Source organism: Clytia hemisphaerica, unplaced genomic scaffold (assembly GCF_902728285.1).
Source record: "Clytia hemisphaerica strain Z4C2 unplaced genomic scaffold, Clytia hemisphaerica genome assembly, whole genome shotgun sequence".
Lineage (NCBI taxonomy): Eukaryota > Metazoa > Cnidaria > Hydrozoa > Leptothecata > Clytiidae > Clytia > Clytia hemisphaerica.
The window spans coordinates 2,331,954-2,476,132 of NW_027103562.1; the positions used below are offsets into that span (position 1 = coordinate 2,331,954).

The window sequence follows — 144,179 nt, forward strand, 5'->3', positions numbered from 1 at the left end:
GCATCGCAATTAGAAGTTGCTCCAAAAGTTTCCAAAAAAATTACTGCAAAGGATAAGTAAGTTCACACTCCCACTCCAGACACAATTTGAATAAAAAATTTCACTCAAATATCGATCGAGCAGGATCGAGACTTTTCTTTTTCCTATTTCTTGGAAATTTAATTCTTAGTTTTGAATACAATCATTGCTTCTTTTATCAAAATTTTAGGAATGCTGCAACTTTTATAACAACAGATGTTTCTAAAGCAGCTTGTGATATTTTGATGGCTACTGTGATGGAAGCTGAAAAGGTAAAGATCAAAGTTCAAGTATTCAAATTGTATTTTATGTGTTCAAATTCTTTGAATAACGTGTAAATAGTTTATCGAATTTTTGGTGATCTATTTTCCAGAAGTCTTCCTGGTTTCCTACTGAATTATTGATGAAAGAATGTATATACAGAAAGCAATGAATCTATTACTGTTCTCTCTAGAATAATTTATCCCCAGAGGAAGCAGAACGAACCCTTATTGTAGAATTTTCGAGATGTCTGAATCAAATTATTAACAAATCAAATACAGGTATGACATTGCTGTTCCTTTTTGTCTGGGTGTTCATTTATTATTACCTTAGTCCCATTAAGTTGTGCATAGCCAAAATTCGCCGATTTAAGTTCCAATGGGTCAACACAAGAAGCTTGATTGGCTATAGGGACTATATGGACTTGGGACAGCTGTAATTAATGGGTGAGGTTGTTTAGCTCTTCAACAATTCTTCATCAATAATTTCCCTTTGAAAATAAATGGTAATGAAAATAAATGGTACTCGGAAATCTTTTGAAATAATTCTTTAAACTTGAATGTAGAACAAGTGCTCCCAAAGAGCCCAAAGATTATTATTTACATAAGTCATGCCGCAGAACTTAATCTCCCCTTATACTTTCTATTTTTCAGGGAAAAGGTGACGATTGTTTTAATAGATCTTTTTTTTTAATTTTTACTTTTGCAATACAAATTAGCTGAATATTATAATTGAAAAAGTTTTATTATTTATATTTTATAAAATCAACCCCATTTATATAAATAGAATGTATCATATTACCCTCCCTACTGGTGTATATCTGTTTTACTTATACCATTTATCGAAAATCAGAGAAAATACTAATAATCTTGTGTGAAATTATTCTTACTTAAAGTCAATTTTATTTGAAGTTTTTAATTGAAGAGACAGAACTTAAGATTAATTAGTCCCTAGTCATTTAGCGTTTTCAAAAGCTGACTTGCTTATCTTCAGACACGCTAGTTGGTCATCGTCATTTCAAACATTTTGGGGACAAAGTTCTCAGAGCCTGTTATCTGATTCTTCTGATCATGGCCATGTTCCGATCTTTTTCCTTAATGTAATGATCATAAGTTTGAGATAAGTAATATCGAAACCCTAAACCTTTTCTTAGCTAATCAACAAGAGAATTGTTTAAATCCTCTTTTTGCAGAGAAAATAATTGAAAATCTTATATCTGCGAATTAAGTTTAAGCTTACTGTAAATGTTATCATGGAATATGAGCTAATTTTTAGCTCAAACGCTTAAAATATATACTCAATTTTGCCACTTTTAGTAGTTTTAGTTTTAATAACTTTCATCAAAAGTGATCAAAGATAAAATTCATTCTCCTTGAGGGAGGTCACTCTAGCACTAGATTGTCTGTAGCAAAATTATGTTCAATAAATTACCTTAACTACTTAAATTTGCTTTAAATAGGACAATTTTGAAAGTGGATTGCTCTTAAATAGTTCTCATTTCTTGCCATTATTTTGAGCTTCATTGCTCTTAAAAGAGAAACAGAGTTTTTGTTCATCGCTTCATGAAGCTGCTTTGTAGCCACCAAGGTAATGGACAACCTAGTATATTTATTTAAATCAGATTAGATCCACCTTCACGTTTTTATTGTAAGAACATTCAAATTTTTTGGAATATTTTGGATGTACTTAACATTTATGAGTTTTAGGCATTTAAATATTCACTTGTGATCATTCAGTATATCAGACGATTGTGTAAACACGAAACTTGAAGTAATGTACTTTTAGATGTTTTTTTGAGATGAAGATATTTTAGATTAAATTATAAGAAGAATTAAATTCCTTGAAATATTTTAATAGTATACACTTCGAATCTGCTTGAACAAGAAAAATTATCGAGCAATGATAGTATTATTATTTTGGAATTTTAAAATAAGATAACCGCGTATTATTTAAATTCTGTTTGGCCATCAGTTTTTCCTTAACTTTTCTTTAAGTTAACTGGAATATAGATGAGCTCCAAATAAATTATGTTTGTAAAGATAGATTTGATGAAAACGTCATGTTTACATTGTTCTTAGCAACTGGAATTGTCTCTTAAGTTCAACCCTAGTTTTGACACGATATATGTATTATAGTGAGTACATGTATAATAAAACTATTTTGAAGAATGCAAGCATTTGATGATTGATAGACGTTTCTTTTGTTTGGCTATTATATATCAATTACTGAGCTTAATAATCTAAATAGTGTTGTCAAATGATGTAGAGAAATGTATTAGCAGAGAGCTTCATAAAAACACTGTTTTCCTACTGTACTTGTGAAAGATTTTGATGCATGCAATGTCGTTATCTTTTTTATTCACTGTTTTTAATTGTCTATTTATGTTTCTTTACAGAAATCTTACTAACTATTATACTAACTGACTTGAAATAAAATGACGACCAGAGAATAAAAAAAGCATTACTTGTTGTTTGTCATGTTTTGTTATGTGATCTAAATGTAAATGGTGGGTTGAATATAACTTGTTTGCATGGTTGTGGTGCACTCAAGACAAAATGGCAGTGGGCAACGGCCAGGTAACTTATGTTTTCATTATCTATATGTAATACACCATCGTGAGATTTAAAATATCATCATGTCGCAAATGTCAACTGAACGTTTTCTACATATTATGACTTTCCTAATAACTGTTAAGTCAAGCGTCTGCTACTGTATCTGTGAGCCCAGCTCCCTTGTCAGTTAGTCATTATGCATTTGAGTGAAATTTGAGACTTCTTTACGCAATAAACGTACATATTTTTCTCATAATCATTACAAAGTTTGTATAAGTCGTTCATCATTCAATGAAGAACCTCTCTTTATCAGTCGTATTAAAACTTTTTATGATTGCGGTTTTTTGTGAATTAACTGTAGCAGAGCAACCATTTCTAACGGTAGAAGTTGTGTTTTTCAGAAGGGACTTGTTCTGTTCTGTGAAATTTTGAAATCGGTAAGCTGTTTTTTTGTCTGCATGCGTTTCTTTCTCCATATTATAATTTTCACTTTTAATGAATCGATGGTTATAAAAGTGACTTGACTTTTTAAAGTAGTTTCAATTGTATTGAAATAATTTCTATACCTTAAACAGTGCTAATTCCACATCGATTATGACCCCGGTGATACTTTTCTCTAGCTCATCTAACAGTTCCTGATTGCGTTTTACCTTTTGGTCTAACATCAAAAGTTACTATATAAATTCTAACAGAATAACGTAAGATAAACAAGTCATGTTAGCGCTGCGATTTGTTTATTTTTCACTATGTAACTTTTTCGCTTTAAAAAAGTCTTTTTCGAACTTTTTTTGTAATTTGAAGCTTTGTTCATACTTTTACAAATTGTGTGATGAAGATTATTCCAATTCGTTCATGGATTTATAGCGAATAAACATCCGAATATTTTATCTCTGCTACTTGCATCACATATTAGAATATTACAGACATTTTTAAAAATAATGATTTGTTGTCCAAAAACAGCGAAAAAGGTATTCAAAACAGTTTTCCGTTGTGAATTTGAATTGAAAGTTTATTCGTGGATTAACAGAAAATAGATAACTTACAGACCTTGAGATTTGTAGACACTAAGAAGAAGACACTGTTACGAGAAGTCTTCTTGCTTATGAGATGTTTTTATGTTAGATTCATTGTTTCAAAACAGCATTATTTGTGGTTCAGAACATTTTTACTCTCCCTCGCCCTGAGACACAAATTTCTGTTGATCTTTGAATATTTATCATTCTTTAGGTGGAACCTGTAGACAAGGGGAGAGATGTAATAAACGGTGTTGTGGAAGACGAAAGAAAACCGGCCATGGAAGCGCTCGTCATTTTGCGTGAACATGAGGACCAGAGCGATAACGAAAGTGAAAGTAGTTCTTCTTCCTCTTCTTCGAGTTCTTCATCTTCTTCTTCGAGTGATAGTGATAGTGACGATGAACAAAACAAAGATATTGAAGGTGCGATAAAATTCTTTTCAAAAATATGATCCGTTATTATTATCATTTATAGGCAATTCATCCCGAAACGAGGGCCCCTGAAAATAAAGCTTTTTTTATTCTTTATATTCTTTATTTGGGGCTTCTCTGTCATTTTTTCCTCGTGTTTGGATCTCATTTGATTTCGACCCATAAAATAATGTCAAACCTCTGACTCATTAATATTAATGTTATGCTTTTGAAGTATCCTACACAGCAACCTGACTCAAGTGCTTAACATTTTCTATCATTTTCTTTTCGATGTTTCTACCAATCAATGAGCCCTTTTGGGAAAATCTAAAGTTAATCGACGACTGTATTGGTGTAGCCTTGTGCTTTGACCGTTTATATTATTACTTTTTAGTATTATTTATTTGGACTTTTGAAGCTTAATTTTTCATTTCACCAATATTAGATTATGGTGATGTCAAGATCCCCTTCTCACACACCTTCAAATCTGGTAAAATTGAAGAAAACTTCTTGGTCGGAGTTCCAGTTCGAATCCGAATCAACGAGCGTGTAGTTTCTTATGGAGCTTATCGCCATCGATTGAACCCTAATCTGTAAGTCCATTATCTATCCTGTAAATTATGTTTTATGTTTTATTTTAAACGATGCACTTAGGAAAAATTAACGTTCTTTGAGCAGGGTAGACTAGAACTTTGCTTTTTGATAATTTTCGACGGCGCTGAGTCCAGTAAAGTAGACCAGGAGCTCTTGACGAGGTCGTCATTAGGAAAGAAGAACACTAAAAATCCAAATATTTTTACTTTCCAAGAACGACCCGGTGAATTTTTTTCGTTATGAGAGCGAGGAACAGTTAAAGAAAGCTAAAGATTTGTAACATCAAAGGGAATCTGATCTTTATTTTCGTATCATCAACCTTCGCTACTTTAGATACACTGTAGAAATTGTGCATGGACGTTTTAAGTGGACCATCAAGAAACGATACAATCACTTCAGAAGGCTCCGAAACCATTTAGAAGTTTACCATGCAGCACTTATCGTCAAACACCCGACAATGGCTATCCGTCTTGAGAAGGTCCCTAAACTTCCCAGAAGGCTGGAGATCTCAATACGTTCCAAGAAAAGCAAGAGCAAGCGAATGAGGAAGCTGCAAAAGTTTCTACAGAAAGTTGTGAACATTGATAGATACAGGAATAACGAACATGTGTTGGACTTCTTGGAGGTTTCGCATCTTTCATTTGTCCACGACTTGGGAGCAAAACACAAGTGAGTAGCTTCTGTGTTTTCTTTTACCATTGTTCCTAGATGTTTTAACTGCTTTTGATGTCACACGTCTATTACATGTCTTCGTTTTGGTCCTACCTCGGAGGTCCTTTAATTTGACCCGTGTCCGTTTGTTCGTCTGTTACCAGCTTTTCTCGCGATCGCTTCATTAGTTTTTTCTGATTTTTGGTAAAAAAATAGAGGATAAGGTTCTATAAAAGGTTGTTGGAGCCGTCTTCTACGGTAAATTCGGTTCGGCCGTAAAAATTTGGGGAAATTCCCTTCTGTTATTATATTGTTATTTAGGGAAAATAAGCATATTCTCATGATTGGCTTGGTATTTTTTTCTGATTTTCTAATTTGTATTTTTCTTATTACATACTGTTGACATGTCGTCTTCTATGTTCTATTTCTATTTTCTGTATTTTCTATCAGGTAGGTCCATTCAGCATGTAGCTTGTTTTCTTTCAGATTAAGGCTTCACTTTTTGTACCTCTGTTTGAGACATACCTCAACACAGCTCAACACCCAAATTCATCCGTTAGCCGTCATACTGAAACCTCCTCCACATTGACCCCTACCTAAACCCTTTCAAATCAACTTACAAGTTTTGACTATTTCATTTTCCGTACTTCTCACTTAGAGAACAAGAGGTATTGAAGCGTGCAGGTGGTCATACATTCTCAAAAAGTTTCCTCAAAAATCATATCATTTGGATTTGGCATAAACGGTAAACTTTTCACTCAAATTGCTTTCCTTGCTACTCTTTTTTTAAACATTTAAAGCGAAATCGGATGCTATTTTAGCTAAATGCTCAAAAAACTTTCATATTTACTTAAAGACTTGAAGATTCTTTGATTCCCTTGACTTTGAAGAAACTTTCAACGACTAAGATTTAAACTCCTTTTTCACTGTTTCGCCTACAGATGGTTGATACTACGGAACAGCTTCGTGGCATACATCGAGTAAGTTTATACAGTACCCTCTCCTTGAATATACTACAATTATTTTGTTTGCTTTTCTCATCCTTTTTTTCTATATCCTGGTTGAACTAATCTCATAACAGATCATCCATTCCGCTCTGCTCTAAAGGGGCATGTGACGATCTGACAGCCAAAACGTTCGTAACCGCCAAAACGTTCTTAACCGCGTTGTCTTTTACTCGGAAACGAAAGCGACTCGGTTCTAATATTTATCATCTTATTGTTTACGATCGACTTTTGTTTTGGTGCGATTCAACCAATCACTGCGTTCAAAAGCTTCTTTGATATTCATCAAAATTTGGACAAGAAAGATCAAAGCGGCCCTCCAACCCTGGCAGGATTTTTCGGAGCCATGGCCTTTTGAGTGCATACAAACCAGCGCTGAGAATTCAGAATCTGCTCGGAGATTACTGTTTCACTGAAAAACCCGATTTATTTGCGATTGTTACTGCTAAACCAAAAAGATTAAATGTAACCTGCAAACTTTTAAAAGGAGACTATTTTTTTTGTAGCAAAGAGAACAACAGGATTCGAGATGTCTTACTCTTCGATAACAAGTTCAATGTGTCTTGTGATAAAACACGGACTGGAATCAAAAACGGAATCATGGTGTCAAACAACAGGAGGTTGGTATCACTATTTCTAACTTTCTGTCTCATACAAAAAAGTCAGTTTTCGCATGGTTTTCGTACTTGAATCTTTATCTTACTTAAAATTTCAATTTTATGGAAATAAATTAGCCGGGTGTGTAAGAAGGATGTACAATGACAATGATAACAAACCCTATTGCGTATGTAAAATTTTCCATCTATGTGAGTTTTTAGATGTCCCACAGCATTATCGGTTGCTTCCGTTGAAATGATTTCGAACCATTTCAAATTTTAGGGATCTTGTGGTACGATTTCAATCTGATGCTCAAGCGAGGTAATTATTTGCAAAATTCCCCTCTTTGGAAACCGTATTACTTCGAATAAACGCCCCGGGCGCTTATTAATTTTTTGGATTTTAGGAGGGGCGTTTAGAGAAAGGGGGCGTTTATTAAATAATTTATAAACAAGGTCACTTTAATAACGTGAATGGGAACCTTATTTTGCCTCTTCATTATTATTTTAGTACAACTTTGTCAATTTAGGGACCTAGAAATAGGTCAAAACCAGTTTGAATACAAAAAAAATTCTATTATTGTTGTATATATAAGTTTTTCTTCGTATTACTTCTTTACTGCTACCTATTTCAAATAAACGCCCCATCTAGAGGGAGGCGTTGATTTGGAGGGGGTGTTTATTTGAGAGGGCGTTTATTGAAAATTTTTCTTTAAAGGAGGAGCATTCATTCGAGTAGGGGAGGGCGTTTAAAAGAAGGGGGCTTTTATTCGAAGTAATACGGTAACTGGACAACCTATAAAATAGATCGATTTTTAAAGATTCGAAATTTATCCTTTTGAAAGTGAAAAATATTTTTGTTGCAGTTGATGATATAGCATTACATTATTAATCTTATTCTTTTTCTCTTTCTTTAGGTCATATTTTGGGAATATTATAAATGTGATGGGGAAGGAGGGTCGTGATTGGATAAGAGAACATCGTCACGATTCTTTTGCACCAATCAGAAACAACACACATATCAAATGGTTGGTAAATGTCTTAAGTGCTCAAGGGTCGTTCTTGCTACTAATTTTCATCCCGTTTGTTAATGCCCCGTTCTACTGTATCCTTTCAAACTTTATGTATTTTTAGATGACCCTTTCAAAGGCATTGGGACTATCGAAAAGTCATTGAAATGAGATATACCACTTGTCTCTGAAATCTTGATTTGATTTTTCAGGTTTGTTGACGGTGAAGGGTATTTTGCAGCAGTTGCAGATGCCATCAGAAAAGCGAAAGAAGAAATCTTCATTACTGATTGGTGGTGAGTATATTCTTTAACCACTCATTCACTTTATTTATATTTTTCACTCACTCATTCACAGAAGGAACTATTGTCGGTGTTGTCGTTTCAGACATTGAAATTTTCAGGAATGCCCTGAAATAAGTTAGTTTACCTATACAAAATTTTAAGTCGATAGCACAATTAGAGCACCCTACGTCAAAATTTGAAATTTATGGAAACTTTTTTTTGGACCACCCGGTATATCTTCAATTTGATTAAATTGATCATGAAGAAAGCAATACAGAACTGTTTATGAAGCCCAAAATCCTCCTTTCCAAAAGAATATGTTTAACATCGGAACCCAAAAACTAGCGAACAATCTTGAGAAAAAATACGACAAGAGTTGGAAGCTTTATGTTGTAAGGGTATCTTGTATGATGCCGTATTATGGAACAAAAAGAAATTTCTTTTTTAGGCTTAGTCCTGAACTGGTATTGAAAAGACCTATTACGGATGTCAAAGCTTGGCGACTTGATACATTATTAAAAGAAAAGGCTGATCAGGGAGTCAAGATCTTCATCATTTTATACAAAGAACTAGAAGTAGCTTTACCGATCAATAGTTTGTATTCAAAAAGAACATTGACTTCACTTCACCCGGAAAATATCAAAGTAAGTTTTTAAACATGCTGGTTCAAATTGCCATAAGTGTCTCTCGAAAAATAAATTTACAAAACATTCAGACAAAGAGAACTAATATTGATCAATTTTCTGTCCTTCCTTCGTCAGGTTTTGCGACATCCAGATCATCAACCGACAAGCGATAATCCTGTTTGGTATTGGGCTCACCATGAAAAACTTGTTTGCATTGACCAAAAACTCACTTTTATGGGAGGTAAGTTGGATGTGAATGTGGAATAATGACCAACTGTGACGAAGTACTATTTGAATCGGTCAGAAAAGGTCTATATACAGTTGTTGTGTTCAGAAAACAACATAATACTTTTCAAGTACTTCCACTTATTAATATTTTCCCGATTGTATGCAGGTTTTGATTTATGTTTTGGTCGTTGGGATGACCATACTCATCGACTGGTTGACTTCGGTTCAGCGACACCTAACTTTCTTGATCAAACGGTAACTATGTAGTTTGTAGATTTCTCATATCTGTATTTGCGAAATTTTTTATCACGCTCGATCAAAGTTCGTTTGGTCATAAAAAAACTAGATGATACCCTTTGATGCATAATTCGTAAAAATCTTTGCCTTACAGTCACAAGCCGTTGTCAATATTTCGAATCTATTTTTGGAAACTGACGTCATCGATAGCGAATATCATAAACAACAACTTCGGAAACTTCCTCAGACAGCAAAGAAATGGTTCATCGGGAAAGATTATTGTAATTTCTACATTCAAGATGTGACGGAGGTGGAGAAACCTTTGATTGATTTGCTAGATCGAAACGAACATCCCAGAATGCCATGGCATGATATCGCTTGTGCAATGTATGGAGACGCTGCTAGGGATATTGGAAGACATTTTATTGAACGTTGGAACTTCACAAAGGTATTGATTGATTGATTGATTGATTGAAATTACTCTTTAGTTGGCTGTCCTTCTTGAGAATATAAAGATGTTTCTCATTAGTCATTTTTTATCTTTTTTGACTTTTTCCTTAAAACAATATTTTGTTTTTTGTTTTCAGCATTTGAAATGTAAAGATATGCACGAGATCCCATATCTCTTGCCTCGCTGTGAACCAATCTTAGAGCAAGGATATGAGGATTTTCATATCTCTACGATGGCTAATGTGCAGGTATATTGAATAAATACTTTTCTTTGGATCCGTGGCCTGCTTAACTATGTCGGCTTTCGCAGTAGATGTAACTAGGAGAAAGTCAAAAGCATCTTTCATTCGTGGTCCTCCCTTCTAATTATATTCTTTCTACCATGATTTAAGGGGATTGAAATCCTTTCTTTTTTTGGGCAAATAATAACATAGGTGAGAACTATAAGTAAAATAATATCCAGTAATTGAAAATCCAAATTCAGTTAGTGGAATATTGTGAAAACTGTGAATATTCATTCAAAACATTCAAACATTTTCCTAATCAAAACCAACAGTTTGAAAATCAATCAACAATTTTGATGAAAGGAAAAAAATCATGAAATAGATGAAACTTTACCATTTGGAAGTGAATTCAGTATGCTTACCTACTACTTTCTGATTCCTTCATTCATTATTGGAAGTTTTGGCAATTCTCTTATCATAGTTTATTTCGTCAAATCGCAAAAACATGGAATCAGGAAAATGTCTGGCTACCATTTTCTTATCATTCAGCTGGCTATCGCAGACCTGGTTGTTTCTTTCTTTGCTCCTTTATACACATTTTTAATTGAAGTAAAAGTTTTGAGAAATTTGGGAATCGATGGTTTTGTCTGCACCACGCGTTTATTTTTCATGATGATTTTTCCAGCAGTATCGTGCTGGTTGTTGGTTCTGTTATCTTATGAAAGATTTCGAACTATACTGCACCCCTTAAAAGCAAAGATAACTAAAAAGAAACTTCAAATAACATGTAGCCTCGTTTGGGTATTTTTTGTTGTCACTTCAATCAAACGATCGATGAACAACGAAAAATTGGCAAGAAACTGTTCACCGATTATGGTGGATAGCGAAACTTTAGTTCACCTCACTTGTCTTGTTGCTATGGATACCTTTATTCCGGTGGCTTTAATGATCATCTTCTATCGAAAAATGTCAACGAAATTGCGATCTGAAGAAAATCCTGCAAATCAATTTTCTATTCGAAACAATCGCAATCTACGACGTAAAAAGCAAGCATTGAAGACGATTCTCTATTTAAAGATTATTTATGTGTGTTTCCAAACCCATGGAAGAATCGTTGCGTTTGTTTTATATTTCATTGTTGCTTTTGATCCGAGGCTCGTTTTCTCTTCTCCCACCACTCCCAGATATGTTTTCCATATTTTGAACACGTATGTTGTAATTTGGGTCTACATTAACAATTTTGCTAACGTTTTCATCTATATGGCGCTAATCAAAGGATTTCGAAGATTTCTGACCTCTCTCTGTTGTCCTTGTCGCACACAGCAAAATATAGAAAGAGAAAAACAGAAAACAATAACATCTTCAGGAAACTTTCAAGAAACGGCAATATGAAAGACACGTCACTGTTTTAGCATGTGAAGGATTTTTTCTCAGTGAAAATGAATATAAAATCTTGTTGTTATTAACTTGACGAGGAATGACTTAAAATACTACTTGTGAATTTTCACATACCAAATTTTTTTTATCATTTCTAAAGAATTTATATCAGTTTTATGATTGACTTTTAAGTTTCATATGCCAAAATCTAAGTTTGGCTTGCCTCTTACCAATGAATATGGAATCAAGCATAAATTACAATATCTCATCAGACCTGTATCTATACCTTGTTTTTGGTGCATCCGGTATATGTTGATGATTACCAAATTCGATGGTTTTCCACTTTGAAAATTTTGAAAATAATTGGTTTAAAATTTTTAGGTTTTCTTCAGTGCCTTGGAGGATATCAGAATGGTAGTATATCTCAAACCATCTGATTGTCTCTTTAAGTTGGCAGTAATTTGCGGTCATCAAAAACCAGCAAAAAGCAATATTGCGATTGTAATGTACTTTTTCATCATTTCAATTTCTTTGCTTCAGGTCTTGCGTTCATCAGGAGCATGGTCTGCTGGTCTTTTGTCAACTGAACATTCAATCCTCAATGCATACAAACACCACATTCGAAATGCTAAATACTATATTTATATCGAGGTATAAAACTGCATTCCTTAGCTCTAGTTTAGACGGCTGATTTTCTGCCCTGCCTATATTCTAATTGTTAGAGTAGGCAGAAGGTGGGCACAAAGTTGGCAGTTGAAATCTATGCTTGGAACAGATTGAAAAAAGACATTGCATTGATGTAAAAAAGGGCATTGTATTGACTTTAGCCAGCCCACTTTATGCCAACTTTAATTCACAATTAGAATAGGCAGGGCGAAAAGTGGGCTGTCTAAACTAGAGTTTACATACGAAAGTGTGATTTGCCTCACAAAACAAGTTCTAATGTTTGATGCAATTTTACTAGAACCAGTGCAAAAAGCTTTGAAAATAATTATACAGCTTTTTTGACCCAGGCATTTTCTTGAAACCAATCAGTTACTTGGCTGACATTCCCTCGAGAAAATATGAAACGAGAATTAACGACCTTATTACGTCAGCGACGAAGAAATAACGCCAAAAAGGCCCGATAAGGTAATAAGAATGCTTTAGAATGTAATTCTTTTTACGCATCAGAATCAATTCTTCATCACATGTAAATCGGACAACGTAAAAAACACTATTGGCGATCTCCTGGTCGAAAGGATACTTCTCGCACACCAGTAAGTTCTCTCTAACAGTTTCTTTACTGTCCTAAATCTCATTTCCATTATTTACACCTTACTGAAGTGTGATCATAGACATTAAATACAAAACTTTTTCCAACGAAGTATTTGAACTTTCGAATCTCAAGCTTCATTTAAACAGAAATATGTTAAGGGAAGAAATTCTTGTTGAAAGAAAATATGGTGGGTTCGTCTAAAATCCAGCAAATTATATTTCCCACCAAAGTTAAATTTTCAAGCCAAATCAAATTCGTCCAGAAAAAAACTTTTTCGTCCATCCGCCAAATTAAAGTCCCGCCAAAATCTTTCCCTTAAGGTAACCTTTCCGCCATTATATTCTTTCAGTAACAAAGAAACGTTCCGTGTGTATGTCGTCATGCCATTGTTGCCATCGTTTGCCGGTGAGCTGTTTTTCTTCTATGTAATTATTTAATATCGAGTACGTGTATTACCTACTTCTTAAATGTTTTACAGACTAAAACGTTGAACTCTCTTGAGTGTATGAAAAACCTCTCGGTTGGAATTTATATATTTTATTTATTTTATCTTCATATCATTTTGTTGTATGTAGGGAGGGTTATCATTTTTCAACTCTTTCATTCTGTAGGTGAAATTGGAACATCTGCAGCCACATCACTTCATTTCATTGAATATTGGAATTTACAGAGTGCTAGAAACATAATCAACACTCTCCAAGAAAATGGAGGTATGTGCTTGAATTATATATCCCTTTTGATCAGTAAGTTTAATGGTTAGTGAACTCGAACTATATACTACGGTGACAGAGGAGGACACTCAAAATAAGAAATGCAGCTCATTTGAATTAATGAAAGTCTGGGGCCACTTGAAACATTTTTAATCGGATAGAAACATTTGAAAACTGAAACACGAAAAGTGTTGCAATTTGATAAAAAAAGTTGTTAGTGGCCCCACCCACGAAAAATGTTTCAAAAAATTCATCAATAGTCTTTGTTTAGATAGAATCACAACACCTGAAACTAAGCTACAAGTTTACCTCCTGATTGATTCATTCATATATTCTGATCATTTTAGTCGAAGACCCAACAGAATACATCACTTTTAACTCGCTACGAAATTATGCTGACTTGAGACACAAAATGGTGAGTAAAGTCCCGCCTTTTGATAATCATATCATGCGCTAGATGTCTTGAAAATTTCAAGCTGAAATTTGGCATATTCACTGTCATCGTGACTAACCATCAGAAAAAAGCAAGTTTCAGCTCCTAAGGGAAGTTTGTTGATGCGAAACGATGATTTCACTGGATTTCATGTTTTTAGGTGACAGAGATTTTGTACGTGCATAGTAAACTGATGATTGTCGATGATGAAGTCGTCATTATGGGTTCTGGTAAGTCTGTTCTTTCTTTTAAGGATGATATGTTTGGAGTTCTCGTCATTTTTCTTTAATTTGTCGAGCTCAACAATTCTCCGCCACGGCATGACGTCAGAATTAGGGTGCAATAGAACACTTACTAAAGACTAATTATGTGTTTTTAGTAAACAATCTTTTAGTGAGTTAAATATTTTTGACCAACGAACCCTTCATTTGGCCCTGAAAACAATATTAAGCTACCGATTTGACCAGTCCACCCGACTAATTCCATAACAACTAGGATGCCTAAGGATACCAAAAAACCACCCTAGGCTTACTCCCTCCTCCGAAGCCGAAATGTCGAATTCTGGGGTCGTAGCTGATGGGCTAATAGTGTTTGTTTTACCCTCGAAATTATTAAATCTTATTGGTTGAAAAAGATATCACGTGACTTTCCGTGGCAAAGAATAGCTTACATTATGTGGCCCCCAAAACGGCGATCAAATTTGAAATTTCTCTCAAATCTAGAGGAAAAGAGATTTTACAAAAATTTTTGCTGCATGAAAATCTTTAACATCTCTACTTTATTTCCTGGAAGTTCTTTTTCAAAATTTTCAATTTCAACAATATTTTTCAATCGCTTAAAAATAGGTAGCTTTTTTCTAATGGCCCCCAAAACGGAGGTTTGAAATTTTAGCGATTTCTCGAGATATCTTTAAGATATGAATACAAAATTTTGACCATAGTTTGGAAATGTGATTTAGAGGGTTTTGGGCATAAATTTATTTGATAAAATTTTTACAGTATACCCCTGGTTGTCAAAATGCAGGTTTGGGGCCCCCAAAACGGAGGTATAGTTAAAATCAAATTATTAAGCCCAGTTGTAATAGGGGGGAAAACTATGAACATATTTGTGTTCTCCCTTAAATTTACGACCCGATGGATGTAAAATTTATGATTTTTATGAAATATTTCAAGATTTTCGATATTGCAAAGTCCAAACTGAAAATTTAGAAATTTTCAAAATGACAATTTTGATTTAACAACGCCTTAATGAAGTTTTTGAAAACAAATCTCTTTTGAAAATAGTTCCATTCATGTATGGAATAAGTTGTGAAAATTTTAGAAAAAAAGCATAACTGAAACTGAAAATATTAAGCTTTAAAGATATTTTTCTCCTACATTTTGCAAAAAAATGACAGAATTTGCCGTTTTTGCTGATTCAGCGTAAAATTTTATATATAATGTTAATTTTTTGTTATAAACTACTAACTCAAGGTGATAGGAATAGAATTCCAAGACTTTTTGCTTTTTCTCATATTTAGAATTTTCGGTTTTGTCAATGCTGATTCTAGGGCTCCAAAATACTGGTTGACCTTCAAGATGCTATATCTTTTACCCAGCCTCTAAAGTCACAGATGTATTTGCACTTTCTGAACGGCATTAGGTGTAGAAAGTTTCTTATACCCCGTTTTCATAACTTATTTTCAATATTACAGGAGCTAGAGTGAGTTATATGCAATTTTTGTCTAATTTTGGTGTTAAAATATTTCCTTTACAGTAGACGCAAATATGTTATTTTGAATCCGTCTCAAACCAGCAAAAAACATGCTCATTTTAAAGTATAACCATCATTCTTTCAAAATAAACAAAAATCGTTTAATTCTGATAAATCTACAAGTCAGAATCTTAATTTTAATGAAAACCTCCGTTTTGGGGGCCGCCTCCGTTTTGGGGGCCATATACTGTAACAGCTTTTGTTATCGTATAGTCCCAAGTTCCTTGATGGCCCCTTTAGGTAATTCAAAAAATCATTATTCATCTAAGTATAGTTTTCTCTCTATTGTATTGTCTCCTTAAATGAAATTCTTCCCTTCTTTCAGCCAACATCAACGACAGAAGTATGCTGGGTGATAGAGATTCAGAACTGGCAGTTTGTGTACAAGATGAAAATAAAACGGTAAAAAGTCAACATGTTTTGCTTCAGCGTCCTGAAAAACACGACTCAATCTTCTATTTTTAAGCTATGGCCTGCGGGCAACGATGCGGAGAAATTTTCGATTGTTTCGATTATAACAAGTCTTTGTTACTTTCAGCTGCCAGGTGTCATGAATGGAGTGGAACATCGAGTAGGAGGTTTCGCGTCAACTTTACGAAGGAAATTATTTCAAGAACATCTGGGCTTGTTGAATGAACCGTACTATACTGTGGTGGACCCCGTCAGCCAACATTTCTTCAAGGTAAGCTTCTCTTTAAGTGTGTATGATGGTCGATTGCAGGTGAGTTAATTTATACGTCACTGTAATATAAAGTTTCAACGTGTGCTTGTTTTACAATTTTCTCTCTCTCTCTCTCTCTCATTTTAGGACGTTTGGTGTCAAAGAGCCCGAAAAAACACTGAAATACTTCACGAGGTACAACGATACAACCATATCTTTACTAATACTTTAACCGGATTAAATTTCGCGAGATTAAATTTCGCGAGCTAAAAAAATCGCGAAATTTTCTGGATTTAATTTCGCGAGTCAGAGTTTTGAAATATTTCGCGTGGATTTAATTTCGCGAATAAGCCAGAAAACAGCTGAAAATAGCCATTTTTTTGCCATAAATGGAGACTTGGAACTAGTTTCTCCGCCAAAAAATACAATTTTAAAAGTTTTGTGGTGGATTTAATTTCGCGAATCAGGAATCTCACGCGTGTTCGCGAGTTTTAATTTCGCGAAAATGGCAAAAATTCGCGAAATCGCGAAATTTAATCTCGCGAAAATTAATCCGATTAAAGTAAACTCTCTTCAGTGAAATAACTGGGTAGCTCAGTCGGTAGAGCATCGATAATCGCTTAGATTCGGTTCCGATCCAGGTGGTAAGTTACTGGGAGCTGAGAGTAGGTTTGACGTTCCACCTCAGCATTCGACCATCTCACGTGTTTATCGCAAATATAAAAGGGGTAGACTCCTTCACTCTCCGCTCCGACGGCATCCACCAGATGAATATACTTACTTATATGAAAGTTTTTCTTGATCGCTGATATAACAAATGGTATCAAAGCGTTAAAACCTGTCACAAGTATATTGCTACAATTTGTCTTCGCTGAGTATTTAACATTTCGGAAATTTCTTTTCAGGTCTTCGGACGAATGCCAAATAACGAAGTCAAATCTTTCGCTGATTTAGAAGAATATAAGGTCTGTTCAATTCATGAAATGCTCCGATTTTCAGCAATTGTTTCAAAACATTTTAACTCTCTTGGAGCTAGGTTTGAAGTCGTAAACTCCGATATATAGCAAGTTTATGTCTCTGTGTTTTTCTACGACAGAGAAGGTTAGCTTGATTGACTGAGAACGATGGTAAACCTCGACTTTTCCCTAAAACTGCGGATTATTCGCTTAAGTCAAAAGTGCAAAGTTATGATGGCAGAATCGGTATTAAAAGTAGAGCAAGAGAAATGTTCTTAGAATTGCGAAGATATTTCCTGCGCCCTCCACGGTAATATCCTACCATAATCAAGAAATTCCATAACCGCTGTTTTGTTCTTTAGAAACGAGAATTTTTGGAGACAAAAGATCCAGTGGAAGCACGCAAGCTATTAAAGGGTGTACAAGGCTTTCTTGTTGAAAAACCTCTAGACTTTCTCAAAGATCAGGATCTCTTCCCACCAGCTGATTCTAAAGAATTTGTTGCACCATATAAGATTTTTACTTAATGCTTGTGAATATTATTTTCATGACATATATTTTAATATATAAAGGCGGTCTTATGTTTTTATTTGACATACACGCACTTTAACTTGAAGTAGTTTCACCTGAGGCATTATTTTTCCAGCCCTATCCCCGGCTTTTAAGTTTTGAATTTTTCTCCAGCGCCTTTGTTAACTTGTCTGAACTTGTTAATTTTTGTTTGAAATTGGTCGAAAAATATTACAAAAAACCATCCTTTCCTGAAAAGTATTTGCTACGGATGTCTTTTTCGTTAAAGAAACTTTGCGTTAAAACTCGCGTGATGGAACTTCTTATGATAATTAATGCCGTTAGGATTTTTGATATTTTTGAAATTTTAATCAATTAGGTATTCTTTTGATTAGAATAGCTTTTCGAAGGATTGATTTTTCGGATTTATAGTTTTGATAAAACAATAGGAACTGTATTTATTTTATATCGGAATAAAAATGAGAATTTTAAACTGAACAAGACTGTTTTGACTTTGAAAGTAGCCAAATCTTGATTTCTTTTAGTAAAAATCCTTTTTTTTTTGTTTGCACATCTTTTTTAGTCAAGTCAATCTTTAGCTCCAGCCTTGAAATTGATCGGAAATCAGCAAACGGGTGACCATTGACCATCATTCTAGCAAATTTGGTGTGTACTATCGTCCGGAAATCTCCTTAATTTTTTAAAATTCGCATTAGAATTCGCATTTGAAGACAAAAGATTGTGGATGACATTTGACACGATAATCATGGGTCTAGAAACACAAAAAAACTGCACCCTAACCCTAAAACATTAATTTCGCCATTCGCGAAAGTTTATGCTCGCGAAAAATTCTTGACAAAATAGAAAATCTGTAAAATTTCAAACTTTGAATAAAATGTAACTTTTATGGCACTTTTTAGCATGCTAAAAGACTAATAGTAATAAGTCAAAGTACAAATGTTTAAAGCCAATCCAAAGAATATTTGTCCCTCTAAGCCATTTTTTCATGTGAAAGTTGCATGGCGTTCCAAAACACCCCCTTCTCACAGACCCGGTAGGATTTTTTCATCCAGTGGGGGTAAAAATAACGGACCAACACCTGATGGGGATTGAATTTCCTATGTTTTTATGGCTGGGAATTTGAATTCCATTGTTTTCAAACCAAAAAAACTGATTATTTGATTATTATCGGGGACAAAAACTAAAGAGTACAATTTTCTACTGGGGACGGTATTTTGGCCAAATTTTCCAGTGGGAAGGAGTCCCAGTGGAAGGGGGTGCTCTAAAGTTACGTTAGAACGCCATGCTTTGACGTCAATTTTCAATTATTTTCGAGATTTTTATCAAGCAGAGGGGGTCATGCAGTTACTACAATATGTACTCCAAGACATCATAAGTAGTTTAAGTTCCATATTAAAGCCAACAATTTTATATTATTATACCCTTCGTCGTCACTACTATCTGCAGTAGCTGATTTGCCAAATATTAAAATTCTGGCCCATGTAATAATTTTTTCCCACTTTAAAGCTTCAAGACAATATTTCATTGAATTGATTCGGCCTCGGGTGAGTAAAGTCCAAAAAAGCTATAGATGACTTGGTAAAAACGGTAGGAAGCTGTTGACGTCACGAAAAATATGTTTTTTGAATTTATCCTTAATTCACCCGAGGCTCTTCTTTCTTGAAAAAAGGGTTTGATACAAATCTGTAGCAAAAAAACTGCTTTTGAAATTCGAAAGTAAACCACCACCCATAGTAACTTTATTTGTGTCACGAGATGCAATTTTTTGAATTTTTTTTATCGGTTGCAAAACATAAGTTCCTTTAAGGGGGTAGTCATATGAGAAATTTGAAATTTCATTTTTTAAACTTTTTGTTATATCTTGTGAAGTAGTAAATATTTTTCAATGAAACTTTCCACAATTGTAGCACAACTATAAAGAATATGAAAAATTAAAAAAAAATTCTAAAAATAGCAAAGACGGGGGTAATATCGTCCAGGGGGTAAAAGCTATAAAAATATTGTGTCAACCTTTTAAGAAAAGCTAAGAAAGCTATTCAAAAAGTTTTTTCTGGTGAAGGTTAGTATTATGAAAGTCTCCAGAATGAGTGGAAAATTTTTTCCAAATTTCAAGCCAGGGGGTCTGGAACCTAAAATTTGTACTTTTTCAGTTTAAAAGTAAAAAAATGATTTTTTTGAAAAACTGCTTCATTCATCCTGAGGCTTACCATAATGGAAAACTACCCTGAAAATTTCAAGTCAATAGCTTTTCTCAATCCTGAGAAAAGGCTGACAAGGTGCGCGAAAACCCCCTAAAACGTGTTTTGAGAAAACGGCGCAGAAAGTTGAAAATAGAGGTTTTTCTCAATTTTTCTGCGATACATAGACCGTTTTACAAAATTTTTGCTGTGGTTGACCAAAATGGATTGACACATAACTTTTAATGTTGAAAAGGTATTGGAAATACTAAAATAGTCCAAGTTTTTTGAAAAAAATGGCCTTCCACATGCTCCGGGAATCTCCAAGTATTTTGCGTCAACTCTGCGTACAACGCGTAAACATGGCTTTAAGTCAATAAAAGTGCATTTTCTCATCAAAAAAACTATTGCCAACAAAATATATCATCCTTGTGCTCTCTCAAATCTGTTTATATCATTTACAGTTGAATTTCAGTGTTGATCTTAAGGAAACGTGTCTTCAGGTTGAACGTCAATCATGCATAGTTTTACTCAATTTTCCAGGATCGCCTCTGGCGCCATGAGTGGCATGATTCATCAAAGACTAGATTTCCACTGGATTTAAGACTCATAATGGATACATCATTGAATGTGTTTGGTTCCTTGCTTCAAACTTTATTCAAAGTCTATAGTCCATCACTTTGAAAAGTTTTTTTCGATGTACAAGTTTTACTGTTCGAAAACATCAGTTCCCAGAATCAAATTGTTGCTTCCACTCAAATTATAGGCTTCCAAAGCTTTTCCAGATGTGAGAGATGAAATGAAACATTCAATAATATCATAATTCAATCCAAAACAATACATAAGCTCAGTTTCCATGTCAAAAACACAGCTGACTGCCTCCAAAATGTGAATGTTTTTGAAAATACCACTTCTTCGGTTACCATCTTTAATTACGTCATATTAAGAAATCCCGGGAAAAAAAGGCGGTATTGACTTAGACGCCCAAAAAGGGCGTAAAAAGAGCTTTCCTTTGGTATGTCATGATGCTATGTTTAGAGCAGCCATACGGAAATGAGGCCCTAGCAACGGATTCGATTTCCCGTTGCTAAGGAGAAAATTGTATACCAGGGCTCATAAGAAACCCAATATATCGGCAGATATTTATGCTACGGCCTTGAAATTTTCAGGGTATGTTCAGGAAGGATAAAGGATCCTAAAAAGCCCTAAATCCCGAAATTGATAAATTTTTCACCAATTTTCAAAATCTCATATGACTACCCCCTTAACCTAGTAACTCGTGTCACGCAAGTCATGCAGAAAGAAATCAATCAATTTTTGTTGTCTACTGATTTTTTTAAATTTGCTCTAATTCCCTAAAATTTACAAACAATACAAATTAATAATTTCAAAAAAATAAATTTCTTAAGAATTCGGATAGTTCATAATTTGAATAAACTAATTACATTAAATGGCCCACAAAACGGAGACGGCCCCCTGGGGTCATTAAAATGAGGATTCTGACCTGTAGATTTACCAGAATTAGACGATTTTTGTTTATTTTGAAAGGATTTTTTTGAGTTGCTTTCTATGAAGTAGAATTTCTTTTCAGTAAACAAAAACCTGACATTTCGCTGAATTCGTTAAATGTAACTGAGCCAAATTCAAGAGCTCAGAAGTATCATACAGTGTTTTCATAGGTTAAGGGCTCTGGTCATAGTGAAAAATCAATTTCAGAATTTGAAGATAAAACCTTATGTTTTCGCTTCTTTGACATGTTTAAGAACAAACTGCTTTTGAAAAAATGAATTTAATTAATTACATCATGAGTAATTAAGGAATAAGTGTGGCATGGACCTTAATAAAACGTCATAACGACGCTATTCATATACTTTTCACAAAAAAAGCCTAATCTCCTTGGGGAAATCATTTTATTATTTCAAACTTTTTTTAACTTAAACAAATAATTTCTTTATTTATATTTTTTCGTAAAAATTTATAGCTGTTTTCATATGGAAATTTAGTGGAGAAAATTGCCAAAAATGAGGTTTTTTGGAGATTTTAAAGGAAAGATACTTCCACAAAAATTTTCCGAAATTGTATTTTTAGATACTAAATAGATACATCACCTGAACCAAAAAAAATTCAAAAATGTTCGATTTTTATTGAGATTAGGGCTTTGAAAGGTGAAATACTCTTCTTCGAAAAACTCTTCGTTTTCTTCTTGATTTAATTTTTTCATTTCAATTTTTCGATTTTTGAATTCTAAAAAGGTAGGTTTAACAGGACATATATAAAAAAGTTATACATTAATCTTTTTAAAATGCAGAAATTGACATTTAATTTGGTGTAAAATCGAAAAATTGGGTATGTCCAGAGCCCTTAAGTTAAGCCAACTGCATAAAAATAATTCGGCCAACAAGGAGAAGGGTTTTTTTTAATAGTGATGAATTAAATGATCCGCGAAAGTTAATTTGAAGAAATTCTTAACATTATTCAATGTTTTATCAACACCGAAAAAAAGCGTTAGTATGAGAATATGTTTAAGAACAGCCAACATGCTCAGTAATGCAGCAAAAAGCAAGAAAAGAAATACCAAGTACCCACGAGATCTTAAATTCTTTTTGCGTAAGAGTTCAACCGCGAAATTCAATCTGATTCAATCCCCAGAAATTCTATTCCATAAAAGTATTCAATATAAGACAAAAATCAGCTTCTAATTAGTAAAGAAACTTAAAATATGAACAAATCATGAATGTTATAAATCGAGGTTGGCCAGTTTCTCAACAAACCCTTCATTTTCTTTACCTGCACCACTCACCTGTCCAAACCTCTTTTCGAACATTCGCTCATAAACTTCACACTGATCTCCAACAACAAACCGACTGTTCTTCTTCAATTTCAAGTTGCGTTGTTGAAAGAAAGTAAAGACAGTATAAAAAACCATGTCATCGTCAGCTTTTACGGCAGCCGATAAAAATTTACGAGGAGCAGCTGAATCAATAGTATCGTTACTTTGCATAAACTTCAAAGCAGAAATGACTCTATTCTTTTGTAACAAAGTCTCGATGATCGTACTGTCCGCGTCATTCCCAAGTCGCTTCATCATATCCAGGGCTAGATCGTACGCACACGGGTACACACTTTCAAGTGACAGCAACAAACAAGCGAGCGGTTTCGAATCACTCAAAACATGATACTGCAAGAATTGATGAAGCTGATAATACAATTTCTTTTGAACCAAAAGATTAATGATAAACTCATTCATGTAATACTCCACCGGTATTTTAAACAAGTTCAAAGATCGAATATACTCTAAGAGAACGGCAGCAATGAATTTATACCCCATACTCTCGTTTTCAATGAACGGTAAGAAGACGCTACTATACATATCCTTTTGTTGAAGCACGGACTTCTTTTGAAACCAACGACCCGTCAACTCATTTTCTTTCCAATGTTCACCAACTTGTGTTGTACCTGTTGTATTCAACTCAAGAAATTCCGCGTAAACTGCATTGATCTTGTCAAAGATTTGTGATATAGCGCTAATGCTGCTTTGTTTACCCGGGGTTAACATCAACTCCAATACAGAAACGAGAACTTGTTTACTTCCAGATCTCAATAACAAGAAATCAGTCAATCGGCCTTTGTCATCAATCATGTTTGTCACAGATTGTAATTTACAACTCAGTAACCATAAGCAGCCTAACTTGGCGTCAATAATGATGTTTGGTTGAAAGACAACCCAATTAGCTGAGTACGATTCACAAACTAAACCACGTGTTGCGCCACTATCCCCTGAAGAAGAGCTCTCTCCATCTTTATTGACACGCATGACGAACGGTTCGATAGGAAGAGGCGATAAGACAGGGTGGTAATAGGTAACTTGTCCATCAAAATCACCAGGGAGGTTGATATCGAAGATCATGGATGTCTTGGAAGCTTGGTGATGAACACCAACTAAATTGTCAACCACGTTAACAGCAAAACGCCCCACCGCACCCAATCGTAAAACGGCTGTTTTCTTGGCAGGGGCGTCTTTTTGTAACTGATAGAGCACAATCTCCGCTCCGACGGAATTCATTGATTTCGGTTGGTTCCGTAAAATAACGACGTAGATGTTGTTGTAAATGTTGGCCACCGTAACATCTCTTTCGAGTAAACTTCCAGAGGGCGGACTTCTGGCGGACGAGGTGGTTTCTACGTCAAATTTCGGTAGGCGAATAATCGTACCAGGTTTGAAGAGATACGGATGAATAGAGTTACCAAGAAGTCCAGAGGAAAGTAAAAGAACGGAACTTTCCGGTAGAAAGACATACCAGTTGGTCACGTGTGGATGATGATAATGTTTGAGAAATTTCAAGGAGTTCTTCTCCGGTTGTGCTTGATAGAATTCGATTCCTTGGTTTGTGACAAAAACGATATCATTGGGTGAGGTCCAACAGAAACCAATAATGAGTGTGGAACGACCTTTACATGATTGTGTGTATTCTTCAACACTCGCTCCTTCGTAGAAATTCATGAAATCGATGGATTTGGAAGAACGTTGTATAGCCAGGATTCGGTGGTTAGGTGAGAATTTGAGTGAAATGACATTCCCTTTGTCTTGAAGGGAGAAACGTGTATCGTATGATTTGTCAAGCCCTTTGACTTGTACCTTGGTCGCACCTCCTATGATAAATAAATAGTCAATAAATACCAGACTGTCCTGACACAGGGATCCCACGCCTGACTATCTTAATTTTAGGACAAATTTTTAATTTTTAAGGAGTATTTTAGGAAAATTTAAGAAATAAATAATATAATAAAATAAAATAATGATAAAAGTCAGCCATTAGAGAGATGTTCTACCGAAAAAAAATCACCCACAGGAAGACTGAAATAAAACTACTTTACGTATCATATTATTCGTTCTAACAAAGCCTATGCCATAGTGTGCAGAGGGGTCCAGCCCCCAGCATTTTTCAGGGGGGGAGGCTGAGGAAAAAAAGGCCCCAGAAAAACTCTTAAAACTTAGCCTCCACTTTCACAAAACAAAATATCATAGAAATTTTATATGCAAATTGGAAATAAATTTATTGCGCCGCAGGCAAAAAATTTTTTTAAGAGGGGTCAAAACCTTCCCAACAGCATAGATTTTTAGCATAATTTAAAATATTTGTAACCTACATACAAATACAGCCCTCAATCAAGCAAAAATGGTTTAGCCCCCCTCCTAAGTTCAGGGGAGTGCATTATTTCTATGCTCAAGTAAAAAATTCACAGATGAGGGCGCAAACCACCAAACCTTGCTCATAAAACATTTGAGCCCTCTTTGTTGAATAAAGTCTGCACTCTTTCAATAAGCATAGGCTTTTGTTCCAAATATTTAAGTGCAAAAATATATTTTAAACATGTTGTTTCAAGGTCAGGTAGCTTACTACTCCCATTTTGTTTTGACTTTAATGAGAAAAAATCTTAGTTTCTTGTCTGATTATACAAATATACAAACATAATCAGCTACCGTCGTGCTTGATAAAGATTTCAGATTTTAGGAATTTAGAAGAATTTGTTGAATTTTAGGAGGATTTTAGGAGTTTTGACTTATTTTAGGATTTTTAGGAATTTTAGGAGGAGTGGGGATCCCTGCTGACAATATTACACGACACTTAACCTCGAGAGGCTTTAGATATTCCAATCTTTTGAGCCCAATGACTGAGATATCTCGACTTTTCAAAATATCAGAGATTTGATGATTGAATCTGATTGAATGTATAAAAAAGATTTTAAGGATATTGACAAGAAAAACTCTGTCAGCTAAATACGAAGTTGACAATGAAATAAAATACGGAGTATGCACCAAAAGGCTTTCAAACCAACATGTTTCATTAACAACGAGTTTCGTGGCTTTCGGCAGCTAAAAAGATGCTTTATCGGTGTAACAAGATAAAAGGGTTTATATGAAATACCTTCAGTGGAAACAGCGAAGACTTGTTTGTTGCATTCATCAAAGAAAACATTGATTTCTTTGGAAACAGGTGGAAACCTCAGAGGCTCGTCCAAAAGCTCCATATAAAAGGATGACATTTTCTTTTTCAATTTTTTTTTCTCTTATTTTACGCTGAAATTAAAGAAAAATATTCATTATATGAGAAGATTCATTGCAATGAACCAAAACAACTCCAAAATTAATTTTTTTATAGTTTCTAGATTAGCTACAATTAGGCTTTTGAAAAATCTGGTTGACTTTTTCGGGACACATTATACGAGTAGTGGAAGCTTTAAATTGGGAAAGCTCGAATTTCAGTCGACCTATTTAGAAGAACGGGTGATGAAGATTATACTGAGATTTATTTGACTAAAATTGAAAATCATTCCCTAAAATTATTGAAAAATAAAGAAAAACTCGAACTTGGAAATAAAAAAACGTTATGTCATTAAAAAAAGTATTTAAAATACTGGGCATAAAAAAACGAAAAATATGGAACTATTATGTTAAAAATGGTAAACATACAAAATGTCTACAAATAAATAAACTCTTGAAAAGACAAAATTCATTCGTATAGAAATGATCAACGCATAACTAATTCGAATCGAGCCTTTGAGATGTGCAAAAAGATGCAGTATCAATACCATCACAAATCTTTCTCAAGTGAAATGTAAAAATATAGTATGAAATCTTCAGCTAAAAGCTGCAAAATCTTTAGAAATACAGCTTTCAGGATAAAATGGAACGCGAAACTACATATGAAAAAAACTAAGAATACCATTGAACAGTGATATTTAAGATGCCAAAAAGAATTGGAATAAAACTAAAAAATGAACAACCAAATAAAAAAAACTCTAAAATATAAAAAAATTAGGAACCGCAAAGTAGCAAAACAAGGTTGTGAAAGTTTCAGAAAGAGAAAACAGACAAAATAAAATAATTTCTATGACACTCAAATTTAAAAGGTTGTAAATCAAAAAAGTCAACTTGGATGACTATGGTCCCATAAAAAACTAAACACTACATCATAAAGAAAAAATTTGCCAGATAAAGTAACAAAATTAATGTTCACGCCCTTAGAATAACCTTCTCACTTAACTAACAAAGTGAAATTCTTGCCAAAATTTCAAACACCAACTAGGAAAGAAACTTTTATAAATCCTGTACTAGAAACAAAATCTGTATTCCAAATCATCAACAACGAACTGGTGACACAGAATAGGAATGTTTTTCTGGACTACCTTTAGGATGCGATCTATCATCACTTTTATGGATATCAATTTTTCTGGATCCACCACGGGTGTGTTCGTCATCGTAACCTAATAATTGGCGTTGCACCAGAGCTGAGTAAACGCCTCCTTTATCCACCAAATCCTTGTGGTTCCCTTCCTCAACAATTTTACCTTTTTCGATCACAAGAATTTTGTCTGCTTTCTCAACCGTACTCAATCGATGTGCAATCAATAAAACAGTACGTCCGGTCAGGTTCTTATTGATCGCTTGTTGTACAATGTATTCTGATTCAGAATCTAGCGCACTCGTGGCTTCATCCAGAATAAGAATCGTTGGATTTCGTATTAAAGCTCTTGCAATAGCAACGCGTTGTTTTTGCCCACCAGATAACTGTACTCCTTTCTCCCCTGTTTCTGTAGCATATTTCTCTGGTAGATCATCAACAAAATCGTGAGCGTTGGCCATTATTGCTGAATTCTTAATCAAATCTTGATCTGCTTTCGGTTTCAGACCATAATTGATATTTTCAGATATCTTACGAGCAAACAAGACTGGTTCTTGTTGGACTAAACTCATAGTGGTGTGAATGAAATTATGGTCGTAGTTTTTTACATCAATATTATCAATCAAAACTTGTCCATTGGTCGGCTCATAAAAATGTTCCAAAAGGTTTATAATGGAAGATTTCCCTCCACCACTTGGACCAACCAAAGCAACAACCTCCCCTTTGTTCACTGTAAAGTTAATCTTGTCTAAAACAGGAATATCAGGTCGTGAAGGGTAGGAAAAGGAGACATCTTTAAACTGAATGTGACCATCGATTCCAGAATCTGGCGACTGATTCCCATCGTAGGTGATTTTTGGCTCACGCTGCATGTAAACAAGGATTTTCTTTGAAGCACCAACAGCTTCCATTAAGCCTGTATAAACATTACCAATATCATCAATAGCATACCCAAGGTCCATACTATATAAAATAAAAGAGACTAAATGACCCCCAGAAAGTTCATTTCGAAAGACTAATTGTCCACCAAAGTACAAGATAATCAATGTCATAGTTAAGTCGGTGAGCTCAGTTGACCAGCGATATCCACAAACAAGAATAGCTTCTTTAACACGAATTTTATACGTCTTTTGGAGATGTTCACTGTACCGGTCCACTTCCTCACTTTCTGCAGCAAAACTGCGAACAGTTCTCATACATGAAATGGCTTCTTCCGCACTCTCGTTTGCAACTGCTAAAGAGTTTTGCACCTGTTCAGCAAGTTTCCTATACTTATCACCAAATGCTTCGGATAATATGCCAATCACCGGGACGCTGACTAATGTCACTATACTTAATCGCCATGAAATTTTGAGCATGAAGGCAAGAATACCAATGACTCGGACAATACTGCGCAAGAAAATATTAAAATTCAACCCGAGTCCATCGCCAACTTTTGTACAGTCTGAGGTCAAACGTGATGTAATCTCGCCAGTCTTTCGAACATCAAAAAATCCAATCTCCATTTTCATAATGCTTTCAAATAATTGTTTTTGAAGACGTAACACGTACCTTGCAAAGACCAGTGTGAAGAAACCTGCTCTTGTGCCAGAGAAAAAACCTGCAGCCAAAGTAATGATTGCCATGTATAACATTGCTTCTTTAAATTTCTCTACTGACCGATCAATAACGATATAATTCAACACTTGTCCAGTGTAGTAGGGAAGAAATATTTGAGCTGCAGAACATAACAACAATGAAAAAATGGCGATCATAACATAAGGTAAGTCATCTTTTGCAAGTGCAACAAGTTGGCGAATACTGTGAAATGAACCGTATTGATCAGCAACTTCTTTATCAAGAGCGTTTAGATTTTCCTCTTTTTCACTATCGTCGCTTTTAATACTATCAGTATCATCACCATCATCATTAATGGAGGTGAAGCCTTGTTTTCTCTTTACAATTGGTACATCTGCATAAATTTTCCAACCTATATATGGCGTCAAACAAGTGAATAGTGAGATACCGATCAGCAGCCATACACGTTTCCCCATTTTATCCATATTGTATTCAGTAAAAAACATGATTTTGAGAACAACATAAATGGCTTGCCCACATCCATAATAAACCATCATTTTTGTGGAGTTTCGAAACTTTTTCACTGAATTAGGATTACGTACAAGCCCGATTGAAGCACCCAAGAAAATACACAATCTGAAGCATGACCAGATGACTAAATCAAAGGTGGAGCCACCATATGAGAAGGAAAATATTTCATCATCAATGTCTTTTTGGTCTTCCAGTAACACAAAAATGAGAATACATGCCAACAAATCAATAACTGCTATCAGTGTCACTGACAATATTGAGGGAACTTTCTTCATTTTCTTTCTGAAAAAAGAACAAATTTTAGAACAGACTCATTTCCATTGAAAGTGCTAAAATATTCTATGACCATGAGCATCTCTGGTAACAGCGAAATTTAGGCTAGTTCAAAACACAGGTCACAGGTCACAGATCATTGACACAGGCAAGCCTAAAACACAAAAGAAAATGTTGAAAAACACTTGTTAATGTTACTACTGTCAAAAATATCATACTGAATAGTAGGGGGCCAAGTCTCAGGTCCCGTGGCAACTTATATAGCACCAAATGAAACCTGTTCCATTTCAGTTTAAGTTTTTCAGTTTAGTATATAATTAGAATTTTTTGAAAAAAGTCAAATTTTTAAGGCCCAGGAAATTTGTTTGTGACCAAAATAGTGATGCCATAGGCAAAACTGCATGGGAAAATAAGGGGAGAGACAGGTAGAGAAAGAGCTTATTTTTAAAGGTCAAAATAAACAAAAATGATTGGTACCATCTGAAAGAGCACAAAATTCTAAGCAAAAAATTGTATTACAACAACTCTCTGACTAAAACACACAAAGAAATACAACTGCTTTAAGACCAACTAACTGTGAGCTCTACTGTGATTTTGACGTCAAATCTTGTCTTGATTGTACTGACGTCGGTATGTTTTTTAACTTCAAGCAGCTGTATTTCTTTGTGTGTTTCAGTCAGAGAGTGTTGTTGTAATACATTTTTTTGCTCAGAATTTCATGCTCTTTAGAAATGAACCTGTGTTTTCATTTTCATTTGTTTATCTTTTGCATGCACATAGAAAAATTTTGAAAACCCCAAGAAAACTTGTCTCAGTGACTGGGCGCAAATCAACCAATCTGATGCACTACCCATATGCAGGGAGAAATATCTCTGCATACCAGTTTGTTGGACCAGACAAGAATCAACAAAAGACAAGATTATAAAAAAACTAGACAGTGAAATAGTTATGGTCTGGATGTCCAGTCTAAATGTAGGTATATATACATTTCATAACCAGACGGTGTCAACTGAACAAGTCAAACTAATTGAATGAAATCGAATGCAACCGAATAATTGCAATTCCATTGTCAAACCTTTACAAATCTCATAAACATATATTACACAGAATTTGCCATTGAATTGGATTGATTCAATTGTATTCGATTTTATTTGCTCTTGTACAGTAGTTTTGGCCTTGTACAGTGGTTTTGCGCTCACTCTTATCTGATATTCCGATGGTTAACTTACAAGCTCTAAAGGAGCGGACAAATTTACTCACAATCAAACCTATGTAATATGATTGTAATCGAGCTAACCGAGTCAATCTAAATCCTGTAAAAATAATTGTATTATCATGTAACTCCTATACTACTGTATTACACGCATTATAAACAACTCCAGTCTAGTTGAAGTTCAATGATTCTGAAAGAAGTTATTTGACAGTTCTCTTACAAAGAATTGCTCGCTCACTTGCTGGCTGAAAGTGAAAGTAGTGAAAGTGAAACTGAAACTGTCAGTCAGCAAACGCAGGCGAAAATGCCTATACCCGTTCTTCTATATCGCAGTCTTGAATAATCGCTTGTGGCAAAAAAAAGATTGAAGAAAAAAAAACTTTAAAAAGTTCTTATTAAGTGATGCTATCATACCGGGTGCGCCACAAAAAAGTTTCTCTCTTTGAGACTAATTTTCTCGAAATCTAAAAATTTTAGAAGAACAACTCCTATATCATTGGAAAGAAGAAAGATAGACTTAAATTTTGATCGGTCATTTATTAAATTCGATTCATCAGATCAAAAGTTATGCTCAATTGAATAAAAAAGTTACTTTCAGAAAGTGCTCAAAAACGGTAAAAATCGACCTATCAAATTTTAACTTTGAATTTGGCAATTGCATTAGCCTTTACATGATTAAGAGCATTTTTCAGTAACCAAACACATAAATTTTGAAACTGAAGGGTCGAAAGGGTTTAAAATCTTCATCAAAATCAATTTAATTTAGTTTTACCGAAATTTTCCTCAGAATTTTGGTTCTAGACTGGATAAAGTCTATGTAAGGCTGGATCTACCTCAAAACCCATATTTGATGTATTTTTATGAATTTTACCAGATTATTTTCTTCCTTTCATTGAAATTCAACCTTCCTTTAAATAAGAAAAGGTGATTTAGACAGCTAATTATCTTTTTTAATGACTGTAACGAAAATACTGATATATCATGAAATCATGCTTATGTTTAATTTGATAGGTAGATTTTTAACGTTTTTGAGCACTTTGCGAAAGTAACTTTTTTATTCAATTGAGCATAACTTTTGATCTAAAGAATCGAGTTCAATAAATAACCCATCAAAATTTAAGTTTATCTTTCTTCTTTCCAATGAAATAGGAATGGTTCTTTTAAAACTTTTAGATTTTGAGAAAATTAGTTGTAAAGAGAGAAACTTTTTTGTGGCGCACCCGGTAGCTTATCTAAACCTTAGACAGAGAGCGGGGGTATTATATGCTAGCTACTTGTTTGATTGACCTTCATTATAAAAGAAGGAGAATTAAAAAAAGAAAATTGAAGAATTGAAAAATTGGACATCCATTGGAATTGAACTCGGAGCCCCATGCATATGAGACAGACTATCTAACTGCTTGAGCTAACCACACTTTGGAAGTAGTGAGGGAAAGCGTGAACTGATAAGAAAGAAAAAGGAAAGAAAGAAACAAAAAGAAAATTAATTCCCGCTTTGATGTTATTATCGAAACGAAAGGATCAGTCATGCCGAAATTCCTTTCCACACGTCAGTAATCTAATTTCCATAAATATGAAAACTAGATTGTAAGGTATATTCTAAAAAAGAAAAGTTGGTTTTCTAAACAGGGACGTTTTGAACACTCACAATTTTTTGAAAAATCTTAAGAGTCTGATTAATTTTTTCACTTGAACTTTAATTGTTCGATTGTTCAATTGGCTCAACAAGTTAGATTGATTGTGTCTGGATTATATTTATTGGGGCAGTAGGCTGTTTGGATTTGGCGACGAGAGCTCTCTAATTCTCCAATTGGCGTCAGCCATTTTGAAGGAAAACAAAAAATTAAAAAGGGCCTGCTATCAGTGAAAATTCATTTATCATAGTCTCTGTTGCAGAAATGTTGAATGCTAGTTTATGGATACAAAAATAATGACCCACCGCCACCGGACACCACCGCTAAAAAATACGCCTGTATGCCTACTGCCTACTACTGTTGACTACTGCCAATTGTCTAATATCCAGACAGTGTCAATCGAAAGAATAAAACACCAAATCAATTGAACACAATAAAACTCAATCTAACGCAATCAAATAATTCACAATTATATAAGAACATCTTATGTGCTTAATTCTATTTGAATTTGAGAGCTTCATTGAAGATGAAGAAGTAGAAAGATAAAAAATGTGCGGGTTAATTTTGTTTAATCGTGAGATCGGGTAACTTGCATCAGTGGACGCTAACATGCATAGCCCTCAAATGAATGACCAGGCTGGTCATTAAAATATAAAGTTAAATCAAAACAAAAATGGTAGAGTAAAGCTACGATTGAGCTGCGTAGTTGATTTGTTTTGAAATTTTGCTGCTTTGATTGGTCATTCATTTGATGATTTGTTCTACCTTGGATTATAACTGAAAATATCTTCAAAAAACCTTCTTCCGCTATCAGCCCGCGTGGTAATCTTTGCCCGCTTCAATTCTTAGATAATGAATGAGAGGTGCGCTTAGCTAAGCCGTGCTTGCGGGCGATAAATTTATGTTTATATACTTATCTTGTATATTTGAGTTGTACTTATCCAATGAAAAGGATGTTGACAAAATATGCACGGCGCTGACAAAATATGCACTGCATTGATATTATGACATCATTAAATATGTCAATGTCGATTCAACGCCAGTTAAAGAAAACAATTTGTAGATAGTTCTTTGTAGCTTGAAATTTAGAAATACGAACAAAAAAAAGAATCAAATTTAATATTTTTTTCCTATCTAGATTTAGCGTAGAGAATACGGTAAATTTTCACGAAAAATATTTTGCGATGGCAGTAAGCCCAATCGCGCCCACGGGAAAGTTCCAATTTTTAATTATTTTTAATTATTGGGAAATCAGGGAAACCGGTTCACCACATGGATAAAAAACGTACGGAATGAAACCTGACAGAAGGTTTTCAACCAGATTTATTCAGATAAAGCTATAAGAGGATCATTACTTGTGGATTTTAAAACCTACATAAGCAAAACGAAAGTTGTTGGGAAGGAAAGAGTAAACGCAAGACAGAAGGTTTAGTTGTGTTGATCAGGTATGTTTTTATTCTATCCGAACTAATGTTAAAAAAGACCAAAGAGGTCCTGACTGAAATTGCTCTCGTCCTTGTGGCTAATTTAAATTGCAATCAATCTAATAAAATATCAAAACTTATTTTTCTTCAAAAAATTAAAACCATAACAGACTGTTTCACGCTAGAGACGATCATCAGATGTTGAAGTTGATCGTCTCTGGCGTGAAACAGCCTGTTATGTTTTTAATTTTTTGAAGAACAATATGCCAAAAACATTTTGTTCAACCACCTTCACTTCAAGATAGGCCACCGTAGAATGAACTTCCTTTTATAGGATGAACCATACCGTGAGTGGTCTTAAATCCGACAGCCCTGCCTAAATCTGACGTGGTCTTTCAAAGATACAAACTAAAATAAAAACAACCTTTTGCTGTGACGCAACGAAAATACCAAAGTGTCAACTAAACTGGGAAATTTGATACAGTAAACCAGTTGAACCAAATAATTAACAATAATTGCTTCCTATACGAAACATAATTTTTTTTGCAATATGTCAAACATTATAAATGACAATAAAAGGTAATTACATTCAGACTTTTACAACTCACACTTTTTAATTACATTATTGACATTTTGACATTATAGCCATCTTGTTAGATGTTTTAAATTTGTTTTGAGAATTCTTGCAATAGTTTATCGTTCAACTTGGAGAAGGAGTGTTTGTAAACATAGAATTTTTGTTTTTCATAACCTTTATCAGTGCATCACAAACAGCGATATTTCGATCGCAAGGAAGCGCTTCAAAACACCAGCTTTTTTGGAGTTTTGTCTCATTTACCCAAACGCTTCAATCTCGCGTAGGAGGTCAGACTAGAACCCCAAATACGAGACATTTGCCTGACTGAAAAAAAATCATCATCATCAATTTTTTTAATTGTCAGAATCGTTTACTCACTGGAAATACCCAACTTTCTGAAGTTTCATTTATTTTCGGTTATGCTTCATTTTAAAAATAACAAAGATGAAAAGTTACCATCAATCCCGCGAGTAAAATAACGTATTCTGACTAGTCTAGGAACAGTGCGCTCGCGCGGCGAATAGAATATCTTGCAAATTAATATATGCATAATATAAAACAAAATCCTTTCTTTTTTATGCTTAGGTGACGTCACCATCGATCCTGACTTGACAATGGAGAACCAAATTTGGCAATGCATAATTATTACGAGCGGCCGAGAAAGTTTGTGTGACGCCAAAATTGCGCGATAAACGAAGCCCTAGAAGAATGCCCACTGAAAATTGAAACTAGGAATTTATTGAATATTTCACTAATGAAGTATCAAACTTTTTGTTTTTTGTAATTAGGCAAATACTTTTTTATTTATTGGTTTACGGATCCGCCGACGTTCTTTTTGTTCCGAATGGCGCCCCGTCAAATTCTATCCACTTCACCCCGAAACGAGTGACTCGATTTTCTTGTATTCGATTGAAGATTGCTCCTCGTAGAAGAAACTTTTGAAAAAGAAATTTTCTAAACTCATGAATTAGACCCCACTCGTCAAGTTCTGCGGTATAATTAGGTGGTAGGTCTCGTTGGGAAGAGGCAATTTGCCCAAAACCTTCCAATTCTATCCGATTCACCCTGTCCTACGGTAACAAATTGATTAACGATTGATAACAAATTGATTAACGATCGATGACGAATCAATTAAGGCTGATGGAATTTAATGTTATGTTTACCTTAAGCCGCCCGCGTGTTCAAAAACCTGCCGCATCAAGTTGTCATTATTTTCTCGAAAAGTTGTCATTATTTTTCCTCCCACTTGAGCAGAGAACAAAAATTTTCGAAGTTGATATCAAAACAAACGGCCCGTGGCTTTTTTAGATTGTTAACAACCCGAACGGCCCTCTAGTAGTCTTTACCGTGTAAATGTTTATGGGAAAATAATGAATAATGAATAATGAAAACTTGACCGCATCGAATTCTGAAAATCGTCATTACGGTAAACATATCATTAATTTCCATCAGCCTAAGGGGTCAGTCACAAATCGAATCTAGGTTAGAAGAACGTCAATTGACGTTTTAAAAGCTGACCCACCCACCCACACCCAAAAACGTCAAACACCTTGATATCCCCGAAAATCGATAAAAACTGCCTTCATTGCCAATTGCTGTTTCGTCAGCCATCTTGATTTTCACTACGGCTCGCAAAGTTTATATTTGAAAAAAAAAAGAAATGGAGATGATTTCTAAACTTGTTCACAAAATTCCCGTAATTAATTATCTCCGTAGTATGTAGCGACAGAAAGAACGGCCATCTGCAAAAATTCAAGGGCCGTTCGGGCCGTCAAACAAAGAAAAGACATAAACATCGGGCCGTTTGTTTTGGTTCTCAAAACAAACGAAGCGATCAAACACTAAACATGGCGAGAAGTAATATTTGGCATGGAATGAAAAATCGATGTTCTAAAAAACGTCAACAACCTTTAACCCACCCATATACGTCAATTGACGTTCTTCTAACTTAAAATCGATTTGTGACTAACCCCTAAACGATCGGTGACGAATCGGTATACTCAATTGAATGAAATACTAGCTCGATATATGGATCAACGAAGGATCGATACTCAAGATTTTTTAATGGCTGAATCTTCCATCGATCTCCTATCCGGATCGTTAAGTAATTCATCGATCACATATCGATCCATCATCGAGCCGTTCCGTTGATTGATCCTATCGAGCTAGCGCGGCCGTCTGGAACTGATAATAGAGCACTTTGTCACCACAAATTACTGATGTTGTTAATAAAATATCATCGTAATCAAACTAATCGAACATAATCGAATCTCATCAATGGAATTGGTTCATTCAATCGCGATTTTCATTTGATTGCCACCGTCTGGCGTCTCACGTCTGCTAGTGCTATTATGTGTGCTATGCTCTCACGTCTCTGGCTATATGTCTGGTAAAACAGAAGTGAAAAGCCCAAAAAATAGAACCTTGAAATTTTAAACCATTGATAACGATGGACCTTTCTATCATTGCTTACCTATACCTTTTGTAATTACTTGAATTTCGTTGAATTTCTTGTTTCGCTTTCAGCTCACAAGGACAGCTTTCAAGTCTCCATTTTTTAGACCTCCATTTTCTACCATGTTATGTCTCGGTTAGATCTCAAGATTTTGACGAGACCAACTACTAATTATCTTTGAATAATCGAGCAAAGTCCAAATTCCCGCGCGCCTAATAAGTGTGTCCGCGCGTGCAAGTTAGCTTAGTGAAGAAAATTTGCAGAGTTTCGATCTCGTACACCAGAGATGTTTGGGTACAATGTTTTCGTGAGCGCTATCAGAATCATAAAAAAGCGGATTTCAAGGGACTGGGTTTAAGTTGGGCAGAGTTCGTTGTGTTTTTAGAGTTTGGAACGCTTTCTTATTATATTTGGATGGGGTTCAATGTAAAATCTCGTATAGTATATTATATTGCTATATTGATAGCATAATTAAGCTATTATCATCTGGGAAGATCGATATTCTTATAAAAAATGTTTCTTATAAGTAACCTCCACATCCCCGACCGTTATTTATACAATATCGAGGACCGTAAAAGGTGCTGATTTACCGTCGTCCTCAACTGGTCAGGATCTAGTCAATTGGAGGAACCTTACTGTCTCCTCCGTCGCAGAAAAACACACGTACATTAACTAGGTATGATGCTCTCCATCTTTGTTTCTAAACATTAGCTACACTGAGAGACATACGTGATAAAATTCACTCGCACTGTGCTCACAAAACTTGGGAGTTTCTAGAGAAAGGAAAGGAAAAAAGCTAAACTGTGATGCTAACGGTATTCAGGTACCCACTACTACTCAAGGGTTTTCCACTCAAGGGATTCCTAGGCTTATGCAAATAAATGGATAGAAATAGCAATAGATTCCCAAATGGCATATTAGCGACTAGCGGAAAAGCACTCAAGTTTTAAAACTAAAGAATTTTTTTCAAAACGTCAATGAGCATAAGCTCGATAAACTTTCACTTGGTCAATTTCAGGGTACCAGAACCTAGTCCATTTTTTCCCGCCCCACTTTAAAAAAGATTGGTTTCTATCATACAGGCTAATCATCCGTGCAACTGAAAGATCACTGGTTTTGGACTTTTAGAGAAAATTTTTGTTTCAACAACGAATTTTTTTGAGGGATGAGAAAATGGTATCGAAAACGTGGGAAATCAAAAGAAAAAGCACAAAAACAAAATCAATTGAAACTTCAAAAGAGAACTCTATTAAAAATAAATAGGTATTTTGTACATGGGCCATCAGCATTCATTAATAATAAGCTAAATGTTATCTACAAAATAAAACATTGTAAAAAAATTTCATTAGTTCCAAAAAATTTACATCATCTTTTTATTACCAGTATAATATTTCTATATTGGATGCATCAAGAACTTTTGGAAGAATCTGGTTTCAAACAGATATGGTGATGAAGATAATATCTCCAAAAAATTCTTGAGCCCAGTTTTAATTTCTTGCCCTGATTCACCAAATTTAAGAATTTCATTGTAAAAAAAAAACGAATTCCTTAAATAATTATCCAATATTTGATTAACTCTTTGAAAGTTTTCTTTCTCCTGATAATAATTTGTCACTGATAATCAGTCCTCAGTTAAACTCTGTAAACTTATGTTAAAATATTATAGCCCTCCCAGCCCGATCCCCCATTCCCCATATAATACTTTCTGTAAAGGATATATAAATCTTTAAATAAATCAAACATTTTTCGCTAATTGAAGAAAATTAAAAAATATCAATGTTAATTAACAGACAGTTCGAATTTCTGTATTGTTCATGTGATTACCAGGGGTGGTGGAATATAAACTATCGGGGAGCATTGTTTGAGGGTGTATACCGCCCGCGTACGATAACTGATGGTGGTGAACGGCGGCGTCTGAATAAATTGAATTTTCTTTCTTTGACTTTTTCATTTTGCCGGAGGATTTTCTGTTACGTGTTTGGATGCCATCTTTTTTCATCGTTAAAGGACGGTTGATCTAAAAAGGTGATTAAATCAAGAAAATGTCGAGAAAAAAGTTGGATTGTAAGAGGTCTGGAGACAGATAACAATCAATGTCGCCATTAGTAACTGGAGGATGACGTCATTAAATAAATTTTAAGGGTGATTCTTGGGAGAGGGGAAAAAATTCCATCAAAATTTTGGTTCCAAACTCACAGACTTTTGATGGGTTATAATGTATAATTTAAATTTTTTTTACATTTTCATGGAAACAAAAATAGACGAGGAAAGGACATGTTCTTATCTGCTATATAACTGACATATGGCATTACAAAAAGGCGCGCCGAAAAATTAAAATGGCGCGTACAGGAGGAAAACCCAACGTCATAAAAGTCAAACAAAAACTCTTGCTTATCATAATTAAATATCTCGGAATGTTATTTTTTCAATTTAAAGTATTTCTTCATTGTAGCAAAACTAAAAACCCCTTTTATTGGTCAAAGTCGATTTTTGAAGGTTTTTCTCTTTGTAACAGACAAAAAAATGCGATAAAATCTTTAAAATTTTATACCTTGTGTAACTTATAGTATAAACCGCATGCATTACAGACTGGCTCTCCGTTTCCATTTCTCCTCCATAGTGTCGTTTGTGATGTTTTACAATTCGAACAAATAATTCCCGTCCGCCGTGCTTGTGACTGAACGAAGGAAAATAAAAGAAATTTCGTGAAATTCAGAAAAATAGATTAGAATTAAAGTAGCAGTCATCTCTTGAATTCGAAACCGATAATTCCTAAATTCTTATAAAATGTTTATTTCACATCCACGTTCAAGTGAACCAGAACAAACGCAATAAATCAAGTGAATAAAAAAAGAGCCTAAAAACAAAATGCACCTACTTTACTTACCAATCTTCGCTTGGGTTTGATGAGAGGTCGATTAGCGCCGTTCATTTTGTGATAAAGACCACATGCGTTGCACAGATAATGACCACGTGTGTCTCTCCTCCATAATGGCGTCGTCGTAGCGCCGCAATTCATACATTCCCGACCTTCCGCTGAAAAAGTCACAAAAATAAAGATTAAGAGTCAGTAAGACACACGGTTCTTCTTACAGATGAAAGTCAAGAATATATCCGCAGAAAAAGATTGTATAAAGATAAATGATGCTAACCAATAACTTCAGCCTTTAATTGTAAGGAAAAATTGTGTAATGATAAAAGTGACACCTCGAACGACTAACGGTGAGAAGTAACTTTGCTTGTATTATACAGGAAATGATATTCCTCTTTAGTCAATGATAAAATTTATCATTTCCTATCATAGATTTAACCTAATATAGGACGGAGTTAGTTATGCGTAATATTATTGTAAGCCTTGACAGTGTAAAAAAATTAACTCAAAGGCCCCCTCAAAAGTTTGGGATAACTTTAATCATCATGTTCTTGAATAATCATGGATTTTGGATGTATATTGATATTATTGAAAGTTTTCTTTTTCTTATTTTGTAAAATGGGGATTCACAGGGAGAATAAGTCATTGCACCCCAAAGATTATGACCAATTTGTTGTTTTACTTAAGAAATCTTTAAAATCTGATATTATTTGAGGAATTTCACACTTTTAGAAAAGAAATAAATACCCTATTTTCAAAATATTGAAATTCCTTTCATGGGACATTGAAAAGTTTATCTATCGATTAGCAAGCAAAAAATACTTTCATTTCTTGGGAAAAATAAAGCTATAGAAAAGTATTTCAAAAATAGAGTAAAACTTAAAAACCTATTAGTTAGTATCGATACAAAAAAAGGCTTGAAAAAATTGATTGAAAAAGAGTCTTCAAAGAGCTCCTCAGGGATGCAAAGAGAAATATTGGAGTAAATAAATTTCCAGCAGAGAAGGTTGTATAGTGGAAATTAGTCATAGCTGGGATTCTCCTACCGGCCAATTAATTCAGTAAAAATGTTCTCTCTTAAAGAAGGGCAGTAGTGAAATTTCCGTGAATTTCAAATACTGATGGCCGAAACTGTCCGGAAATAACGGGATTTGCTTTTCAGCAAGTCCACCTGAAAGAGCTTACGGTATAATCAGTATACTATAATAAAGATTAATGAAGATTAGGCAGTTACAATCGTCGGTTTTTTGTTTATCATCGCAACCGCATTCAGATGAGGGCTAGTTAGGATATAATGACCCCAAACCAACATCTTGTCATCAATTGTCTTGAAAGGAGGGAGAATTTTAACGGAAAACGATTTTAACGGAAGGAATTAAAGAATAAGATTGTGATAGTTATTAGCGGTGTCCTTTTCTCTCAAGATGTTAAATGATGTTCAGTAAGTGTAATTGGCTTAATCACATTTCTTGAGCTTTTAGTTGGAACAATTAAAACTGTTGATGAGTGCTAATTTATAAAACAAAAGGTACACAAATTCAATCTGAAGTTTCTGAAACATTCCTCACGATTTTCATTTTCTCATCTAATCCTTTTTTAGTTGTTGCAAACAAAACTCCCGCGTAAAAGGCACCCGTTAAGATGCCATTAATTCCAGTGTAAATTTAGACGATACTAATGCTCACTATTGTTAAAATCTCAATTTGTAGGGTTTAAGTGAAACATGTAAAGTTTATTCAGACACCATATAAAAACAAAAACTTTTATTCAATTTAACAAGACTTACCAGAATTTGATCGGCTAATGGGTCGACATTTCGGGAAACCGGTCAACATATCAAAAGCGGTCGCTCCAACACTCGAATATTCACTGCCACCGTACTGTGGGTATAAATGAGGTGGAAATGATGGATAGTTCTGTAAACTGTTCTGTAATTTCAATTTCGGGTCATCTGCGTTATAGATCGGTGAGTTATCCAGGGCTGAAGTTATTGGTGATTCTTTAGTGTTGTGTGAACTGTGGTTGTGGGCGGATGAAAATTGCGGTAGACTGAGTGATCCGACTGAAGTCATATGCGACCACATGGACGATTGGTTGTATGAAGTATTGGAATGAACACCCTGTGCACTTCGACAAGAGTTAGGCGGTAGATAAAGCCGTGACGAACAACTGCCGATATTTTCAGAGGTATTTGTAGGAGGCGAGTGTGGTGAAACGGGATGACATAAGAAAGATGAGTGACCATTCAAAGGACGTGATATATCGTTTGTGTGTCCGCCACCGCTCCCAGGGTTGACCGGTGTATGGTTATAATAATGTTCACCGGCACTTCCATCATTGCCGTACGGTTGTGATAAAGCACTTGGGTTTGTGTTGGCGGCCAATGCTGCACTACTGTCTTGATATAAATACATTGAAGGATGAAACCATCGACTGTGATCTGTATTCTCCATGTTTTATAACTTTTTTTTCGCTATCTCTGTCTGTGTGTGTTAGAGTTGATAAAATATCTGTTCTTGATGCCAATCTCTAAAAGAAACATTCATTATAAAAAGTAAAGCTGATATAAGATTGAAGATAAAAAAAAGTTATTAAAGATCTTTTGTCCATCATCACGATCAAAAACAATCAAACAAGATCTATTTATTGAAAAAATGAACGCTATCGAGAAATCCACTGACATATACACTATTTTGGTTTGGAGCACCCCAGACTAAGAAAGATTTGACATGTTATCAGTAGCCAGGCATCCCGAGTATACACTGCAGGATCAAAGAACGGAAATGCATCCAAACGACCGACTTATTTCGCGAAACTAACAGCTTAACGAAGATACGCGCGTTGATATGAAGGAATATTTAGTTCGGGCTAAAGAATAGATGGAGAGAGAAAAGAATGTCCTCTTTTCTTTTACTGGCATCTCTAAACAATAGATATGCATTTATGACAAAACTATTGTGTTTAAAACGTCATGTGATTTAATAGTAGAACAATCATCGGTTTTAATTGTTTCGCTTATACCAATCATGATCTATCTCAACCTATGTGAAGCGAGCGCTCTCATTACAAAAAGACCACTTCCAAAATGTAACGACCTAGACTGACTAAATTTTCTTTAAACAAACAATCGGTGAGTTTTAAAAGATGACTTTTTTTTCCAGAAGCTCTTCAATCACAATCTCTATTCGCTCCATCATTTTAGTTGAGCTCTTTTCTTTTCTCATTCAATAGAATTGCACGAATAATACATATGTCAAGAATTGTAATTACGATGGTTCAGTTGGCGCCACAAGCCTTTACTAAAGGCGAGACGAATCGAACTTCTAAACCAATCAGATGGCTGTAGAATTAATTAGTCTAAGAAATAGTTTAGCTTTTGTACATGATCACTAGCTTAAGGAACTTTAAAAGGAAACTGTGGTACTTAAACGAACGAAACACAAAAAAATAACAGAAAATAATAAAAAGAAAAATTGAAAGAATAATAAAGAAATGTGTAACATATGTTACCTTCGAAGACTTGGGCAAAATCAAAACAAATTAAGCCGAAAAAAGGAAACTTATAAAAGAAGAATAAAGAAAAGCTTGAGTTTTGTTAACGCTTTTTTAATATGCCATGATTAAAAGGTAGGCCAAACGCTTACAGCGAAGCACAGTGTAGCTAAAATAAAAAATTTAATACCTTGCACAACTTTAAGGGTCGATTTCTTCCTGTGCTCGTTCCTGTCGAGAGACTATGAACGTGTTGGTGAGATATGTCTCCACAAATACCCAAACAGTTGATGAGTAAGCACAGCAAATCTCAATAGGTTCCCAATAAGTGCGCTAAAACAAACAATTCATTCAAAACAATATTTTTTGCTGAATTCTTTTTCATTGCATTTAAAGTCCGGTTAATTTCATTGCACACAAAATGGAAAAAAGAAATTCTAAAGACAATTCACTGTTCCCCTGTCTTCTTCCTTTTAGGGATTTTTATGATTAAGATCTTTTGAAAAGATACTTATCGAACAAAGGGAGCAAAAGAAAATGAAGAAAAGTTGGATACGTTTTTTTTCATAAAACAACTCCTATATTTATCAAAAATTCAATATGCAATAAAAAGGGACTCTTTTTCTATTAAATAAAGTGCAAGGTATAAGTGTTTAAAGGCTTTAAAAATGTAAGCATAGAGACATTAGGAAAAATGAAAATGTTGTTTTTCCTCATTTTCTTTTTCAGTTCATGACCCACATTAAGTACTTATTAAAATGTCGTCCTGGGGTTTAGGGAACAATAGAAAGAACATGTTCTTTTGTTCAGTGAGTAAAATAAAGTCAAGGCGTTATCTCATCTTAAACCACTTGAAGGGGGTGATTTAGAACACTTGTTTTTCTTAAAGAGATCTTTAAACACAACATTCTGAGGGAATCAAATCTAATAATCCCACTAATACTAACTACCCTCTTATAGAAACAGGCCTTTCAAAAATATCTAAATCTTTTCGACCCCACAACTAACCGTTATCATAGATAACGAGGGGGGAATTTTCGTCAAAAGAAGTAAGGGTTAAACTTTAGAGTGCAAAATATCCGTATCAGTTTGAATTTCTACAGATTATGACTTTATCATGGAAGTGTTTTGTCCCAATTTCTATTTTCCTGAATACTTATACTGATAAGGGGTTTCGTGTCCCATTCTAGTGGGCAAAGGTAATTTCCTTTTAGTTAAGTTAGGGATTTAGGGCTGAGGTTAATGAAAGGAATATTTCAGGTACTTTTAAGTACTTTCCATTTTTCTTTTGACAATGACTACGGGTCATACTCTAAAACAACCCCAATCTTTGATTTAATAAAGCAGGTTTTTGACGGGTGGAAAAGTAATAAAATCGTTGAAAAGAATTTTTTTCTAAAAGAAAAAAGAGTGATAGACTTAGAGCAATAAATCATAGGCTTTCTTTCTAAATCGGCAGTATTCGAGAATGAATTATTTGTTCATGGTTTTAAGTGCTAAACATATGATTAGTCTAAGATAATATTTTAATACTCGATTCAAAAAAACTAATTTTTTGTGTAACAAAATCATCTAAATTTCAAAAAATTAATATAGATTGAAATTCTGACTTTTCTTGAAAATTTATACTTTTGTCTCTATTGTTTTGTGTTTTTATGAAAAATTTAAGTGAGTAATAAGCAGAGTAATTAAACGCTTTTAGTTCATAAGCATTGACGCCTTGACGTATGATGAAAGCTTTCAAATAAAAATTTTGAAGGATGGGTCTACTCATTTTATAATCTGAAAGTTTAATCAAAAATGACAAGTATAGCGGAGATAAAAATCAGTCAATGTTATGGAGATGTGATGAGATGAAGAGCCAGAGGCCAATTTCTTTAATAAACAAACACTTAGCATATCATCCACGCACTAAATAATAAGTCCCTGATAAGAGATCAAAATCTTTAAACTTACAAAGTAGATGGTAATTAGAAGGCTATTTCATCCGAAGTTGTTTGTCAGGTATTACCACGAGTTCTTGACGTTAATCAGTGAAAGTTTACAAACATCAGTACAAGTGTTAATTGAGATACCGCTACCCCCTCGTGGAGTTCACAACAAACATAGAGATTAACAAAAATACCTTTGCTTTCACTTTTGAAGTATTGAAATGTGTCCAAAATGCTGCCAGCCGTGGAAATGAGGCTGATTAAATCGTATGATAAAAGCACGCGACTGATTCTTCTCGGCTCGGCATATTTTTCTAAAAAAAACAACCAAAGTTCAACAGAAATAGAGAAAAGAGCAAGGAATTTAAAGAAATGGGGGTAGGGGTAAAAAATCATTGTTAAGGGGATCTTTATAAAGAATTTCTCCTTCCTCTATTTGAAATTCGGGTAGGCTGTCTTTCTTTATTCGAGAATTTTTTGTCTTGAAAGAATATTGAGGTTAATAAGTGCGGTATTAAATGTGGCGAAGGGTAAAGAAAAACTCATATAATAAATGCTACAAGAAGGCAATTTTCGTGTCGAAACCTTTCCCCTGGCTGTTTTTAATTCGTTTTCACAGAGAAACATTTTATACTCAACTCATACAAATTTCGTGCTATCATCAAAACAAAGCTTTTTAAAACACGCTATCAGTTAATTAAAGGTCACTAATAATTATACCCACCAAAAAATAATGAAAGGAAAACATTATTTTAAACTTCATTGTACCTTTTTTCTTTTGTTATTTTTCAACTTCTTTTGTTATAAAAATATCTTATTTTCATAAATTTTCAATAAAAATAGTGTGAATTAATCGCATCACTTGCTGCTTTCAAAGAACGTTTGATTCGATTTGGGTGTGAAAAATTTACTTGGTGGGTTTTACACCTTTTTCAACTTTTTATCTTTTTTTTAAAAATAGCCAGTTTTGTTCAAGTTTTTACGACTTTCTTATCAAGAAAATTCCATTTTAAGAAATCTTATCAAAACTTTATCAAAGGTTATCTAAAACTGCCAGTCTAGCTTAAAAGTAGTATAAATTAAATCTCTCATTTTGACGATAATTTGTATAAAAAAACTGATAAAATATGCACTCCGATTCGGAGCAGTAATAATTTAGGTGTAAATGGTAAAATCATTTGGAAGCGTTTTATTAGCTTCGTTGTCCACTTTTGTTCTAATTCGCTTGATTTGGCGAAGTCTCTGAAGCCAGTTTGACGCGAAGGCGTTGGTCGTTTTCTCTCCGCCTTTCTCTGTGACTAACGCCATCTAAAAATTCAAAAATAAAGACACAATAGAAGATTACAGTAATTCTATATAAGTCGTGCCTAAGTAGAGCCCAAGGAGTTTCTTCTTGTTTGTGATCAAAATTAGGAGGACAAATTTCTTTTTTGGGCCTACATTTTCAATCAAAATAATAAACCTCTTTAAATTTCACATCTGAATACGGTTGTACAGAACAAAGCTACCAGACAGACATTGCTTTCGCTTCCGACACGTATTGCTGTAAAAGGGTGCCAGCCACATTCTGATGTCAGGTTACAATTATAGCCCGGTGTCCAAATAGTTTTTGAGATAGACTACTATAGAGATTTTTGATAGACTGGAAGGTGCAAGTCTGTGACCCGGAAGAAAATGACTTTTTTTGCTTTGCTAAGGTAAAACCTTGAAGCAGTCCTCCAAGTAGTTTTTTGTTATAAAACTCTTCAGTGATTGCCTTTCCATTATTAAAACTTTGAGTATTTGGATGGGTCACAGGCAAGAAACAACAAAAATTTATTTATTCATTGATAAATTTTCTCCCTACTCTATGGTAGAGCATCTTCAGATCTAACATAACTCATAAAAAAACCTATCTTATAACATCTAGCATCTTCAGACATTTGATTAAAAAAAAAATATTTTTATTTTTATTTTTATCAGCAATTTTATTAGTTTTTTGTTATTTCTATTTGGAATTTTGGTGTTTTCTTTTCAAATGGCAACCTCGCCAAGTACTTCTAGTTCACTTCATATGACTCGGTGTCATCAAAAATTATCAGAAAGCAGTGTCCAATCAAATCAGAAATGAACTCTAGCTTGGGTCAAATTAGACAATGCGGAATTTGGTTTCACTTTTTTGCAGAAAACCTTTTGGAAACATTTATTGCTGTCTTGTTGGCGCTTTGGTCAATCTTTTTGTGAGCTTGCAACATCTATCCCGCAAAATTTCCAATATTCCAAATTTCTATTTTTCATTTTTCCCACCTACTTTTGGCAACATTCATTCAGGCTGTAAAATAATCACGTCTTTATAAACAATTAAAATGAAACATTTTGCTCAACAGTGACAAAATTTTGGCCGCAATTGACTCTCTTTTGAGGGTGTTTTGGGTTGCTTTGACTTTATTGGATTTTTGACTTGAGAAATTCAAAGGTTTTAAAGGTTGCTTGAAAGCAACCACGCCTCAGAAAGGAAGCTTTTCACCGAGTTTTTTCTAAAAGCCTGCGAAGTGAAAACAAGCGACGCGTAAAGGGAAATAAAAAATGGTCGATGAATTCAATTTTCTAATTTTTTTCTCTCCAACAAAATGTGACGTTCCTAACCACTCATTTAGATTTTGAAGTTCAGATAAGGTAAAAGTGCGGCTTTACGAACTTTTCATAACTTTCTCAGTAAATTAACCGCTCTCTTTGTTATACTCAATGCACTTTTTATTCAAAAAAATATGTAGCTTTTTTTTAAAAATAAATATTTTCTCCTAGAGGAGAATTATTGCTTATAAACATCAAAATCCGCTAGTTAGTGAATTGGTTTAAGACCCTTCTTTCAAAACAATAACATTCAACCTAATTCTTTTCCCCTTCTCACGATGTTAGGGTCCAATCTCCGGAAAAATGTTTGTCTTCAATCGCTCAAAGTCTCTAATATATAAATTTCTCCCCCTTAGGTGAACAGGGGATGGGCCGGGGATGGAACTCCAATTCCGTCATGCGACCTGGACTTAAATAATAAAATTGAAAAAACATTTTCTACTATTATAAGAAATAGGAAAGATAATTTACACTTACGTTTGTATGTATAGCCATTTGACGAACAAGGATTGCCAGATTAGAGTCCGAAATCGTTTGCGAGTTCAAACAAATGATTTTACTGTTTTGTTTCAACCGAACATATACCACATTGTTTGCGTATTCGACCGGTCGAATAACGATTTCTGCATAATTAAACTGACCCTGAAATGAGAGCCAAGAAAAACATAGTTAGCGATGTAAAAAGTACTTATGCTTTATCATAATAGATCGATAAAAGTAGAAACTTCTCTACGAAGCCTTTCTTTGGTCGAGAAATAAAATCTCTATCTATCATGTTCTCAAGCGAACCAGTATTGGAAGATGAGACGAGATACATACACGTTAGATCAGTGTTCAAAAGAGAAGTAGTAAAGGATTTATCACTAAAAACCATTTGACGATCACGATATCTTAATAAAAAAAGATAAGATTTTGTGAAATCAGTTACACTTTATCTGGTTAACGGTGTGTGAATAGACATCCTAAATCGAATCAGTTATCAAAAGTCTTATTCTTTTTACATACCTACTTGCTGATAATGTTGTGAAGTGGTATCATTTAAAGGGTTGAGGGGAAGCTCGTCTTATATTAAACTAGACGTTACAAAAGCTGCAGAGAGGACAATCTTGAATATACAGTGGAGTCTCCGTAACTTGAAAAGGCATGGGGAAAACAAATTTGTTACAATTATGGAAGTTTCGAGTTATTAAGTTTGGTTTATAGGGCATTGTTAACCGAAGGGGCCAGAAAACTTGTTCGAGTTAAGGAAACATTCGAGTTCTAGATGTTCGAGTTAAAGTGACTCCACTGAATAAATAAGAGTAGACGAAATTCAAGATGCAAGTTTTGGTGATCATCTATAGAGTCAGTGTTACCTTGATTGTGCCGAAAGAATATCCGTTTTCAGAATCATCGTAAATGATTGTGACAAAGTCGTTACCGATATGTCGCTTCTTGGAGATACACTTCGTATCTGTTGTCTTGAACGGCATCAGAGTTGCCACGTGGAAAATTACTGTAGTAAAACGAAAAAGGAATGATGCTGTGATCTGGTGCAATCAAATGATCCTAAATTTGGGGCATGGCGTGAATAGAACAGTTCGTAAAGAGATTATCAGTTTGAGACACTGAGAAAACTTAGCTTTGGATCACTTTGGTTTGGTGGGGAAGTCGCTGGATGATTTGAATTCTTTAAAGAAATTTCGAAGAGCTTTAATGCTAAGAATAGTATTTGGTATTGGGAAATATTGATGCAATAGGTATCGTTTGACTAAAATTCTTTGAAGATTCGTCAATGCCACAAGATCGTGACAAGCATAGAAAGAGAGACGTCGAAAGATGGAAAGTAGACATAAGCAGAACATATATGGATCAACAGGATTAAAAGAATGATTTAAAGAAGACAGGCGATACGTCCAAAAGTTGTCTTAATAAGATTAAACGCATCGGATGGTGACGATGTTAATAGGAGTTGAAGACAGAAAGGGGTGGAGCACTTCTTTTAAAGCAGTCTCCCTCAAAACCATGATCAAAATGTTAATCCCATGTCCGTTGGTAGACAATAAGTCATTAAAAAGATTCCTTGTTTTTGTTGAGTATCACAAAGTTTGTGGTGCTGATGACATTATAATACACAAAACTTCTCCTCCCTCACAACTGAAATCTTTTTTCGAAAATTCTAATTAATCAGTATTAAGTCTTATGGATTCAATCAATCACTGGTGACATGTGTTGGAAAGTATGCTAATTAATCAAGTCTAACCCTCTATACATAGGTCTTTGAGACTGCAAAAAATGTCAAACTTTCAACGCGTACTTGACATGTTTTATATAAATTGGTCTTAATGACGCATGAGGATGGAGTCAATTGAAAATGGTACTTTCATCACCTTCATTAACACATCAAAATTTGACTAATTTCATTAAATGTGACATTCTCGACCGTTCTTGACTGACATCGTGCAACGTGCAAGAAAAGGGGATTTCTATCTAAAATTTTATAATGAATCAAAACGTGGGGGACTTCACGAAACCTAGGAAAGGGCATTCCATCAAATCTTAGGCGTACACCATAATCCGTAGTATTGTAAAATTGAATTAAAATTTAAAAAAAAGATGATCAAAACCTTGCGTAGTGTCATCCTTCCAGACGCAAGCAAATTTGCCGTCTTCTCCGGGTGACAGACCACCTGTATAATAGTCTTCCGTACTGTTGCTCAAACTGATGATTTCACCAAGTCCTGCCAAGAAGTTGGTGTATCGGATGGATCCAAAATCGTTCTCCAGAATGTCAATTTCACTGTTTTCTTGGCCCTGTCCGACATACAGAACACCGAATTTGTGCGTATTGAAGGCTGGAATTTTGTGCAAAATTTTGATGGTACGTTGCATGGCCTAAGGTAGAGTGTTCAATATGATATTATTATCTTGTCTTGGCTTTCCAGAAGAAATTTGGACCTCCTATGTCGAGGAGGTCTTTTTTGGGAAAGGTGACCAATTTTTCAGGCCCCTCCTTGGATTATTTTTGGGCAACCCTGGATTTCGACCTCGTTTTACTGACCACCCTGGATTTTCAATTTAATTTATTGACCACCCTGGATTTACCGCCTCATTTGACTGACCACCTTGGATTTTTACACTCGAAAAACCAGACCCCCATTGATTTTTTTTATTTTCCAGAATACCCCAGACGTCACATCTCCTCGACATAGGGGGTACAGACTGTTTTTGGAATTACCCAATCAGGGCATCGAAATAAGTCTATATTTGCAACAGCCTCTACTAGGATACAGTTTATGTGTTTAAAGGAAGGCCAATTTCCTGGTAATAAGAGTTGGTAGATCAACTGATAAAAATCGAAGTAACTAAATTAACCTGAAGTAAGGGGTTGAAACTTGAAAAGGAAAACGTGATATCGTGGGAGGAAATATGAAAATAGTATTAATCGATGAAGCAACATTTTATTTTCGTCAAGAAAAGTCGGAAATTATGAGGAAATTTTTTGAATAAGAAACCCTCCTTTCGTGGTGATGGTTGGCCAAGTCCTTCAATCACGTCCACCTAAACTTTTAATTGGCAATTAGCCACAGAATATATGAATCACTTGACCGTAATTAAAAACCACCATCTCTTTCATCTAATTTAATCATAATTAAAGTTGTTGAGAAACCTCAAGTCATGGGAAAATTGACTTTACTTTATCTCTGAAGACATTAAATATGACAGCTCTGTCGAGAAAAAGTGCTAAGTCAGCAAAATTATACAAGGAATTCTAATTAAACAGTATGGAAGTTTAGAGAAAGATTTATATCTAAATGAGTTTCTTTACATAATCTACTGAACTGCTGATAAGCTATTTTAAGGAACAAGAAATGTGAATGTTATCACACGCCTAAGATCCAGTGTCTTATCTCTTTCTGTTTGGCACGAGAGAAAGTTTTTTATCGAATGATGATACGATCGGAAAGTTTTTGGCTTCACTAAGCAGGTAAATAGAAACATTGAATCTTGTACTTAAAGAATGTAAACCATATCATCATTTTTCAATCGAGGTCAAGAGAAAAAACATTCTCTCTTCTTTCCATTGACTCATGGTTTAGTAAAGAACAACAACATGATTGCCAGGACTTCCCAACGATGGGAAAATTCAAAAAGTCTGAAAGAACAATAACGGGCAGACCGCGTTATAAACAAAACTAATTAAAGAAGAAAAACCACAGCCATTTAAACTAAAGGGGAGGGCTGCAAGTTTTTGAATGACACTAATTATTGGCATATCATCAATTTCGTCTTTTCTTCAACTCCATAAGCCAGGCTAATTTCTAATCCTTTAAAATTGCTCTTTGGCTATGCTTTAAGTTTCCACCCAATTAAAAGATTGACGCCGTAAAAATAAAGAAAAACTCAAACCAAAAAACTCATTATGTTCATTGTTTACGTTAAAAACTTATGAGCGAGTTTTACACCAAAGATTTCGAATTGAAGTCAGATTTGTTGATGATAGTGTCATGTAAAGGCACCTTCTGTGTGGTTTTGAGCAAATTCCAACAAACGGTAAATAGAATCATTAAAAAAAGATATCAACTGATAAGGCTGACGACCTTATACATTTCTCTCTCGAAACCCAGGCATCTTATCTTTTGAATAAAAAATTTGTGGTAATTACTAGTGATCATAGAATTGAAAAAAACAAAATCTCTATAAAAGTGTGTGAATTAAATATAATCGAATATTTGCTGACTCAGTATAAAACAAAATGAATAATAAGCCTCACTTACGTTGAAAAGAAACAAAATGTAATTGCTCCAATCTACCCCCCCCCTAAATTGTCGGCTAAGTGTTAACTAGAAAAGAGATTTCTCACAAAAGTTTGTAATCCCTCAGAAAGGAGCGTATCATTTCAGCCCCTGTTGGTATTGAAACACTAGTTGCAAATCTAGAACATTGCAGAGCACAGATCTTAAATAATTGTTTTGTAATAAGGGATTCTTAAAGCTTAAAGCAATAAAACATACCTCTGTTTGATCGAGCAGAATAGGTGCATTTTCAAAGACATTGCCAAAAGACGAATAGAACAATTGTAAAAAGACGAAATTTGGCGACCAGAAGTTTTCCGCTTTTGTTTGGGTCGAGTCTTTGTTGTCGTTGGAGTCTTTATTAACGACCGTATTGAAGCTGGACGACCGTTGCCGTGTGGTGGGGAGGACATGTGATGGGTGTGATAAAGTTTTTGTGAGCGCGCGTTTCTCAGGGATTTTGATGGTTGGTACGGTGCGCTTGATAGGGAGGACTGGCGATGTCTCTAATTGCTAAAGAAAGAAAAGTAAACTAAAAAACTTATAAATTCGAAAACACACAATGTGAAAACTCAAACGCTGGGAGCAACCATTGCTTTTATGGATAGTTCCATCTCCATCTCCCAAAAATTTATTTTATAAAACACAACATAAAGTAAAGAGAATTGAAAATCCAAAACCTCTTGCTCTTAACAAGATGGAAAATACATCGAATATATTACACGCAGCTAAATTTCATTCTGAAGATATGCGGACAGAAAGAGAGTTGAATTCTGCAAGTAAAAAGGCAAGTGATTTTTTTGACAACTTCAGATACCTGTAATATGGAATCATCAATAGATCCCGTACTAAACCGACGCTTGTTTCTGAAGGAGTTTGTGCTCGACGTATCGGAACCTGAATAAAAATGGAAAAATCAAACTTTGCGAAAGACTTTATTGTGGGGGCGTTCGGCAAAACCGAATTAAAGACGCATTTTTCTTCCAAAATGGCTAATACCGTCACACCGTCAAACTCGTACGCCTCCTTTATCTGAAATTAGCGAGTTTATGAGGATGGCCGACTGGCTGAAACAATTTGGAATAACCGGCAGTTTTGACACGCAAAATCCCGAAAAATGGTGTTCACAGTCGTCCCAAGTCATTTGGGATCTAGACAAATTAAAAGCCAAACGTCTCTGTTCCAGGAAAAAACGATATATAAATTCGGTATTGTCGTTATGTGCAAACTTCTGAACTCTCAAACGTTGTGCACATGCTTAATTTAATTAAATTAACTGTTTAATCCCCTCGTTTTTGATAATTGGTCATAACGAAATCTCGTAACGACCATCCCATCGTATCTCAATGTTTATTTTGTTAATAATAGTTAAATGGTACCCTTAGTAAAACTAAATAGTGGGTAAAAATTGACTTAAAATCGAATTAACGGCAAATTTAAAGCAACAATAAATGGTAATTTGATTGACAAAAAACAAGTTTTAAAAACAAACAAACAAAGAAACCTTCGTTCAGAAATTTTTTTGAAGTTTTGACCAAAACTAGAAATACCACTTAAAATATGTTTGACTAAAAAAATACCTTGCGATTGTTTCCAGACTTCAGAGTCCGTCGACTTCAATGATTCTGGAAAGCGAGAAGATACAAAAACACCGGTCAGTAACATTTTTAAACTATGATGGCATGTATAAAATACACAGTAAAGTATATCATGTTTTGTCTTTCATGTTCCTCTGCGGGATAATGGTAAACTTTATAGTGCGAAAAACTGTAGTTTTAATTCACTAGAACAAGCGAATATAATAATATTTCAAGAACAGCCAAAATTTTCATCTACCTGATATGGAGGGAGTATTTTCACGTTCTAAACTTTTTCTCAACAACAACAAATCCGAAAAATCGTCCAAATTCATCAGCTCTCGATTCTCAAGTTTCATCAACCAAGAGATTTTACCAGTAGGGCGTTGAATAACAATTTCCGCCCATCCAGAGCAAACGCAATAGCAATCAATTTTGGTTGGAGAGGGCGGTGTAAGGGAAACATTTGAAGAGCGAGGAGGGCGTAAAGTGGGAGACGCCTCCTTATCGTGTTGTTTTTTCATTACATCATCACGTCCGTTGAGGGGAAGGTTTTGTGTGTTTTCTGAATTTTCTTTTTGAAGAGGCGGATTGTCAGGGTAGAATATAGGTTGGTGCTCCTCTTCATTGCTTTGATCATTGAGAATGAAATGTTGATGCTCATCTTCAGCGTGTTCACTTCCACTTTCGCTTTCTTCGTCATCTTCAATAATACCGTCAACTGCTTTCGAGCCTAAATTAAATGAGAGAATACTGTCAACTGGTTTTTTAGTTTCGCCTCATAACATTTTAAAGTTCTAATTTTAAAAGCCACATTTTCAATTAGGTCTTTGACGCTAATTACCGGCAGAAACAATAAAATATCAAACATCAAAATTTTGAAGAAAAGTGAAAGAGTTATAGAACACAAGTTCTGCGGTGATAATTAAATAGTCAGGCGATTCAGGGGGGTGTTGCCTCAGGATACTAACCCTGATCTTCAGGAAAATTTCACCACCTCGTTTTTAGTACCTTGGTACTAACTGTTTGTGGTAAAAGGGACCCCCCCCAATTCAGAAGGTTACCAAGAAAAATATGGGTACATCACCCTGGAAAAATGCCTTGCATTGATTTTTCAAAATTAGAAAATCAGGAAAACAAAAAATATATTTCCGTTAAATTAAATTTCTGTCCTGATTTGGTAAGATAAGGAAATTCTTATCAGTTCTACCCACCAAAAACCAAAATCAGGTACCGGGTACTATCTTAAAATGAGATATACCCACCCCCACCCCAAATGTTGTACCGGGTACTTTTTTGTAATTCAAAATTAGACACCACCCGGCTATGGGTCAGTAACTTGCAGCTGTATACACCCCTGGGCGATTCTTTCAGGAAAAAAAGATTTTACCTTGCCGACTGAAGAGAAGTTTTTCAGACGGTGAAAAGGAGTTATTTTGTTCAACTATTTTCTGCGTCAATTTCGTCAAGTTGATGGGTTTTGTTGAGCTTTCTGCCCTAGAATCCTCGTTGACTTCATGGTGATAATGTGGTCTTTGATGGCGGTGATCGAATTTGAAGCCGTTCCCAGAGCTGTCTAAATCCATTGAATATTTCTTATTTTTCCATTTGTAGCAATCACACTGCTCATTTTCTGTATTACTGGTGGTCACAGTAACTAGCATGTTTCCAACCAGCCAAGTTTGTGACGATCCTTGAGATAGAAGAAAGTCTACCAAGGCGCTACGTTTCGGTTGCCCCCGGTGCAAGGAAAATGAATATCGAGCCATCATGTCGAGACACACATCCGTCATATCCTTTTGTAACTCCATCGAGTCTCTCTCATCTTTTTCTGTGGTGTGTGATTTCAACGCAGCAACGATGATGGAGACAAAATCTTTGCGGAACATTAACTTACACCTTGTGAACCAATCAGCGATGACTTGGTGTGCCAGCGTCACAATGTACCGTGTATACTTCAAACAATCTGTGTATGGTAAAGCCATCGCGAAAATACTCATGTATTGCTCTTCAACGAAATTGGAATATAAACTTGGGATTTCTTTCAACGCTGGAAAGTAAGGAGGAATATGAAATGAATGAATGAATGAATGAATGAATGAATGAATGACTAGGTTTTATGAATTACAAAGGAAGTAGTATCTTATAAAAATACCATTAGAAGAAAAATAGCTTACTGGATAAAAATTTGAGTATTGCATTAGACATCATTTCAGAAGATGCAATTTGCGATAGTTTGACCAACATTGAAGGTAAAATTCTCTTCATGATGCCTTGCATCTCCAGGACACAAACAGTAAGACATGATACACATGTTAATGCACTGCGTGTCTGCAATCCAAACTCAATAGAGGTCAATAACTCTACTTGACGATCTTTGACCAAGTATGAATGATATGTTGACAAAGTGGAGAGAATCGGGAAGATAAGATTACGTAATTCAGACATGGTCATCGTAGTCGGGACGTTTTTCATTTTGTTGAAGAAGGTTTTATCGTTGATGATGGTACAGAGGACTGCGCATAACTTATTCATGTTGCATTGACAATAGACGTACAAATTTTTATCTTCTAACTGTTTGACAATACTTTTCAAAACAAGTTCAAGGACATTCCAATCAAGTTCGTTTTTCAAACATTTCAACAAACCCTCGAACGCTTGTTGGAAATCAAAATCCACGAAGTAAGGACGTGAAGCAGAGTTATTGAAAATTTCGCTATCCAGAGGTTTGAATATTGCATGTGTTGAGAATTTGACGCCATTTTCTTTCAACTTGATTCCAAGAAAGTGATATTCATTTGAACGCAAGGCAAGTAAGAGTTCGAAAATCTTGCGCCGTATTTTTCCGGCAGCGATGGAAGTGATGTTGATGGTGAAGTGATCGTTTAAGTGTTTGATCAGGATTTCAAGCATACCAACAATGTAAATATTTGATGGTTCGAAAAGTCGAGACTGAAAACATAATTAATAATTATATAATTAATCATGAGACTCCATACCGTGCGAAAATGTTGAACTACTATGTACTAAGTAAGGTTCCATAAAAACAGAAGGGCCGAGAGATATCGTTGACAGTAAACTTTCTTCCTTGGACCGTGTATATTTTTGGCACTTTTGAATTTCCATTGCTAAATTTAAGTCATATTTTCGTTGGTAATTTTGGTATGGTATTGAGTTGTAGACAAGACTTAAAAGTAAGAACAACTTGTAGGACCTACATTTTTTTCAAAGAATTTTGAGATACCAAGAAGAGGATCAGACCATTTCCACAGACTTATGCTTAACAAATTTCATTTCAACCAACCTCAAAAGTGTTTATAAGAGCGTCAACAACAATCGAAATATCTTCCATGACATTGAATCGAGTCACATCTTTACCAAGAGAGATATAGGATAAGAATTCCGCCACCACTTTTAAAACTTCAGGGTATTTGTCAGCACAGCAGTGTTTGAGGATGTACGAGAGGAGATAACCAACACTTTTTCGGATGTCTTTATCATTATCGTACACCATATCGCTGACGTGTCCGTGAAGAATATAGGAAAGAATGTCATCCTAAGAGACCAAATAAACAAAGCGGTTTGCTTCAAAACGTTTGCTTTGATGGCAGAGATAGTTATTTAGGCCAATCACATTATGTTTCAAAATCAAATGCTCTTCAGCTAAAGTTATAGAAGTTTTCTTATAAGTCTCATAATATGTATTGTAGTCTGTTTCTTTCTTTTCATCAGAAAGATGACTAGTCGAACTCGCTTACCTCGTGTCGGTGTCGATATCTCGAGTAAATGTTTTTGATAGTTTCCAGGACACGAACTTTGACGCCACTTCTCGTTTCTTGTTTCAAATTAGTAATGAGAATCTGTTCAAATATATCACTCCATTCGACCGTGTTTGGATCGATTCGATCTTCATAATAACCAAGAATCGTCGAGATAGATTCTTCCTATAAAATGTTTTCAAAGGTGTGTACAGTGGAATCTCTACAACTCGAACAAATTTGTGTTCCTCGTGCGTGTTCGAGTTATGGAGATTTCACTGTATATAGCAACTGTTAGAAACTCCTAATCTATCTTTTGAGTAAAAGGCAAATTATGGAGAAACCAATATGGTAACATTTTCAGTTTCCTCGTGTTCACTTTTCCCTACAGATTCCAAACAGGGCTTTTCGTTTTTAAAAAGGACACGATTAAGAGACAATACGAATTATCTTAAAGTCTTTGATATTTTGAAAAAAGAAATACCTACCGGTCTGTCTTTGGCACAATTTGTTAAAATCTTAAAGAATCGCTCTGCTGATCCATAAAACTTCTCCTCCACATATAAAGCCTCAGTGTTGGTGAGAAGTTCGTGTGTCTGTTTGAAAAGGATGCTCGTCTTATCAGCATCCCCTCTCTAAAGACAAAAAAAGATATCCCTTGAATTAAAAAACTTCTTTTTTCCATCTTTTAGACCTGCTCGAAAGTCATATAAATTGACACTTGCCCCAAGCCAGTGGAAAACTAATTTTCATGCAGGGATTGGAAGGACGTTTCTAAGAGGTACCGGGTGCGCCACAAAAAAGTTTCTCTCTTTGAAACTGATTTTTTCGAAATCTAAGAATTAAAAATTAAACTAACAATTCCTATTCCATCAGAAAGATAAACTTAAATTTTGATGGGTCATTTATTAAATTCGATTTATTGGATCAAAAGTTATGCTCAATTGAATAAAAAAGTTACTTTCAGAAAGTGCCCGAAAACGTTAAAAATCGACCTATTAAGTTTTTATTTTAAAATTGGCAATCGCAAGAGGCTTTACATGATTAAGACCATTTTTCAATAATTATTAAACACATAAATTTTGAAACTGATTGAACGAAAGGGTTTAAAATGTTCATTAAAATCATTCCAATTTACTTTTAACGAAATCTTCCACAGATTTTTGGTTCTAGACTAGATAAAGTCTATGTAAGGCTGGATGTACTTCGAAACCCATATTTGATGTATTTTTATAAATTTTACCAGATTTTTTGGCTTTTTTCGTCGAATCTTCTGCCTTTTATTGAAATTCAATCTTCCTTTATATAACAAACGGTCAATTAGACAGCTAATTATCATTTTTAATGACTGAAACGAAAATACTGATGCCTCATGTTATTATGCTTCTGTTTAATTTGATAGGTCGATTTTTAACGTTTTTGAGCACTTTCAGAAAGTAACTTTTTTATTCAATAGAGCATAACTTTCGAACTAATGAACCGAATTTAATAAATGACCCATCAAAAGTTAAGTTTATATATCTTCTTTCCAATTGAATAGGAATGGTTCTTTTAAAATTTTTAGATTTCGGGAAAATAAGTTTTGAAGAGAGAAACTTTTTTGTGGCGCACCCGGTATAAACTAAATTTTTTTACAGTATTTTCATTTGCAGAAATATATATGAAACCATAAATGTAGGCAAATAAATGTAACCGTCGCGTTACCGCTTTACATATTTTTCATAGGAACCAAAATATGAATTTGCGAAGTAAAAATTGTGAAATAATCGTTGTCAACTTCTTGAAGTCTTTTTAATCTTCAACTACTTTTTACCCTCTATTATGAGACTGTACTCATAACGTGATACGAGGGACCCAAGACAGAAAATCCAATAAAATATACATACATCGATCATGTGAAGAATATTTTCAACAATATCCATCAGTATGTCCCACGTGATGATTTCTTGTTCTTCTCCAAACTTCTTGACAAGGCGTTGTAGTGAAAGCACTACCTCATGAGCCACCAGATGGTGATTACACTGCAAGCATACTTTAAAGGATGAGAGGACGTGGAGAGGCGAGTACCGTAGACTGGCAACTCGTTTGGAGCCCCAGATGCTCATACCGATGAAGAAGACAGCACCACGTAGAAGAATTACATCAAGGATGTGATGGCTGAAACGAAAAGTGTATCAAATCCAAGTAACAAACTTTATAAGATTCTATTATGATTCATTGCAAGTTTTATAGTTTAAATTATAGAAGTAAACAGTGATGGACGAAGACAGATCTAAGTCATTTATACATACAATGCGAAATTTGGAAAAAAGTCGGTCTTCCTGTTTGCAAGAGCCCTCATTTGTTTAAAAAAGTTCGACTTTCGGCTTAAAAAATATTCAAATACACCTTTTTAGGGGAAGCCTTTCAAACGTAGTTTCTCAATCTTTATAAGAAACAGACAGAGCTTTACCTGCAAACCGTCATGGTATTAACAATTTTACTTACTTGTCTTCTAATATTTGACACATGATAAAAACAGCAGTATGTCCTAATTTGGTTCCAATCAAATTCCTCATCAACTAAGAAAAGATAAGAACAAAGCAATGATTAAATCTTTGGAAAAAAATTAAAAAAAATTAATTGCCATCGTTCCCTGGTAAAATCATGTAAAATCAAAGTCAACATTTACCACAGATAACATTTACCACAGATAACTTTACCTTCCAGCTGCTTTGACAGAAACGTTCAATGTTTACAGTCCGGCAAAGAGTTTCGATCAATGGTAGTAACCCTTCTGCTGGCAGACCACCGTACCGAACAGTTGCATCCAGAAGTAGTAAGGAACTCTGAAAAAACAAATATGTAAATTATGAAAATTCATTTACTATATTACTCAGGCTACTTCACCCGACCATAGGTGGGAAGGTCGGTCAAATAAATTTATGAAAGTTCAGTTTAGATTTGGGTGATTTTGAAGTGAAAACGTAAGAGCTAGAAGGGAATGAGACAATAGAGATCAGGGTGAGAGAAGAAACATCCATAGAAGAAATTCTCTTCTGTCTCCGAATCTAAATAAAAAATATCACACCTCTATGTCTTGTTCTCCATTTGCATTATTGCAGAAATCACATGTTTTACTGGAAAAAAGGAAGGGAGATTGTAACTTAAAACTTTCCTGGAAACCTATTAAAATACTTTCTTGAAACGTATTTTAGGTATATAATTAACACAAACGGAAACAATATTTTAGGTACCTGACAATGGAACATACAATACTCTTGTCCAAAAAACTTGAATGGTAATGGACGATCTTCACCAAGTATTCAAGGAATGCCACAGCACTGAAACAAGAAGATTTTCACAAATAAAAGTTTGCCCATTATACATCACAAAAGACAATCGCTACTAGTAATTTTAGGTATCATATTATATAGTAGGGGGCCAAGCCTGGGGTTCCGTGACATCTTTTCTACGACCTAGCCATTTTTAGTCTATTCTAAAGAACAGTATATTACAAGATATTTTTGAGAGGGAGGACGCGGATTAGACCCGGGAAAACCTTTTATGACCAAAATAGTGGCGCCATAGGCAAAACTGCAAGGGAAAATAAGGGGTAGAGAAAAAGCTTATTTTCAAAAGTCAAAATAAACGAAAATGATTGGTACCATCTGATAGAGCATGAAATTCTGAGCAAAAAAATTGTATTACAACAATTCTCTGACTAAAACACACAAAGGAATACAGCCGCTTTAAGACCAACTAACTGTCAGCTCTACTGTGATTTGACGTCAAATCTTGTCTTGATCGTACTACTGACGTCGGTATGTTTTTGAACTTCAAGTGGCTGTATTTCTTTGTGTGTTTTAGTCAGAGAGTTGTTGTAATACATTTTTTTTGCTCAGAATTTCATGCTCTATCAGGTACCAATCATTTTCGTTTATTTTGACTTTTGAAAATCAGCTATTTCTCTACCCCTTATTTTCCCTTGCAGTTTTGTCTATGGCGTCACTATTTTTGTCATAAAAAACTTTCCCGGGCCTAATCCGCATTCTCCTTCTCAAAAATATCTTGTAATATACTGTTCTTTGGAATAGACTAAAAATGGCTAGGTGGTAGAAAAGATGTCACGGAACCCGAGGCTTGGCCCCCTTCTAATACTTCATGAGTGGCAAATCTCCTCGAAAAGACATGAAAGATTGAACAAACAAAGTAAAAATAATTACTTTGGTGAATCAAGTGCTTCTTCCATCAACCCATCAAGAAAAGGCCCTAAAATAAAACAATGTATGAAAGAATGTTTTAACATTTAGAGCAATAACATTCGGGTAAGGTTTGAAGGGAAAAATAATACTTTCGCGGAAGAATGTTTCGTGACGCAAAAAAAATCCTTTAAAGTAGCCTTCAAACATGATTTTCATTTTGGGCAGTTTGGAGTAGTTTCTAAAGAAATTGAAATTTTATTTAACCTTTCCAGCGCACAACATTTTTTGAGGAATGTGAAAATTTTCAATCTTTTTTTTAAATGCAAAATTTCAAACTGACATAAAAGCTTGTAACTTGAGAGCTAGACAATGGTTTTGGTACCGTCAGAAAGGTTTTTTTTCTACTCTTTCTAAAGTAAAGTCGTTTTTTATACCCTTTTAAATCAAGTGGTCAGGAGTTATAGCCTTAAAGTCTAGGACTTGGTATATTGGCAAATTTAGAACGTGTATACACGCCTGTCGGGTTTGAAAGGTTACAAGATGAAAATAGGAAGGGCACGTTACCTATTTGTTCACAATAGTCCAATTTTTTACCATCATCAGTCAGTACTTTCAAGAGTGCGATTCTAAAGATTGGAGTTTTCAAAATACATTAAAACGAATATAAAAAAAGTAAATAAGTGTATAGGAAATTTCAACAAGAAACTACTCATTTTAGATCACGTAAATTAACTTTATAAAACAATAATCTCATGAAAATAAAAAATCATAATATAAACAGAAACAAACCTAAATTGAAGGTCCTCTTGAACATCATGCTCCACAATCACTCTAAATATGTGACTCCGTAAAATTCCCAATCGTTCATTCTAAAAGACAATAATCCTTTTCCAATTGCAAAACTTTTGTCAAATAACTGAAACCTATGCTCATCTAAAGTAAAAAGATTTATACTTTTATTTCATTTTAGGGCTGTTGAAAGTTGTTTGTAGTTTCGATAATTCTCAGGATAATACTGCAGCAATGAGAAGAAAAAATTGTCAGGAGTTTTTCCAACCTGTCCATTAGTGATTGCGATGAGAAATTGTAAAGCAGCTTGTCTTCCATCACCACTTATAGACTTGTCCAATAAATCGTTGACAGTGAATAATAGTGCCTCAATCTCATGCTGAAAATCATATGGTATATAATATTAATAGTTCAATAAAATACTATTAGAAAATGCAGATAAAATTTATTCCCAAAGGGTTGTTCTTAAAAAAGATTTGTAGAATAGTTAGTGGAAATTTTGATACAAATTACAAAGTCACTATATAAAATTAGTTTTGAAGGGGAAAGAATTTTACCACCAGCAAACTGAATTATTTTTACATATTAGATAACCAAAAACAGACCTCTTCCATTACTTTTACAGTGACAACTTCGGATAATTCTTTCAAATTTCGAATACGTTGAAGAATGGGCTGTGATCTATCAATGTCCTATAATGACAGAAAAGAAGAAAAAATCTACAATTGGCACATCAAGCTCAAATAATTCAAAATTTATACCTGAGAAATCACCTATTCATTTTATAAGAGTGGGTTTTAACTTTTTTTTTAAAAAGTTCAAAGCAAGAAACTCAATATTAGCTTAGAAATCTTTTTTTGGAAGTCACAATGACTTCATTTTGCCTTAGATATGTTCATTCATACCTTTAAAGAAGCGTGTTAATAAAAAATTTTTTTTCCCAAAAAAGTTATTACGCAAAAACCAAAAAATGATGACGTCAGCAAAACTTGTTTTTTGAATAACTCCAGTTTGGTTGATGGTATAAACATGAAATTTGGACCAAAGGAGTTATTTAAAAAAAAAGTTTTGCTGACGTCAGCATTTTTTGGTTTTTGCCTAATAACTTTTTTGGGTAAAAAAGAAATTTCTATTAACAGGCAGTTTTAAATTCTACATTCTAATATGCTTCTTTAAAGGTATGAATGAACATGTCTAAGGCCCCCAATGTTCTGCGGCAAACTTATGGCTTTTTGGACATGCCATAAGTTACACGAGATCCCCTTAAAATTGAAAAGGTTATCGAAGAAAAAATTACAAAACTATTTTTTTTTTGAGAAAGCAGTATATATTTAAAATAAAACACAAATTGGTTAAAAAGTAAGAAAATAAAAAAAAATACCTTAAGGATTTCTCTGGTTATAATACTTTTGCAAGATTCCTTATCAAAAGGAGCACCAGAGGGTTTCTTGCCAAACATCGACTTGAATTTCCCCTTCATTTGTTTTGACATGTTCTCACAAATATCATGTAACAATTTTCAAAATAATTTATATTTTCACTAGAAAGAAGATAGAACAGGTTAATAGATATTTAAAAGAAAGTTAATTTTTTCAAACACTAATTCTAGGGGTCCGTTACAAATTGAGTTTTGTGGAAGGCAACATGGATTCATTTCTCCCTATTTGGGGTAACCAAAATGAATCCATATTTGCTTGTTCCTAAAATTGTTGAAACATCGTAAACCAAAAATAAAGTCTAAGTCAAAGCTGAAAAAAATGTGACAACATATATACTCTTCAAATAAGTTTTGTTATAGCCTTTTACTGCTTTCTTAGAAAAAAACACATTTTTTCATGATTTATAAGAACAAATAAATAGGAACTTTTATAAATTCAAAATTGATTTAATAAAAATAGGAGAATAATAGTAGCTTCGATGTTCTACAGACTACACAGCCTTATCCTGCCTTATCAAACCCAAACAGCTAGGCCCACCAAACAAAAGCCTTATTGCTTGGAACAATAGAAATTTAAGACCAATCTCAGGCTCAATAAAATTGGTTCTTATAAAAAATCAAGCGCGTAAATGTCTTAGTTCTTTGATTTCTTTCACAAAGGGGGATTTCTTGATTTCTTTTACAAAGTGGGATTTCCTGATTTTAGTATTTATTTTGAAATTTTTTTAAAAAAGGTCAAAAAGTAGCACTTAAAGTGCAGTTTTTGCCTGGGAGGGCGTATAATTGTACACGCACGCGCCAGCACCCGTCTAAACTTTTTTAGGAGTGCGAAGATTTGTACGCCTAGACCACTGTTTTGGACATAGCGTCGTACGTGCAAAACTTATTCTTAAAAAATTATTTTTGTTTCTTTTTGCAAACACTAACTATTAAGTTATAAAATTTAAAAAAGTAAGTGTGTTTTTATTTGAGAAAATATCTTTTCAAAACAAAATTGAACGGATAACAAAATGGAACATAAACTTGTTTCGTGGGCGAATTTTTATTTAATTTTTGTTGGCTAGAGTCTTCAATACTGATATATATAATTAGAATGTTCAGAGCAAACTTGAGTTCTACTAAAAAGTCTATTTCATCGGGCGAGCTTAGAATTTCTTTTGATACATTTTATAAAAGAAATCAAAAGACTTTAACGACCAATTACCGACACATTCAACTCCTGTTTTCCTTATAACTCCATGGTTGAATGCAGAAATCATGCCTCCTGTATTTCCATTTTTTGCTTATTGCAAACACCCGTGCCGAGTCGTTTGATAGTAACTATACATCATCATCTCTCTGTGTCGAAGCACGAGTTGGCAGAGTCAGGTAAGCGCGGTGATTTCCCTCCTATTCTAAAATAGTGAATACTCTCCTGGATAGGGCCTGTTCCGTTCGGTGATGGCTTCTTCATAAATGCAAAAGACAGTCAGGACCTACTGGCAAACTAGAAGAGGTATGGGTGTGGCTTGGGTGTGGTCATGTATCAAATTGGCTAGAATTTGGGTTATTATCAGTTAGGGTTAGGGTTGGAGCTCGAAACAAGCACTCTTTTGCAATTTTCTCTTAATATAGTACCGTGAAGTCAGGTAACTTGCATCAGTGGAGGGGAACTTGCATAGCCCTCAAATGAATGACCTGGCTGGTCATTAAAATACTAAGTTAAATCAAAACAAAAATGGTAGTTTAGACTTCACAGTATGGTCTGTAGTTTGTACAATATAAATAGCCGTTAGAAGCAATCTTCTGGCATGAATCCGTGGTGCAGTGGTTAGGGCGGGCATTTGGTTTCTGGACGGCGGAACTTTGCATTTACCGTAGAATCGTCCAATATCGACATGCGTCTTGTTATTTTGACATAGCTATAGGCTGGTCTTCGAAATAAAAAATTAAACATAAACAAATACATAACAAATTTACCAATCAATCACTAAATTGTACTCTCCCTATCACGTCACAAATTGTTGATATATCAGGATATATGAGAAATATGAAGTGTTATTACTTGTGTACTGTAGGAAAAGAAAACTTTAACATTGTAGTCATCTCTAAAAAACTAATTAGCATGCTTTCAACAAAGATATCCAAATCAAAACAACATTTAACACGCAAGGAATTTTTTAGTAGACCTTTTTACCGTGAACCGAAAATAATAAAAAGAACCCGGTTTCCTTTTGAATTTAATGTGACCGCCATACTGGCCATTACGACGTGCTGCCTCTTAGCCCCTAGAGCGTGTGTTTGTGATGAATAAGGAAGGGGAAACCAGGCCGACTAAGCGCGCGAATTAGTTTTATCACGTGACTTGAACGTTGAAACGTAATAAAGTTGTAAAATTTTAATGATTGGCACGAGAAAGATTATTAAAGTTTGTATGCGTTTGTATGTTGTGTAAAATTGCTTATATAATTTAGCTGCTTTTTTAATTGAAAGAATTGCAATGTTTACTGAACTTCTAGTTTGATGGATGAACTTGTTTGATAAGAATGATACTAGGAATTTCATTCAAGGTTTGTTTTGATTATTTTACAGATCCGGTGTCGACTTTAAAGGAGAGGTGTCGATATTAGACGGTACTACGGTAGTGGGTTCGAATCCCATCAATGGCGATCTTTTGGTAAGTCATTCAATCAGTTGAAAAACATAAAAAAACGTCCCAGAAAGTCAAAAAAACTACGAACAAGAGACTGGGGAAAGTATATACAAAATAAGTCCAGATGTGTCTTTTATCTTAAGGGGTGACATCCATATTTTAAGTTGCCACGCGTAACGGGAAAAGACCGTTAGTGGGTAGGTATATCGGAATGTTGAGAGTTATAGCTGTGGCATTGATGACCAAAATGAAATTCCACTAAAAATTCCAAGGAAAAAATCAAAGACCTCTTATCGTAGCGCTCCCTTTTTAGTTTTTTTTCCTTATTGTAGCTCACTATTCAAAATCCTTTCCCTGAGCAATTTAGGGGTGGTTTCAGAGTAAACATTCTTGCCTTGGGAGTTTTAAAAACAAAGGCCGTTTAAAAATTGTGATGGAATTCGGCCGTTGTAAACCTCCGAAAATGGCAACCTTTGTAGTGGGCCGTTTGTTTTGATTTTAGCCGGAATGAAAGCTTTGGTAAAATTTTGGTCAAATCATGAAGACCGTTAATTCAGGAGGTGGGTAGGTACCTTGAGAGTGGGTAACTTGCATCAGTGGAGGCTAACATGCATAGCCCTCAAATGAATGACCCGTCTGGTCATTAAAATACAAAGTTAAATCAAAACAAAAATGGTAGAGTAGAGCTGCGAGCGGAGCTGAATATAGTTTATTTTAATGACCAGCCAGGTCATTTATTTGAGGGCTGGGCGATTTGCACTAAATCTGTACCGTCCCGTCCGAAATCATTTTTTGCATATATCTCATTAAGGTTAAGTGTTAATGATTTTTTTCTTTTTTCATCAGATACAGCTTGGCAATGGTACACTTTCTGCAAAATTTCATGTTTTTACTGTCTATCATTAGTCTGCAATCATAAATTTTGTGTCAATTTTTCCTCGTTTTGGCAATTTTTAGCAAAAAAGTGCTTCAGTTTTATGGTAGCACTTTCTTTCCAGGAAGGTATTTGACCTGGAATTTTGATTTTCCATATAGGCAATTTATTCATGTGTTTTTCTACAAAAAAAGTGTTTTGAAAGCTTTTTTCCATCTTGCTCTAGCAATGATTTTCTGTTTACGTCCATTTTGACACCGAAATGTGTCCCGTCCGAAATCATTGCACATTGCCCCTATTTTAAGAGTGTTTATTGAAGGTTTTTTAAGTTTGAGAGTAAGCTCAATCTGTATGTTTTTGAAAACCTGTCAAAAAGTATGATTTTACCATTAGGTTAACATTCTATAGGTCCCAGTGCATTGGTGATTGGAAGTGACACCAAAAAATGTCCCGTCCGAAATCACAATAAGATTGACAATATTTCTGAAATTCTGCAGGGTAGAAAGATTTGAATGGCTGAATATTGTAATCTAGGATAGAGCATATTTTAATTGAGTAAATCTAAGATTCAAAGCTCTTCAGATTTGATTCCAGGGGTACTAGAAAAAATGTCCCGTCCGAAATCATTTGTCCTGTCCGAAATCATAACTTTTCAAATATGTTTCAATTTGTAATAAAATGAATGTTTAACATTCAGGAAGTTATTAGCAAGACCTAGTGGTAAGAAAAATGTTCAAACAGGCCAATTGAAGTAAGTTTTTATACCTTTATTTTAACCTTGAAAATAGGAATTGATTTCGGACGGGACAATTTTCCTGTAAAAATAGGTATTGTATAAAAACCACTACTGGGACAAAAAGAGTGGAAGATTCTCAAGTATTTTCTATTTGGAATAGTAGTATATTTACTTGTATACTTACTAATAATATGTAGAAAGAAAAAGTTTAGCAAAACTTGAAATAAAACAGATTTTTATGAAAATGATTTCGGACGGGACAGGAAAAATTTAGTGCAAATCACCCTAAAAAAAGATGAAAAAGGCGATACAGATTTTTAAAATCTATTTTAATTTGAGGAAGGCCTTTATACAAACAATTTCAGGCTGTTCTACAGCTTCCTTACTTCCTCAATACATTTTTCTGATGTATTCTAGCCTTTAGTTTTGCAAATTTTGTCCGTTCGAAATCATTTTCGATATCTACATGCCAATCAAAAGAATGCAACAAAAAAAGTATTTCACCTAAGTTTAGTGATACTTAAATATCACATGTTACAACCCTTATAATATGTGATACTCTCTACAGTGCAAGTTAGTTTTGATTTTTTTTACCACCAATTTACCATAGACCTTTTTTCAAAGAGGACGTCCTGTTGAATAATTATGTACTCCAGCCATAAAAACAATGATAGAGCCATGCATAATTACTGTATCATGCATATTGTAATAATTATGCATGGTTTTATCATTGTTTTTCTGCTGGACTACATAATTATTCAACAGGGTGGGCTCTTTGAAAAAAGGTCTATTTTCATACGCTCTAACAGCTCCATGAGCCCCTATATCTTTATTATTAGGCCTTAAAAGGTGGTGTCAAGGTACATTTCCATGAAATATAGGCTATAGACTGTCATAGACAGCCTAGACAAATGTTAAATTTTGTTTCCGCGCAAATTCGTCACATTGTGTCTCGATAGCCTCATACCTACGGAACTTATCCTTAGAGGCAATCGAGCAAGAACAATAGAAAAAATCTTTATTTGGCTCTGTAGAAAAATTGCAAAATAGAAACTCGCTTAAATTCACAATACTGATTCTTTACCCCAAAACGAAACTTTTCTATTTTGTAAATCTTTCTTACACTTCCCCATACGTAAAATATAGAGTACTTTCGTTTTCCCCCAAAACTTACGAGGGAAAAAAGTTAAGACCGCGTGTTGTCCTCGCGGACTTTCCCAGCGTATTTTATTTGTGTGATGTCATAATGTTATTGTTCTCTTTCTCAGATTATTACTGACGGCATTTCAATCGCTTATGGGATTGGACAATGGTTGACAATAGATCGTGACGTATAACAATCCAATGATGCGCGACGAATGAAAGTTCATTTTGGGTGGCTTGATAACACTCGTAATTTCTTTATTTTTCTAGTGTATTTTGTTTTTGCGTTTTAGAAGAAGGACACTATACGGTAGAAAATGAGGTTTTATACTATTATTTTTAAATTTGATATTTTAAATGCCTATTTTAAAGAAAATTTCGTAAGTGGGCGGAAAATAAAAACGCCTTTGTTTTGAACGCCCGACTGCCAAAATCTCGGGATTCTGGGACTTCTTTTGAGACGGGGGTTAGACATGAAAACAAAGAACCAAGTAGACTCGACTTTTTCAAACTTAAAATACAATGTAAAATATTTTTGTAATCAAAAATTATATTTAACAATTATATTGAAAAGTAATAATTCGTTATAAGGAAAGATAACTTGTGCGGAAAAGAAAGTCTTCATTTATTGACCCCCGGATTTTTCATCGCATAATTTCTACGGGAAATCGAAAGTAATTTCATTTGGCTTGTGATGTTTAAGAGCTTGGATGTTGGGAAGCTGCAAGGATAAAGGTAAACAAATTATAGTCTTTTTTCTGAAAGAAAATTTAACATTTGTCTAGGCTGATAGAAAAGTAGAGTTATGTTTAAAAAATGAACTTTATTTTTCATGATTTCGGACGGGACACGGTACAGATTTAGCGCAAATCGCCCGGCTATGCATGTTAGCCTCCACTGATGCAAGTTACCCACTCTCACGGTATGTTTTAAAAGTAACGGTCTTTTCCCGATATGCGTGGCGACTTTGAAAATAAATGGACGTCGCCCCTAATGAAGAGGTCATAACCGTTCTGTTCTTCTGTTCATGGGAAGGACTATTCTCTATTGAGATTAAAAATATATATCCTGCTAGTTGAAAAATAAAGACTAAATGATCGAGAGAATTTAGTGTTTTGGAGTTGAAATTTTTGTTTGGAAAGGGGGCAGTGGGGAAAATGTTGTTCTTTTAACAAAAACTTTTTCATTTGATGACTCTTGTGCTTGACATTTGATTGAAAACATTGAAAACCCTCCTCTCATGCAGTGTTGAGGCTTTCCTCCCTCAGGGCTATGCTCATGCATGTATAGCCTCCACCACTGCTGATGCAAGTTTCACACGATCACGCACGGTAGTAAAACCCAAAAAGCGTTCTTTCCAAACAACCTTACTCAACCCTTTTTTGCATTAAAAATAAATATCTGACATTGTCTTAGAGAAAAACAAGCACTTACTATATCAAAAGAAACTAATACTGTATAGTATATCTTCTGCATTTCTTCCAAAACACGTAGGTAGTTCCAAAACCAATTTCATACTGCACTTTGCAGCTACAATCAAGGGTTTTGGTTGAGATTCAGGTGGGTTCAGCCTTAATATACTCCGTGATCCACTCTCAAATATTATGCAAAAATTATGTACATGAATCTAGGGAGATGTGATATGTCCATTATAAATATCTTATCTAGTATAATACATTTGGACTCGACTGAATATCTCTGTTTTTATAACCCGATGTTTCCGTTTTTTCCCGAAAGGAAAAAAAACGCGGGAAGAGAATAGAAAGGGAGAAAGGAGAGTAAATGACAACGCCCCTTTTGTGTGTCCCAGACCCTTTGCATGTAAGACGAACCACAGATCTGTAAAGCCCGAAGGGCTAGATAAGCGACTTTTATCGAAAAGTGAAGCCTAGGTTTGGAAGGATTTCCTACCAAAGTCACGTGACTAAAATATGCAATTTTATCGGTTTGAGAGATGTGAAATAGAGCGTTTGCCGCCTACTTTTTTTGATCTCGCGCTCCAAAAACAATTAAAATGCAAGATCCTATCCGCGGGCACGAAATTTAAAAAGTCAATTTTTTGCTTCACTTTTTTTTGCTGGAGAAAGCTTAAAGTTGCATATCTAGATCTGTGAGACGAACCTATCTGAACCGGGGTGGAGGTGTGTGTGCGAGCCACCCCTTTTCCACCCTCGAAAGTCTCTCAGACACAATCTCACCATTGCACCCGCCTTCTATGCAACTCAAGTTGATCTTTGTGGACCATTCGATTCATACTCAGCACACCACAAACGCACTACAGTCAAGATATGGCTTCTCGTTTTCTGCTGTGCCACAACTTCAACAACAAACATAAAAGTTATGGACGATTACAGCACTCAGTCGTTCATCCTTGGCTTCACAAGATTTTCATGTGAAGTAGGATATCCGAAAACCCTACTTTGCGACGCTGGCAGTCAACTCATTAGAGGCTGTCAAGACATGCGGTTCATCTCGACGTCAAACATCAACTCTTCATCAGTAATCAAGTTGATTTCGAAGTTTGTTCTGTTGGTGCTCATAACGAACACGGCAAAGTTGAACGAAAGATCCGTGAAATCAATTCATCCATCAATGTTGCACACCGACAAAAGTTATCTACACTTCAGTGGGAGACACTTGCTTCCTCTATCGCCAACAGCATCAATAATATGCCCTTAGCCATCAAGGGTACAATCGGAGATCTGGAAAACCTCGATATTCTAACGCCAAATCGCATCAAGCTTGGTCGAAACAATGAAAGATCACCAGTTGAACCAGTTCAGCTTGTAAGCAATCCGAGCAAGCTTGTTGATGAAAATTGTAAGATATTCAGTTCATGGTTTGAGAATTGGCTTTTGTCACACGTCCCAAAATTACTGAAACAGGAGAAATGGTTTACTACGAGTCATGAAATCAAAATTGGAGATATTGTTTTATTTTTGAAAAATGATTCGAAAATATCTTCAACGTATCAGTATGGAAAGGTTGTTAATGTTGAATTTAGTTCCGATGGTTTGGCTCGTCATGCTAGCAGGCACGACGGAAGCTTTTTATATCTGGTACGGCGAATGAGGAAATTTAAGCGATTTTATAGCGATTTGACCGACGAAGAGGAAAACTTCGGTTATTTTTGTGAAAATCTGGTACGGCGGCCGCCGTACCTGCCGTACCCGTTGCGTCGTGCCTGGCTAGTGTACGTTATATGAATGCTAATGAGAAAGTATTTCGTGAGACACGTCGTTCCACACGAAATTTAGTTATCATCAATCATGTTGATGAAGTTGATTTGTTTTATGAATTGGGAAAGAACACTTTAAAGAACTTTTCAAAAATCAAATAAAATTTTTTTTTTGTCTTTATGGGGGAGTGTAGAAAAATCAGTCAATTTTCATATTATATAATTCACACAAAAAATTTATTCAGGTTATTTTTATTTCATTAAATTTATCATATTTGTTCAATGCAGGTCATTTTGTCAATGTTTACATTTTATACTCAATGTAGGTCATTTTTGTCAATGTTTACATTTTATACTCAATGTAGGTGTATAATCATTTTGGTAATGTTTATTTTCAATGTAGGTCTGTATTTTATACATTGTCTACATTTCTACCATTTTGATGAGTTTTTTGGTGTCCAGTCCACATGAGGCTAGACTAGGGCTTGCATGCTTCTTCATGTCATTCACAATCAAGCTCACAAGGAGTAAGGAGCTCAAATTAAAACTCAAATTTTTTCAATATGGTCAACATTCAATACTTTCAATAGTCAAGTTCAGACTTTGAAATTCAGACAAAATTCACAATGCTTTCATGCTGGCAGGCTGTTTGAACATACGTCAATCAACGTTACAAATACCTGTTGTCTGAATCATTGACCCCCTCAACCGCCCTTGGGTAGTCTCAGTCATCATTTCGACCCTCATATAACAACAAAGGGGTACAAAAACCTTTAAAAAGAAAATTGAGTCTCTGTAAGGGTCTAAAAATCACGAAATTATCAACATTTCCTCTCTCTCTCTCATATCAAAGGGTCGTGATTTTCCAAAATTTGGACAAAAATCGAGTGAAAATCGACAAAAATTTTGAGTAAAGTCTCTCTAAGGGTCCCAAAACACCAATTTCTCCTCTCTCGAAGGGTCGATTTTATTCGATCTTTGAAACGGACATACCCGTCACCTCGCAAACCCCTCGGATCTGAACCCTTATTTTCTTAATCTTACACAGTGTTGTGCGCAGATATGTAATTTTTGCGCAGATATGTAATTTCTGCGCATATATGTAATTGTTTTGCGCAGATATGTAATTTCTGCGCAAATATGTAATTATTTTGCGCAACTATGTAATTTCGAGCTGCGCAGATATGTAATCAAATTTCTGCGCAGATATGTAAAACACGATCTTTAAAATCAATGGTACCCCCTTGATAGATTTTACCATTGGGCTCTTCCAGAAAAAATTCGTTCATTGGGGGTGGAGGATATATTATTTTGTCTTTGATCTACCCCTGGACATTTTGATTTTTCACCCCCTGGACACGTGTTTTACCCCTGGACAACCATCAAATTGACCCCCTGGACACAAATATTTACCCCTGGACATCGCTGATTCACCCCATGGACAGTTTTTCAGGTTTTTTTCAATACCCCTGGACAATATATCCTCCACCCCCCATTAATGGTTTTTTTCTGGAAGAGCCCATTACTTTGACCTATTTAAGACTTAGGTATTTTAGCTAATATCTATCAAATACAAGAAGTAATATCTTATAAGCATCAACTTAGAAAAATATCCATAACTTTTGAATTGAATAGAATAGGGCCTTAAATGAAAGTAATTATTTTTCTTTTAAGCATCATCTTTATAAGAAAATGATCTATAACTTTTCAACCACTAAGTTTTAGCTTTCGGTGATTGGTTCTTTCAAAGCAAACATGGAATGGCGCCTAAAATGGATATGACTATTTTTCTTGTAAGCATCATCTTTATAAGAATCAAAGCAATAACTTTTAATAGACGGCCATATACCTTTCGGTAATTAGTTCTTACAAAGTAAACAAGGGACGGCACATAATATGACCATATTTATTTTTCTTATAAGCAACTACTTTATAAGAATCAAATCAATAACTCTTGATAGAATGTGATATACCCTTCGGTTGTTAGTTTTTACAAAGTAAATAAGTGATGGCGCATAATGTGTACATATTTATTTTTCTTATAAGCAACTACTTTATAAGAATCAAAGCAATAACTCTTGATAGACGGTCATTTACCCTTCGGTTATTAGTTTTTACAAAGTGAATAAGGGATGGTGCATAATATGAGCATTATCATTTTTCTTATAAGTAACTACTTTATAAGAATCAAAGCAATAACTCTTGATAGACGGTCATATACCTTTCGGGAATTGGTTCTTTCAAAGTAAACAAGGAACGGCGCATAAGATGAGCATATTTATTTTTCTTATAAGCACCTATTTGATAAGAGTCAAATCGATAGCTTTTCATAGATGGTCATATACCTTTCAGTATTTAGTTCTAACAAAGTAAACAAGGGAAGGCGTATAATATTATGTGCATAGTTATTCTTCCTATAAGCAACTACTTTATGAGAATCAAATAACTCTTGGTAAAATGGTATATATATATAGTGAAGATATGTAATATCTGTCATTTTAGAAAAAGAAAAGTATTGATATATAAATAACTGAAACTGATAAAAACGAAAAAAAGTTAAGAATATTTTTGTTAATTGTGTATATTTACGATTTTTTTGGCATTTTTTATTTTTTAATCATTCCGAAACAGAGGGTAATTTAGCAAAAAGTTAAAGGGAATTTAAATAGTGGTATGTGAAAGAAAAACCTAATCCAAATGAAGATAGAAGAAAAGTAATAGTGGAGAAACAATGCATTGCAAAAAACTTTTTTGATAAACACACTTCCGTACAATCATTTACACGAGTTCATCAAAATACATACAAAATGGGGACAAATACAAAAGCAAACACGTCAAATAAATTAAAAAAAAGAAGGTATATACACAAGACAAAACCCGAAGTCCCAGACTTGTGACTGGCATAGTGACTTTCCACGTGTTTAAGGGCCCACACTCAGTCGCCTTCGGGAAACATAGTAGAAAAAGGAACTGACCAGCAGCTTCCAAACAAATAACAGACAACAAACAGACACTACAACAAAATACAGTACAAAAGGGCAGAAAGACACACTGTACCAACTATCCCACATACACTACAGGTGAAAGAAATATATATACCCAATATAATATACCCAAAAATATAAATATAATATAAAATACCCAATATATAATACCCAAATATATATACCCAGAGGAATGTAAAGAGATGGAAAACAGCTTTTCTGGTTACTCAAAGTTCAACGATCACTTCTATACAAATCGGACGGTTTCTACATGATTTGACGATAAAAATGAAAATTTGTTTTTCCTTTTTTGCCGATTACTAGTTCAATTTTTAAGAATAAGGAGCAATATTCTTACCAATAAAATAGTATAGCAAATAAAATTCTTAACGCAATGAATTAAATTGGTTCTTGTAAAACTGTCAGAAGTCGAGTAAAATCAAGATGAAATTATAATTTTCTCGAGCTCTAGCTTTCCATATTATGGTGCGGTCATGATGTGGTTATATCAGTTCAGGAATCTCAGGAAATTTTGAGCAAGAAGATCTAGGTACCTTTTTGTATAGGAGAGGTGTACCCAAAATATAAGCCCTAAAAGTTTGCGCATAATCAGGCTTGAGACAAAAGAATTTTGTCACAACACGCTAATTATGCAAATTTTTTATAGAAAACAAAACAAAACCTATTTACTCGACATAAACTCCCTTAAGGGCAAGAGACCTGGTATATGGTGAGCAGTTTTTCCATTGTTTTCAAGAAGCTGTTTTTCCATCTCTTTACATTCCTCTGATATACCCTCGAATAAACACCCCTCCTGAAAGTCTTAGAATTAAAAAGACGCCCAGGGCGTTTATTCGAAAAAATACGGTAGTTATGACAAAGTTAACAAGGGAGAACATGTTAAGAATATCTTTAGGCTGAAACCCAAAAAAAATAAGAGTATCCAAATTCTTTTAAAAATTACGAACCCATCTAGCACGGTAAGCAAAATATTCGGATTTTCTATTCATCTTATCGGTACAACCTAATAAAAAAGTACAATATAATGAGATCTTCGATAAAACCTCGACTCGAGATCTCGCATCTATGTAACCTTTATTGATTTTGTAGATATGGATTGCATTTCTTTACATTACAGTGAGATAAAGTAAAATTCTATTGGTTGTCTCTACCAAAACATGGACTAATTTATGATAAAAAAACTTCCTTTTCCTTTTCATGGCTCGATCTACGAGCAAAGTTATTATATTTGATTGAATTATCCAGTGAAATAGAGTGGGATTATTGAAGGTGTGATTCTCGCTCCAACTTTTAAATTATGAAGAATGTTATATATTTCAGGAATATGTTGACACTGATTGTTAAAGATATTTAAAAACTTACATGCCTTTTTTGTTTTCCCCTTACAAATTAAACTAAGGCAAAATATTCAACTTTAAGCCATCTAAAAGGAGACAAATTATTTTTTTTTCTAAGTGGAATAGGCTTTCAGAAATTTGATTTATCAAACAATAGCTAACAAATATTGTTTAAAAGTTATGAATTGTGTTCTTATAAAATGTTGCTTATAAGAAAAATAAATGTTTCTCTTTCGGGCACAATCCTATGTTTGCTTTGAAAGAACCAATAACCGAAAGCTAATAATCATTTGTTTAAGAGTTATGAATCGTGTTCTTATAAAGTTGATGCTTATAAGAAAAATAAATTTTTCTAGCTTAAGCACAATCCTATGTTTGCATTGAAAGAACCAATCGCCGAAAGCTAATATCTATTGTTTGGAGAATTATGAATTGTGTTCTTATAAAGTTGATGCTTATAAGAAAAACAAAAATTTCCTGATTTAGCACAGTCCCCTCGTTGCTTATAGAACCAATCGCTGAAAGCTAATAATCATTGGTTTAAGAGTTATGAATTGTGTTCTTATAAAGTTGATGCTTATAAAAAAAGAATTTCTAGCTTAAGCACTATCTTATGTTTGTTTTGAAAAGCTAATATCTATTGGTTTAAGAGTTATGAGTTGTGTTCTTATAAAGTTGATGCTAATAAGAAAAATAAATTTTTCTAGCTTAAGCACAATCCTATGCTTGTTTTGAAAAGCTAATAATCATTGGTTTAAGAGTTATGAATTGTGTTCTCATAAAGTTGATGCTAATAAGAAAAATAAATTTTTCTAGCTTAAGCACAATCCTATATTTGCATTGAAAGAACCAAACGCCAAAAGCTAATAATCATTGGTTTAAGAGTTATGAATTGTGTTCTTATAAAGTTGATGCTTATAAGAAAAATAAATTTTTCTAGCTTACGCACAATCCTATATTTGCATTGAAAGAACCAAACGCCAACAGCTTATAATCATTGGTTTAAGAGTTATGAATTGTGTTCTTATAAGGTTAATGCTTATAAGAAAAAAAAATTTCTAGCTTAAGCACAATCCTATATTTGTATTAGAGAACCAAACGCCAAAAGCTAATATCTATTGGTTTAAGAGTTATGAATTGTGTTCTTATAAAGTTGATGCTTATAAGTCATTTAGCACTGTCCCCTAGTTGCTTTGATAGAACCAATCGCCGAAAGCCAATATCACTTTGATAAAAAGATATTGACTTATTTCTTATAAAGATGATGCTTATAAGAAAAACAACATTAACAAAAACTGTCATAGTCCAAGAACAATGCGATTAAATACTTTGAAAAATTAATGTTAAAATCGAGTCAGTTTTTCAAAAAATGACTAAGTCCAAAAGGTCGTGTTTTACATATCTGCGCAGAAATTTAATTACATATCTGCGCAGCTCGAAATTACATAGTTGCGCAAAATAATTACATATTTGCGCAGAAATTACATATCTGCGCAAAATAATTACATATCTGCGCAGAAATTACATATCTGCGCAAAAATTACATATCTGCGCATAACAGCGTAGCATCATGAAAAACATTCCAAACTTATTCAAATTTACACATGAGCTGCATTTTAGTATCCTTTAATGAGTTACAGCATAAGTTTACTTGGAAAAATTCTCTGTCAGGTTTGAAAAATCTAGCCACCGTCCGTTTAGAGCGATAAATCCAAAATTAACCATTTTCACGGCGTAGCATCATGAAAAACATTCCAAACTTATTCAAAGTTACACAAGAGCTGCATTTTAGTATCCTTTAATGAGTTACAGCATAAGTTTACTTGAAAAAATTCTCTGTAAGGTTTGAAAAATCCAACCACCGACCACCGTTTAGAGCGATAAATCCAAAATTGACCATTTTCACGGGTAGCATCATGAAAAACATTCCAAACTTATTCAAATTTACACATGAGCTGCATTTTAGTATCCTTTAATAACTTAAAATATAAGTTTACGTGGAAAAATTTTCTGTTAGGTTTGAAAAATGCAGCCACCGACCGTTTAGAGCGATAAATCCAAAATTGACCATCTTCACGGGTAGCATCATGAAAAACATTCCAAACTTATTCAAATTTACACTCACATGAGCTGCATTATATAGTATCCTTTAATGATAATGAGTTACAGCATAAGTTTACTTGGAAAAATTCTCTGTCAGGTTTGAAAAATCCAGCCACCGTCCGTTTAGAGCGATAAATCCAAAATTAACCATTTTCACGGTGTAGCATCATGAAAAACATTCCAAACTTATTCAAATTTACACATGAGCTGCATTTTAGTATCCTTTAATGAGTTACAGCATAAGTTTACTTGAAAAAATTCTCTGTTTGAAAAATCCAACCACCGACACCGTTTGGCGTTTAGAGCGATAAATCCAAAATTGACCATTTTCACGGGTAGCATCATGAAAAACATTCCAAACTTATTCAAATTTACACATGAGCTGCATTTTAGTATCCTTTAATAACTTACAATATAAGTTTACGTGGAAAAATTTTCTGTCAGGTTTGAAAAATCCAGCCACCGACCGTTTAGAGCGATAAATCCAAAATTGACCATCTTCACGGGTAGCATCATGAAAAACATTCCAAACTTATTCAAATTTACACACGAGCTGCATTTTAGTATCCTTAAGACGAGACACGGCAGAAAGTCGTCACTCACAAATACTTATAGCGTCTAATTTACAGACCTTTATTAAAAAAGCTCCCAACCCAACCGGTGCCCCTACAAGGATCCCTACGGGATCCTAAGTTAGGTCACAGGGTACGGATGCCCCTAAGAAGGCCTTCGGCCTTATATTGTGACTCTCGAGCTCCAACCCTAACCCTAACTGATAATAACCGAACCCCCGTCTAGGTCCGCAGATTGAAAAATTTCACTTGCATCCTGGTGGATGATATCGTCTGCCAACCCATCCAAATGCTCCCACTTGCTCCCTGACCTAAACATTAAAAAATACTTTGCCATAAAGAGAATTAAATTTGACTTTACTACCAATTCAATCCAATATAAGAGTAGGTCAAACATCGTTCGGGTAGGCGAGGCAAAAATTCTAAATCGGCCGCTGATTTAGCCTGGACTACTGGACTTGTTAATTTATTGCGCGCACAGGCTCCGACAAAGCCAAAATCTTTTCGGTCAGTTGCTTTTTAAAGGCCCACTTGCGCTGCGCGGCTGGGCCAATGAGTTTTGAGTTTGTTAATCCAGTGATACTCATACACCCCCTTCTCACAGACCCGGTAGGATTTTCTTAGTCAGGAGGGATAAAAATAATGGACTAAAGTTCGATGGGGATTGATATATTTTTTATTCAATTCTTTTGTTTGTAAGTCAGAAAATTTAATGGGGATGGGAAAAATAGCATAATATTATGCAGTGAGGATTGGTTTATTTGATCATTTTCAGTGTGTAAAAAAATTGAAGGATAATTTTCCACCGGGGACAATGTATTGAACAATTTTTCTAGGTGGGAATGGATCCCAGTCGAACTGTCTCTCTCGAATCTCTCGAAACGTTAGCAAAACGTAAATCTCATGATCCAAGCCACGATAGAATTCCAATATATACCGTTTTTTTTTTTGATAAAAATAAGCATTTTATCGCGTCTAATTTTTAGAATTCTTTAAAACTTAGCCTTGCATCAAGACCTATCAAGTAGTTTACGATCCAAACTTTTTCTCAAATTAGTCTTTTTCGGCATTTAATAGGCTACGAGACATTTTGCGTTAGGCGAGAATTCAATTTTGCGATTCGTCGTCTTTTGTTTTAATTTATCCAAAATTTCTACTCAATTTTTTAAAACAGAAGATTCAATCGGGATATTTCTTATATCAATCTTATATGGAGAATGGCGTTCCCATTAAAGCAGTGAACAAAGTTCTTCTTTATCAGACAAAGTTCTAATTGAGGTACAAAAAAAGGCGTTTCTGTGTCCCAATTCAATAAAATGGGACGAGATGTAGTTTTTACAAGCTCTTATTTGATTTGGTTGGTCGTTAACAATTTTTTTTACTTTTTCTAAAGAACAAGTTATTTTTATTACTTCAAATGACCAATTATCAAAGTATCTTATAAAAACTCTATCTCACCTGAGTAAAATACTTTATCGAGGTAAAAACGTCGGGGGAAAGTCACGAAAATTTTGAGTGGGTGACGAAATTTTCCCTGACGAAAAAAAACCCGACTAAGTAAAACTCCGACATTTTTTTCCCCGATAAGGTAAAGCGAAATTGAAAGAATCTTGCATGATTTGTTGTTCAAAGTTAATTTCCATCTGAGGCAGAAAACCTTTGCTTTGGCAACTGTCAAAGCAAATGGTGTGTTGGTGTTGGTGGGGGGGGGGGGGTTGTAAAACTTTCGAAATTTCAATAAACGGGAGGAACCTAATTACCGGGGGGTTGGAAATTGTACTTCTGGAAACCCAAAAATAAGGTAAATATAGGCTAAAATCAGGCTTTTTGGAGCAAAGTATGGGGACTTCTTTTTACCAACTGAAAATATTCTTTGTTTCGAAAAATTAACAAGCGGGGGGCCCGTTTATTTGGCACCTAAGAGTATAAAAATATCTTTACCTTTAATATGTCGAACTTTATTAGGATGTGGTGCATTCCGAATAAAAAACGGATTCCGACTTTTACGATCAGGGAAACTTTGCGTTGTGTGTGGTCTTGAATCTGGTTTGTTTTGATTTTTCTTGAAATCGTCAACAGCGTACCGACTGAATGGTGGTATGACGCTTAAGCGACTGGGTGCTGTGTTCACCATTTCTTATAAATTTCTATTTATTTACTTCTGTAAAATACAGGCTTTTTATAAGAACAAACTATATAAGGACAAGACTTCGATGACCAAAATGTTAAGGACAAATTAAGAATATTTTAAGTTAGAACACCTGATCTTTTAGGAAAACGGAGAACAATACGCACAAAGCGGCAAAAATAAGAACACGTCAAGAAAATTTCAAAACTTAAGGCTTAAAACTCGAAAAGTTAAGAACAATCGAAGGTTTCAAAATTTTGGATATTCTTATAAAAAACGTGCAACCTTTTTCGGGGTCGGTGTCCATTATAGGACTTATTTTGCCTAACTATGTGTCGTGAAAGTATCTAACTTAAAATTAAAAATCCATTGGTGCAGTTTTCTCCAAGTATACTTAATTATCCCTGTAAAACCAGAATTTAGCGGCTTACACGTTTTTTGTAATAAGAACTTCCAAAATTTTTGAAGCCTTCGGATGTTCTTAACTTTTTGAGTTTCAAGCCTAAAAATGTTCTTAGCATGTTCTTAATTTTCCCATTTTTTATGTGTATTTTTATCCATTTTTCTAAATAAATGGCTATTTTTGAGTCCACGAAGCCTTAAAATATTCTTAACTTGTTCTTAACATTCATAACATCGAAGCCTTATGTTGTTATATAGTTTATCCTTATAAAAAATGTGTACTGTAAAACCAGAATTTATCGACTTATCCAACAAATCAGAAATATTGCTTACGTACCACGCGGGGAGGGGGGGGGGGCAGTGGGTTTACCAACTGACGGTATGTGCGGCAAAAAAATTGGCTTTTACAATCGCACCCTTACAGTGTAGAAAAAAATCGGTGAAATTCATACCCTTACAGTGCATTTTTTCAAATTTTAAACTCTTTTAGAGGAAAAAAAATCAACATTTTCGAGCAAAAATTAGCAATTTTTCGCAGATTTGCTGAAATTTCCACCCTTACAGTGCATTTATCAAAAGTTCACCCTTACAGTGCATTTCTGATATTTTGAAAAACGTACCCTTAACCGCGGCACATACCCGTCGGTCAATTTGCCTGACTGCCCTCCCCCCCCGGGACGTACCAAAAACTAAAGCTGAAGCTCTGTAACTCGAACCTCTATAACTGTGAACAGTAGAATTTCTATCCCAATTGGGATTTCAATATGAATTTTTATCACCACTGAGGAAAAAAGTTCCATCTGTGCTGTGAGACAGGGGTGTTCAATAACTCGAATGTCTTCTAACTCGAACAAGTTTTATGTTGCTTTCAGTTAAAATGCATTATAAACCAATCTCCATAACTCGATCAACCCTGAATTTCCCATCCGTATTCGAGTTATGGAGACTTCACTGTAACACCCAGTTAAGAAAAAAAGAAATTTAAGCATTGTAAATTTTACTGTGTCAAAGTCTGCCATATCATATTGGATTAAAACAAAAATTTGAAAATTCATGTAACAATTTATTTCTTTCGAAGCTTTTCGATGTTCATACCATTATCAGGTTCATAAAAATGATCTAGTTTACAAATTCAGCAAGTTAAATAAATGCAATAACATCATTATTCGCTCTACGTAAACATCTCTCACAAGCTTGTCACAGTTAAATCATCATGAAAAAATGAATTCAAAATGGCTTCCAAACATTCTGTTGTCCATGGTTACATCTTATTTAAAATCAATTAATTGAGAAATCACAAATTTGTCAAAATAATTGAGAGCTTTTTGTTGCAGGAGAAAATTAATTGATGTTAAAAATTAGTCGAGAGATTTTTTGATTTACACGTTGTTTTATAAGAACAAACTATATAAGAAAACTGCTTCGATGGCCAAAATGTTAAGCATAAGTTAAGAAAATTTTAAGGCTTTATAGAAACCTGCTACGGAGGTTTGCGAAATGAATTTTGAAATTGGTAACTCCGGGCCAATATGTCATGGATCAAATCCCTTAACTGCTTAAGATGAAAAAAAATTGAATTTGTCAATGGTCATGGATAGTGTGAAACAAGTTTCTCCTGGAATCATGTATTATATACGATTTTATAAGTTACACAACAATTTTGTCGATTTTCTTTTGTTTAATTTCAAGTGTTTCTTTGTAATTTTTGAAAAATAACTTTTTTAAATATTTGTTTAATATTCTATATATTTTTTTAAGTCTGGTTTATTAGTTCCAGAAAATATTATTGTTGTGGGATACAAATATTCGTTCCTTTTTTCTGTTTGTGCATTGGTTTGTAAACTGAGGCCTTAGCGAGTCTGCTAAATGACGCGCCTTACGCGCCCACGCGCCCTCATATTTTTAATGCACCCACGTGCCCTAAAATGTTACGCGCCTACGCGCCCTGGTAATTTGACGCGCCCTAAAAATTTGACGCGCCCAGATAATTGCTCCAGCCACGCTGAGCATTAAAATGAGTATCATTCATCGGGCGTTCAAGACTTCAAAAATAATTTCCCGATTTCACTTTCGATTTCGATTTCGGATTTTTTGTATAGAATCGGGATTTTCGGGTGGAACATTATCTCCTTAATGGTGCGCTCCTATTTTCTTCAACTTAGCAATATTAGCTTCTTAATAAACTGCCACTTTTTTTGATAAACTGCCACACAAATCGTTGTAGAATTTCGGGCTGACCACGTCAACTTAATCTTGCAGAGTGTTAAAAGGGTGAGAATTTTCTTACACTGTTTGATTCCACGTTTTAGTATAGCAAGGTAAGTGTGATTATACCTCACTTGTTTGCTATCAGTAAAAGAGAGCATACAGCTTGCCTGTGTTATATATCAGGCAAGCAGCTACATCCCAGAGGTTGCATGCGAGCTCCTTGCATCCTCTTGCTAATAAATTTAAACCTATTAAACTTATTAAACCTATTCAACTTTGTTCAAAAAGACAATGTACCATTCTTAAAGCTTCAAACTCTTGAAAAGATCCACAATATTTCAAGTATGCCAGCTTATCAAGTTTCAAAAGCTGTTTTGGGTTCTTTTAATCAAGCCAATAGAGAGATATTTGGCCAAACAGCAGGTACACAACGCAGTGCAAACTGTCTTTACGCCATATTTTGGTCCTATGTAAGACGTACGTCGATTTGGAAAACTAATGATTTAGATAAAATTTTAATAGAAGGAGACAAATTATATAAACAACTGAATACTAATGATTATTTATCAGTCGATGAAATGCCACGATTCATTGAATTCAACGGTGTCGTTACTGAAATTAATTTTTTAAATTCTGAAAATGGTCAAGCAAAATTGATTGATAATTATCCCCTTCTGCAAATACCTCTAAGCATGTCTTCAATCCCAGAATTTGATGCATTGATGATTATTGATGGTTTTACAATAGCAATTATGAGAAGGCCCCAACGATTTTTTGTTTTTGATTCGCATAGCCGTAATGAATTTGGATTGCTCGATCCATTTACTGGAAAATCTGTTTGTTAAAGTTTGAAACCATATTTGAACTAGAAAATATATCCAACATTTTTATTTACTAGAAAAGAACAAAGATAATCTTTTTTTTCTAATTCAGTTTATCAAGATAAGTGAATTAAAAGAAGAGCTTAAAATTATGCTTCAACAAAGCTATTCTCGCTTTAAGAGTAGTGCAATCAAGCGAAAAAATAATTTTGATAGTGGAAATGATAAAAGCGTCAAAAATGTGCAAGGAGAAAAATAGTACTTACTATGGAACTAACAAAGAAAAACTAAAGGAAAACAAAAGAGTCTATCGTGCCCAAAACAAAGAAAAATTAAATCTTAGAGATAAAAGATATAAAAATAAAAATAAAGAAAAGATAAAAGATACACGAAAAAAAACAACTTTACTATGAAAATAACAAAAGCAACATAGCTGAAAAACAAAAGCTCTACTATAAGAAAAATAAGGAAACATTGAAAGAAAAACAAAAAGAAAATTTTTCTAAAAATACTGATACACGTACAAATGACTTAGTGACACAATTTAAAAATCTTGTATGAGAAGGTCCTTTTTACATATGTGTTTGCTGCAACCGATGTCTTTATCGAAAAACTGTTATCAAATATTCACCTGAAAAATATGATATGCCACAAGAATATTATTATTCTGAAGTTCTTTCTTTTGATGGTCAATTATATATTTGTAAGACATGCCATAAAAAACTAAAAAAAAAAAGAATTACCATGTCAAGCTGTCAAAAATAAACTTTCCCTTGACGACTTACCCCCTGAATTTCAAACTCTCCGCAGGCTTGAAAAGGTATTGATTTCTCGAAGAATAATATTTAAAAAAATTGCAATCATGCCAAAAGGTCAGTTCCCGAAACTTAAAGGTTCAATTTGTAATGTACCTGTTGATGTTGAGAGTATTGCAAATACTTTACCAAGAAGTGTAAATGATAATGGACTGGTCATCGTTAAACTCAAAAGGAAATTAGAATATAAAGGACATGTTCTTTTTGAACCAATCAGACCTGATTTTATTCAGCGTTTATTACACTATTTCAAAGAGAATAATCCTCTCTATCAAGACATAGACATTAATGTTAATGATATTTTAAATAACGAGACCATGGTACAAAATATTGGAAACATCAATGCGGAACGCTCAACTTTGGTGGGATGGGGACTTCAAATCCCACCAAGGAGATTCAATTCTAGCCCTTCGGGTTTATATTTCATTGGTTGGGTCCGTGTGGAGTGCATAAACGCGGGAAAACACGGAACTCGAAAATTTGCGTCGTCCGTGCATAAAATCAAAACAAGAATTCTCGGCTCGGGATCGAGATGAAGTGTTAGTGAACTAAAATTGTTCAAATTGAAATTATTTTGATAAACCCCTAGAACCCTAAACAAAAGCAAAAAAGTTTCTAAAATACCTCAAGTCTCAAGAATCTCTAATTAACGGTAGTATCAACCATCTTTTAGTTTAGAAAGGTAATCCCCTTTCTTCAAAAGGTTTTCTTCTTGCAGCCAAAATCAAAGAAAGCTAAGTTTCAAGCCAGTCTTGCAAACAGGGATGTATAATAAAATGATTCCAAGAATATATTAATCAATAATCTCTTGAAATTTAAGATTTAGAAATAAAATAATGGAAAAATATTTTTGCTACATCATTATTTAAAAATCTAACAAAGTTCTAAGTTTGTGGAAATTTTCAACAAAACTACAGTATGATAAAATGTGTAACAGACGTTAAATTACGATAAAAAAGCGGTTTTCGTCTAACAGGCTATAGAAGACGATGCTATCGTCCGTTTAAGAATTCAGTTAACGCGAGAAAATAGTCAGGGCGGTTTACGGGAAAAAAGTGGCGGTCGAATTTTGGAACAAAACGCTGTAAACACCTCCGCCTCGAGCTAACCACCTGTTCACAAATTTTTCCCGCCTCCTAAACTACTTTCTTTTAGTGATCTTTGTGTAGACGATAGGATCGTCTGTGTAGATGATAGGATCGTCTAATCCTTTAGTGCCTTTTTAAAGTCAAAAATCGTATTAAAAGAATAATTTGCATTTTAAAAGGCATCCTCCTTTTTATTTAACAATTCACAAAAAGTTTATGCTTGCGAAAAAGATTTTATGTTACAGCTTAAAAAGAAAATTCTACATAATCCGCTGAAATATTTCTTTGTGTTCGTAAAATTTAAAAGAAATCGATCGACACAGGTAATAATCTTGGTAGTCGTTTATTTTTCTCATCGTTGCATTCAAATCAATGTGGTATTGCGGAGGTTTGTGTTTGTCGTTTCTTTGTCATCGAATCGAATAATCGTCTGAGTGAAATACTGTTGCCGGCAACGACGTGCTCCTGAAAAAAAAGTGTAAAACCTTACATAACATACAAACCAACGATTTTTTTAGCACATAAACAAACTGTTGTCTTGATCATGTCCCAAACCTAAAAATTTCTTAAAAAATGACATCATAGTTTATGATTTCAAATGCATTAAAAAGAGGATTATTTGGCGGAATTGTCTGAAAATTTATTTTTTCGCTTGTCCGCCAAATTTAAGTTTCTCAACCATTCACCAAATTAAATTCTGTATTTTTCGCTCATCCACCAAGCCAAGTTAAATTCTCGCCAAAATTGATTCCTACCTTCTTTATTTTATTCTGTATTTTAGATCTATTTAATCCAATCTCTTATAACGTAAAATTCGCACACGTTTTTACTTTTCAACCTTTGTCTTCGTTCAAATCTTTGTGCTAATAATCCTTATAGCTGGAGCTTCCAGCGCAGCTGGTTTATTTAGGCTTAAAACTCAATTTAAGCCCATTTAAAAGTACAGCAATTCACATACAGTATATCGCACAAAAACATCAATAGGTTTAAAAGAATTTATCGCAAAGTCGTTATCGTTATTTGTTGGCAAGATAATTAAGGGCTCTGACTATATTGAATTTTCATATTTCTTGTGTATAAAATGTGTTTTTCTGACTGATCTACGCCAGTAAAAGCATGACATATTATATATTTTCTGTTAAGCCAACTATTTCTGAATCTAAAAAGGTAAAATTTGCGATGAAAAAACTTGATGGAGAAGAAAATGAAGACTTTTGTGAAGAAGAGTATTTCAACTTTGAGGACCTTATATTTTCGGCAAAGAAAAAAACATTTTGAAAGATTCTTTGCACTAAATGATGGTGCATCTTTTACCGAACAAAAGAATAGATTTTCGAAAATATTTTGTAAAAGCTTCTTCGTCTCAAAATCTTCTCATCACAATTAAGGCAGTCTGCAGAATATATGCGTTTGAAAATTAAATCAATCGATGCTCGATTACGTTCAAAAGTTTACTTCAATTTAATTTTTAAAAGCACTGTAGTTCACAAAAAAGGAGAGGCAAAAGGTGGACAACCTGAAAATTGACAATTGAATACTGGGAACCTCCTTCACAAACCAATCTAACTATATTTATGGATTAGCTATCCTCAATTTATAAGAAAACTATTTGTATTGAAGAAATGAGGATTAGCTACTGAATGATAGATCAAATTTAAAGGAGAAGAAATTGGGGTTAGCTGCAAAGGGATTGTTAAAAGAAGTTGCAGTTGATGGGTGGTGGATAAATTATCATGAAAAATATCAAGTCCGAAGATGTGAAAATACATATATTGTAGATAATGTTACCTCAAAATTCAACTTGATAAGTTAAAGCCAATATCAGAGCAGCCAAAATTCTTCGAAACCCACCCTTCTGAGTTCACATTCATAAAGCTATTCCTGGATTCTTTGATAAACATTTCAGTTGAACAACAAGCGGAAGGAGACTTCATCTTGTCTTTCTTCGCCTTCACTTGGGATTTTTCGCAAAAACTAAATTGCTGACCACTACCGGTACACTCGCAAATTGGTAGAGTTCGGCTGCGAAGGTTTTTTCCGGTAGACATTATTAAACCGGAAAGATCCCGGTACTATTGAACAAATTATCGCGCTTCAAAAAAGTACGCACGGCCTTAAATCTGATGAGTTGAAAATAGTTGTTTTTGACCTATTTTTCATTCAAATTTTTCGTAAAAAAAGAGTCATAACTTTTGATACATCAAATTGAGAAAATTTTTTCGAAAAATTTTAAATAGTTCAATCTTTTGCAGATAATTTAAAAAATCCAAACAAAACTAACCAAACTAAGCACTTTTTAGAAAAAAGGATAATATAACATTTTATTAACGTCTTTTAAAGGTTCATAACGTCATCTTTGAAATCAAATTTGCTAATTACTCTTAATAGAATAAATTCAGTTTATAAAGACAGTTTTTTAATAAAAGTGTCAAAGTCAAAGAACGCAAAACAAAAGTTTTATCTTCAAATCTAGTAACTGTTCTTTTGCCTGGTCAGAGCTCTTTACCCTATTAGCCCCAAGCTTTTTTGACTTTTGTATCCCCAGGGGGGGGGGGGTAGAATCTACCACCCTCGATTATTTTCGATCTAGAAGAGCTATGGCCAAGAAATTTGGTACAGATGTTCTCCATCATGATACAATTTTCAAGGAAGAAAAAAAAATTTGATGACGTCATTCAAAAACTGATGACGTCATTACAAAATTTCCACCTGTCGGAAAAAAGCCAAAATATATGGTTTACAAAAATGTCTATTACAGTCGAACCAATAAAGATATTTCAATTCTGTTTAAAGATTCTGAAAGGTAAAAGACTGTTCTTTACTATAATTGCTGGTTTTGCAATTTCCATGAAGAGCTTTCCTTAAAATCTATGCTGAAGATGAGTAAAATTTTCAAAATTTGATGACGTTATAAATGATGACGTCATCATTTTCAAAAATTTTCTTTTGATTTTTTAAATTTGTATTATCAATGCCTATCACGTGTCCAAATTGGAAAATGATTGAATAAATAGTTTAGAAGTTATCAGCACTTTAAAATTTGAGTTTTAAGCGATTTTAGCTGGGTTTTATGTCATGTTTCACAATAAAGTCATAAAACCTGATCTGGACAACCTATGACCCTAAAATTTTGCACAAGTACTCTTAATAAGATTTTAATAAAAGTCAGAAAGTTTCAAGTCGTTTAAAAAATGTTTCTTTGAGATATAAACAAAAGAACTTCAGCGTGGTAGATTCTACCCCCCTGGGGCTAATAGGGTTACGCCACAGGCTTGTCGTCAGTTATCATCAGATAATCAGTTAAACCCACATTAACGCAGCTTGTGTCTTTAACCACAAGTGACATAATGAACATTTCTTTATACAAAAGAACAAACTGTATAAGAACATAGGACTTTGATGACTAAATTAGTAGGAACAAGTTAAGAACATTTTAGAGCTTAGTAGAATCTCAAATACCCAATCTCATAGAAAATTTCACAAAAATACTCCCAAAATGATGTAATTAGGAACCATTTTAAAATATTTTAAAATCAACTCAAAAAGTTAAGAACTTAAAAGTTTCGGGATGTTTTTAAAAATAAAAATTAGGGTGAACCTTTCAACATATTGTTTGCAATCAGGACTTATAAAAATATTTATGATAACGCCTTTTTTTAATAAAAACCAGTAAATTTAGGCTTTTGCAGTATTTTTTTGCGATTATCAGGCTTAAGTTATATATTATATCTTATATATATTTTCCTTAGTATGCCCATATTCAGGTATGGCTTGAAATACCTAAAAAGTCAACCTTTTTTAGAAATATGTTTAGCTTTTGTCGGACACACTATCTCCTATAATCGATTAACACTCCCTTTGTCGATAACAATTCAGAACATAAACGAAACAAAAGCTCAAAATCACTTTTACGAATTCTTTTATAAAACATTAATCGATCTTCCCCTCGTTTGGGTACCTCTTAAGACAAAGGAGTGACGCAACGAGGAGAAAATCCATTAAATTTTGAAAAGAAATCGTGTAAACGATTTTTCCAATTTATTTTAAATGCGTAAAAAATTGAAACATGTAACAACCTTCTACTCAGAATCATGTTTGAATTCGATAATTTTTTTTCCGGACACCCTGTATATTGTATAAATGTATTGACGGTTGAGTAAAGAAAAACCATATTGGCATTCCGTGATAACAAGTCAACCAATGAGAAAGCTTTGATAAAATCAAAAGAATTCTATTGTATTTCTTAATCAATTCTCTCCCACTGAGTGTATGTAATAAATATGATACCACAAAAATTTAGCAAAGCTGGTACATTTAATTTCATTATTTCACGAACCACTTTTTTAATTATAATGGGAATTGTTTAACGTGTGATACATTCTATTCCGAGCACCTCATTGGATGAATTTTAAATCAAGTGAATAGTAAATTGCTCTTATCATAAAGCCTCAGTATAAAAAGAGACGAACGTATGACTTGATAATCAAACGAAAAGCAAATTTCAAGCAAAGAAGTATACAGTGCAATAGTGAAATTGTGGACAACAGTAAGTACAAATTTATTAATTAATCAGATTTTTGAAAGTACTGACTTTTCCAAAGTTTTCTCAATACACTTTTCAATAACTTAATGATCTACCAATATTAAGCCTGAGTGACGAGATATTGAAACAAATTTTATAGTTGAGCAAAATAACAAAAAGCATTTTCTTGGTTTTCTTTAGGCAATGGACATCAAAGTACTCATTTTATTCACCGCGGTTTTGGCAATTGCTTACTCCTATCGCATAAGCAATGACGACTCTAACAAAGGAAGGAATTTCTACCAAGCGCTGCAAGATATGATTGATGAACGTGTGGCGGAAAAAATGGTTCCTAAACATGAATGTAAATTTGGAGATCTATGTTACAATGATAACAGCTTCGGATGTCATAAGTATGTGAAGAAATGTAATGGTTCAGGATGCACAGAAATCGTAAGTAACATTTTCGTTTTGCAGCTATCTGTAAAGTCATTTTGACTACTTGATTGACAACCACTTTTGTATTGTTAGTGGTAGAAACTGCCATATATATACTGCATCATATGTACATATTACGTTAACTGTGCCTGAAAAACTATCTACCATCTCCCTGGGATTTGAGTTTAATTTTCCATACTGATTTTTGCCCATAGTTACGTAAGATCGCATAGAAGAAGAAGGAAAGCAATAGATTATATTATGAGGCTCAAACTGCAGTTTTCTTAAGAAACACTTTGTGAGTGGCAATAGCAGTTTAAACGATGTGTAAGAAGTTAAAATTCGACATTATAACAAGACTACTTTAAAACACTCGCAAATAATTTCACGAAATTTAAGCATTCATATAATTCCTGTAACTTTAGGGAACTTGCTGGCGTCAATGTCACTCAAACTCAAAGACATGGTGTAGATTGTCAGACAAAGCCAGAGGTGACCAATTCTTTACTTGTCTATATGATTCAGATTGTGCACACGCTAGAGTAATAGGATTGTTAGGAAAACCTGCTGAGGAGGTTTGCGAAATGAAATATTCTGCTCTTGGCTCCGGGCCAATATGTCATGGATCAAATCCCTTAACTGCTTAAGATGAAAAAAAATTAAATTTGTCTATGGTCAAGGATAGTGTGAAACAAGTTCTTCTGGAATCATGTATATATACGATTTCTAAGTACACCGCAATAATTTGTCGATTTTCTTTTGTTTAATTTCAAGTGTTCTTTGTAATTTTGAAAAATAACTTTTAAAATAATTATTTTGATATTCTTATATTTTTATAAGTAGGGTTATTCCAGAAAATATAATTGTTGTGTGATTAATCGTCCTCTTTTCTTCTGTTGGTGCATTGGTTTGCTTCCCTTAATTAGTTTTGTTAACTGATGAGGCCTTAGCATATCTTTAGATACTGTTTAATTTTGGTAAGATTTGAGCCCTGGCTATGCTTATCCATAAGGACTGTTACGATAACAAGAGTTAATGATAGTAGGAACAAACGAACTCCCCACTATGCGTTTTGTTAAAGAAACATGAGGATCAGAATGCTAAATTGAATCACGTTGATGGTGAGCATGTTTTCAATAATATTTTGTGTGAAAAAATTGGAAATAAAGGAAAAGATCCAATGAAAATCTGCAAAAACGATGATTTCCGGCATTTTCCACCCAGAAGAAATTTTTCTCAAAATCGAAACTCGGCCATGTTTTGAGCATTGCGAATATGCATCTCTCTGAAAAAAATCAGAAAAAACTAAGGATGAAATTCGAGAAAATGTCAAAAAACCGGTTTTTCCGGCATATTTCCGGCTTTTTCGGCCGAAAAAAAATGTTTTCGAAAATCGAGGTCCGTCACATTTTAGGTATTGTCATTTTGCATCAGTGTGAAAAATTTCATAAAAAAACATAAAGTACAGCTCGAGAAATTCAAAAGATACTGTCTTTCCAGCGAAAATAGATTGTTCCGGAAATTTTTAAATAGTTCCGGCTTCAAAATTCAATTTTATTGAAAATTGAAACATGCTTGATGGTGGGCATTGCTATTAACAATGTGTTTGAATGGAAAAACAACCATTTAAAAAGGAGAAAGCCCAACGAAAACCCAGAAAACGACGATTTCCGGCATATTTCAGGCATTTTCCGCCGGAAAAAAATTGTTCTCAAAAATCGGATTCGTCCATGTTTGAGAATTGTTAATACGCATCTTTGTGTAAAAAATCAGCAAAAACTAATGAAAAATCTCGAGAAAATGCCAAAAAAAAACAGTATTTCCGGCATATTTCCGGCTTTTTCGGCCCTATAAAAAATGTTTTTCGAAAATCAGGCTCCGTCGCATTTTAGGTATTACTATTTTGCATCAGTGTGCAAAATTTCATAATAAAATGTAAAGTACAGCTCGAGAAAATCAAGAAATACCGTTTTTCCGGCGACAATGGGCTGCTCCGGCGATTTTTAGAAAGTTCCGGCTTCAAAACTCAGTTTCATTGACAATTGAACCATGCTTCATGGTGGGTATTGCTATTAATAATGTTTTTGGGTGAAAAAACAACGAAATATAAGGAAAAAGTCCGATGAAAATCTGCAAAAATGGCAATTTCCGGCATATTTCCGGCATTTTCGACCGGAAAAGATTTTTTCTCAGAAATCGGTTTTGGGCATTGTTAATACGCACCTTTTTGCAAAAAATCAGAAAAAACTAATGATGAAATCTTCAGAAAATGCCAAAAAAACGGTTTTTCCGGCATATTTCCGGCATTTTCGGCTGGAAATGATTTTTTTTCGAAAATCGGGCTCCGTGACATTTTGGGCATTACCATTTTGCATCATTGTGCCAAAAATTAGGAAAAAGCCAATCCTGAGAAAAGCTGTTAATAGACGGACGGACGGACGGACGGACATGGGTTAATTTATAGGACCTCCACCGGGGCACCCGGAGGTAGGTCCAAAAATAATCGTAACGGGGTAATAACAGTTTGTATAAGCTTCAACATTTTTCCCTTCCATTATTTTTTGGTTATTTTCTACTTTGTCTAAAGTCCCCCCGGGGGCACTTACCTTGACAACCGACGGGGACGTGTTGCTTGAGTTTGAAAAATAGACCCTATCAGATATGAATATATGGTAAATCTTGAACCGTCAGAAAGAAAAATGGATACATTTTCCAATTTTCACTCTGAAAAGTGGCCAAAATGACTAAAAATAGATAAAAGATTAGATTTTTCTAATTTCCACTCTATAAATTTTCAAAAATTACCAAAAGTCCACCCTGTCACACACATATTTTGGAAATTAGTAAATTTGGAACCCTGTCAGATATCTTCAGAGCTTAAAAAAGGGACCCTGACCAGCGGCACGTCCCCGTATCAAAGTTTGCCTAAGTACCCTCCCCCCCCGGGATAAGTCGTCTTTTGTAGCATGCTATATTACGTAAGTAATCTCCAGTGTGAACTCCAGTGTGTGAAAAAATGAATGTCGGTACGTGTGCCCTCTCTGTTCTATGATTATGCTAGTCTAGCATATTCAGACATTGTAACGGAGGGAACAATTTTTAATCAATTTTAGTTTATACAAACTAAATCCCGTAACAATAATCGTATTAACATATAACGCCTATACTATTGCACCGCACGCATTATAAACAACTCCAGTCCATGATTATGCTTATAAAATTGGCGAACTAAAATGTCTCGAAAAATGCAACATAAACAACTTATACAAACAAAGACAAATTTAATGAGCTTAACTGTCAAAAAGGTCAAATACTCCCGTCAGCGACAGAGGAAATTCTACTTAAATTTCATGCCATCAAAAAATGGGACAAAAACTCGAAAACCTAACATCGTTTTGTAGATCATTAAACTTTCGCTTATTCAATCTTTTATTATTCGAATCTCTCTAGTAACCTACTCTTGTCTCCCGAATAGACGCCCCCCGCTAATTGTTAAGAGAAAAAAAATCCATCACCCGGCTCCTGTTAAGACCCCCCCCCGCTAATTAAATTCGAATAATTCAATCTTTTTCATTACAGTGTAGATAGACCTTAAACTTGTTAAAATTTTCCTTTTTGTTAGTATTGGTTCTTATTTTACGTGTTCATTTGCTGAAGTTTCTTTTTTTGCTGTTGAAATTGATATCAGTTAAAAAAAATTCTGCCTTCAAATTACCCTCCCCCTCTTATTCCACCCCCTCCCCGCTTATTAGAATTTAGAAAATTTTCCTACCCCCTGCTTATTCGGACCCCCCCGTCTATTCGGGAGACAAGAGTACTTGTTTCACTTACTGTAACTGCTGTAGATGCTACCTGCAAAAAGTGCTATGAAATTCCCTTAACCCTATTCGTACTAGGGGGGGGGCTCTTTCTGTTCGGAAGTCAAACTATTGGTAATAGCTCCTGAAATAATAGAGCTTTTGCCGTGAAATTTTCTGTAAATTCCTAACTTTTATTTTGCTTCAAAATAAAAAAAAATTTGACACCTAATATTTTCACACCTTGAGCATGATGACATTTCTGACAGTAAGGTGTCACAAAAATTGACACTTTTCCAATACAAATTTATTTTTAATGTCAAATATATATCGTTTAAACCGTAATTTATTGAATATTTAGGATAAAATAAGCATTTTAAACTCAGGCAACTTTTTTCTAAAGCCTTTGTTAGAATACAATAGCTATTTATAAGAACAATTGAAAATTTCGGTTTTTGCTCACTTTGGGCATGATGAGTGACGTCATCAAAAAATTTTTTTGTCAAAAGTTACCTTACGTGACAAGGATCTTGTGTGCCAAATTTCATCCAAAAAGACCCACTAGATCAAAAGTTAAGGGGTGGTACAGGAAAAGCCCCCCCCTAGTTCTGAACCGCCCCTAAAAGCCTAGTTTGAATAGGGTTAAGAACTTAAAACGATAGCGAATATTGCAAGTTTTATTGTCTTCGATATCATTACCATTAAGTGCCAACACGTATATATGTTCGCATTGACCTCAGTTTGATAGAGAACACGACGCTGTTCCCGCAGTTGCTTCCAGTGTGGACTGGATAGCTCAGTCGGTAGAGCAGTTGCACTAGTAATGCGAAAGTCGTGAGTTCGAATCTCCCTTCAGTCCTCAGTTTAGTAGTTCTCTATCAAACTGAGGTTAATGCGCAGTATAAACATGCTGGCACTTGTTGTCTTCAAATAAAAAAAAAACCTTTTTCAATCCATTATTTATTCATGGTTGTGTGACCCACCTTTCACGCCATTATCAAAATAACTGCTGTCTTGATTTCAGCTATAGACTCGTATATGGAGCAGCAAGCTACAGTTTTACCTCTTCAGTCCTCTAACGTGTTATTGGTTTAGAATCGGAAACCAGGCTAAGAAAACATAATATCATTGGTCTCTTTCCACTTTGGACAGCCTTATGCTCCTATAATCAACCTACATATGGGCTTGTCTCTGTGAGTTTTACTTCTAGGAAGTCCCTTGAGCCAATACTTTGTTTAGCTCAGACATTTTCTTGTTGTGCTCTGGCTATAATCCAGTCTGAATTTGGATGCAACTTTTACTTTGAAGAAATTGCAAACTTTGATTTGCTTGCTTCCTTTTTCTGCTGTTAGTGGAGTTTGCAAGTTTATTTATAAGAAGTGCTACAGTTTTTGAGAGAAAAACCTGAAATGAGTGTACTTATAGTAAAAGCAAAAATAACGATGAAACAAATAGGCTCAATAGTTCGAACTTGCTTCAAATCCCTGTCAAGGCAAAACCCTCTTAAAATACTTTCTAAAATCATGGTTGAAATATATTGAGCATTCTGGTTATCTTAACGTTTTTCAAGATTTAAAGTTTCCGGCGAGAAATTGGATTTTGAGCTATCTCTTTAATTTAATCGAGTGTTTCGATTTGGGAGGAGTTGGCAGATTTGGGCTATATTCAGAGCCTCATTGAACTTTTGGATCCACGGATTTTCAGGTGGTAAGTCTTAAGTCTAGCATTAAATCTGGCACTTACAAATCGATTGTGGTTTCAAAAACTTCCCGGTGAATCTCCCTTTTTTTCTCAAATATTATGGCCTTGAATGTACTATAATACTAATGTCTGGAAATACTAGCAAAAGGCGAATCGAAGTATCTATAACTATTTTAACCAATTCAGTAGAAAATTATTTTGCATATGTTGGCATGTTAGGTAAAAACGTAAGTGCACACCCAAAAATGTGAACGTGTAGACGTTTTACTTTTATAAGAACGTCAACAATTTTGGAAGCCTCCGGATGTTCTTAGTTTTTTGGATTTGAAGCCTAAAAATGTTCTTAAAATGTTCTTATTTTCAGCATTTTTGAGCATTTTGATGTAATTTCTTAAGAATGTTCTTAAATTTTTGGGCCTCGAAGCCTTATGTTCTTTTATAGTTTGTTCTTATAAAAAAAAACGTGTATCTCGATTTTTTTGAAAATCAGACTAATATTGTTTGAATACATGACTTTTTAATGAGCACAAAGTAAGCAAATCTTACCAAAAATTAGAAACATAAGCTAAGGCTTCAGTTTACAAACCAATGCACAAACAGAAAAAAGGAACGAATGTATGTATCCCACAACAATTATATTTTTTGGAACTAATAACCAGACTTAAAAAAAAATATTAGAAGAATATGAAACAAATTTAAAAAAGTTGTTTTTCAAAAATTACAAAGAAACACCTGAAATTAAACAAAAGAAAATCGAGAAAATTATTGCGGTGTAAGTTATAAAATCGTATATAATACATAACACTGTCCATGACCATTGACAAATTCAATTTTTTTTCATCTTAAGCAGTTAAGGGATTTTTTGATCCATGACATATTGGCCCGGAGCCAGTAGCAGAATATTTCATTTCGCAAACCTCCCCAGCAGGTTTTCCTAACAATCCTTTTTCTCTGGTGTATGCACAATCTGAATCTTTTTGACAAGAAAATAATTTGTCACGTCTGGCTTCGTCTGACAATCTACACCATGTCTTCGAGTTTGAGTAACATTGACGCCAGCAAGTTCCCTAAAGTTACAAAAATTATACGGAAATTATATGGATATTCAAACTTCGTAAAATAATTGTTACTTTTGTATGCGGGTACTTTACAGTAGTTTTGGCATAATATCGAATATTGGCTTTTTAGTACGAGTGGGCTATACAGGGTGATTTTTCAAAAATGTCAAACTAAATTTTTTTGAGGTCTAATTTATAAGTGTAGACATGATCAAACAGAATTTCTGAACAAAAATGAAGAAAAAAAATGTGGGAAGCCTTTTTGTAGACTAAGGTTTGTGCCCTCAAATCAATCTTTTTCCATCTACCCAACTACCCAAATTATGTTGGACATTAGACACGGTGATTAATTCCGCTCAAATTTGGCACATTCACTCCTCAGGGACAGAAATAAAGTATATCAAAACATCTATTCGAGAAATATAATTTTGGACATTTTGGGCGTAGCCCAAAGGCTTTACGCAGGCAAAAAAGAGGAAGGCTAGACTATAAAGGCGAGAAAACATTCTTTCCTGCTTAAATTTGGCACATTACCTCTTCAGGTGAAGATTTGTCAGTGTAAATTGTGAAATCTTAAAAATTTTATTTTTCCTACATAGAGGAAGTGACTTCTCGTCCTAAATATATGAAAACTTGATAACCTTTTATTTCTATGATCTTGAACAACAGAAAAGCCATCAAAATTTATGTTTGTGAATTGTAAGCACTTCTTTTATATCTGAAATAATGTAAATTCTCGTAGAACTGCCGACAATGTGCTCTATGTGATAAAAACACTTTCCTTAATTTAGGATTACCTCAGTGAAGTTCAGAAGACGTAAAAAGGGATCTGAAAGCGGAAAATTGAAACTTTTACATGAATTTCGACTCTGAAAGGCTTCAAAACTGTTCTTGGATCAAAAATACCTATTTCTAGAGGGAGTTTCAATTGAATTACACGATTTATGAATGAGCCCTAGCCCGTCTATATTTCCCCTTTCTTTACGGACATCGAAACAATTATTTACGAAATAACGAATTTACTTTGGGAAATATTCTCAGGATTCGTCAAGATAGATAACTGAGGGTAGGTATGCAAAACTTTAGGGCAAAAATATCATTCCAAAGTTTACGAGAGCTTCCCAATCCTTTTTGCCCTTTTTGGGGTTTGGCAACGCCCTAAAACATCCGATAATGAAAATTTTTAAATAATAGTGACAAAATGTTATTATTGTTTCCAGGTCAAATTGGAGATTTTTTTGTCATACTTTATATGAGTCTAATAGGGGGCCAGAAAAGGGGCTCCCACATTTTTTATATTTAAAATATCTCAAAATTCTTTTTAATCCTGCGTAAATATACCATACGGAGCTAAAGAAAATTTAGTTTGACATGATTTGACGAAAAAAATGAAAATGACCCTGTACAGCCCACTCCTATTCTTTCATCGTTTAAATTGTTATTGCTACTCACGCAGTGTTTCTTAAGAAAACTGCAGTTTGAGAGTCTCATTATACTAGAACAGTGCATCTGTAGTACACACAGTAAATTGACTCAAATTTGTAACGATGATGTGGTATTGTTCAAAGTTCAAACTGAAAAGGTAAAAAAAACTTATGTTTAAATAATTGAAAAAATAATGAAAAAATGACAAAGTCTTAATTGACAAATGAATTTGAGGCTAATTGAAAATTAAAATACATGAAAAGAATTTAAGTCTGAGTAAATGAAATTTGTGAAAGAGAATCTATGTCCAAAGTAAAGTTAAGTAAAAAAAATGATGAGAAAAATGAGTGAAATATTCTAAGTCCTAACTTAACCTAAGACACACCTAAAAAAGCAAAACAAAATGGCTGACACACACAAACAAACATGAACCTACCAGGTGAGCCAAAGTTGAAAGCTGTGTGAAGTGTGTGTGTTGATATTTGAAGTTGATTTGAAAAAGTTGTTGAAAATATTTGAAAGTTGAAAAGTTGAAAAGTTGTTTAATCCTTCCAGTCTGAATGCATAATTCTAATGCACATGATGTGTGTTTTAAAAAATGATTTTTTTATAAAGTATATATGAAATTAATTAAAAAATACTTCTTTTCCCTAGAGGTAATAAAAAAGTGATGTCATGAGACATAATATGATAATTGGCCTAATTAAATATATGATAAACTAGTTGAAACAAAAGGATAAGACACATGGGACTGAAAAAAGGAGTGACAAACAAAAGACAAAAACCTGAAAAACACTGAGAAGGAGAGACTGAAAAAAGCACAGAATGAAAAGTAATTTTTTTTTTGATTTTCTAATAAATAAAATATATAGTGAACTGCCATTGCATTACATTCCCAGCCAAAATCAACAAAAATTGCTTTCTCATTTGAAAGATTCATTTAAATTCAATTATTCAACTTGAATTTCATATCGACATTTTTAGCAATATCTCCCAATTCTTTCATGATATCACAATCATCCACAGAGCGAATAAAATCAGGTTACGTACTGATCTCCTTGTTTCTCGTGAAACTTTTTCGTTTTCGTTTCGATATTTGACAATGACACAACGAACTTTGTCATCATCACCAACTTCAACATTTGATATGATACCATACGTGTACGATTTGGATAGTTTCGATTCGACCTTGTTGAATAGAACAACATCACCAATTTGGAGGTTTCGTTCGTGGTTGAACCATTTTGATTGTGACATGAGCTTGGGAACGTGGTTTAGTAGCCATGATTCGAACCAAGCATCATAGATTTTCGAGTTTTGGTCCAGTAATTTCGTTGGATTAGATGAGATTATGAAATCACCTGTTGGACTTCGGTCATTGTTGCGTCCTAGAAGGAGACGATTTGGAGTGAGAAGGTCCATGTTCTCCACATCGATGACATTTCCAATAGCAATGGGTAAATCATTTATAGAGTTTGAAATGATTGCAGTGATTGTCTCCCATTGTAGGATTGATAAACGTTCGTTTTGGATTGTTTTTCCAAAGATGTGTTGACTTCCTTGATTTTTCGTTCCACTTTTCCATTCATGTTATGTGCGCCTACAGGACACGTTTGGAAGGTGACATGATGATCTTTGTGAAGTTTGGATTGGATGTCCTTGAAATTGAATCTCATGTCCTTGGATCCTTTAACAAGTTGAGTTCCTTCATCACAGTAGACTTGGTTTGGAAAACCATATCTTGAAGCAAATCGTGTGAAGGATTGGATAAAAGCAGTGCTTGAGTAATCATCCATAACGTTGATGAAGATTGCTGAGGTAACACAGCAGCAGTAGACGACAAGCCATACTTTGATTGTTGATCTCTTGTGCAATGGAGAATAGGCTTTGTATGGTCCACTGAGATCGAATTGCGTATTGTAGAACGAAGGAGCGATTGTGATGCAAGCTTCTGGTAGAGGTCCCATTGCAGCTTCAATTGTTCGTTTGTTGAGAAATCTGCATCGTTGGCATGACTTTTTGATTAATTTGACTAGTGAGCGTCCTTCAATGATGTAAGTCTTTTTCATGATGTGACGTAAGGTTGTCTCGATGCCAGCATGTTGCACGTCTTTGTGGTTCCAGTGGATATCTGATGCAATGCTAAAGGCGACTGGTGAACTCTTGTCGATGACAGGAACGCAGAATGTTGATGAAATGAGGTCCAACATTGCTTCTGTGTATCGACCAACAATTGTGATCGAGTTGCTTGGTAGAATTCGACCATTGTATAGTAGGATACCATCCTTGGATGTGGTGATTGGCTCAAATTTCTTTGGAGGAAGAAAGTGTCGTACTTCATCGGCTGCCTTCTTGAAGTAATATAGTTCAGCAGCAGATATTTCCTCGTCAGTGAGTTGTGGCACTTCTTTGATGACGATGTTTGGAGTTGATGTTGAGTACTTCTTTGAACGTAGATTTTTGAAGTAGCGGATGACGTAAGCCATGATTCTGGTGACTTTGGTGAAGCTTCTGTAGTTTGGATCTAGAAGATAATTTGAAAACGTATACCTCTTTTCGAATTCTTTCGTTGGGCACTCTGCATGATGGATGTTGATTTGGACTTCTTTCTGCACCTCTTCCATTTCACGTTCAGTTAGTTTGAGCTCCTGGCTGATTTGATTGGAAATGAGTTTTGGTCGAGATGCATCCAGTCGTGGCCATTTATCCATTTGGAATCTTTGTCGACTTCGTTGAGTTTGGATCCTCTTCGAGTTCCGATGTCTGCTAACATGTTTGATGTGTCGACGTAATGCCATTGATCGTTGGATGTAAAACGTTTAATTTCGACGACTCTGCTTCTGACCCATTTCTTCAGAGGTTTTTCGTCATTGTCAATCCAGTGTAGGACGATTTGGCTGTCAGTTAACTTGATTGATGAGCGGTGCCATTTGGAGATGGAACGTCTTACTATCTCACCGTGTGACAGTTGATGAGGGCAGCATACAGCTCGGCTCTTGGTTGAGTAAGATCTTTGACCGTTCTTGTTCGAGCAAATATCAGTTGGGATGAGTATTCTCCATTTTGTCGAAGGAATCTGGCGTATATTGCAACACAGGCCATTGATTGACTAGCGTCAGCGAAGTCGATTGTATTGATATCTGTGTTGACGGCGTCTTCAGGAATGATGGCTCGTTTGAATTTAAGTTGACCAATCTCTTTCATCATTTCGAAATTGGATTCCCAAAGAGGTCGAAGGCTGTCTGGAATTTGGTCATCCCAGTCCAGTTGATGATGTAGTAGGTGTTGAAGATCTATCTTCATTGATGCGATCAGTGGTGCAACCTTTCCAGCTAATCAAAGATCTCTGCTACTTTTGAAGCACAGTGACGACGAGTGAGACGAGAGGGTATGATGTTTTGTAGATTTAAAGGTTTCTTACCCCGGTTCTTCTTAGCAAAGTTGAGTTCACTGACGTGTAATGATAGCATGTCTTCTTTGACGAACCATTTCATGCCAGCGACAAAGATAGTGTGTGTCTTCGCTGAGTGAGCTTGGCGGTTCCTCCCCCGAGAAGGCAACACCTTTGAGTTGAAAACCACCACGATTGAGGACGATTTCCAATTGATCTGATCGAGTGTGGGCCAGTTGACGAGTAGCTTCTCCGGTGAGGCAGTCATCAACATAGACTTCCTTGTGGACGATGTCGTGCACTTCTGGATATTCTGATTGTGAAACTTTTGCAACCTGACGAAGAGCATGCTCAGCTTGATTGCCAGATGATTTTATGCCATAAATTAACGTTTGATGACTTTCTCCTCTGGTTCCTGTCCTGGTTCGAGTGTTGGATGCCAGAGATAGCGTTGATACGTCCAGTGATCTTCATGGAGTCTGATTGTATTGTACATCTTCTTGATGTCAGTAGCAATGGCAACAGGTTGGACAGTCCATCTAAGAAGGATCTCCTGTAGTTTGTTAAGATTATTGGTGCCTTTTGCTAAGATATCATTGAGACTTTCACCGGTGGACGTTGGTTGGGATGCATCAAATACTATCCTACATGGGGTACTGATCGAATTGCCTTTCCAGACTGCTCTCCATGGGATTGTATATTGGACTTGTTCATTTGAAGATTCGCTTGAATTCTAGGGGATAAGTTTGTGACGTAATCGACATACCCTAATTGATGTAGCTTTCCTTCTGATTCAAGGATGTCTTGCTTGTCTTGGAAGTTCTTTGGATTGTTGAGCTTTTTGATCTGTTGTTGGTACACTTTCATTGCCTTCTCACGGTTGTTGGAGAGACGTTTGGTTGGGTCAGCAGTGAATGGTAGACGAGCTGTTGTGATGCCTTTGTCGAAGTCGATTGTTACCGACTTGTTGATGATTGTTTGTTCGACTTCTTCTTCTCTGATACTGGGTTTCGTTTGAGTCGTGCTTGCAGTCTTTGCATTCTCTGCACTTGGGGCATCTGTAGGATATTTCACTGCCAGCTGCTTCTACTTCTTCGAACACTCGCATTGCTGTTGACAGGTGAACTTCAGTGTTGATTGGTTGAGCTGGATGTGTTGGTTTGAATCCAAGAAGAGGTGAATCTGGTCGACTGCGGATTCTGATGAACTGATCTGTGAAGAAGGTTGTCATTGATGATGATAGGAAGTTTTGATGAATGGCTGTGAAGGTTGGGTGAGGTCCACCAACGAGTCCTCGTCCACCAGAAGAATTGAAAAATTTGGATTCGTAGATGGCAAGTCCAGATTCAAGTTGAAATTTCATAATAGGATGAAGTGAAAGATGTTTGACACCGATCATTAGATGAACATCTCCACCGATGGATGGTGCAAGCTTTGGAAGGTTGCCAGATTGATTTGATAAGCTGTACTGATGATTGATATCTCGTTCAACTTGGTCCAATGGATACGTCGGAAATGTTTCAGTGATTTTCTCAAGGCAAGCCCCAATGAGTGAGACTTCAGTACCATCGTGGAGTGGAATCTTGACGCGATAGGTGCCAAGTGTTGATTGTGCTTGTGTTTGACCGACACCACCAATGCTGATCACTACATCCATTGTCGAAGAATATGACGAGGTCTTTGCCATTGACGCGAATTTTCTGTAGAAGGTAGATGCCTCTCTCATTGCAATCATTGTTGGAAGCTTTGTAGAGGTGAATTTGACGAGCAAAAGCTGGTAGTTTTGGGCTTTTGATGAAACGATCTACATACCTCTTGAGCAGTTGTTGATTTGATGGTAAGGCTTTGTGATCTTCGCAGAGTAGGACGTGCTTTCTTGATTGGATCTTGATGATGTGTGGGATGTGGACAGATGAAATCATGTTGGCATCTTCCATCTTGATGTTTACCTGTCGTTGAGCTGGCTCCTGGGAAGAGACATTGGATACAGAAGCCTTTTGTTGTTCAGGATCTTCAGACGTTCGGCTGGAGACTGTGTAGCAAACTCTTTGCAGGTGTAGTATTGCATGATTCTGGTTGATTTCGGACCAGATGTTGATACGTGCTCGTTAAATCCTTCAGGTGCATTGCAGATGGTGCAGACAGGATCTGTTGGTGGAGTTGGAAGGTTCGAGTGATGAGATGATGGGCCACGCTTCCCACCACCTTGACGGTTGTCTTCCTTCTTGGTTGGATCATTCTTGATTGATAGCATTGTTTGTTGTTCGAGGTCTTTCCTTTCTTTTGTCAAAAGTCGATGAATTGATGCCACGTCTGCTTTGGTGTGAGTGTGTCATTGCAGATGCTTGATATGAAACGAGTAGATCTCCCTTCACCAATTAATTGATTGATCTTCCAAAGGTGTCCCCATAGTATAGTAGTATTCCTCAATCTGGTGCTTCTCGCTAATGCTGATACCTCCTTCATGATGTTGATGATTTTGCTCAAGGTGGAAGGTAATTTCTTGGCATCTCTCTCGTGTGTTTCGAGTGAATCTATCTCTTGGACTTTCTTAGATAACATGAGTCGTGGATTGCCAAATGCATCTTTGAGGCGTTGCCAGATTTCAGTTATTGATTCGAGTGATTTGACCATGGTGAGTGCTTGACCTGCCAAATAATTGTTCTTAAGCAGATCTGGTAAAAGGTTAGATGGTGTTTTATCATTGTACATTTTGTCAAAGTTCAATTTGAAGGTGTAGTAATCAATTGGTCCGTCGTAACCAGAAAACTTTTCTAGTTTGATGTTGAGTGATGCTTTGTTGAATTCTGTAAGTTTGTCGAGTTCACGATCTTTGATTTCTTTGACCAAACTGTTGTTGTATTTTTGTTTCAGCTCGTCAAGTTTAGAATAGCTTGCTTTGGTTTTCGTCATGGATGCACGAAGTGTTGCACTTGAAATTGGTGTTTCGAGACATTTTCTGTAGTTGTATAAACCAATTTTCATATCAGCCATGTCAAATCAATAAAAAAAGTAATAGTCTTCCTATAGGCTTTAGATAGATCTTAAATTATCTTTCAACCATTTAAATGTTTGTAATTGTTAATCTCTTTTACTGACAATAAATTAGAATACTCTAGAATAAACTTACCGGTTTTACTAGGAATAGTTTAGAAATCATATATGTATAACTTAAATAATATCTGATGTTTTTTCTAGACAAGAAAGAGTCAAATCAATAAGGTGTAATTCAACTGATTGACAAAATTCCAAAGTCTAATATTCTTCATAGCTGTTTCCAATACATTTCTTTTATAAACGCTATTTGTATCTGTCCAACTTGTTTACTGATAATTAGAAGTGCTTATTATTTAAATTTTCGATATCAAAATATTATGATCAGAATAAATTAATAAATTTTAAAATATTTTTTTACAATGGAACAGTTAGATACAATTAATATTTTCAATATTTTATGTACAACTTTATAAATATATTCAATGATTTTCTAGGAAGAAGAAAGAGCTGAACTTAAAAAAGATTCTTCAAGTTTAGTTTTCAAATCTTAGTGACAACAACAACAACAGAATTTTATAGTTTTCAAATTTTAGCAACAACAACAGCAACAGAATTGTATAGTTTTCAAATCTTAGTGACAACAAGAACAACAGAATATTATAGTTTTCAAATCTTAGCGACAACAACAGCAACAGAATTTTATAGTTTTGAAATCTTAGTTACAACAACAACATGATTTTATAGTTTTCAAATCTTAGTGACAACAACAACAACAACAACAGCATAATTTCATAGTTTTCAAATTTTAGTGACAACAACAACAACAAAAGAATTTTGTAGTTTTCAAATCTTAGTGACAACAACAACAACAACAGAATTTTGTAGTTTTCAAATTTTAGTGACAACTTATCATCAAAATTTCTCCTCAAATGAATACAAGAAGGCCCTTAGTATTGAGGCGTGTTTAAGTGCAAACAATACAGGGAAGAACGCAGACATAAAACAACGGGCTGAACTGTTGGATCAATTAATCCAACAAGTAGTGAAACCTTTGTGCTCAATTGCAGCACAAAACAACAACACAACACAATGCAAGCCAACAAACCAATTATCATTAAACCGTCTAAAACTATATCATCAACAACACTTGCTCAAAACCAAAAAAGAAAAAAAGGCACATATTAAGAAATAAAAATAAAAAACTATTGTAACATTGAAATAATCTCAAGGGTGGTGGTACTCATTCATGACAAATCTATTGTTACTGAAATTTATATGGTAAACAGGTTGAGAATTTGGATTTGACATTATTTGGTTTTGAGCAAGTGTTGATGATGATGTAGTTGTTGGACGGTTTAATGCTAATTGGCTTGTTGGCTGGCGTTGTGTTGAGTTGTTGTTTTGAGCAGGAAGTGAGCTCAAAGACTTCACCGCTTGTTGGATTAAACGTTCCAACAGTTCAGCTCGGTACTCTAAATGTCTGCGTTCTTCCCTGTATTGTTGCCGCTTATGGTGCCTTTCTATTCTAAGGGCCTCTGTAGTACACACAGTAAATTGACTCAAATTTGTAACGATGATGTGATTGTTCAAAGTTCAAACTGAAAAGGTAAAAAAAACTTATGTTTAAATAATTGAAAAAATAATGAAAAAATGACAAAGTCTTAATTGACAAATGAATTTGAGGCTAATTGAAATTAAAATACATGAAAAGAATTTAAGTCTGAGTAAATGAAATTTGTGAAAGAGAATCTAAGTCCAAAGTAAAGTTAAGTAAAAAAATGATGAGAAAAATGAGTGAAATATTCTAAGTCCTAACTTAACCTAAGACACACCTAAAAAAGCAAAACAAAATGGCTGACACACACAAAAACAAACATGAACCTACCAGGTGAGCCAAAGTTGAAAGCTGTGTGAAGTGTGTGTGTTGATATTTGAAGTTGATTTGAAAAAGTTGTTGAAATTATTTGAAAAGTTTGAAAGTTGAAAAGTTGTTTAATCCTTCCAGTCTGAATGCATAATTCTAATGCACATGAGGTGTGTTTGAAAAAATGATTTTTTTATAAAGTATATGAAATTAATTAAAAAATACTTCTATTCCCTAGAGGTAATAAAAAAAGTGATGTCATGAGACATAATTATTGATAATTGGCCTAATTAAATATATGATAAACTAGTTGAAACAAAAGGATAAGACACATGGGACTGAAAAAAGGAGTGACAAACAAAAGACAAAAACCTGAAAAACACTGAGAAGGAGAGACTGAAAAAAGCACAGAATGAAAAGTAATTTTTTTTTGATTTTCTAATAAATAAAATATATAGTGAACTGCCATTGCATTACAGCCTCCCTGTATTGTTGTAGGGAGAAAGTTGGAAAATTTCCACCAGTTGGGTGGTTATTTGCAGCCAACTGAAAAAAATTGTTGCCTCTACCTCTGCGTTTTCGTTTTGAAGATTCTGATTTTGTTGTTGTTGTTGGTGTTGTTGTGTGTGTGTGTGTGTGTTTATCGATGACTTGTTTACAGGTCGGCCCCGAAGTAACTCTTCGCCAGGGCGACCGACTTGCCAGGTTCCTTTGTCAACAAGTCGATGTCCGTGATGTGTTCCCCAAAATGTTGCCTTCGGGTGGCGAGTGTTGCTGGCCAATTTCTGAACCAGTGTTCGATGGTTTGGGGTTCCTCGCCACAGTCGGGACATAGAGCATCGATATTTTCGTCGATCCTGTTGGGATATGCTTTAAGGTTCTTTGAGTGTCCTGATCGTGATGACTTGGTCAGCTCTATTTTTGACTTCTTTCTCCTTTTCTTTCGAATACTTGCTGTAAACCTTTGCGATTCGTTGATGGGAGATTGCTTCGTCTTTGAAGGTTTTTCTAATCATCATTGATGCGCTCCGGAACGAGTTTGGCCTTTTATCCGAATTGGACTCTGTAGCTGCCTTGGCTTGTGCGTCAGCCAACTCATTCCCTGGAATGTTGGAATGACCAGGGACCCATTGGATGGTGATTTTGCCGGGGCATTCTGACGCGTCTTCTCTTATTTTTGATGTTTCTTCGTTGAAATTTGTCAGTGCCAGGCATAGTGACTGGCTGTCTGTGCAAATCAGTGTGTGGATGTTGTCAGTGATGTTGCTTTTGATCCATGTTGTTGCCGTTCTCATTGCGTCGACTTCTTCTTCGTACGAGCACGTATATTCGGCTCCTTTTCTTTGGATGTTTTGGAGGACAGTAGGATCCTCTGGATCACCTTGCGTAATGACCACACAGCTGCTCCTCCTTTAAAGGTTCCCGCGTCTGCTGATCCATCAGTGTAGATTACCAATTGTGCATCAAGTTCGTAGATTCTTCGTATTGCAGCAGTTCTTTTCGTTTCTTCCGGGTCAGTTCTTTTGATGTCGTACAGATTGGAGAAGATCTTTAAATTTGGAGTTGTAGTCCAAGGTGGAGATTCAAAGAAGACAATCGGCTTTCTTTGTTCCATCATTTCTGGTAATTCATTCTTCAGTCTTGACAGTATGATACCCAGCTCACTCTTTTGCTTTGTGGTTTTGGTTTTAACTGCCGTTTCGTAGGCCAGTCTTCTTGGATGGTTTTTCGGGTTGACGATGACATTTTTCAGCTGCAATCATTGCATTTCTCTCTTTACTCTAGTGTTGAGGCTCGGTTGGTTAACTTCCGCGCGTAATGCTTCAACCGGGGTGGATGAGTATTGACCAGTGATTATTCGTAACGCTCTGTTTTGCAGTCTTTGAAGGCTGGCCAAGTGGGTGGTTGATGTTCCGGGTTGCCATGTGAACCCGGCGTAGTGGATGGCACTATCAAAGTGGGTTAGATAGATTTTCACCAAGGAATCTTTTCGCCATCCCCACTTGGAGTTTGAAACTGCTTTTTAGCATTCGTAGCTTTGGTGTCAGTTGTTTTGTGAGCTTTTCTACGTGGGGTCCAAAGTTTAGCAGGCGATCCAAAATCACCCCAAGTAGGGCGTGGTGTCTTTTCGTGTTTTATTGGCTTGTCGTCGATGATGATGGTTGGAGACCAATTTGCTTCTTTAGACCATGTGCTAAAAAAACTTGTTTCACTTTTCCCAGCGTTTAATAGAAGTTTCCATTCCTTTGCCCAGTTTGAGACAATGGAAACTGCTTCCTGGGCCTTCTCTTGTGCTTCTTCTCGGTTCTCGGCTGTTGCTAGGATGCTGACATCATCAGCAAACATGGCTGTGATGACAGATTCTGGGAGGAGTTGCGCGAGATTGTCGATGTAAAACAGAAATAAGATGGGTGATAGTACCGAGCCTTGTGGCAAGCCTTGTTTGATGTTGTGGCTGTTACTCTCTGTGCCGCAGAATTTTACCTTTGCCTGTCTGTTTTGGAGAAATCCGTGGAGCCATTTGATGAAAATCATTGGGACTCCTTTTTCTATCATAGATAGAAGGAGTCTTTCTCGCCAGACCATATCGTATGCCTTCGAGAAGTCGAGTAGAACCAGGATTGATCTTTGCATCTTTTTGGCTTGAAAACCATTCTCGATTGCTTGGGTAATCCTGGCTATTTGGTCGTCACAGCAGCGTCCTTTCCTAAACCCTGCTTGTTTTGGGTTTAAGATGTTCCTGGTTTCTGCAAAGTGATACAGTCTATTTGCTATCATGCGTTCTAGCAGTTTCACTACACACGATGTAAGACTGATTGGGCGATATGATGCTAATTCGCTCGCAATCTTTCCAGACTTCAGTAGCGGGATTATGATTGCATTTCTCCATATCTGTGGGCAGTGTGCGGACACCATTGAGTTGTTGAAGATTCCCAGTAGTTCGTCAAGACCTTTGTCTCCCAATTCTTTAAGAAAAGTTGGTGGTATTTCATCAGGGCCTTGTGCCCCTTTTCTCTTCATTTCTTTTATCGCCTTTTTCAACTCGTCTTTGGTAAAGTCTTGACAATATTCGTTGTTTACCGTGGTTGAGTGAATTCTCCTCTTGGCCTCTCGATTTATGTTCCTTTCCTCCTTGGTAAACTTGTGTCTACTGACGTTTGCGTAGTGTTTTGCGAATATATTTGCCTTACGTTTGTTTGATGTGATTAGTTTTCCTTTGTGTCTCATCGCCTCATTTGGAGAATTTGTCTCAGGGCACCCGTTTAGGCTTTTTATTATCTTCCACATCCTGATGTCGTCGATTTCCATCGCTGAAGATTCAAGTAGGTCCTTCCAGCTTTGTTCCTTAGCTTTGGTGATTTCTTCTTGTGCTTGTTTGCATGATTCAAGCCACTCTTTGCGGTGCGTGGAAACTTTCTTTCTCAGGTTGTTCCGTCTTTTTAGGGCAGCTTTAACGGTGGGGTTCATGAAGGAGCTGATCTTCCTTCCAGGTTTGGATTTTCCCACGTGTTTTTTTGCGGCCTGTGTCAGGATTTGGTTGAATCTTGCAACTCTTCTGGTGAGGTTATTTTCTTCTAAGAGATTTTGACAATGGTCTTCTACTTCCTTTCTGAAGTTGTTCCAGTTGACACCGTTTCGTCTCCATCTTCCTGGTTTACCGAAGACGGATTGGCGTGTCACCTTTGCGTTGATTGTGACTTTGATTGGTAAATGATCAGAGCTACCCATTTGGGTACCGGTTTGCCATTCACATTTGTTCCTCCAAAGCTCACCGACCAGGGATACGTCTGGTGTACTCTCATTGCCTGTTGTAGGGTTCATTCGTGTAGGTGAACCGTCATTGAGGATGGATAGGTTATTGGTCAAAATCCAGTCTTCTATCACCTCGCCTCTTTCGTCTGGTGTGTATGTGAAGTCCCAGAGTGGCGAGTGTCCATTAAGGTCTCCAAGGATAATGCTATCTTTGTCGATCTTGATTTCAGTAGGGTTGAACTTGATCTCTTGGCCTATGCTGTTCTCAGGTGGAGTGTAGACGTTTGTGAGTGTCAACCATTTCTTTGGGCCCATTTTGACACGAAGGGTTGTGGAATCTGTTCCCGAGTTTGAGGATTCTCCTATCTTCTCAAAGACTATACTCTTCTTTGCATATGTTATTAGTCCGCCTCCTTTTATTGTTCCCTTTCTATCTGATCTGAAGATAGGTACATAGTCTTTGAGTTTTGGATTTTCCATGTGAGGTTGGAGCTTTGATTCTTGGATCATACAAAGATCGATATCTTCTTTGATTAATCTTTCTCGAAGCTCTGTTGTTTTGGTGTTCAGACCATCGGCGTTCCATTGTAATATCTTCAGGTATTCGCATGTTTCACCCTTGATGGTTTCTGACACTGTTTCCCCTTGTGGATAGTTTTTGGTGAATTCTCTTTCCTCTACAGATGAGCATTTCTTGCATGTCCACGAACCATTTTGTGAAGTTATAGCCGTAACTGCATCCCGTGATAGGCCGGAACATTTGATGATTTTGTGACAGTGCATTTTGCACACATCACATTTTAATGGTATACTATTATCCGCTGGTTTTTTCATCCGTTTGGAGCATCCGCAGCATTTCAGCTTATCATCATTGGTGACTGTGTCGGTAGTCATTTGGTTGACTGTTCCCTCTTGTGGTTCCTGTACGTCTGGTCTTCGACCACCGTGAAGATAGCATTTCCATGACTTCTGCTTCATATATCTGCTGATGTTCCTACACTTTTGTGAGGAATGGCACTTTTTGTTGCAGTTCTGTTCTTGACAAGTGAGTGGAGCTGATCTTGCTGTGAGCGTTTTCCCACAGTTGGTGCAGTGGTTTTCTGTATTCTGTTGTGGGGGTTCTTCTCTGCAGGTTTTGCATTGCCAAGGGGTGCCATCTTTGACGATCCTGTCTAAGAGTGTGCGTTTGGTGCCTGAGCATTTCATCTGTTTGTGGATCCGTTGTTTACATATGGAGCACATCAGGTGTGATGAATTAACCTTGATAGGGTTGTTGCAGGAGCCGCAAATCGTAGGTGTTGGTCCTGGATTTGGTTCAATGTCCCTGGCTTGCATATGTATATTGCGAGGGTCAAACGCCGGGTTATGGCCCTCGCTCAGCCAAAAAACGAAGCGTGCTTGTCGTGGCATTGATTTGAAACCAAAGGTTTGCTTCGCCGGTCCCGATATGAGGGAAGCATTCGTTTCTGCTTGTCGCAGGTATACAAGTCCCCAACGAGGAGGGTGCTTCCGTCGACTTGTTGGTGTTGTTGTTGTTGTTGTTGTCGGGGCATTCGATGTGGTTGTCGTTGTTGTTGTTTGGGATGTGGTTGGTGTAATTTTAATGATGGCTGTTGCTGTTGTCGTTTTTCTTTTTTTGGCAGCCATCGCCAATGTAGCTGCCATTTCTTTGTCATCGAAAAAAAACATTTTGCTAAAATTATTTAGCTAAAAAGAAAACGAGATTAACCAGGATTAAAAAAAAAGGTTGAACTTACCGCAAGTGGATAAAATTTATCCACTTAAGATAGATAGTTGAATTAAATTATGTTGATGTTGATATTAGAGAATTTTTTTGAAATCGTAAACTTAATTTGACATCAGAAAAGTAAAAATTGATTTCAGATATTGCTTTAAAACAGAACTTTGCTTTGAATGAAAATTTGAGTAAGAAGGAAACCCAATATTCAATGTCAACTTAATTCTAAAAACATCATCAGCTGTGAGAATTTCATGGTTGAAATGAATTATTTCAAAAATATACTTCACTACATAGAATAAACTGAATTAATAGAAGCTGGCAAAAAGTAAATTTAAAACTAAAAAACTTGGTGATGCCCCTCCCCGCATCACTTTGTCCTCTCCTCCACCACCACAAGTGAGACAGTCCATACTAATTTAAATATCAACACAACATTAACTGAAATTATAATGAAAACATCAACAGTAACTTGGAACAACTGTGGAAATTTCATTAAAGAACTTTAAAAATAAATCATGATGAAAACATCATCAGCAATTTTGAAACAGCTGTGGAAATTTCATTGATGAACTCAATTATTTCAACAATTTTTTTAACTTTTTTGTTTTTGTTTTTTTTTCTTCTACTTTTTTTTCTTTTTTTTTGTCGATAACTTCTTTGTTTGGTATGCTGCCAAGTACAATGAAGCAATTCATCCTCCATTCCTTAACCACCTGAATAACATAAGGATCCTCGAACCCATCATATGCAACCTGAAACTCGCATTCGTCATCAAATTCGTCATCATCTAAGACAGTTATAACATTACCTTCAAACCATTTATCAAAACCATCATCGTCCCATTTGTGTTTGATCCTTTTACAAAGAAATGTTGGAATTTTGCTTTCTTTTCCCGGGTTGATTTTTACCTTCTTCGAACTGGATATTTCCTTTACTAGTCTTGCATCCCCACTTGCATTTAATTCTTCTTTGAGTTTCTTTAGCTTTTCCTGACGAGGATCATTTTCTTTAACCCGAAAAAAAACATCATGAGCTCTTTCTGCCGGGGAATTTGACAATTCATCAAAAATATTGCACAAATGGGTCTTTAACGTTTCTAAGTCATATTTTTTGTACCCTTTTTCACCTTTTCCCCCTAATTGAAGTAACTTTCTATTTGAAAAACTTTGTTGCAGAACTTTTTTCCTAGATGCAATCTGGGCCTGCAAATTATTAGTTGCCTCTTTAACTCCTGCCTCACAAATTTTCTCAACCATAATCTTATCAGTAAGGAGCCCCCCTACTTTATCTAAATTCTTAGTAGCTGTTTCTTTTTCATCACTTATCTTTTGTACCTTTATCTCCTTTTCCACCTTTTTTCCATCCATGCTATCAATTTTGTATTGCAAAATTTTGGCCCTCTTAGATCTATTTTCTTTTACTAGCTTTCTTTTATTTTTCCGTGCCATTGCAATCAAAAACATGATTTCCTCTTCACTCTTACTCAACAGCCAATCATTTGTCTTATTCTGACTGTACATAATTGCACCAGCAACTGCTAAGGTTGTCATGTTTGGTTTCATGCTCAAGATTCGGTCCAAGGAGGCAAACGCATGCTCAGGAGCTAAATTATGCCTAGGACAGTTGGTTGTCTCTTTCACAATTTTTTCACTTGGCTGAAAGTATTTGCCACCAGGTAATTGATCTTTTAGCTGACTATGATGGAGCAAGAACAGCAAATAATTTCAAGGCACTCTTGAGTTAAGCAGTCTAATAAAGGATCTTCAGTCTCTCTGAACAGTGCTTTATAAATGTTACAATTACTAGTGACATACTTTTCATCAAAGAAAGTCTTCCCTTCAAGCATAGATGATGCATCCCGGCTACACAATTCAAGATAATCTGACAAATCCTCCCACATTGAATTCAGCAAAAAAATATGACCTTCTTCTTCAAGTATTCTAAATAAAGGACCAGATACCATTTTATTAAAAACTCCAAGAGCTCTATTAGAGGCTACAAAAATTTGATTATCAATATCTTGCTTGACCGAGGTGTGCAAAAAATTTATTCGGTCCAATGCTGAAGCAAATTCACTCAACTGATCTTTATGGTAGTAGGCTGCTCCACCCAATACAAATATAATATTAAAGCGATGATGCATAAAAGAAACCATCCTATCAACAATTTCCCTCTTTTTCAAAAACGCTCTCCGCTCTTCCGCTTTTCCACTCTTTTGATCACCATGGTTGTATGTTGTCAGTTTGGACAATTCATAAAGCAGGCTGTAAGTTCTAGATTAAGTTGCTTTCTGGAAACCCCCATGTGTACTACCTTCCTCTTCTACTGCTTTTTCCCACTCTATTAAAGCATTTTCAGCATAAACCCCAAGATTATGTATAATATGCAGACCACAAAACAAGTGATAAATAGTTGAAACATCTTTTTTCTCTTCTTCAGGTAGGAGGTTGTAGTTTCCAATAACTTCTGGTAAGATGCCTTCCCTATACCTCTGAAATTTTTGATGAAAAGTTAAGTTTCCAATTGTTCTATCCGTCATCAATACTTTAATAGAGTGAATCAGTTTATTCTTTACAGATTCTGCGTTTGTTGATGGAAATGTCTCTGACATCAGGGTCAGGATAGCCTTAGTTTCCTCTAAATAAGATTGTGCCTCCCCGCTATGCATGTCTGCAATTCCTAATGTGAGGGTGCCTGAATCAGTAGAAACATGATAGCTTCCAACTTCTTTGAACTTGTACTTAGTACCATCTGTATGTAAAACATTGTGAGAACTGTTCAGCATTACCTCGGCACCTTGTGAGCTAGATACCAAATTCATTTCAGCTAAAAATTCAGCAACTAAAGACTTACAAGGCAACCTATAACATTTAATTCCAGCAAGTTGATCTAACACAGCCTCGATCGCAGGAGAAACACTTTCCACGGCGATATTCATTTTGAGTAATTGGTAACAGAGGGATCTTTTCATCGTATTGACCATTAGAAAAAACATTTATCGTCTCCTTTTCTTTCAACGACTCGTACTTTTGCTTTAGCTCTTCATTTATATTTTCTAAATAACTAATGCGCCCCTTCTGCTGCTTGATCTTATCTAGGTCTTTACGGGGTACATTTTCTAAATACCAAACTTTTTTCTATTTTTTTTCAGCCATGTCTTTGTAAAGTTCAACGTCAGTTTCTAACTTTAAAATCTTCTTGGTCAATTCAATTTTCTTATCATTTCTTCTGTCTATTCTCTGATTGAGTATTTTCATTTTGTTATAAAATCCTTTACGGACTTCTTGTTTAGTGACATTGAGCAGTTTATTTTTGGTTTTGTAAAGAGTTAATTGGTGTTTAAGTTTCTTGTTTTCATGGGTTAAGGCATTTATTTGTCTGTCCAAGAGCTTTGTATCTCCTAATAACTTTGACTTTTTTCTTGAAGATGGCGGTTTAAAATTCAATGAAGCCGTTTCTCCGAGAAATGAACTAGAAAGGCTTTCATTTTTTCTTTGTCTTTCAAAAGAAATGTCCTTTTGGATCAATGGAGAGGAAAGTATGTCGTCACTTGAGTTTTGAGATAAGTTTTCGACACTACAGTCTATCAAACTGCTATCCAAATCAGAAGAAGAAGGAGTGGTGAGAAATTCATCTGATTCAGCTGATCTTGATCTCTGATCTCTGATTGTAGGAACCGTATCAAATTTTCCCTTCATATCAAATGGCTTTTCTAGAAATTCTTTTTTTAAAGTGCCACAGTCTATGTTTCTAGAAATTTTTTGAATATCTTTTTTAAGAAAGGCGAGGCTATAACGAATATCATCATCTATTATTTGGAGCTTGAAATATTGAGAGAAAAATTTTGCCAAAATGTTTAAGTCTGTATACTTGCACAAATCGAAAAAGTGGCTATTCAATAATTTTAGCTCTGGATCTATTAGCTCTATATCACCATCAACTTGCCTAAAAAATTCAGCTTTTGATTCCTTTTCTATCAAAATGTCATGCATACTTTTCTTACCATTGAGCTTAAGCCTATTGAGAGCCTTTTTTTATTAGAGAGCTTCCTGCACCCATTTTCTTGCAAATCTACATTAATTATGCAACGCACAAACAAACAAACTTTTTCATCAACATCATTTTCATTTACTGCATATTCTACAACCGCCCATTGCTGGACATGGTTGGACATGGGAAAGTATCTCACCGTGAGGCCTATTCACTTAGAGGTATTTTCCCATGTCGAACTAATTAAATTCAAATTCACATCATTACTTCTTGCTTAAGGCAAGAGAACAAAATTGACTAATAGAAATAATTTTATGACCAACAACTTGATCCAACAAAGACTTGGCAGGGCGACCTCTTCTCGTGTATTGGTCATCATTAAATGTTAATAATTTCAAAGAACGAGAAGAGGGCATACGGATGACGTGTGCAGCATAGTGATGTTGCTGTGATTTAATAAAATAGCTAACATCAGAGGTTCCACAGATCCTGTGAAGCTGCGCATTGTTTATTGAAAATCTGTAATCATTTTGATTCTCATTCACAAATCTGAAACCACCACGTACCATTCGACGCAGAAATTTTCGATACGCCACGTCAAGTCGATCAAACTGTTCTTGATTAAGGTTCCAATTCTGACAGGCATACACAAGACGACTTCGAACAAAACAATTCAAAAACAAAACTCTCGTTTTCAGCTTTAAATGAAAATTTTGTAAAAGATTTGACATTTGTGAAGATTTTGCAGATGCTAGCTGAATACGGTGAGTGATCTCCTTTTTACCAGTATTAGGCTGATTCGAATTGAGATAAGCACCAAGATATTTAAAATCTGACACGTTTGACAGTTGACTTTCACCGAGATCAATAATTGAGGATGGGTAGGGTATTTCATCCGGATGGTTAAGTATCATCGTTTCGGTTTTTTGAGAATTAATGGATAAACCAAATTTTGTAAAGACTTCATTAAGCAGAACAGTAGCGCTCTGGAGACCAGTTTTTGATTGTAAAAATAAAACTAAGTCATCAGCATAGCCACACCAAGGTAACAACGATGTTCCTGATGAACTCAAGCCTTTCTCGCGCATTATCACCCTTTCATTTCTTGAGATTGAATGACTATTTATACAATACTTGTGGACAAAGAACTGGATTAATGGATCATTACGGCTTTTCTCGATCATCAGGCGCATGACAAAGTCTATGTACAGATTGAAGAGAAAAGGGCTTTCTGGGCCACCCTGACGAACACCGGATGTGGTTGCGAAAACTTTTCCCTCGTATAATAGAGATGTATGGTGATACAATTTTTCAAGAATTTTGAGCAATATTGGAGATTGACTGTTGCGAAATCGTAAGCTTATTGAGTCAAATAACCATTTACGTGGGATGCATGTGTATGGCATAAGTTAATAATGCAATCAAAAAGTTTATAAGTCACAGATTCAACAGTAAAATTAGGACCATTTTTAACAATTTTCTTTTTGTCAGATTCTGGAAATTGCTCAATCAGAACCAGAGCTTCTTCAGAACTAAGACAATCATTTGCTGCCATTTGCTATGAGTTGCAATAACACAGAGGAAAATTATCATTATAGTCTACATCATTTTTATACCTTTCCTTTAAAAAAAGAAATTTAAAGAATTATATGACTTACTTTTTTAAAAGAAAAGAACATTAAATTGCATTATAATGAAAGTAAAAACATTAAAAAGTCCATAACGACATTTGCCAATAAATTTAACGATATGACCAAATAATGTCCAAAATATCAATTTAGTCTTAATTGATACTTTTAATCTTGTTCAAGAGAATCCTATTTAATACCCCGTAACTAAGGTGTTGCTGAGGAAATTCGGGCAAAATACTACAATTTTGAGCTCAAGATTACCAGAGTCATACAAATATTGTATCAAGGTTCTTTTTTAAGATAATTAAGAAGAAAGACAAGGCTATCATGAACAAAAAATTATTTTTCAAAATAGTTACACGTCATTTGTCAAAATTCATTAGAAGTTGAGACGAAGTGGACCGAAAAAAATTGCCAAAATCATCAATTCTGCCATTATGGATAAATAGTTTATACATTTTTTTGAGCTTTTAATGTCCAGAACATCAATTTAGTCTTAATTGATACTTTTAATCTTGTCCAAGAGAATTCTATTTACATTTAATACCACGTAACTAAGGTGTTGCTAAGGATATTCGGGCAAAATACTGCAATTTTTAGCTTAAGATTACCAGAGTCATAAAAATGTTGTATCACAGGTCTTTTTGAAGATAAAAAAAGAAAGACTAGGCTATCATGAGCAAAAAATTGTTTTTCAAAATAGTTACACGTCATTCGTCAAAATTCATTAGAAGTTGAGACAACGTGGACCGAAAAAAATTGCCGAAATCATCAATTCTGCTATTATGGATAAAGAGTTTATACATTTTTTTGAGTTTTTAATTGCCTTTTGAGGAGACCTAGTAATGTGCCAAATTTGGTGTAATTTCATCAAGCCAATAAGGAATTATTAAGGATTTTAGATTTGTGTATTTTACATAACAACTCGAAAATTCATTTTACAGAGCACCCGAAAAATCCTTAAATACTGGTGAAATTTAATCGAAATTATGTCCCTGGGCTTTATTTGCCCGTCCCACCCTACTAGCTGCTAGCACATAATGAGCAGGATTCCAAGGCAAGGTACATGGACCTTAAAGGGTTCATAAAGGATCATGTTGATTGCAGTTTAACTCTTGATAAAAAAAATCTCCATTCTTTTTCAAAAAAAGAAGACATTACATTGCCATCCAGCATTCATAGTGAAAACAAAACAAAAATAACAGATAAGGCCACAAGAAAACCTACACACAAAAAAGGGAAAAGTATACATTTTCACACCCCCCTGGAAATAGAGGAACTAAATATTAGAAAAAAAGGATGAGATTTTATGAAAGCCAAAACATTCAATCAACAAAAAATCAATTTCGGCAAAAAAAAAAATTTTTTTTAGGGACATTCCCATGCAAAAATAGCCAAAAACTGAAAAAAAGTGTAAGAAAATGTAGAAACTAGAAATAGCGAGTGTGATTTTCAGATTCCTTACCCTTTTTCTGATAAACATACAAATTTTCAGCCACCAATAATTTGTTCCTCCATTTCCTGAGAGGTTTGAAGTCTGTCACTTCGAAAATGTTATTCTCCCGCGAACGGCAAAAATAAAAAAGTGCCCCGGGTAGATGAATAATTTGCCGAACGGTCTTCGGGCCGAGTGTATAGTGTTATATACCGCTGGAAAGCAGAGATTTCGGACTAACTAGTGCAAAAAACCGAACGGCGATCACGTACACACAAAAATAGTTATATAACTTTCGTGAGAAAATGCAACATTTGGTTTGACGTCAACAATAGTTGCGCGACTTCTGGAGTCGCTACTTTATGGTTATCATTTGCATATCGTTCGGTGAAAGGATCTTGAGACTGTGACTTTGTATCTTTATTCATTCATAGTGTTAATTGATTTACAACTTAAATAAAAAACGATCCAATAAAAACAAAGTCATTCCTGGAATGTCAGAAAATGTTGATGCTCTCTTTGACCAATTGGTCAACACGATTCAAACTGTGCGACAAAGTGTTGTCCAGAACCGAAACAGTAATGATCAACCATCAGTGGGTAACACCAGGTAAAACTTTGTCTATCTTTTTTTGGGGTGCTATATTGAATTATGTGTTATCTGTTTAGGGAGGTCGTCAGTAGTCCGACGGTAAAAATCAGACCATAAAAATGCCCGACGTTGGATTTGATGAATGCGTCAGTATTCCAACAACAATTTTGTCCAACAACGAGTAGTCTAGTATGCTAGAAGACTTAACTCAGTAAAAAATAGGAAGTAGAAAACTTTACAGGAGCTTCAATATAGTAGTCTAGAATATTTTGTGCACAACAAACTTTTCATAAAAATTCTCTTTTTTCATGTTTTTGGATAACATTTTCAGGGGGTCTTGTTGGTTTGTTTTGGTTTGTTTTTTTTCTTTCACTTAGAAATTTTCATTGGCTGAAATTTTTATTTGTTTATATATTTTGTTGTATATGATTGGCGAAGAGAGACAATGTCTAACGTTTTTATTGGCTGAGAGAAAATCAATGTTGCGTTTTCATTGGCTTAACATATTAAAAGGAGAAATCTGTTTGTTGCTAATAGTGATAACAATTATTTGAAAAAATTAAGACAAAAGAAACGTGATAAACTATGTAGTTATTTTCAGAGAATTTGCTATCAAATAAAACTTTTTTCTAACTTTGGAAAGAGTTGAAAAAGAGCAAAAGTAAAATGTTGAAGCGCTTGGAGTGAGAGATGTCGAGATTGTGATTATGGAAGTTGAAGAAGCAGTCGAAACTCCAAAGAAATATATCAGATCGTTATCTCCGAGTGCTCATAGCATATGTATTCTATGTCAAAAAGATATACTTAAAGGGCAGAAAGTTTCGCGGGCAGAAAGTTTCGCGAGACCGAAAAGTCGCGAAATTTCGCGGATTTAAGTTTCGCGATTTTTACTTTTTGAAGAAAATTTACGGTAGAAACTTTCGCGGTTTTTTGTGAATGTTCAGTTTTAGTAGCAATGACTTTCGCGAGTGGCTAGGGAAAATGAATAAAAAATTATTTCAAATCTCATTTTTTTCTTCAATCGAATGAGTGATATGCTAATAAATGAAAAATAAACTATTTGCACTTCTTCCTCCCATTCCGAATCCTAGTCAGTGCGATAATATCGATTCTCTTCGGCTTTTAAAACTTGGAAAAGACGTTTGCAATATTTAGGAAAATTTCATTTTTCGCGAATTTCTTGTTTAATTTTTTACCTGGCAGAAACTTTCGTGAAAAAATGCCGAAAACGCGAAAAACGCGAAAGTTTCTGCCCTTAAAGTAGTTTCAAAACGTTGTCATGCCTTGTTCGAGAATGATCGAAAGATTAAACCTTGTAAAGATCTTGAACAGTGTTTAAGTATCACAATCAAACAAACGACAGACTTTCGAATTATTTGTGAAAATTGTAATAGATCTATCGATACTGACATTAAAAAACAACGGGTAAAGAGAGGTAAATTCCAGAGAGGTAGGCAAGTAGCCGAGCAGAAATATGTGAGGACAAAGTTAAAAAGGCTGTCAAAAGGAACCATACAACCACCAAAAAGTCGAAAGAAATTGATAAATGAATTTGAACACTTGAAAATTGGAGCAGAGAATTTGCATATGAAAGTGAGTATTTATTTTTTTAACTTTTTCTTGTACGTCAATAAAAGGAACTTTAAACCGGTTTAAAATCAGTACATGTTTTTTATAAGCATGGGGTAAACTTTTGCGAGCCTCATTTACCTAATGCAAAATTAATTTTTTGAGTCTTGGTTGAATATGCATATGCTATTCTTATTTGATAGTTCAATTTGAACATTATGGGTGTTTTTTTGTAATTCATGGGATATATATGTGCTTTGAAATTTTTTTAAATTGAGGCCAAGCATATGCTTAGGCAAACTCTTAGTTTTTGCAAGAATTGAGCCTGAATATGCTTATAATAAGTAATTCTTGAAATCTGAGGCTCAGATTGTAAATAATTTGTTCCTAGGTTTTGGCAAAATTGCCTCGTTTTATTTTGGGATTTTAGAATCTTAGAGTTTTAAATATTTTTTGTTCTTGAGTTTTATTGATGCTTTGTATTTCAATTTCTTTTTCATGTGATAATGATATATACACGCTTTTTTTACTTTTTAGGCTGGGTGTTCTTATTTTCTTATCAATTTTCAGTCTAAAATGTCACTTAAAATCTAATGAAACCTTTAAATGTTAAAATTGGCTTCAAAATCGAGTAAATTTGCTACTTTTTTTAGGGGAGAAAATTAGTTACAGCATGACACAAAATACCTGAATGACTCCTTCAGTAGCGGCCTGGCTTAAATTTCTTGGTGGTGCAAACTATGAAATTGGCGCCCCTGGTATTTTGTCCTTATTTGCGCCCTCCATCATTAAGTGAAAATATTAAACTATCTTAACTTTTTCTCCTTATCAGTACACAAAATTCCAAACATTAAAGATGACTACTTTCTCTTGGACTGGAGACAATTGGACTATCTTTGTAACGCGAGATGTTCTAACTTTACTCTCCATTAAAGAGCAATAGCTGAAAGAGGCCCCAAAAATTCAGAAGTTGGGAGGAAGGTTTCTTAATATTTTTGGAGCGGCAGGCAAAAAATTTTGATGTAAGAAAGGTCAAACAGCCTAAAAGATCTTCTAAAACGGAGAAAGTTAGTCAGTATAAGACCACAAAAACCACAGCGAAAATTAACAAGTTTTGATCATTTCGGCAATCTCTCATTTTGAGGGTAAGCATTCTCTTTAACCCTTGGTGGATACACGACACTTCTCTTACTTCTGATTCAATATTGATAGAAGTTTTGAAAAAATTCAAGAGAAAGGATGTAAAAGGGTAAAATAGAGCACCGCAGGCAAAAAAAATTAACATTGTACTCATAAAAGGCGCTATAAACGTGCCGAAGGGCGCCAAATTGCCCAATTAAACATGAACGAAATTTTGGCGCCCCCTTGAAAAGATCTTTTGGCGCCCCTCTCAGATCTTTCTGGGTGGTGCACTGCACACCCTGCACCCCCTGCCAGGCCACCACTGCTCCTAATGAGGTTTTCAGCAAATTTTGTCAAATTTTTTCGATTCTCGGGCTGAACATGTACTTAACATGTTCTTAAGATGTTCTTACATTTTTGCTAAATTTCAGCCTAAATGTTGTTATAAACTGGGTTCTAATAAGTAATAAAACGTGTACTTCGACAATAAGCTCTTTTTTAATATGATCTTGAGGCTGTAAAATTCGATTTTCGGGGGATTTTCTTTGGAAAAGTGTTTTTTTTTGTTTTTTTTTCTTTGCTTTAATTTATCTATTCTAACAATTTTTAGGATAGAAATTACAAAAACCTTTAAATTTCTATCAGCTTTTTGCCTTTTTTCAGGGTAAATAGGGAAAAATTTTCAAGGCTTTCTTCCGAAAATAGAAATTTAATGACAATAGAGAATTGAAAGTAAATTGAGCTTTCTTTATTTTAAGGTGACTGTTTCTGAAGAGAATGGATCGGCTGAAACAGAAATCCACGTCACAAAACAACAACAAAAGTTGATTAAACTTGCCATGGCAAACAATAAGAAGCACCTGTTAAATTACATTCTATCGAATCTGACACCTGAAGATACTGAACTGAATTCCATTGTTCTTAAGTTCATTGGTAAGAACATCAAAAGTGAAATCAAACAGATCTGTTCAAGCAAAAATGAAACAACTACCTTTCGATGTAATGATGTTTCGAAATTGACCGAATTCTCATATGATACTCAATATCAAGAACTGGAAACTAATGCTCCTTTCACATTCAATTCTATTGTCAGCATCGCTAAAAACCCAAGAGAAAATCGTAATAAGAATAAAACTTTAGCGACATGTATACCAGCAGTCATGAACGCCGTGAATTCCCTGCTAATGTGTCGGAATCAAACGTTGAATCAAAGTGCTGTGTTGAACAGCATCATTCTCAAGAGAGGATAAGCTGATAAGCAATGTTTTGCTAGATTTAATGCTCTTCAAACATGCGTTTCTTATCAAAATACACTGGGAAAGCAGACTGAATTGGGTAAAGACCATCGCAGTACAATCAAAGAGGGGAGCAGGCAGATCGCTGAATACCAGCAGGCCAAGAAAAAATCAATCCAAACTGAAATCCTTGATCAGAGTAAAGAGTTTCAGTTAACCAAATGCGACAACTCTGTCAAATTAGTCAATATCGAAAGTAGTTTGCTGGACAAAGCAGCAGCGTCAAAACCTAAATTTCGTATACTGAATAGCATCACAGAGGAAGAAAGTCTAGATATTGACCAATTTGAGACCGAGGAGTCCGACAAGGCAATAGCAGATTTAAGTTTCGATAGTGCACCAATTCGACCAATAGAAGTTTCAACTCCAAATAAATCAATCGATGTCGAGTTCCAAGTTAGTAGATCCAGTTTCGTTTATACATACATGTTTTAAAATATAACGCCTTTAATTCTTTCTATCATTTTTCATTATCATTGAATTCTTTTAGGGTTTTCAACATTTTCTTTTGTTTTTCTTTTAAAATTTCTAAAATTCTTAAAATCCCAAAGATCGATAGGAATGCTCAAAATCTGAGTGTTGTTTTGTGTTCTTTCTAGAGGGGATGAAGGTTGATAATTTGGGATGAAATTAGAGAGTATTTTGTGTTGTCAACTATATTCACTTGTGAAACAATCTCGTCAGTTTAACGAAACAGGGGTGTCAAATCTGATTTTAATTTCGGCCGTTGACTTTTTTCCAAATTTTATCATCGAAGGGTCATAACTACTGAAATAATTCATTATGAAATATTTCTTATTAAATCCAGCTAACGAGCGATCGAACTGCTGCTGAACCACAAACAGCGATCAATGCAAAACCATCAACAATATCCAAACATCCACTATCAAACGATCGAACTGCTGCTGAACCAAAAACAACGATCAATGCAGAACCATCAACACCATCCAAACATCCACCATCCAACGATCGAACTGCTGCTGAACCACAAACAGCAATCAATGCAGAACCATCAACACCATCCAAACATCAGTAACCTAATGATCATACCGCATTCCGTCAAAATACTAACAGTAATCCTGATTTCGTGAAACTTTATGATATCTGTCGCACTTATCGCCCTTATTTGTTCTTGTCGGGGACAATCTAGAATGTAAAGTGGTGAGGAGGCATATGACAACGTCAAAACAAAACATAGACCGCCATATGTTTAACATGATGGGTTTTCGAAACAGAGTCAATGCACCCGTTGAATTGGAAGACATGATATAACCGCCATTGGAAAGTAAATTGGATATCGATTTGTCAAATTATTTTCCAAATAAAAATGACGAAAGCAAACTTGCAACAGAATTTTCAACACTTGTGTTTCGAGTTCTTACGGAATACCGAGAGGACATGTCTCGCATGAGACTCGCATGAGAAATCATTTGCGAAGTGTGATACCCCATGACTATATGGAAGAGACCAAAAGAAAATCAGAGATAGTAAGAAATTTTCACTTTTTTTCTTTTTTTAAAGCATACAGGAAAATCTTGTCGAGGCTCAACTTCATTTTCAGCCTTAAATTATTTTATGCTTAATGATATGCTTAGACTTGATTTGATTCGATTCGGCTCAAAGAATTAGACTTTTCTTTGTAATTTGGCACTTCAGGCGGAAATCTTTGGTCTAAGAAAGCTCAAACAGTTTTAAAAGTAACCCTTATAAGGTCAAAATTTTAGTAAAGGCTTGAATATCTTTGCATTTTAGCTTGGAGGAATGCTTAGCATTATGTTTAGAATGATGGCCTTCTTTCACTTGAGAAACGAATCAGTTTTCTATTAAACAAAAAATTTGATTCAGGTATATCAAAAATGTTTTTGACGTTTCCTTTACAGACAGCATTGGGCATTCTCAATAAAAACGACAATAAGACTGAGGATATGATTGAGATCATGGAAGACCTGCATACAATGGTACCCTGTCTCGAAAACGGAGAGCTGGTCAAAACTTTCGCAATAGGAGATTTGCTGACCTTGGAGAGAGAAATCCATAGCCAAGAAGATTTAAGGTGTTCCACAACAGCCATCAAAAGGCTTGAAGGTTTAATTCCAGGACTAGCAGACTTTCATACATATGGAAATTTTATGGAGGTATACTATATTTTAATGAAAGAAAAAGATTTTTGAAAGAAAATTTATTCGTCTAGATTAATAAACTTGTTGGTACACTTTGTTCAGAATGACTGTGAATCTGAATCTCAACATCATTTTAAGATTGATTGTATAAATTATAGTTCTAATGATTTGAATTTTGAATAAATTGCAGGTGAGTTTTAAGACTTCAACTTTATAATATGAAAGAAAGTAGAATTTAAGCTCTCACCCTTAATCTTTATCCCTTTATTTTATTTTAAAGCTTGTTTGGCACTTCTTGTATGACGCCTCCTCATCGAGCGACGTTGGCACACTTTACCAGGCAAGAAATTTTTTGAACGCTAGAAACGTGTCAAAAGAGCCTATGAAATGCGTAAACGCATGTGAAGAGTTGTTGAACAAGTACACTGAGGCTTTAACTCGTGCAGCCTTCCATGAATATATCGAAACCAACAAAATTGATCCATCAAAACTGAAGGAACCAACCGCTCAGAATAAGGAATCGTTGAAAAATGTGATCAGCAAATTTGTCGAGAGCTATGTCATTGCTGAAACCCCAGATATTGCTGCAAGTGCTATCAGTTATGATTGCCGATTTTGCACTAAGTCGTACAAACGAAAGGCTGGTTTGGTAAATCATCTCAAAAATGTTCTTTATGCATACAAAACTTATTTATTTTTTGCCATTGTGTTTTTTTATATGTAAAAACTTTATATTTTTGTATTTTTATCACAATTTATAACTTTATAACTCGTAATTACATAAAATCTTTAGTTATTTTTTGAATTTTTATCAGTATGCCTTTTATATTATGTACATACTTTAATATTATGTACATACAGATACATAAAATCTTTTGTTATTTTTTGTATTTCCAGCCTTATATGTAAATATGTAGTAAACACAAACACTCTTTTGTTATATTTAAGTAAATAAATACTTAAAAATTTAACTTTCCGTCTGCTTTTTTCCCTTTGGATTGGATAAGATAATTTCCTGACACATTTAACATAAGCAAGGTTCTATGTAAGAATAAAGTTTTATAAAAGACCAAGCCTGAGCTAAAATTTACTGGTTCTTATATTAAGAACATTCTAAGAAATTACACCAATGTACCTTTTGTGCTTAATTGTAAGGGTGGGTGGATATAGGTAAGGGGGGTTGGTACTCCGGGAGAAAATCCATAAGATGTGGGGTCATTTTGAAGTGGTTTTCCCAAAAGCCCCTAGGAAAATGGACGTTTTGGCACTTTTTCAGCAAAAATTCATAAAATGGGTGGGTGCTTTATTGTTTTAAAAAATGGTCAAGATACCTTGATTTTTTCTGGTATCGACCCCACTGCTGATTCTCACTCCTACAATCAAGCACAGAAAGACAGACATTGCCATTTACATTGCTTTTTCTGGACCATACCCAATTCTTTGACCAATTTTTAAAGTACACATATTTTTATCAAAAAGTCGTCCCCCCTATTTTTAACACCCCCTAAAAACTAAAAAAAAAAACGTTTTACTCGGAAAATTTCTTATCCCCTTATAATAACGCCTTTCTAGAAAAGTTGAACCCCCCACTTAAATAAGGGGGTTCACACTATGAAAACACTACCCCTTTTACAATAAAGCACACAAAAGAAGCCCAATTCTTTAAAATACTGACCAAAAATCGAAATGCAAATAAGAAGTATCATGGCAGGTTCAAAAAATATAATGAAAACAAGGTAAGTATGCTCAATATCATCATTATTATTGGCTGTCTTTAGACCTAATCATAACCTGTGAATAGTAATTAGGAGACAATAAAAAAAACTAACAAACTAAAAATTAAAAAAAATGTCATTTAGAAAATACTTTACTAGAGTAATGACAAAAGTTAAAAAATGTAGGTCATTTTAAAAAGTATGGTATAGTAGGGGGAAATTTGTAAAATTATTTATTAATCCTTAAAAACGGTGTTTTTCAGTGTTTTTCAGCTAGAAACAGCTGTTTTGTCAAGTTTTTGCGCTTCTCGGGTAAATTAATGCGTGTCCAAATTTTCGTTAATTCTTCGGACCCATCATCACCCCTCCTAGCATAATAAATTATACCTTTAAAGAAGCGCATTACGATGTAGAACATGAAAATCGGTGTTACTTAAATTTAGGTTTTGCCAATTTTGCGAAAAACCGCAAAAACCAAAAAATGCTGACGTCAGCAAAACTTGTTTTTTAAATAACTCCAGTTTGGCTAATGGTATAAACATGAAATTTGGACCAAAGTTGCACATTATTAAAAAGATCATTTTGAAAAAAATGTTTTTGAAATTTTGCTGATGTCTGCACTTTATTGCAAATTTTCGTATTTTGCTGATTTCTGCTGACGTCAGCAAAATTTCGAAAAAAAATGATTATGTAAAAATGTTTTTATTACTGATATGCAACTTTGGTCCAAATTTCATGTTTATACCATTAGCCAAACTGGAGTTATTTAAAAAACAAGTTTTGCTGACGTCAGCATTTTTTGGTTTTTGCGGTTTTTCGCAAAATTGGCAAAACCTAAATTTAAGTAACACCGATTTTCATGTTCTACATCGTAATAGGCTTCTTTAAAGGTATAATTTATTATGCTAGGAGGGGTGATGATGGGTCCGAAAAATTAACGAAAATTTGGACACGCATTAATTTACCCGAGTTTCGGAAGCTCAATATCTCGAGTTAGTACTAGTAATCTCATCGTTCATCGGTCAAATTTCGAAATGTTTTAAATTTCCCTCGTTGCACTCGGGAAATTTCAAAACATTTCAAAATTGACCTCGGGAAATTTATCCAGAATTTCACGAAAACAAGCATGGGATTCCTGGTTAATCTCATTGTTTGGATTGAAATTCTAACAATTCTGAAAGACGTCAATTTAACACTGGAAATCAATCTGAAACTTTAAAAAGAGGTCTCAAAAATATCATAGAAACGCAAATCGAGTTTTAATTGGATAGTATTCCATTTAAAGTTAGTAAGAACTTCGAAAAAAGTGATGAGTTTCCAAACGATGGTAATTTCAATTTTGCGGGAAATTACAAAATCTAGGAGGGAAATTACAAAAGCTAGGAGGGAAATTACAAGTTCGCGGGAAATTACAAATTAACGTAAGCAAAAACATCAATCGAATTTCAATCAACCATGAGATTAGGTACTGAAATCACCTATACTCGCAATATATCACTAATCTTAATTTTTTGAGAGCTTTCCAAAAATATACAACAGGTCTCCGTTATCTCAAGCTAAAATTTTCATTAATTTTTCACCTTATGATTTTTGCCTGAGACCGTCGTATTTGCCCGAAAATCACAGTGTCCGAAAAAAAATTGGCACCCAAGTTATTTTGATTCCCCTACCCCTTAGCTTTCCAAAAATGTATAACAAGTGCTTTGACTAAAAAAATCGAGCGACCTCAAAAAAACGAACATATTTCCCCCTACTAGTACCCCAATTGCTAAAATAGGTGAAAAGGATAATAAATATGCTCTGAATAGTGTTGTAGAGTTGAGTATGCTTTTATAAATACGATATATGGTTTATGGTTATGTGCTTAAAACATGTGTTTGCCAATTAATGCTAATTCATATCCTATTATGTGTCCTATATTGTAGAAAAAACTATTGTATTTTATGATGTCATCAAAATCTTGTTAGAAAGTGTCAACCTGGTGATAAAAATGATAAAAGCACTATAATATATACTACTAGTAGAATACATATGCAATAAAAAAGTCCTTGCCAAATACTTTCATTCACAGTCACTTTCACCAGAAGAATCGTTGCTGAATCGATAGCGTGAGGAATTCTCAGGGTCAGAATCATAATTTGATTCATCTGAAAAATAGTACTCGTCATCAAAATCTTTCTTTTCAAAGAGAGGTTCCGTTACAACTTGTCTCACGAGTTCATGAATTTGGGTGATTACTGACTTGTTTATCAGAGCAGTCTTTACATAGATGTCTTCTTCTGTGAGAGAACAGGAAGCAATATTTACAATTTGGGTGATACATTCCAGTATTAACCTAATGAAATACTAGGAGAAACCCCCTCATGGTCAGCAATCAATGACTCTCTCAATTTAGTTAGTTTAAGTTTAAGGTACTTGATACCATCAGAGTTTAAGGAGCACTCGACAACAGGTTCTGTTTGGTCAGTCAAACCAAACTCATGTAAGTCAATGGATTTACAATCTTCTTGGTTACAGTCGCATTGTTTTTCACATACATCGCAGCAAAGGTGAAGTGGTTGGAAACTTTGAAATGAATCAGTACTGTATTGTGCCATTAACACTTTTCTTCTACAAACTTCTGAATTCTTTGCACATGCTTTCATTTCCTTTGAGATTTTTGGTGAAACCAAACAGTGAGGGTATGTTAACAAAATTGCTCTGCTTTGGGCCCCATCACGTCCAACTTGTCCTGATTCTTGAAAATAATCATCCATGTCTGAAGGGGTACCAAAATGAATTACTGTATGAAGTCCCTTGCAATCTATCATCATTCCGAAAGCAATTGTTGCCATTAAAAATCGGACTTTACCGTTTGGATCTGATAATGATTTGTTGATCATGCTTTTCACTTCAATTTGAGTGCGAGAGTGAAAACGTGCATATGGTCTGGATAGTGGTGCAGGGTAATATGAAGAAAATTTCCCATCGAATAATGAAAAAAGTTTCCTCAGATTATGGGAGGTTCTACAAAATACAATGACAGCCTCAAAACCATTATTTGCAATATCAGTCACATAGGGTGCAAAAATTTGTTCCACATTTTTGGTTGGGCTGTCATACAGGAAATACTTCACATTTGGCTGCCACAGAGATAAACGGTTGGTATAACTCTAGATTATCAATGAGGAGATCATTGTCGCACAGTCGATGTAGCAGTTGCAGTCACAGCTAACATTGTTGTTTTTGGTGGTAAAAATGATCTGATCTCCGAGAGTTTGCCATACCACTTACGAAACACATCGGAATCACCATCGCTTTCTCCCCTGTAGAAGAAGATAGAAAAAGGGTTTGTTACCATCAATAAGAGGAAGTAGAAGATTAGCAAAAATTATTTTCGCGTTATTTTGGGGGTAAACTGTGAAAAATTGGACACAATTAAAAAAAAAATTGGCTGGATTATGACTTTTAGAACAAAATACTAAAATTGTTCTTTGAAAAAATCTCTCTGAGAGTGCACAATGCACAAATGTCTGATTTATCTACAGTTATCACAACATATCGAGGCCACTAAATCAAATGGAAAGTGAAAGTGCCGAGACTTTTTTACATGTAAAAATATAAATTCACGAAAAGATGTTGTTGCATTGTAGCGGTAGCAGCAATCTAACGTCACTTTGCTACAAAAGTGCCCTGCGCTTTTTTCCAACACAAAAAGTGCATTTTTTGGGTCACCGATAAGATGTGATAAGACATTAGTCTCGGCACTTTCGCTTTCCAATTGATTTAGTGGCCTCGATATGTTGTGATAACTGTAGATAAATAGTGATAAGTTGTGATAAAACTATGGATAGGTGTGATAAAGTGTGATAAGACATTAGTCTCAGCACTTTCGCTTTCCATTTGACTTAATGGCCACGATATGTTGTGATAACTGTAGATAAGTAGTGATAAGTTGTGATAGAACTAAGGATACGTGTGATAAGGTGTGACAACATACAGTATTCCACTCGGCACTTTCGCTTTCCATTTGACTTAGTGGCCTCGATATGTTGTGATAACTGTAGATAAGTAGGAATAAGTTATGATAAAACTATGGATATGTGTGATAAGGTGTGATAACATACAGTATTCGACTCGGCACTTTCGCTTTCCATTTGACTTAGTGGCCTTGATATGTTGTGATAACTGTAGATAAGTAATGATAAGCTGTGATAAAACTATGGATAGGTGTGATAAAGTGTGATAAGACATTAGTCTCAGCACTTTCGCTTTCCATTTGACTTAATGGCCTCGATATGTTGTGATAAGTGTAGATAAGTAGTGATAAGTTGTGATAGAACTAAGGATACGTGTGATATGACATTAGACTAGGCACTTTCGCTTTTCATTTGACTTAGTGGCCTCGATATGTTGTGATAACTGTAGATAAGTAGTGATAAGTTATGATAAAACTATGGATATGTGTGATAAGTTTTGATAACTGTAGATAAGCAGTGATAAGTTGTGATGAAATTATGGATAGGTGTGATAAGGTATGATAAGACATTAGTCTCGGCACTTTCGCTTTCCATTTGACTTAGTGGCCTCGATATGTTGTGATAACTGTAGATAATAAGTGATAAGTTGTGATAAAACTATTAGTACGTGTGATAAGATGTGATAAGACATCAGTCTCGGCACTTTCGCTTTCCATTTGATTTAGTGGCCTCGATATGTTGTGATAACTGTAGATAAATAGTGATAAGTTGTGATAAAACTATGGATAAGTGTGATAAAGTGTGATAAGACATTAGTCTCAGCACTTTCGCTTTCCATTTGACTTAATGGCCACGATATGTTGTGATAACTGTAGATAAGTAGTGATAAGTTGTGATATAACTAAGGATACGTGTGATAAGGTGTGATTTGACATTAGACTGGGCACTTTCACTTTCCATTTGACTTAGTGGCCTCGATATGTTGTGATAACTGTAGCTAAGTAGTGATAAGTTATGATAAAACTATGGATATGTGTGATAAGGTGTGATAACATACAGTATTCGACTCGGCACTTTCGCTTTCCATTTGACTTAGTGGCCTTGATATGTTGTGATAACTGTAGATAAGTAATGATAAGCTGTGATAAAACTATGGATATATGTGATAAGGTGTGATTAGGCATTAGGCTCGGCATTTTCGCTTTCCATTCGACTTAGTGGCCTCGATATGTTGTGATAACTGTAGATGAGTAGCAATAAGTTGTGATAAAACTATTCATATGTGTGATAAGGTGTGATTAGAAATTAATCTCGGCACTTTCGCTTTCCATTTGACTTAGTGGCATCGATATGTTGTGATAGCTGTAGATTTCTAAAAAAACTATTCGTTGTTCCTTTTCGAAAACAGTTCCGCAATATAAGACCATATTTATATAAGGCAAGAAGAAACATCAGCTAACAATAACAAACGAATTTGCAAATTCTTGTATTAACATAACTTATTTACCACCTCAAAACATCTATGAAGCAGTTGCCCTAAATTCTCGAAATCACAGAAATTTAGCACTACTAGAGGATACGGATAGACTAATTATTTCTGTGAGAAGAAGAAAAATCTGGCCTGACGATGTTCGTGAGTTTGCAGATCATTCTTTAATCGACTTTTTAGAGAAGCCACTGTTGGTGAACTTTATTGGGGAAGATGGTGGGACTATGGCGGGTTGACTCGAGAGTTCTTCACAGAACTTTTTATTGGTGCAGAAGGTCATATCTTGCAAGGCCCACCTGAAAAACTGTCAATTCTAAGAAATTTGAAAAAGCTTCAAAATAGAGAATATTTTGTGTATGGTGTGGCAATTGGTTTGACTTTACTGCACAGCTCTCCAGGCCCACGGAATCTTTCCACGCTGGTTGCCTCTTATCTTTTGGGTCAGTCCATCATTGCAAAGCCCGAGCATATAGTTGAGATTCCAGACTACGAGCTGCAGGCAAAATTGACCCAAATTATGGAATCATCTGAAGAAGAGTATCGTGGTTTAATGTCAAGTGTTATGGAGCGATTCGATGCTGGACTTCCAGAACTTGTTGATGTTTCCAAAGAAGAGTTTGTCAAAACAATAATTTTTCATCGTTTGATCAAACTTAATGTTGAGGAAATGGATCAATTAAAGGAAGGCTTGAAATTTGCTGATACCATGCAATGTATGCAAAATTTTCCAAACGATGCCATCAAAGAGCCTACCGCAACTGGTATTCTTGAGGTTGATGACCTGAAAAGTATTTTCAAAATTAATTTCAAGTCTGACCCAACCATCGATTACGCGGATGCATCTTTTAAACAAAACGAAGAAGACCTCGTGTATGAGTTCTACCAGCTCCTGAAGACCATTGCGAAAAAGAAAGAACAAGTGGCTTATTACAAACCAATGCTCGATCAAAATATTGTTCAAGATGTTGGTCTAAAGGAGTTGCTTGGCTATCTGCAGGGCCGGCGAAACGAGGGGGCCATGGCCCCCCCCCCCACTTTTTTGCTAAGAAAAAAAAATTTTTGGTAGATTTTTTATTTCTATTAATACGCGCACTTGTGAACTGGAATGTCTTTTAAATGCACCTCTAAACATATAGTGCGTATGATATCATTATGAGAACGCTCATTTTGACATTGGTCCTTCAACATATTTTTAAACATCCTGTTAAAAAAATGAAGTTTTCAAATTAGTTGTGATATTATATTAGTTGTGATGCCGGATGTGGTGAAATTTTTCGTTTGTGTATGCGTGTGTTTTGGTTTACGATATTTATTACATTTATTACATTATTGCAATGTTCTCTGTTCTTGAACGTTTGTTATTTTTGTCCAATATATTCTTTTCTTTTTACCTTGAACTTTCAGTAAAATGCAAAAATCGATTGAATCTTTTTTCAAAAAATCAAATGAAACGTCTTTTTCGGAAGGCTTTGTTCCTGCAAATAGAAATCAACTTGAAGGTACTGTAAATAATGCTAGTGTAAATAATTCGGACCTCACGGAAAATTCATCAACTCCATCTGCAAAAAAAACGATATCGACCAGACAAAGATTTTGAATTTCCGAAATCATGGATTGGAAAACGTGAACGTAGTTGTCAACATTAGTGGTTTGATGATTTTCAATGGCTACATTACGATATGGAAAAAGACTCCGTTTTTTGTTTTTATTGCCAAAAGCATGAACACAAGTTGACCGCTGAGCACAACAAAGAACCTGCTTATATCAACAGGCTTCAAAAATTGGAAAAAGGCTCCCGATTGTTTTGTAAATCATGCAAAAAGCCGATGCCACACTGCCGCATTGACATACGAAACTATTGTGCCAAAATGTGCTGATCTCGTAGAAATGTTAAACAATGAAACGACCATAAAAGGGAAAAAGAACGCCAGTATTTAACGATCTAACGAAGTCATGATCACCCTTGGATAAAACAAAGGCTAACGGAGAAGGTTGAGGGTGTCAATAAATATATCCATCATGATTATCAAGATGAGCTTCTTGGTATTATGTCAAACCAATTACTCAGGCGCAAACCTTATGATATTAACAACAGTAAAATGTTCTCTTTGATGTCTGATGAATATACAGACATTTCAAACAAGCAGCAGCTTTCTTTTTGCACTAGAAGGGTAGACGATGATTTGCTCATGAAGATTTCTTAGGCTTTTATGAAATCCCGAACATTAAAAGTGAAACAATTGTCTCTTGCATTAAGGATGCTCTAACGAGGTACAATTTACCAATATCTAACCTCCGAGGTCAAACATATGACGGGGCCAGCAATATGCTTGGAAAAAGAACTGGTGTTGCAGTACAGATCAAGAAGCTTCAACCTAAAGCCGTTGACACGCATTGTCATGGACATTCGTTGAGTCTTTCGATGAAAGACATGACAAATTCGTCCCGAATTTTAAGCGACTTAATGGGAACTATGACCGAAATAACGACCCTCGTGAAATACTCACCTAAACGGCAAAACATGATTTCACCGTTATGTGATTTAACACAAATTCACGAGGGGTAACACTCAAATAAGCATACAAGAATTTTTTGCTTTTTAATCTGATTTTTTGCTACTCTTTCATGATTCTTCTGACAAACTTAGTTCGTTTTAATTTTCGAATTTGTGATCTCGTTAGGAATCACTTAGATATACGTCATTTTATTGTTTTAGCAATTAATCTTTTTCGTTTCACTAAACATGGCATTTTCCAGGTAGCTAGTTCTGTAAATTTCACCTTGTTCTCATTTTAGTCTTTTGCTAGCCTTGTTTGTTCTATGACTAGAGACCGTTATTTCCATATCTTGGCCTCGCACATTCATTTTAGCGTCTTACTTTGTGCTCTACTCGCATTTCTGGCCTCTTTTAGCCCTTATCTTGCGTTACATTTAATTTATGTATTGAGCTCCGCATTTGCTTCTGTTTTTTGGTTTCATGGTCATTTCCACCCGAATTTTGCCAAATATGGAATATGGAGTTTTTTGTAGTATTTTTAATTTCAGTCTCGCTCTCTTGATGTAAACATTGTGGCTGTTTTGAGATTAGAATAACTAGCAAAAGTCATGAGATAAATGACAACTTTATTTATTCATTTTCTTACCTCCTTGCTTCCCTGTCCAGTATACCAATCTACAATCATCTGCATAATATTGTGAGACTGACACCTCCCCCCACTCCCCCAAGTCAATGTTGTTTGAATTCGAGAAGCGTCGATGGTCAAATTTCCTCCAATATCCACAACATTGATTTGGGGGAGCGGGGGACCCTGAATTAACTGGAAAGTCTCACTATTTTCACAGATGATTGTCTGAATTTGGAAAAAGAAATTTGAAAGGGGTTTCCCTGTTTCTTACATCACAGTTTTGAAAAGATTTGAAGCTCCCAGTTGCTAAGCCCACCAAAACATATCCGTCGGCCATGTGCGAGCGTTTGAGTGGTTTCAGAGTATACCAATTAGTTCGCCATGTCTTTTGGGTTGTTTTGAGTTATAGCAAAGAATAAAATGACGTCAGAAGCGCGGAAAATACGAAAATTCGCGCCGAATTCGCCACGTGCAGGGGTAATCTATGGAAGCCGAGAAGGGTCAGCGTGCGATTTCTTCCGAAAGCTGTCGAGATTTCTTTCAAGCTGTCGGGATTTCTTTCAAGCTGTCGGGATTTCTTTCAAGCTGTCGGGATTTCTTTCAAGCTGTCGCGTCCCCAAAAAGTGTCGCGTTCCCAAAATGTCGTGAAAAAGTGTCGCGCTCCCAAAAAGTGTCGCGTTCCCAAAAGTTGTCGCGTTCCCAAAAACTGTCGCGTTCCCAAAAGGTGTCGCGTTCTCAAAATCTGTCATGTTCCCAGCCAGAGACAAGACAGAAATTGTTTAGGGTGATTCCCAAAATAACCGCGGGAATGATGATAAACGCAGAATTGGGAATCACCTGCGCGGGAGAATATTGTGGGAAGCGCCAGTTCAGTCGAGCCTAACTGTAATTTGTGTGCCTTTTATTAAATCAAAACCTAATGAACGATGAATCCGACTGACTATATTTATTTCAAAATGGCGGATCAAGTGAAAGCTTGTTGTCACAAATGTGGCTTTAAGCCACTTGATGGTGACATCTTTTGCATCCAGTGTGCTGCAAAGCTCCGGCGAGTAGTTCCTGAAGACAGTGAACCGTCTGTGGAAGGAAATGTGCCATTGACATTTTCTGGTTTTAAAAAAGAAAAGGAAAAGCAAAGAACTGCTTTTTTTTCAAAAAAAGCAAAGAAGAATGACAAACAAGTTAATGATGGTGATAGCCTCCCTCGTGAAAATGGTACCCGGAAAGGAGCTTCAAAAGATGTGAAGATTCAAGTCGGTATAATGAAAGAAAAAGCTGGTGCTTTTGTTCAAGAACGTGGAAGTAGAGTGAATGTTCAAGTTAATGAACACTCAACAAGGGATGCAGTTTTAGATGCTGCCCTTACAAAAATTTCTCTTACGAACCAATACTTTTGTCCAACTGATTCGTATTCTCTTTGTTATTCCGATGGAAGAGTTGTTAATACAATCCCAGGAACAGACAAGCCGTTCAGGTTGGATCGTTACCAGGAGTGGTTTGGGAAACCCTATTCAAAAGTATGTCTTTTTGTATGTCTTCAAATGGAATTGCTTCAACATGATGAAATGTCATCATCATCATCAAGTTTTTCTCAATCTGATGAAGAGATCTCCAGCTTAAGAGGCTCAAAGAAATCCAAGAAAAACAAGCGATCAAAAACTGTTCAAAAAAATCAAGATCCACCACCACCCCAACAACGTAAACTGCCATGTCCCATTTGTAATTCCGAATTCAGCATCTCAGAACTTAATGAACATGTAAATAAATGTTTAGAAGAAGAAAAGACACCATTAATGATAGCTCAAGAAACCTTTTATGATGAGTATGATGATAACACACAGTTTATCGACTTGGTAAATGATGAACACCAAGAATCTGAGGTTGAAAAAGCACAATCAGTTAAGGAAGTGATTTCTACATTTCGGCCTGACCAAAATCCTGATGTATCAATTGTACTAAATGTGAGAAGGGGCTATGAGTTTACAGACTTTCAGAAATTTTTTTCGAAAACGTGGAACAAATCAAAGATTGGACAGGTTTTAAAAATCAAATATATTGGAGAGCCAGGAAAAGACACTGGAGGGATTTCCAGAGAATTTTATTCAGGTATATATCATATTATAGAGTATTGTCAGGTTTTGTTTACAAATTTTGACTGTTCCTTTATAGACCTTTTCTCAAAGAGGCCACACCTGTTGAATAATTATGTAGGTACTCCAGCAGAAAAACAATGATACAGCCATGCATAATTACTGTATCATGAATATTGTAATAATTGATGTATTGTTTTTCTGCTGTGAAGATAACAAAGCAACGTCATACATAGCCTTGTGTAGATGAAGGAGGAACAAATAAGTCTAAATGACAGTCGGGTTGACAACACATCATCCCAAAGTCAACCAAAGGAACCATGGTTAATAGTCAAATTTTTATTAGTGATACAATTTCTTTACTTCAGAAGCATTCAATCAAATTTTAAAGAGGTTTTTCAAACCAGTGACAGATGGGATACCTTTAAATGGATTTGAACCCGCTGTTGGATACATGTCTGTCAGTGATGGCACTATGATATGTATTGGTCATCTTTTTATATCATCCATTGTTTGTAGTGGACCAGCTCCAAATTTTCTCTCACCTTGGGCGTACGAATATCTAGTTGGTGGGATAGAAAACACAGTACTTCATCCAGAATCATGCAGTCAAAAAAAAATTTCAACAGGTTCGAATTCTCTATTTTTTGGGAATGAATTCTCAACTTCACTCGAGAATCTGACAATGTCTGTATCTCTGTTCTAAAACTTTGGGGCGGACCAGAGTTCTTTCAGTGTCTGTAAGTATGTATTTAACTATCCTTTGAGGGACGCTTGTAATAACATTCATCAAATTTTCGAATTTCAGATCCACCAAGCCAAAAACGTTGAAGAACTAAGAAAAATGTTATGCTGCGATGAGGGAATTGACCTATTAGATTCTATCGGTTTTCAAAGAAACCCGGCAACTGTAACAATGGATGATCAACAACTGGTCCTAAGGTACACATTGTAGTATCTATCGTAACTTATCTATCTTAACTCAATTTTTGCTCATTATTTTTTGGTGTCCTGTTGGTTTTTAGTTCCCCTCCTTAAGGCATAAAATCCACTTTTTGCAGGGTGCAAAAATAAAATAAATTCTTGGACTTGCAAAATATGCCTCTGGTTTGCTTGTTTTCCAAATTTAGGTCTCAGTACTTTTGAGTGCCTTACTTATAGGCTTACAAACGGGGGTGGTGGTGGTTACATTAAACAGGGGAATGGAAAGTTTTTTCAAATTTGATAAACGGAAGGACCTATTGAATTTTTTAAATGATTGATTTTTAACCCAGGTCGCTGTTCATGAAAAGAGAAACATCTAATGTTGCATCTTCTGAGTCAAATATCAAAAGGAATGGAAGCATTTGGCGCATTAACTGTAATCCGTGAAAATTTTGAGCTCTTTCGACCTGTCTTTACACCATCAATGGAAACTTACACATGGACCCGAGAGTTACTCCTAGAAAAGCTGGAAGCACAATACGAAAATGAAATTGGATCTAACAAGAGAAATAATGCTATCAACACTTACAAATCATTTTTGGACTTCGTAGATGAATGTTTTCAGAATGGTACGTTGCATTTTTTCTTCTAGAGGTTGAGGTACTCTTAGAAGTTTTCCCAGATTTGCCCATTTAGCTGAGACTGAGATTTTCTTAGCATTATCTCAGTTCCCATATTGCTGAAAAATATTATAGACAGCTTTTTTTTCGAGTTTTACTAATAAGACTAGTATTGTTTTTCCCACTTTTCATTCTTATTAATTTGGAAACTTCTTAGAGATATTCTTTTGAGATCTTTATTTAGTCGATTTTCACCTTGTTCTCGTAGACACTGTTTTAAAAATCATGTAAGAATATGAAAGTGGATGAGAAATTTTAAACTTCTTTCATCCTTTTTAAGAATAAACTGCTGCCCTCAAATGTTGTTTCGAGCTCAAAAACAAATTTATTAGTAGTATCTATGCGTCATAACATTGCGAACATGACTTTAACTTAATTTTTCTTCGAGGGGTTCGTTGTCAATAATTATACATTTTGATCTTTTTATTTAGAATCTACCCTAATTCCGGCACCAATATTAATGAAGTTTCTGACGGGATGCGAAACGATCCCTCCTGTTGGTCTACCGGCAGACAAGATGAAAATATATTTTAAACATGACTGTGGCCTTTCTCCAAACGGGACGGCCTGTGCCTGTTTACCCACAGTCAGCACATGTGCATTGTATGTGAAAATTCCAGTCCATATACAAACTGAAGAGCAAATGATGGAATCTTTTGTTTCGGCTATGAAGAAAGGGTCGGGATTCCAATTGTCTTAAATATCAAAGAACGTTGATCATTTCAATTGTTTTCATGTTTTTGTAGAAAAGAAATTCAGTGGAGACTTTTAAGGAACTGGGTGTAGTTGAAGAGAAATCTTTTGATATTAATCTGTGGGACTTCTTTTTTTTGGTTTTGATCCTACTCAAATTGTAGAAAATTTCATCATTTTCCAATCGGTACCATTGCAGGTCTTTTTCTTTGTATTTATATCTTCACTCTCTTCCGTTATTCGGGGGTTATTCCCCTACCATCAGTTTCCTTTCAAGTCTCTTTCTAAAGGCATCTTGAGTAGATTTTTATGATTTTGTTAACTTGCACTCCGTATAATAAACGCCCCGGTTATTTTAAAAAATCTTAGGAATTTTAAGAGCATTTTTATTCAAAGGAATTTGTTTGTTAAATTCTTTTCGAGAATCAGTTTTCAGAGCAAAATCTTTTTTGCTTTTTCTGGTCTCTTTTAGCCTCAAAACTGTAGTTACGAAGAGATGAGACTTTTTCCATTTAGGGGACGGCGGCGTTAACTAGAAGCCATACGGTAATACTAGTTTAGTTCTTTTTTTAGTTTTTATTTACCGAGAAAAATGAAATGTTTTGTTGTATCCAGATTATTTTTATTTTTTGCTTAAACTGGCTTAAAAATAATTTTTATGTTGAATTAGGTATGGAACAGAGTTTACCATGTATGGTAATTTTTAGTTTTGTTTATTATTACAGTTGACGCTTTCTAATTCGACATTCTATTATTTGAGAAGCTCCCGTTTTCGATGGAAATTTGCAGTCTCGTGAAGGTTTTTCGCTCTCTTATTCGATTTGGTGTGTTTGGTGGCCTAGGACGGAATTCCAAATTAGGCTTTTCAATTTTTTTGTGTTGGAATTAAAATTTTGAAATTCTATCGGCCACCTGTCTGGTTGGTATTTTTCAAAACTTCTAAAAACAGGAAAATATTGAAAGTTTTCTGCCATAAATTTTAAGTTTTCAACAATGTATTCTATATTTTTCCTGATTCACGGTTAAACCGATGATTGAGCCTCGCTTATATTTTTCGTTCCTAGCTCTATTTTCGATACACTCCTGTATTCGATGAAAATCCGATTACCCTTGAAAATCGAGTTGGAGAGCGTCAACTGTATTTTTTTTCGTTAAGACATTCTACCGAGGTAGTAGCCCCATAACTTTCGATACAGAAACGGTTGCTTGTTTTTTATTGCATTAAATTCTGCATCCAATGGACACCAAGTTTTAGACGTTTGAAGAATTATTCAGCCCACAGGAGCTCATTGAATTTTTATTGGTCATTTTTTTTCAGGTCATTTTTTTTCGATTTCTGAAAATGGGTTGGCAATTTACATAGATCACAACTCGAAATTGCTCCTCCAGCGTTAATTATTTAAAAGTTCAAAAGTATCGTCTGCCATGCTTTTCCAGTTTGTATTCATAGGAGATATTTATTTGAACACTGACGAGACAAATGCTATTAAAAATAATTTATGGAGACCTTGTTTTTTCTACCTTTTTTAGATCTTTTTATTTAGATCACTTTATATTTGTAAATATTATAAGGATGTTAAAATATATTTTATCGGTTCAGATGGTTGATAATCACTTGTAATAGTTCTTTTGCACACTTCCAGTCCCTAGGTGGGTGCTCGTAGCCAAAATGATCAACTATGAGTTGACAAAACTCGAAAATGTCACTTTCCTCGTCATTATTTTCAA

At 35.0% G+C, this 144,179-nt stretch overlaps 6 protein-coding genes and 2 long non-coding RNA genes across 10 annotated transcripts in view; 4 read left to right on the plus strand and 4 right to left on the minus strand.

Moving 5' to 3' along the window:
• LOC136800711 (protein lin-54 homolog) overlaps positions 1-1,158 on the plus strand; it is a 7,395-nt gene extending 6,237 nt beyond the window's left edge. Inside the window, exons 11-14 of the mRNA XM_067057366.1 lie at positions 1-56; positions 209-290; positions 473-560; positions 933-1,158. The exon at positions 1-56 is cut by the window's left edge and continues 41 nt beyond it. Of these exons, the coding sequence (XP_066913467.1) occupies positions 1-56; positions 209-290; positions 473-560; positions 933-943 (237 nt within the window). The 3' untranslated portion in view covers positions 944-1,158. The remainder of the gene's footprint in view (positions 57-208; positions 291-472; positions 561-932) is intronic.
• Positions 1,159-2,672: 1,514 nt separating this feature from the next.
• LOC136800712 (phospholipase D1-like) lies at positions 2,673-18,314 on the plus strand. 2 transcript variants are annotated; one of them, XM_067057367.1, is made up of 26 exons: positions 2,673-2,855; positions 4,059-4,269; positions 4,703-4,850; positions 5,185-5,520; positions 6,161-6,247; positions 6,444-6,482; positions 7,013-7,126; positions 7,386-7,424; positions 8,020-8,130; positions 8,325-8,408; positions 8,845-9,040; positions 9,158-9,263; positions 9,417-9,505; positions 9,642-9,935; positions 10,075-10,185; positions 12,079-12,189; positions 12,712-12,797; positions 13,146-13,201; positions 13,408-13,506; positions 13,854-13,921; positions 14,100-14,169; positions 16,017-16,093; positions 16,230-16,373; positions 16,500-16,547; positions 17,258-17,317; positions 17,671-18,314. In XM_067057367.1, exons 1-26 carry the CDS (start codon positions 2,835-2,837, stop codon positions 17,833-17,835), a joined length of 2,970 nt encoding a protein of 989 aa, XP_066913468.1. In that variant the 5' UTR covers positions 2,673-2,834; the 3' UTR covers positions 17,836-18,314. The 2 variants fall into 2 exon arrangements, with proteins under 2 accessions (XP_066913468.1, XP_066913469.1); XM_067057368.1 differs by lacking the exon at positions 2,673-2,855 and adding an exon at positions 3,201-3,268 and having other exon boundaries at positions 17,671-17,933.
• A 4,281-nt stretch (positions 18,315-22,595) lies between these two features.
• Positions 22,596-26,100, minus strand: LOC136800716 (regulator of MON1-CCZ1 complex-like). Its single transcript, XM_067057371.1, has 2 exons — positions 25,944-26,100; positions 22,596-24,666 (listed from the first exon to the last, which is right to left on the minus strand). Exons 1-2 carry the CDS (start codon positions 26,059-26,061, stop codon positions 22,754-22,756), a joined length of 2,031 nt encoding a protein of 676 aa, XP_066913472.1. The 5' UTR covers positions 26,062-26,100; the 3' UTR covers positions 22,596-22,753.
• A 206-nt stretch (positions 26,101-26,306) lies between these two features.
• Positions 26,307-29,566, minus strand: LOC136800717 (ABC-type oligopeptide transporter ABCB9-like). Its single transcript, XM_067057372.1, has one exon. It carries the CDS (start codon positions 29,561-29,563, stop codon positions 27,158-27,160), a length of 2,406 nt encoding a protein of 801 aa, XP_066913473.1. The 5' UTR covers positions 29,564-29,566; the 3' UTR covers positions 26,307-27,157.
• An 8,519-nt stretch (positions 29,567-38,085) lies between these two features.
• LOC136800719 (transcription factor GATA-3-like) lies at positions 38,086-43,512 on the minus strand. 2 transcript variants are annotated; one of them, XM_067057375.1, is made up of 5 exons: positions 43,419-43,512; positions 41,523-42,265; positions 39,752-39,900; positions 39,416-39,541; positions 38,086-38,881 (listed from the first exon to the last, which is right to left on the minus strand). In XM_067057375.1, the coding sequence occupies exons 2-5, from the start codon at positions 42,187-42,189 to the stop codon at positions 38,648-38,650; spliced, it is 1,176 nt and encodes a 391-aa protein (XP_066913476.1). In that variant the 5' UTR covers positions 42,190-42,265; positions 43,419-43,512; the 3' UTR covers positions 38,086-38,647. The 2 variants fall into 2 exon arrangements, with proteins under 2 accessions (XP_066913476.1, XP_066913475.1); XM_067057374.1 differs by having other exon boundaries at positions 38,561-38,881; positions 39,743-39,900.
• A 2,400-nt stretch (positions 43,513-45,912) lies between these two features.
• On the minus strand, positions 45,913-64,397 carry LOC136800718 (tuberin-like). The gene is made up of 24 exons (XM_067057373.1): positions 64,237-64,397; positions 63,461-63,547; positions 63,124-63,234; positions 62,856-62,935; positions 62,631-62,692; positions 62,088-62,133; positions 61,119-61,205; positions 60,953-61,001; positions 60,585-60,710; positions 60,370-60,443; positions 59,769-60,039; positions 58,371-58,517; positions 57,883-58,068; positions 57,429-57,680; positions 56,302-57,076; positions 55,515-56,174; positions 54,384-54,857; positions 54,128-54,172; positions 53,365-53,444; positions 52,767-53,060; positions 50,379-50,646; positions 49,128-49,267; positions 48,250-48,414; positions 45,913-46,467 (listed from the first exon to the last, which is right to left on the minus strand). The coding sequence occupies exons 1-24, from the start codon at positions 64,345-64,347 to the stop codon at positions 46,315-46,317; spliced, it is 4,743 nt and encodes a 1,580-aa protein (XP_066913474.1). The 5' UTR covers positions 64,348-64,397; the 3' UTR covers positions 45,913-46,314.
• A 27,375-nt stretch (positions 64,398-91,772) lies between these two features.
• Positions 91,773-92,942, plus strand: LOC136800729 (uncharacterized). The gene is made up of 3 exons (XR_010845753.1): positions 91,773-91,881; positions 92,059-92,310; positions 92,721-92,942. It is a non-coding gene; the product is annotated as an uncharacterized lncRNA (long non-coding RNA).
• Positions 92,943-140,769: 47,827 nt separating this feature from the next.
• Positions 140,770-141,444, plus strand: LOC136800720 (uncharacterized). Its single transcript, XR_010845752.1, has 3 exons — positions 140,770-140,783; positions 140,963-141,096; positions 141,429-141,444. It is a non-coding gene; the product is annotated as an uncharacterized lncRNA (long non-coding RNA).
• Positions 141,445-144,179: the final 2,735 nt, after the last annotated feature.

Coding starts and splice junctions, on each gene's coding strand:
- LOC136800712 (XM_067057367.1), top strand. CDS start 2,835: ATGGCAGTGGGCAACGGCCAG. Junction 4,851..5,184: donor CATCGATTGAACCCTAATCT/GTAAGTCCATTA, acceptor TCGCTACTTTAG/ATACACTGTAGAAATTGTGC. Junction 12,190..12,711: donor AATACTATATTTATATCGAG/GTATAAAACTGC, acceptor TTTACGCATCAG/AATCAATTCTTCATCACATG.
- LOC136800718 (XM_067057373.1), bottom strand. CDS start 64,347: ATGTCAAAACAAATGAAGGGGAAATTCAAGTCGATGTTTGGCAAGAAA. Junction 54,173..54,383: donor AAATACTCCCTCCATATCAG/GTAGATGAAAAT, acceptor CTCGCTTTCCAG/AATCATTGAAGTCGACGGAC. Junction 46,468..48,249: donor AAATGGCTATACATACAAAC/GTAAGTGTAAAT, acceptor TTGAATTTTTAG/ATGGCGTTAGTCACAGAGAA.
- LOC136800717 (XM_067057372.1), bottom strand. CDS start 29,563: ATGAAGAAAGTTCCCTCAATATTGTCAGTGACACTGATAGCAGTTATT.
- LOC136800716 (XM_067057371.1), bottom strand. CDS start 26,061: ATGTCATCCTTTTATATGGAGCTTTTGGACGAGCCTCTGAGGTTTCCA. Junction 24,667..25,943: donor CTTCGCTGTTTCCACTGAAG/GTATTTCATATA, acceptor TATTTATCATAG/GAGGTGCGACCAAGGTACAA.
- LOC136800719 (XM_067057374.1), bottom strand. CDS start 42,189: ATGGAGAATACAGATCACAGTCGATGGTTTCATCCTTCAATGTATTTA. Junction 39,901..41,522: donor CATTAGCCGATCAAATTCTG/GTAAGTCTTGTT, acceptor TGACTTTTTCAG/CGGAAGGTCGGGAATGTATG. Junction 39,542..39,742: donor AGCGAAGATTGGTAAGTAAA/GTAGGTGCATTT, acceptor TCCTTCGTTCAG/TCACAAGCACGGCGGACGGG.